At 57.0% G+C, this 135,701-nt stretch overlaps 6 protein-coding genes and 1 long non-coding RNA gene across 16 annotated transcripts; 3 read left to right on the plus strand and 4 right to left on the minus strand.

Moving 5' to 3' along the window:
- Window positions 1-15,684: 15,684 nt before the first annotated feature.
- KAT7 (lysine acetyltransferase 7) lies at window positions 15,685-28,910 on the minus strand. 2 transcript variants are annotated; one of them, XM_051803524.1, is made up of 15 exons: window positions 28,697-28,910; window positions 27,009-27,156; window positions 24,985-25,161; window positions 24,593-24,832; window positions 23,856-23,938; window positions 23,540-23,629; window positions 22,853-22,951; window positions 22,573-22,683; window positions 21,764-21,955; window positions 21,416-21,505; window positions 20,480-20,620; window positions 19,195-19,288; window positions 18,934-19,080; window positions 18,245-18,351; window positions 15,685-17,416 (listed from the first exon to the last, which is right to left on the minus strand). In XM_051803524.1, the coding sequence occupies exons 1-15, from the start codon at window positions 28,709-28,711 to the stop codon at window positions 17,315-17,317; spliced, it is 1,836 nt and encodes a 611-aa protein (XP_051659484.1). In that variant the 5' UTR covers window positions 28,712-28,910; the 3' UTR covers window positions 15,685-17,314. The 2 variants fall into 2 exon arrangements, with proteins under 2 accessions (XP_051659484.1, XP_051659483.1); XM_051803523.1 differs by having other exon boundaries at window positions 24,548-24,832; window positions 28,697-28,897.
- Window positions 28,911-29,047: 137 nt separating this feature from the next.
- On the plus strand, window positions 29,048-48,053 carry FAM117A (family with sequence similarity 117 member A). 9 transcript variants are annotated; one of them, XM_051803526.1, is made up of 10 exons: window positions 29,048-29,197; window positions 29,790-29,892; window positions 30,978-31,102; window positions 34,159-34,209; window positions 42,359-42,504; window positions 43,789-43,860; window positions 44,343-44,464; window positions 44,754-44,888; window positions 45,127-45,316; window positions 46,495-48,053. In XM_051803526.1, exons 3-10 carry the CDS (start codon window positions 31,026-31,028, stop codon window positions 47,028-47,030), a joined length of 1,329 nt encoding a protein of 442 aa, XP_051659486.1. In that variant the 5' UTR covers window positions 29,048-29,197; window positions 29,790-29,892; window positions 30,978-31,025; the 3' UTR covers window positions 47,031-48,053. The 9 variants fall into 9 exon arrangements, with proteins under 9 accessions (XP_051659486.1, XP_051659491.1, XP_051659488.1 ...); XM_051803531.1 differs by having other exon boundaries at window positions 42,363-42,504; XM_051803528.1 differs by having other exon boundaries at window positions 42,363-42,504; window positions 44,351-44,464.
- A 627-nt stretch (window positions 48,054-48,680) lies between these two features.
- On the plus strand, window positions 48,681-53,186 carry SLC35B1 (solute carrier family 35 member B1). Its single transcript, XM_051803535.1, has 9 exons — window positions 48,681-48,850; window positions 49,352-49,455; window positions 49,575-49,705; window positions 50,422-50,452; window positions 50,749-50,906; window positions 51,322-51,448; window positions 52,030-52,136; window positions 52,423-52,576; window positions 52,807-53,186. Exons 1-9 carry the CDS (start codon window positions 48,696-48,698, stop codon window positions 52,857-52,859), a joined length of 1,020 nt encoding a protein of 339 aa, XP_051659495.1. The 5' UTR covers window positions 48,681-48,695; the 3' UTR covers window positions 52,860-53,186.
- A 3,636-nt stretch (window positions 53,187-56,822) lies between these two features.
- On the minus strand, window positions 56,823-59,218 carry LOC127478220 (uncharacterized). Its single transcript, XR_007907143.1, has 3 exons — window positions 58,526-59,218; window positions 57,683-57,898; window positions 56,823-57,296 (listed from the first exon to the last, which is right to left on the minus strand). It is a non-coding gene; the product is annotated as an uncharacterized LOC127478220 (long non-coding RNA).
- Window positions 59,219-59,473: 255 nt separating this feature from the next.
- On the plus strand, window positions 59,474-79,979 carry SPOP (speckle type BTB/POZ protein). The gene is made up of 10 exons (XM_051803543.1): window positions 59,474-59,752; window positions 67,948-68,089; window positions 68,928-69,049; window positions 70,336-70,487; window positions 71,054-71,181; window positions 74,532-74,709; window positions 75,530-75,585; window positions 75,995-76,117; window positions 78,376-78,518; window positions 78,745-79,979. Exons 2-10 carry the CDS (start codon window positions 68,012-68,014, stop codon window positions 78,887-78,889), a joined length of 1,125 nt encoding a protein of 374 aa, XP_051659503.1. The 5' UTR covers window positions 59,474-59,752; window positions 67,948-68,011; the 3' UTR covers window positions 78,890-79,979.
- Window positions 79,980-91,482: 11,503 nt separating this feature from the next.
- Window positions 91,483-94,728, minus strand: NXPH3 (neurexophilin 3). The gene is made up of 2 exons (XM_051803609.1): window positions 94,173-94,728; window positions 91,483-93,194 (listed from the first exon to the last, which is right to left on the minus strand). Exons 1-2 carry the CDS (start codon window positions 94,227-94,229, stop codon window positions 92,469-92,471), a joined length of 783 nt encoding a protein of 260 aa, XP_051659569.1. The 5' UTR covers window positions 94,230-94,728; the 3' UTR covers window positions 91,483-92,468.
- Window positions 94,729-122,240: 27,512 nt separating this feature from the next.
- Window positions 122,241-133,886, minus strand: NGFR (nerve growth factor receptor). The gene is made up of 6 exons (XM_051803536.1): window positions 133,758-133,886; window positions 130,152-130,293; window positions 125,973-126,332; window positions 123,991-124,234; window positions 123,101-123,261; window positions 122,241-122,542 (listed from the first exon to the last, which is right to left on the minus strand). Exons 1-6 carry the CDS (start codon window positions 133,797-133,799, stop codon window positions 122,241-122,243), a joined length of 1,251 nt encoding a protein of 416 aa, XP_051659496.1. The 5' UTR covers window positions 133,800-133,886.
- Window positions 133,887-135,701: the final 1,815 nt, after the last annotated feature.

Raw genomic sequence — 135,701 nt, forward strand, 5'->3', positions numbered from 1 at the left:
CTCTGCCCCTCCTCACCCCCCTTCCTCACCAGAGACCCCACTGCTCCCACCATCCCACCCCTCACTCACCCCATCCAAACGCGGATCCCTCGGGAATTTTTCCCCCTGCCACCCCCTGGGGGTCCCTGCCCTCAGCCCCAGCAGAGCAGAGTCTCCCTCGTGCTGCTGCACAAACGGGGATGCTCCAGATGCAGGAGCAGCTGGAGCCGCGGGAATGGGGCTGGGAATGTGTCTGTGCTTCCCGGCTCCCTCTCCGGCTCCTGCACAGCCCGGGGCAAATTCATTCGGCTCCTTTGTGCTTTGTTTGGTATCAGGAGGGAACAGTTCCCACATCCCAGTGTCCATCCCGCCTTCCCCTTCACGTTTCCCAGCTCTGGGACCACCCCTCCCTTTTCACGGGGTTTCTGATCCCAGATTTTCGGACAGATCCTGCCTTCGGGGGGGTCGAGCTGTGGTTTTCCGTGCTCCAAGCTGAGCTTCCCTGCTCGGAGGGGGAGCAGGGAACGAGCAGCCCCCGGGCCACGAGCCGCTCATTCCAGAGCTGCTCCCGCTGCTTCCCCCTGAGCCAAACCTGCACCTCCCGGCACGAGCTGGGCTAAATCGGAATTGGCAGCGGGAAGGCACCAGCCCCCAGATTCCTTTGAGTTTTTCCGCAGATCCTGGGTGATGTCTCTCGCCGTGGGTGGCAGAGACCTAAATAACCCCCGGGGCGCTGGGACGTGCTCAGGAGGTGCCCGTGTTCCCTCTCGGCTCGGAGGCAGCTGCAGGAGTTATGGATTTATGGCTCCAGCCCTGCCAAGCTGCAACACCCGGCCCCGGCTCCACAGGGATCCCAAACCTGGAAGAGCCTCCCCGGCTCCACAGGGATCCCAAACCTCCACAGGGATCCCAAACCTGGGAAGAGCCTCCCATCCCCTCCCTGTCCCCTCGTTGTTTTGCTGCACAGGGTTTGTTGTCGCTCCCCTTGGACAACAGATATCCCTTTTTGGAGGGGTTTTACACCTTTAGAGCCTCCAAGAAAACCCTTTAAATCCCCGGAATTCCCGTTGTGTCCAGCAGGGATGGGATGCTCAGCCTTAAGGAGTCGGGTCCCTAATTCTGGAGACACGAATTTGAGAATTGGGGGCAGAAAATACAGTTTTCAGCTTGGACTGTCTGATATTAAACACTGAAACCCAGAATTCCAAAGAAAACCCCAAGGTGTGGCCAGGAACATGGAGCATCCCTACAAAATTATGTGGATTTAGGGACTATGTTGAGAATTCCAAACCTTTTTTCTCTCCAGGGAGCTCAGAGACTTCTTGGAGTGACATCAGCCCTCGGTGCTGGTCAGGGGATGGAGCAGATCTGGCTCCAGATACATAAATCTGAAAAATATTCCTGCCCAACTCTCGAATTCCTCGTGGGAATTTCCTTTGCCTCCAGAAAGAAAAAGTTCCTGACTTCCCAGAAGCTTTGGAATTAAAAATCTGTGGATTAGAGAGGAACCATTTCCCATTTCAAGCCACTTCCCTGTGGAAAGCTGGTTCAAGTGGGAGATAAGGAATAAATAACAACATGCAACACTTGAGGCCCAGCCAGAGCACTGGACAGGGACCCAGAGCTCCTGTTTCCAGCTCTGCTCCTCTTTTCCTGGACAGAATCACCAGGACAGAGCTGGGATTCAGGAAGATCACCTCATTTCTGGGGGGAGGATCCCACACCTGGTAAGTTCTGGACACACCTGGATCCCATTTAAGGGGCAGAGCAGGAAACAAAGGTGTTTTCCTTCCTTTTAGTCCAAACCAGTTGCCTTTTGGAAACAATACTTGGAATCAATATGGAATATATTTGGATCAATAGATATCTGTCTATATATATAGAGAGAGAGAGATCAACAGTTGCAGACACTGAAATAAATTGAAATTATCTCTGGGGTTCTGACCATGTGGTGGGAGTGGAAGTGGGAGTTCTTTGGGAACTGACTCCAGAGTTCCTCTGGGAACTTTAAGCTCAGGAAGGAGCACACAGAGACTCCTCTAATTAGGAGAAGAGACTGCAGGACCTCAGCCCAAAGCAGGACTCTCCAACACACCACGAGCTCCCAGGCCATGGAATTGCTTTAAAGGTTGATCAAAATATTCCTTTTCTTGTGTCTATTTGTTTTGTGGCTTTTCAGCTCGTTGGGTCGATGTTTTTTTTCCAGGTTTACTCTGCTGTAATGAGGATCAGTAAATAACACATTCCTCAGTTTGCTGGGCTTCCCAAGCCCATCCCAGCTCCAGAACGTGGCTCCAGGAGCACGTGGGAGATCCCCTCGGCCGTGAGAGTTGGCAGCACAATAAAGGACTAAATAACAGGACAGGGCTCTGGACCCGTCAGGGGCTGATTTGTCATTAAATTTAATGGAGGCAGGATTTGGGGATGGGTTTCTCGGGCTCCAAAAAATAAAGCTGCCTCCCCTTGAACTCCACACGCTCCCACCAGAAGATCTGGGATGAAGCAGAGCCACAGGACTTCAAAGATGAGCTCAGGCACCACGGGGAGGTGAATCAGGCCCGGGACGAGCACGGAGCGTCCACAGGAACTGGGAATTAAAGCTCCACTTCTTTGGGTCGTGCTTGGCTCGGCTCCTGACCAACCCCATCCTCCCAGACGCCTTCCCCTCAGTCCTAGAAAGCTCCAGCCTCCCTGGGTTTGTGTTTTCCCAGCCACAGCAGCTCCTGGGAGCGGGCACAGTGCTCATTAACTCCGGGGAATATGGCAAAGGCAGCGGGAAATTGCAGCTTTCCCCAGGACACCCATCTGTCATTTCCTTCCCTCCGCCCTCAGGAAAAGCTCTGCTGGCTCAGGGGGGATCCATGGATTGGATCAGCCCCCCAGCACCCCCTCCCTGTGCCCCCAGTGCATCCCTGCCTCCCCACGTGCTGCCAAGGCCATGGATTAAGGGATTACAGGGCAGAGCCCAGCCCTGCTCTGAGGCAGCACTGAGGGAATGGCCAAAAAACAGCTCCAGGTGACTCCCAGAGAACCCTGGTGTTCTCCTGGGATGGGACTAAAGGTGGCCTCCGGGAGGGCAGGAGGCTCCTGGGATGTGCCATGGGCAGGGGTTTAGGGCTGGATCTTTAAAATCTTTTCCAACCCAAACCATTCCATGGTCATCAAATCCAACCTTAATGACCCTGTGCTGGATCCAGCCCTGGAGATCTCCCCCTCTTCCAACCTACAGGAGAGACTCCTTTGTGACTTTTCAGCTCGTTGGGTCGATGGGGTTTTTTCCAGGACACGGGGTTAGTTTGGGAATTTCTGGGAGCCCTCGCCACCTGTGCAGGGCAGAGAAGGACCCCCAGGAGATGGGGGTGACCCCACGGAGGGTTTGCTCTCCCTCTTTCTCTCTCACACACGCGGAAACCCGGAGCCTGGGACGGGGCGAGGCTCCTCTCGCAGCAGATTCTCCTGCAGACCTGCAGGCACCGCTGGGAAACCACAAACCGGAGCCAAACAAACAACGGGGCGGCTCCAGCCCCGGCCCGCGGGGGCTGCGGCGCTGCCGGGCTGGGAACGGCGGCGGGGCCGGGGCTGGGACGGGAGAGGGGGAGCCACGGTGGGCTGGGAGGGGGCTCAGGGATGGGACGGGAGAGGGGGAGCCACGGTGGGCTGGGAGGGGGCTCAGGGATGGGACGGGAGAGGGGGAGCCACGGTGGGCTGGGAGGGGGCTCAGGGATGGGACGGGAGAGGGGGAGCCACGGTGGGCTGGGAGGGGGCTCAGGGATGGGACGGGTCCTGGGGTGGCTCCCGGGGTGGCTCCTGCTGTCCAGGCAGGAGCGGAGCCAGGACAGGCACAGGCGGCAGTTCCAGGGTGACACAGTGGGCAGGTGAGAGCTGCGGCTGCTGATCCCACGGGATCAGAGACTCATGGAATCATGGAATCATGGACTCATGGAATCATGGAATCATGGAATCACAGAATCACAGAATCAGCCGGGTTGGAAAAGCCCCCTGAGATAATTGAGTCCAACCCTCCATCCAACCCTGCTGTGGCTCCCAGCCCGTGGCACTGATGCCACATCCAGTCTCACATCAGAAAATTTGGGATTGGGGTGTTTCAGACCAGGGAAATGGCGAGTTTGGGATGAGGGGTTAGTTCAGAGCAGGGAAACAGAACATTTGGGATCAGGGAAACAGCAGGTTTGGGGTGAGGGGTGGCTCAGCCCCCCGATCCCAAAGGGAACAGGACTCTTCCTGCACAGCCCCCCTGGGATCCGGGAGCAGCAGGAACAGTTGTGGTCACTGGAATGGTCTGAGGGCAGCCTGTGGTGACACCACAGGACACCCAAGGTGCTCCAGGGAGGGACTGTGATCCCTCCATCCCTCACCTGACCCCCCCAGGTGGGAATGCAGGAGCGGCCCAGCCCATCCCCACCCTCCATCTCCTCCACCCTCTGCTGTCCCTGCCCTTGTTTTGTCCCTCTTGCAATCCCGGGCTCTGCCTCCTCCCCTCCCTTCCCGGTGCTGACTGAACCTCCCGGTACCTCCAGTGCCTGAACCGGGAATTGCTTCCCGTGGCTGTGGAAACGCTCCTTGTTTCCCGTCTGATGAACCACCAAACCCACACTCCTGGGTTCAGGGAGCCACTGGGAGTCATTCCTGTGGCAGGAACGCCCTGGAGACCCAAACCCAGGGATTGGTGCTGCTCCTGAGCAAAGCAGAGTCCTGGAGAGCTCACGAGCTCAGGTGACACCTTTCCCAGTGTCACCCACCCCTGGAGCCCAAACAGGAGCAGGAATCTCGCTTGGATGGAGCTCCTGAGAGGCTGCTGAGCCTTCCCTGCAGCTCAGGCTTCCTGCAGATACCAGGGAGGCAGAAAGGGACGTGGGGACATGGATTAGTGGTGCTGAGTCGGTGGATGGGCTCGACCTTCAAGCTCTTTTCCAACCTTTCCATGATTTTATGGCTTGCCCATGGCCATAAATTGCAGGGAGTGAAGTTATTCCTAAATCTGCCCTGCTCCATTTCTCTGGTCTCTGGAAAATCTTTCCCAGCTCAATTCCCACCTGTTTTCTTGCCAGGGATTCAACCAAGTGAAAATAGCAAAAATCTCCAGGCCAGAAAGAGAGTGATGTGAGGGGTCTGGGAGCAGGAGACACTCAGCAACAGGAGCTGTAAAAATTGTCATTCCAGCACTGGGAAAAGGGCTCCCTGAGCGCTGGGGACACTTTTCAGGGGTCAGCAGTGGATTCAGGGAGGGAGGAGCACACCAGGGTGGAGCAGCCCTTCCCTGGTCCACCCTCTCAGCCTTTTCTGCTTATTTTTATTATTTTAATGACACGATAAATGCACCAGGTACCCCCCACTTCTCCTGGGCTTTTAAACACGATTTTTATCACGTTTTCCTTATCATCCCCTCTTTCAAATCCCTCCCCCAAGCAGGAGACTCTGGTCTCTTCCCGTGTGGAAGCCACTTCCCAGCTCCAGTCCTGCCAGTCTGAGTCACACACCAGGAGTTTCCCAACCTGTGCCTGTCCCGAGCAGGAAGGGGCTGGAGAGGAGCAAATCCACCACCAGTCATTTGAAATAAACAGCTGCATTTTGCATCACTTTTAAGGAAGGAAAACCCATTGCACAAGCAAACAGAACACAAAACCAACCTGAGGTGGCCCCAAGCTATAAAATCTGGCTCAGGGAATGTCCATGTTCAAGGGAATGAGGATTTAGGCGTGAGGATAGACTGGGATTAAATCAGAGAGTGAGTATTGAAGTGTCTTTGGTGGGGTCATGGCCAGAGCAGGCCAGGCCAGCCCATGGGAAAACTTTAATTGATTGATTGATTGATTCATCAGTGTTTGGGTTTGCAAAACCAAATTCAAATGAGTTTCAGGCTCCTCCAGACCTCCCAAATTCCAACGAGGGATTCCCCATCCTGGCCTTGCCTGGATGCTGGAACAACCACCAAGCTCCTGTTCTCCAGAAGCTGCAGATTCAAGAGCCTGATTTCCAACCCCAAATTCCTGCAGGACATCACTGGCACTTCCAGAGCTGCTGGAAGTTACACACACACATCCAGAAATTCCCCAGCTGGAAGTATCTGCCTGATGATCCAGAGATGTGAAACCTGAAACCAGGGAAGTTCAGCCCAGTTTCAGGTTTTGTAACTGCTGTTGCACAGCTTTGGGAATGCTCAGCCTGGTCCATCCTCTCCCTTATCCCAGCTCTGCGTCCCAGGCTCCTTCCTGGAGGAATCCAGCCTTTCCTCTCCGTGGAAATCACAAAGGACAGACCCAGTTCCTCCCCCTGTGCTGCTGAGGAAGGACAGGGAGTGTTTGGCTCTGAGAAGTTGAGCATTAAATACCAGGATCATCTCCCCAGGGCATCGCCCCGGGGTGAGTCAAACAAAACTGGAACTGGGAAATGGGAATGGGGGTTGGAAGTGGCTGCTGGGGGTGACTCAGGGAAAACTCAGCCCAGCAGCCACTGGTGGGCTCATCCCCACCAGGGATTTGTGCTGGGAGGGAATCCCAGGGGGGTGTTCAGGGGATAAACCCCCCCAGCCATTCGTGGGAGGGAATTCATGGCACAAAAAGTGGGGGTTGTGAAGAAATAATGGCTCTGGATCCCACCTGGAGACTGGGACAGAAACTCCAGTGAGAGTTAAATCAACAGATTCCTCCCTGTGCATCTCCCTGTTCCCTCCAGTGGGAAAGTCATCCCTTTTCTGTTCCCCAAAGCCCTTGAAATCCGAAGGGCTCCAAGTCTGGGGAGCTGTGGAGGAGGAAAACACTCCCCAGTCACAAGAGCAGATTTTTCTGGCGTGTTCCCAACCTTTCCCTGCAGCCCCTTTCTCCGGGATGTGTGGCCAGGCTCTGCATTCCCTATCTGTGTTTGCTCCTCACAAAACAAGGATGGTGGCAGTTCCAGTCCGACCCTTGCACCTCTTCCCAGAAAAGAAGAAACTTTCTCACTGGGAAGAAGAATAAATGTTTCGTTTTCTGTGTTTTTCTGGGAGCTCATCCAGGCACAAGGAAGAGAAGAGAAGAGAAAGAAAAACAAAACACACAACCCCAGTCTCAATATTCCCTGTTTTCAGATCAACTGGAAAAATAAAGTTCATTCTTGGAAAGAGAGCAAAGGAAATGGTTTAATCTCAGACTGGTTCCAGTTCCAAACTGGTTTTGCTTGTGCACACATGGAGCCCCTCCCAGGTGTTTCCCAGGGGAGGGAACCTCCATGGAATCAGGGCAGTTCCAGGTGGGTCCTGCTGGCCCAGAGCTGGGACTTCCCCCAGGACTTTGGAAATCATCATCCTTGGAGCCCCAAAACTCCCCCTCTGCCGCTGGTGGTGGCAATTCCATCCCTGGAACGAGCCAGGACACTCCGGGCTTCCAAACCCATCTGTGGCCATTGAAACACCACCAGTGATGCAGAGCCTTTGGAAAAGCCAAGGGAATTGCAAGGATCCAATACCCTCCTGCTCCCAGCAGGGCTGTGAAACACGGGAACAGGGTCCAAGTCCCCTCTCAGCGACGCCAACACAAACGTGGAGCAAATCCACTGGAATTTCTCCTGGCCTGAGGGAGAGGAGCTCCCAGCCAAGAGCCTTTTCCTGTCCTTGACAGCAGGTTCCTCCTCCCCAGGATCTTTCTCGGCCATGGATAAAGCATTGGAGCCGTGCACTGGAGTGGCAGGAGCAGCCTGGCAGGAACAGCCTTCCCAGGAGGAATTCCCTGGTGTTTGAGGGGTTGTGCCAGTGACAAACACACAGCCTGGCCTGCAGGGGCCTTTGGAGCACAGAATCATGGAATCATGGAATGGTCTGTGTGGGAAGGCACATTAAACATCCACTTCCATCCTCTGTCCCAGGCAGGGACACCTTCCACCATCCCAGGGTGCTCCAACCTGGCCTTGGACACTTCCAGGGATGGGGCAGCCACAGCTCCTCTGGGAAATCCACTCCATCCTGTCACTACTCTCCCAGGGAAGGACATCTCCCCAATATCCCATCTATCCCTGCCCTCTGGCAGTTCACACCCCTGATCCCATCACCATCTGCCCTCTTTGTGCCCTGTCACTATTTGGGTTCTGCTCCATAAAACACATAAAAATCAGGAAGCAGGCACCAAGCTGGGTTTGAATCCAGCAGCAGACCTTCCAGTGTCCTGATGGTACCTCCTGTTACACCTCACCTGTTACATCTCATTAGAGAACCCTCCTCACCACCAGCACCTTCCCTTTGGGCCACCTCAGCTTTGCCCCCGGTGACCCTGGGAGCAGCAGGATGGCAGGATCCTCCCATCCCTGAGGGCCAGGGGACACCTCAGAGGGCTGGGCACCAGTCCCCTCCTCAACACCCCAGCACACTGACAGCCCAGAGCCACCGGGCTCCTGCTCCAGCTGGGATTTGGTGGGGAAAACCAGCTGGAAAATCCCCAAGGGCAGTTTCCATTCCTGCAGGAGCAACAAGTGGAGGATCAGGGCTCCGGGGCAGCTCCGGGGTCACGATGCCAAACCCTTCCCTGTGCTGGTGGTGCCCCTGCCCTGCTGTGTGTCCCTGCCAGGTGATGTCCCTGTCCTGCTATGTGTCCCTGATCTCCCTGTCCCGCTGTGTGTCCCTGATGTCCCTGTCCCGCTGTGTGTCCCTGATGTCCCTGTCCCACTGTGTGTCCCTGTCCTGCTGTGTGTCCCTGCCAGCCCCCGTGTGTCCCTGCCAGCTCCCGTGACCAGCCCGGCCCGGGACTGGCGACCAGAGGCGCGGCCGCAGCGATCGCCCGTCTCTGGAGAGCCCTCCCAGGAGGAAATGTGGTTTCGCAGTGGCCGCTTTTCCTTGGGATCTATTTGGAGACGCCACCCCGCCCTCCCTGGGGCTTGATGGATGACCAGCCACGAGGATAAAAGGCTTTCCTCTTGAAGCGGCCCGGCTAAATATAACCCGGCTTTAATGTGTCTCGGCTCTAACTGGAACCAGCTGCTCCGCGCTCCGGCCCCTGTTCGCGGCAGCTCCGGGGGCAGCGGAGATGGGAGCGGGAGATGGGAGCGGGATGGAGGAGCAGCCCCGGGTCCTGATGGAGCGGCTCCGGCTCCTCCCGTGGGAGCCGGGAACAACCCCGGGCGCTCCCAGGGCTGTTTAAATCCCTGCTCGGAGGAAGGGGCTGGTTCGGTCTGCCCGGGGCAACGCAAAAGCAGCTCAACACCTCTTCCCTTCCTCCCCTGGCCTTTGCAGGGGCTGTTCCCTCGGGAATCAGGGAACCCACGCTGGGGTGGCCGCTCTTGGAGTCTCTTGGCAAAAACTCTGCTGTAGATTCCCCCTCCAGAGCTCAGCTCACAAGAAGGGGTTCTCTGGAATCAGGGACTCCTGTCTTTGCAGCAACCCGGGAATAATGAGCGTTTGTGAGCCCCGAGGTGCAGGGGGTGAGGAGTCTGGCTCAGGAGAGTGGGGAGCAGGGAGGAGAAACCCCACTCGTGGTGGTGGGATGAGTGTCTTCTGTGGGGACACGGGCAGGACCCCAGGAGGGACAGTCAGAGGAGGGAGAGAGCCCTCCCAGGGCTCGGAGGGGACTGTGAGCAGTGAAAGGGAGCTCTCCCGACCTCCTGCTGCCCCTTGGGAAATGTGTCCCTGTCACAGTGACATGTCCAACCCACCGAGTGCTGAGCAAGCCCCCAGACCAGCTCATATGAAAATAAAGAAACAGGGGACTTGCAGAGAACAAGAAAAGAAAGATTTAAAGAAAGAGAACCCCCATTTCCAGTGGACTGGGACAACCAGCATGTCCCGAGCTGGAGCTGAGCCCACCCCAACGCCACAGTCAGGCATCAAATCCGTCACCCATTAAAGGTTTTGGTGCCAGCCCGCTGAGGATTGGACCCAAAGGGGACAAGATGAGCTCCACGGGGCACAGCCCCACCCAAACACCCCCCCCAGCCCCCTTGTCCCAGGCCTGGCACAGCCCAGTCCCCCCATCCCGCTCCCCCCGCGCCCTCCGGAGCCACTGGGGCTCTGGCAGCTCCAGACTGGGAGAGCTGTGGTCTGTGCTGGGCCAGGGCTCCCTGCCAGCCCTGGCCAGTGGCTCCTACGCCTCCGAGCCGGGTTTAGAAGCCTCGTTTTGCTCTTCCCAACCCCGCGGGTTCGGCTCCGAGCACCTTCTCCGGTTCACCCTGCGGAGGATGCGGAGCCCGGAATAGCAAAAGGAAGGGACACCTAAAAATAGCCCATAATTACAGAGGGAAGGGGTGTTTGGAGTTCAGAGCTCTTGGCCCTGCTGGGGAGCAGGAGCTGAGGCTCCTCCAGGCTCTCTGTGCCCCGGAGATGGGAAGATTGGAACGTTTTGGGGAAAAACCTTGAGCCCCCAAAAAATCCCAAATGTGGAATCCTATGGGAGTCAGGGGTAGCAGCAAACCCTGCTAGAGCCCTGTGGGGTGTTTGTACCAACCAGACACCCCCTGGTCTCTCCTGTCCTGTCCTCCTCAGGATGGAGGGACCTGCCTGGCTCTCTCTCCGATGGAATGTGGGGTGGGAAGTTTCTTCCAGTTTCTGGGGCCATCAGAGCAACCCATGGGATGAGCCTGAGGCAGGTGGAGGGCTCTGGATCTGAAGATGGAAAGGCAACCCAGAGGGCCCTGGTTCAGAGGGTCCCGGGCTGGGGAAGGGCAATAGGGAATTTTCAGCCTTAAAGTCCTGTTTTCTACTACTCTGCTCTAATTTAGGTGCTCTCCTGCTTCCCAGTTGTCCCCTGGGATGGCCCAACCTCCAAAAGTCAGTGAATGTTTTTCTCAGCACTGTGGCCCATCTCCTTCTCACAGGTGATGTTTCCAGGGAGGAAACAAGTGCCTTTTCCAGTGGATGGCCAAGAAAAACTCGTCCTGAGGCCCTTTGTCTGCACTGGCTGCAAATTCCCATTCCTGCCCTCTCCCAGCGGTGGGAAGGAGCCCAGGAGCTGCAGCAGCAATTCCTGTTATCAGCTGCAGAGGAGTGTCCCGAGCTGTGCCAGCAGTTCAGGACCTGAGCAGTCAGGTTTGGAGCTGGTCTGGCCGAGAGCAGCTCCAGGGCCCCCATCCCTCCCCTCCTGGGCTGACTCAGAGGAGCTGCATCACCTCCTGAATCACCGGGAAAACTCCCTGCAGGAGCTGGATCCGTGGGCAGAACCCCCGGGGAGGAACCCCCTGACCAAGGCTGGGAACCCAAAAATGAGGGTCTGCCCGGGGGGGTCTGTGCAGAGAAACCTTTTCCTGACAGGTCGTGGAATCATGGAATGGGTTTGGCTGGAAAGGGTCTTAAAGCTCACCCAGATCCACCCCCTGCCATGGGCAGGGACACCTTCCACTGTCCCAGGGTGCTCCAGCCTGGCCTTGGACACTGCCAGGGATGGGGCAGGCACAGCTCCTCTGGGAAATCCATCCCAGCCCCTCACCACCCTCCCAGGGAGGAATTCCTTCCCAATGTCCCACCTAATCCTACTCTCTCTCAGTTCAAACCCATTCCCTGTGTCCTGTCCCTCCATCCCTTGTCCCCAGTCCCTCTCCAGCTCTCCCGGAGCCCCTTTAGGTCCTGGGAGGGGCTCTCAGGTCTGTTTCAGATTTTCATCCTTTCTCGTCTAATTTTCAGTCTTTTTTTAATTCCCTTTTTCCCCAGACAGGGACACTCTCACTCACTGTCTGCGTTTGTTTCTTCTCCATCTCTGGTTTTCTGTGTCTTTGTGGTTTATAAATTCTGCCTTCTTGGTGTCAACACTAAATTTCTCTCCCAGGTCAGGCCCTGAACTTTTAATTATGTTCTTCTCATGGCATCACCCAGAGCTTGCCCATCATCCCCTGTCCACCTCCCAGGTTAAATCCCCTCCCAACAATCCCCCCTAGTGCTGGTTTTTAAAAAGAAATGCTGGTTTGGGAACACCTTGGAGATGAAGGACCTGCCCAGGGATGGGGACCTGCCCCTGGTGCTGTGGGCTGTGCCCAAAGTCACAGATCCTGGACTGGCCGTTTTCCAAAGGCACTGTTGCTCCAGAGCAGATCCCACCCTGCCCCCAGATGACAGGCACAGCCCCAGGGAAGGCAGGCAAGGGACCTGGAGTCCTGTGCATCTCCTCAGGTGGGATTTCTCCCGGGCTCCCACAACATTCCAGACGCTCCAGGGCTCACGGGGGTTTCTGTGTCAGTCATCCTTTATTTCCCCTCTCCTCCATTCCCTCCGTTCCAGGCATTTACCTTTCCCTAAAAGCTCTCCCTCCCTCCCTGGGCATCTCCCGGGAATGTGTGGGAGCCCCTCCCCACCTGATTCAGCCCTTTGTCACAAACCAGTCCCTCCAGACCAGTTCCCTGCTGGTCTCTGAGCCCTGGCACTGGGAGGGTTTGGTGTCACAGCCAGAACCACATTTCCAACACCAGCAGCACATCAGCTGGAGCTGCTCACGTTGGGAAAGCCACTGTTCCTCCAGGGAGGGGACAAGGACCTTTGGAAAACCCACCTCCCACCTCCCAGCACCAATCCCAGACTCTTCACATCCCACTGCACGTTCTGGAGTGGCACAGGGAGCTCTGGGTGTTCATCAGGGCGCTGAGATGGTAAAATAAAGGAAATTAAAAGGGAAAACCAGGACTCTGGGAGCTGCAACAGATCCCACGTTCACTCTGGGGGTCCTGGGGCTTGGAGCACCCTGGGACAGTGGGAGGTGTCCCTGCCCAGGGCAGGGGGTGGCACTGGAGGGGCTTTAAGGTCCCTTCCAGCCCAAACCATTCCAAAATGGGAATGGGAATGGGAAAATCCCGTGTTGTTCCACACACTTGCAGAGCTCCGGGGCAGATCCAGAGGATTTTAGTGGGAACTGCAAACCCAGAGGAGCTGCACTGGATGGATCTTCCTCCCAGGGCGTTTTTGGGAGGCCGATCCCCTCCTGCTGCAGGTCGGTCCCAGCCCCGATGGGGTGCTCAGCACGACGTGACAGTGAATAAATGACCCCCAGCTCCGGTGACATCCCGGCCACCCCCGGCCGGTGACACCATGTGGGGTGTGGTGGCAGGGCAGGGTTGGGGGGTCAGCCCATCCCGATGGAATCCCAGTGCCACCTACGGGCCACATCCCGCTGGGACCGCGCCGGGAGAAGGGGCTGGCGCTGGATGGGCTCTCAGGTCCCTTCCCGACCCATCCCATGAGGATGCTCTGATCCTGCCCCCACACCCTCCAGAGCTGGGGATGGGTAAAACCCCCGGAGAGCCCGGGAATGGGAACTCTCCCCGTGCCCTTCCCACAGCCCAAACACCCCCGAACACAAACATCCCTTTTTTGCCCAGAAAATATGGAAAAATGGACAAAACCAAAGTCCAGCGGAGCTCCCAGGAGTTCCCTGCCTTTGCCCTGGGAAAGCAGCTCCCTCTGCTGCCCTCCCGGCATTCCAGGCCCTGCTGGAAAACATCCTGGAGCTTTTTCCTCGCTGACATCTCACCGGGGCTTTCCAGGGAGTTCTGCGGTCGCTCAGAGTCAATGGCTGAGCAGGATGAATTATCAAATTGAACTCAGAAATTTAGTTTAGGACCTGAAGTGTTCAGGGCCTGGGTGTCACATTGTATGGGTGGCAGAGCCCAGAACGAGCTGATCAAAGACCATCCTGAAGGTTCACAAACCAACACTTTTCTAAGAGACACATTTATTTGATTTCCAGTGATTTAACTCACGCTGTGTCCGTGTCCCAGGGCAGTGGGAATACCAGGCTCCTCCCAAACCTGGGACTCCACGTGATCCAGGACAGCACTGACACTGTCCTTGTCCATCTGAGCTTTGTCCTTGGGAAGGGGAGACAAAGGGTCAGTTTTGACCTCGATTCTGCCTTTTTTCTAGAAAAGACACCATTTTTTGACCTGTCTGACAAAAACAACTCCCAGAAATCAGTCAGCCAGGCACGAGTTTATCGCCACATTTATTACAAGCCACGTCCCTGGAGTGCCTCTGGAATTCCAGCAAAGCCATTCCCTAAACCAGCAGCTCCAAGAGTTTAAAACCAGTCAGGGGAGGAACAGCCTTGGCCAACATTAATCACTGCATTTGGTTGTTGTTCCCCACCTGATTTGGGGTTTTCTCTCCCAAGGACCAGTCTGCCAAAGGGAGACTCCTCAGGAACTTTGGGTTGGTGGTGTCCAATTCCAGCACTAGGGAATAAACAGGATGGCTGGAGCAGCAGGTGATTTATCTCACTGGAAGGAGGATCTGCAAGGACAGCTCCCAGTGGGATGGGGAGCAAACAAGGCTCTCGATGTTGGCTCGTGAGGAACATGCTGGAGTTGCCAAAAGCCACGTTTGCTGACATCCTGCTCTTCCCAGCTGCTCCATGACATCCTGCTCTCCCCAGCTGCTCCAGGGGGTCACCCTGTGGCTCCAGAGGTGGGAGAAGCAGGGCTGGAGCTTCCTGTTCCCAGTTCCCTGCCCGAGCAGGGTCAGAGAGGGGAAAGGGGGTCCCAGGAGCGGGTTAATGAAGGAATGTGGGAAGAGCAGGGGGGGAGCCCCTGGCACAGGGTGCCCAGGGAAGCTGTGGCTGCCCCAGCCCTGGAGGTGTCCAAGGCCGTGCTGGATGGAACCTGGAGCAGCCTGGGCTGGTGGGAGGTGTCCCTGGGTGGGCTTTAAGGCCCCTCCACCCCCCCGTGTTTGTGTGTGCAAAGCAGGCCCAAATCCAGGACTGTTCCCCCCGTTCAGCCCAGGCTGTAATGGTGGTGCTGGGCAGGGTGTCAGGTCCAGTCCAGCAGCTCTTGGAGTTGGAAATCTACTGTAGAAAACTCACAGGAGCCTCTGGGATCCACTGGTTTCCTGGGGATGTTTTCTTTCCCTTTTGTTGTGTCCCTCTTTGCCGTGAGCCAGACCCAGGTCTGGGTGGTTTCTGTGCCGTGTGGGCCCAGGGCAGGGGACAAAAAGCAGAGTTAATTACAGGGGATGCTCCCAAAAATAGAGCTGCTTTTGCCCTGGCCTGTGAGCTGGTGAGAGGTTGGTGTTCCAGCTCTTTCCATGGGTTTGGAACACCAGGAGGGCGGAGTTACTGGCAGAGGGACTGTCTTAGAGGGGTTTAAACCGAGCTCAGTCACCCAGGCATCACAATAGAAACAACTGAAGTAATTGGACATATTTAGCTTCCTTTCCTTCCTGCTTCCCTCTTTCCCTCTCCTGTTCTTTATAGGGATATCAACCACCTATTCCTTCCACAACACAACCACATCCTGCCCCAAACAATTCCACCAAGAAGGGAGGAGCCAGAACTGTCAGTGCCCAGCTGGGAGAAGGAGCAGCACCCACGGAGCAGCTCCTGGAAGTGCAGGGAGATCTCAGGGAAGGAAAAGCGGGAACAAGTTTGTCCCAACATGGGAAAAACCTTTTTGTACCAACAACGGCCTCAAGTTGTGCCAGGGGAGGTTTAGGTTGGATACCAGGGGAAAATTCTCCATGGAAGGGGTGGTAAAGCATTGGAACAGGGGTGGAATCCACACAAACGTGTTGATGGACAGAATCCCAAATATTTAAGTTCCCAGTATCTGGCAACATCCAGATATTCCTCACGGTTTCCTCCTGTGCACAAGGAGCTGCAGAGCCATCAAAGACTGAGGATATTTTGGAAAGGTTCAGCCCCAAGGCAGCTCCAGCCCCAACCCTTAAAGCACCAGGGATGGGGTGAAAATCAGCCCCTTGGGTTTCCAGAATGAGCTTCCCCTCAGTGGGAAAATCAGGAACCCGAGCCCAGGGCGGAGCAGAGAACATGCTTTATTGAGGAGCAGGAACAGGACAGCACATTCTACCACACCATGGGAACAGGGAACAGCTGCTGCAGGAGGATGGCCCTCTCTTCCCTACTCCCCAAGGGATCTAATTCCCTGGATATCCCGTCAGGATCTGTGTCAGTGACAGTGCAGAGCAGGGCACAGACAGGAGGTTCAGTAATGCCCACAAGGTCCATGCTGGGGACTGAGCAGGAAGTTTCTTTTCCTTTTTTTTTTTTTTAAATTTTTTCCAGGACAGACAACCAACAGAGGAGCAAGAGAGAACTCTTCCAGGCCAGGATGGGGCAGTGGTTAACAGGGAATGGCTCCCACCTGCCAGGACACTGCGAGTGCTTCATGTCAGAGCCTGTTCCGTGAGGAAGCACTGGAAGGTTCCATGAAATCAGCACTGGGATGGTCCCAGCCCCTACCCCGAGCTTGTCCCTGATTTTAGTCCCACTGGAGCCATACAGGTGGCACAAGGACAGTGGTTACACTGGGAAGCCATTGCAGGAGAGTTTCTTCTGGTGGTGCTGGTGGGAGAGAGGAAGTCAAAGCTTATTATTTTTTTCTGTTTGTTTTACAAAGAGAAACAAGGATGCACTGCCAGAGGATGACCCATCCCACAGCTCCCTGGAGCACAGCCTGGGCAACCCAACAACTCCTGGAGTTTCTGTGGCTGTTTGGACAAGGTCAGCCAAAATCTGTCCAAAGTTTTTGTTTCTTCAGTCTAGAGGGGAAAAAATAACCCTCTCCAGCACGAAGAGAGCCACAGTTCAAGGAGGATTGCTCTGGGAAACGTGTCTCCACAGAAATACACTGTTTCTGTGTAAAGGGACTCACCAACTCCAAGAGATAAAGGAGGAAAAACAGGACTTACAATGAAGGGGTCTCTCCAGCAGGTGTGAGAGCTGCAGGATAACGGGAACATCTCGGAGCAGGGTGTTCTCACACCCTCAGCCTTCACTCAGCAGCTCGCTCAGGGACAGGCAACTTCTGCCTGTACATCATTAACTACAAAAAGACCTATGGAAAACTGCTGGAGAGGTGGAACATTATCCCATCAAAACTCTTTCAGGCCTGGAATGGCCCAGGACTGGCTAAACCACTGCAGGTTGGTGTAACTGCAGCTCAGTGGAAAACCAGACCCTCCCCAATTATCTGACCTTGTCCAAAAGCCACAGGAGTGACTCCAGTGCTGAGAGCTCCAGGAACCTGAGGGAAGGAACAACTGGCTCACAGGACACGACACAAGCTCACTGGAGCAGGAACAGGAGGGTGAGACCAGTGGCTGGACAGGTACAGTACCAGTGTCAGAGCTCCTGGGCCAGCGCTGCTGGGGGTCCAGTACAGATCCAATCCTACAGATCCAATCCTACAGATCCAATCCTACAGATCCAATCCTACAGATCCAATCCTTGCAACCTCATTGAGGCCGAGACATCAAAGTTCCTCAGAACTGTGGCAGCACAACGATCCAGGCCAGGCCAGTGCCAGGGGGAGCTGATGTGTTGGGGTTTGGGGGTACTGCACCAGCCCACCACAACAGCAATGGACACACAGAGATCCCGGGGAACTTCTACTGCTGGGGGTCACTGGCTCCAGGACAGAGGGACACTTAGGTTCCCTTGGGAGGGGTCCATTTCAAACAGCTGGGATCCATGATCTTATTGCTGTTGGATCTCTTGGCCTCTTTGGCTATCCACTCATCAATCAGGTCCTGGGGGGACAGCAGGACAGGGCAGGTTAGAACACGTGGTCCAGGCAGGGAATTATCCCCAGCACAATGTCACAAACCCAAATCCAAAGATCTGGAGGTGACTCACCCACCCACTGCTCAAAATAACACCAAAACAACAACAACTCCTCCACAGAGCTTTCCAGAAGCCCTTCAACCCCACTGACAAAGTCCCAGGGAGGGGAAAACAACAGGCAAATTTAGGGATTTATAAACCACTGGTGAGGGAACAAACAGGACTCATTCAGGATTCCATTAATTCCATTCACTCGTATGTCAGAGCAGGTCTGGACTGGATTTTGGGAAAGGTTCTTCCCCCAGAGGATGGTTGGCACTGACCAGGCTCCCCAGGGCAGTGGGCACGGCCCCAAGGCTGCCAGAGCTGCAGGAGGGTTTGGACAACACCCTCAGGGCCAGGGGGGATGTTGGGGTGTCCTGGGCAGGGCCAGGGGTTGGGCTGGATGGTCCTGGTGGGTCCCTCCCAGCTCAGGATATTCCATGTCATCCACTTGCCCAGTGAAGGGCAGCCATGGTGAGGACCATGATGGGAATGCTGATCCATTGCTCCCACAAAAAGCCACTCACAATGAGCAATGTTATCCCACACACCAAAGGCAGGGCAATAAAGGTTATTTCTGCACTGCTGAACAATCAGGTTGGACACCCAAGTCCTATTTTATCTGGAAATCCCAGTTCTCCCCCACTGGAATGAGAAGGCTGGAAAAAAACCCAGCAAAGGAAACCCTGATTTCAGCAAGCTCATAATTAACAGCTAAATAAAATCACAGGGATAACCCTCCCCAAGCTTACCTGTCTTTTCAGGACCAGGTGTTTTCCCTTCCAGTACTTGAGCATCTGAAGGGCCTGCAGGGTGCTCACAATGTCCACGGGGTTCACTGCAGTCTCCTGGCTGATCTCTGCAAAACACCAGCAGCTCTGTTAAAACAGGAATGGATCCCTCCACAGTGCCCCCAAACTGCTGGGGTTTAATCAGGAGTTTTGTGTAACTCCTTTGGAAATGAGATGGGAAATTCCCTGCATGGACTGGGGAGGTACATCCAGCACTGCAGTGCTTCAGTGATATAAATCTCAGGATTCACATTAATAAGGTGCAATCCTCTGGAAGATGTAGTTCTGCCTTTTCAGGACTACCCTGATAACCCTGTGAAGTGCCACACACTCCCAGGTCACACCAACAGACTACTAAGAGTCCAAATATTCTTAATATTGGCTCCTGGAGCCACTTCTCTTTTTAAAATTAACACCCCAACGTACAGGCAGACAAAGCTCTCCACTGAATCTTCTCACAAATGTGTTTCTTTTGAAGAAGAAGCCAACCCATGCTTTCAGAACACTGCAGACTGACTCATCCTCAGTGGTGGCAGCGCTGGAAGGGGCCATTCCCGACTCCAGGAACGTGCTGCTCCACAAACACCCGCCCTGTGGCTGAGGGGGATGCACAGAGGACCACTCCAGGCTCATTCAGCTCCAAAGCTCACCTTTGATGGAGATCTCCTTGCCCTGGAAGTTGTGCAGGTACCGCAGCAGAACCTCCTTCCAGTAGCTGCGGTAGCTGATGAGCCCCAGGTCAGACAGGGGCCGCTCAGGGGAGCCCACCTTCTCCTCGACTTTGGACAGCAAATAACCTGGAAACATCAAAAAAACCCCTTTAAACTGCCCAAACCACGGAAAGCACTGAACCTCCACCAGATCTGTGAGACTGGCTGGTGGGATCCCTCAGAATCCCCCTCCCCACGTACTGAAGTCGATGAGCATTTTGCCGTAGCCTTGTCTCATGTACTGAGGCATTGTCAGGATGCAGGAAACGTTGTAGTTGAGGAAGGAATTCTTCTCCTGAAAAACAAGGAGCAGGGAGGATGAACAGGCCTGGGTGTGTGCAAACAGTGGGGATCCCATAATCCCAGCAAGCCCAAGTGGCTGATCCAGCACCAGGGAAAGGAGGGACAGCAGCAGAACCTGCCTGACCCCCAGGAACGTGATCCCCTCCTGCCCCAGCCTGGTCAGGTGTCTGACTGCACCAGCCACTAAACTGGGGGTTTGCTGCACAGTTCTAATCCTGGGATGGCTTCAAACTCCTGGGTCATGGAGTTGTAGACTCATGGAATCATGGAATGGGTTGGGTGGGAAGGGACCTTAAAGCCCCTCCAGTGCCACCCCTGCCATGGGCAGGGACACTTCCCACCAGCCCAGGGTGCTCCAGCCTGGCCTTGGACACTCCCAGGGATGGGATCAGATCGTGCAGGTTTTATTTCAGAGCATTTTTTTTTAGCTCTTTATTCACTTGTGACTCAGGTGATTTCACCCACACAGTTTAATTTGGCAGAGCACTCTCCTACCTATGGAATTTCTCTGGCTGAAGTATCTGAACAAGTGCATTGCACGACACCACCACATCCAGAAAACAATCCCTTTTTCTGCACTGCAGAAAGAACAACCAGGAAGGAGGTTTCCAGCTCTTTGTTCAATCCCTGCTGCACATCAGTGGCTCAAACACAGGAAGAGCCAGACAATCCTGGCTCTTTTTTAGGCAAAAACAGTGGCTATTTTTTAGGCAAACAGTGGAGAAAAGTGGCTCCTACTCTAAGCTTGGCCAGTGACTTTGTTGTGGGATCTGCTGAAGTTACCTGAGGAGGAGAAGCTGAGATATCACAAAGAATTTTCATTCCTTTGAGTCCTTTATAAAAAAAAATGTTGACTAATAATGTATTTTTCTCTACATTTCTTTACACTTTCTGTATCTTGCTTCTGCTTTTAACCATTCTGCTTCCTGGCAACAGTCATTCCTTGGAGCTGATTTGGGTTTTTTTGCAAAGGAATTGGAAAAGATGGAGCAGCAAAGCACCTGCAATCCCTGCAGCAAACAGCACAAATCCTGCAGCTCAGGCTGGAAACTTTATCTGTTCCCCAAAGCAGCAAACCCTGAGACTGCAAAAACTCAGGGGGTTGGATTCAGTGCTGGTACCTGGGGGCCTGAACCTCATTTTGGCGAGGTGGGTAAGGAAGGTGTGTGTGTTTTCCACTCACCTTGGAGAAATATCCTATCAGGTGACAGCCAGTGTTGTCAGCTTCTGTCATGACATAGAAGAGGAAGGGTTCCACATCATAATACAGGGTTTTGTGGTCCAGGAAGAGTTTTGCCAGCAGACACAGGTTTTGGCAGTAGATCTAGAGGCAAAGGAGCAGGATACATGTGTTTATTCCAGTAAAATATCCCAAGTGGGGATAAAACTGTACATGGGAAGTGATGAGAAAGTCCTCAACCATCTGAGAAACGACAGAGCAGCTGGGCCAGGAAACAATTCCCTTTGGGATGGCACTTGGAAAGCTTGGTTTCCAGTGGAATGGATGTTTGTGATCTCAGGCCCTGAATGCCCAAAGCATCACCCCCTCAGAGAAGGGGAGCAGAGACTGGGTCTCCCTACTGTGCCAATCCTCCAAAATCATCTCTGGCAACTGGAAAAGCCTCCTCCCAGCTTCCAGCCTCTGGGATTTGCTCCTTTGTCCTTTCCTCTGAGACTTTCAAGGCTGGACAAAACTGGACAGGGCACAAGTGAGGTGCTGAGTCTGCAGTTTGAGATCCCTTCAGGGCAGGGCTAGGGAGGTCACCCCCAGTCAGTCAGGCTGCTTCCCACCCTCACCCAAATTCGACTGAGCATTCCCAGAGAATGGGAGATGGGCAGGAACAATCTGTTGAGGGAGGCCAAGCACAGAAATCTCCCCATTGACTCAGAAAGGGATTTCCACCCCCATCTCCAAGCAGACGGAACTGCTGAGGCACAGCAGGGCTGAGGAACAACCACGGTGAAAATGCAGCAAAAACTCCCAAAGAATGGACAGCCCAGACTCCCTCCTGAGACTGGGGGAGAGAGGGCCAGGGGCACCCTGGGTCTCTGCAGGAAGAGCAGTGCCTGCTGTATTTCAAAGCTTGTCTCCACACCCCTGATGGCCCCAGCCTGTTACCTTGTTCTTCTTCCCATCCACTTCGAACACGGAGATGGAGCCCTTGCGGTAGACCTCATCCCCCGGGGGATGTTTCCAAACACACTTTGCCTGTGCCAGGAAAGCAAAATCAGGGTGTCACTACTGTCTGAAGGACAAAATCAGGCTGTCACTACTGTTTGAAGGACAAAATGAGGGTGTTACTCCTGTTGTAAGCACAGAAGCAGTTACAGCAGCTGCTGACAGACCAGAAAACCCGCAGCCTTCTCACCTCCCACAGCAACTGAGCTACACCAGCCACGGTTTAAATCTTTTACAAGCTAAAATCAGACTTGAAACTCAAGGAAGGAGCTCTGGCCTGGCCCTTACCATGTGCCTACGCAGGATTGTCTGGCTCTTCATGTACTTGAGGCAGAACTCACACATGTAGAGGCGGCCCAGCCGAGCGTACTCCTCGGGGTAGGGGGAGTGGTACCACGTGTCCAGCTCGTAACGACCAAAAGCAATGGTTTTAATCATGTTGCTGCCCTCGGTGATCTGGCCCTGCAGCCTCAGCTTCTCCTGGGAAGGGGAAAAAAAAAAGAAAAGGGACCCGTTTTCCTCAGGGAAATCACGTCATTCAAGTCTTCTGAGTCCATGTGAATGCCTTGCCATGGATGATAAACCCTTGTCATGGATGTGAATCCTGATCCACAGGGATAGGACACAGCCTAATGCTCTGCCTCAGATACACAACTGTAAATGGAAAGGATCAAAGGCTCTTTTGGTTCCTCCCTGGAGGTGGAATAAGGCTTTGGGAAGTGCCTCAGGAGCTTCAGCAACACAAGGTTTTGAGCTCCATTTCAGTCACTGGCCAGTGCCAGGGTGGCTTCTGTTGCCACCAGCCCTCAGCCCCCCTTCCAGCAGGGGAAGGTGCCCATTCTTTCCCCAAAACCACCTGTGGAATGGCACTGCAGCATTCCTGCCTGCAGCGCTCAGCTCCAGCTGCGCTTCCAGCGGGAAGTGCCTCGGGATGAGTGGCACTGAAACACTGTCCTGGTGTCAGTGTGCTGACCTGGCTGGGCTGCAGCTGCTCTACAAACTCGGATTTCTCTGCACAAATACCACAGACCCCAGAAACTTCCACATTCCCACAGATGTGAGGTGTGTTGTCACACGTTTGCCGAGCTCAGTCTCACCAGGTCCTCGGATGCCCGTGCCTGCGCCCTCCGGAACAGCTCCAGGTCGTACTCACTGGTCAGGTTTTCCAGGAGAGGTTCCCTGGTGTTGCCATAGGTCTGTCTGTGCTCCTGGAACAACCAAACAACACTTCTGCTGCCAGCCTGCTACCAAGCTGCGGGATCTTGCAGCTTTTTTGGCTGGGAATGCTGCAGGATGACTGGGAAAGCCAAACTCCTGCTCAGTGGTTTCGTTCCAGACCGGAGGGAAGGAGGGAATATTCAAAGTTAGTGCTTTTACCATGTATTTTTCCTTTTGCTCCTTGCTCAGTCCTGAGTTCCTCTTCTTCCTGAGCTCAGCCACCTTCTCCTTGTATCGCAGCTGCCTCTCTGTGGGGGCCTGAAAAACCAGGGGTGGGGTCTTTCACTGCTCCATCCACTCCAAACATTCCCATTCCCACCCCCAGGACCTGTGTCCTGGCTCTCATTTCATGGGGTTTGCTGCCTCTGAACCAAATCCTCTGTTAATAACAGGGCCCAACACAGGTATGTAAAGCAGGATATTTGTCTTCCTACCACAGCCTCTGCCAGAGCACCTCAGCCCCACAAGACAGGGAGCACTCCTCATGGAATGCTTAATCATGGGAAGAGCTCCGAGCTGACTCATCTTGACTCAAATCCAACACTTAGGAGCTGAAAAATGTAATTCCCCTGGTTTGGTTCTTTTCTGTTTAGTCAGAGTCAAATTGCAGTTTACAGTTCTGCAGGAATTCTTTCGTCCTGCACATCAAAGCCCCTCCTGAGAACGCTCCAGCCTCCTCTGGCATGACAGAGCTGCTCTCCCTGCCTGCTCCTCACTGAAGGGGGACAGGGAATTGCCTTTGCTGAAACACACTGGAGGTGACAACGGCTGACAGATGTGGAGAAGGGAGGTCAGGTCAAACCCACGGATCCTGGGAAGCGGCAGCTGAGGCTTTCCCAGTTTTACCTGGTGCCTGGTGGCGTGTCTGTTGTTGTCATCCTGCCTGTGGGCCAACATCCGCTCCTCAATCTGCTTATCCCGGCTCTGGGCTCGCACCTGGAACCCAAAATTCACCCGTCAGTGCTGCAGCAAACTCTTGTCATCCCTCTCCTCCTCCAGGTGAATGTTCTGAACTGGGTTTTACACACAAATGCTGCTGCCTCACAGCCAAAGACATCAGCTTTGTGTCCACTGTCAGCTCTGCTTCCTGTTCAAAAATTCTGAATCTTGGCATTTTTGTCCTACAAATCCCCCAGAAGGTAAAACAAGGCCAAACACTCACCTTGCACTCATCTGCTGAGAGGTTGTGGTACAGTGGGCACCCCGAGATGGAGAAGTGCCTCTCGTGTTTCCCGGTCAGGTGTCCTGCAGAGGGGCACAAAAACAACCCAACTCGTAAGAAATAATCAAGAAGAGGTTTCAAAACTCTCCCAGATCCCCCACACGAGCAGGCTCAGTGGGATGGAAGGAGCAAACTTCCTGCTTTGTGGCAAAAGGAAGGAAAATCTTTCTCAGGCTGCCCTCCCTGCAAGCAGCCAGGTATGGTGGAGCAGGAATTTGGGGCTGAAATCTATTTCTGGCAAAAATCAGTTCCCTGCCTGCAAGACTCTGCATTTTCCTCCCACACCTGGGCTCATCCTCCTATTTTGTCCTTATCCTGTCATTCCCCGTCACTCCTAGGCAGAAAACACCTCCAGGAATAGCCCTGCAGATACACCTGCATTTAGGCTTCATATCCCACTTCTCCTTAATATTCCTGCTCCTGATTAACTCCATGGTTTTCAGGGTGTATAACTCAACTTGGAATACCACAGCCAGGAATGCAAAGCCCAACAGATCGATCCTGGAGCTGGAATTACCTGAAGAGTCAAAACCAGGAGTGGGATATTTCGTGTTGGAATTACCTAAGGAGTTACAGCCAGGAATTACCGAAGGAGTTACAGCCAGGAGTGGGACAGTCCAGGCAGGAATTACCTAAGGAGTTACAGCCAGGAGTGGGACAGTCCAGGCAGGAATTACCTAAGGAGTTACAGCCAGGAGTGGGACACTTCATGTTGAAGTTGTAGCTCTCGTGGAAGCGGCGGCGCTTGGGCCGGTGGGAGAGGTCGCTCCCGGAATCCTTCATGGACATGTCCTTGGCAATGCTCTCGTCGTGGGACACGTTGGGGCTGGAGATGTCGATGTCCGACTCCGAGGAAGGGGCGTTCCCGGTGGGAGTGCGAGGGGGGGACTCGTCGTGATCCGCTGCGTTTTTAGTGTCTGGAGAAGGACACGGATGACGAAGGGGACGGATGTCACAAATCGGGGAGAAGGCTTTGAAAGACACACCCGGAGCCCAGAGCTGCTCCAACCCCCGGCCCTGGGGACACCCTGGGAGGAGGGCTTTTCCCAGAGCTGTCCCCGGCACGCACCTCTGTCCGAGAAATCCACCACCTGCTCGGTCTCGGAGCCCGAGGAGCGGGTCTGGCGCAGCGGGTACTTCTTGGGGGTGACGGGGGCGGGCTGCTGCTGGCTGCGGGTCACCCTGCGCGTCGAGTACACCGGCTCCTCCGCCCCGAACGGCGCCGGGTTCCGCACCGGGCTGGAGTCTGAGCCCGGGGAACGGGGAATTACACCCCAGAACCAGCAGGGACTGCCCAGAGAGGCAAACCCTGCCCGGCCCCAAACCCTGCCCGGCCCCAAACCCTGCCCGGCCCCAAACCCTGCCCGGCCCCAAACCCTGCCCGGCCCCAAACCCTGCCCGGCCCCAAACCCTGCCCGGCCCCAAACCCTGCCAGGCCCCAAACCCTGCCAGGCCCCAAACCCTGCCAGGCCCCCAAACCCTGCCAGGCCCCCAAACCCTGCCAGGCCCCAAACCCTGCCCGGCCCCACAGCCTGCCAGGCCCCAAACCCTGCCAGGCCCCAAACCCTGCCAGGCCCCCAGATCCTGCCTGGCCCCCAAACCCTGCCAGGCCCTCAAATCCTGCCTGGTCCCCAAATCCTGCCTGGTCCCCAAACCCTGCCTGGCCCCACACCCTGCCCCACACTCTGCCCGGCCCCAAACCCTGCCTGGCCCCCAGATCCTGCCTGGCCCCCAAACCCTGCCCAGCCCCACACCCTGCCCCGCCCTACAGCCTGCCCGGCCCCCAAACCCTGCCCGGCCCCCAAACCCTGCCCCGGAGGAGGAGGAGGAAGACCTCTGGAAGAGCAGAGTTCTATCCTGCCACTTTCACCACTGCCCTGGCCTTCCCAGATAAAATCTCTGGGATTTCACCCACAGTGAGCAGTCTGGAATTACATCAGCTTTCTCGGGACTTAATCACCTAATTAACCAGTAATTATCAAGCAGCTCCCTTTGGAAAGCTGAAGATCCGTTAGTTTAGATAAGAACTATCAGTGTTTAGATAAGCCTTAGGAAAAGCTTCCAGTGTGGACCTGGATTTGGGATCTGGATTTGATTTGGATTTGTAGCTGATCTGGGATTTGGATTTGTGTGTGGGTTTGTGATCCTACACTGCTCATAAGAATCATGGAATGGTTTGGGTTGGAAGGGACCTTAAAGCTCACCCAGTTCCAACCCCTGCAGTGGGCAGGGAATATATATAAAATAATTATTTTGCATTAAAATAAAGCTGTCCTAACCCAGGAATATCACAGACATTCCACACACACCTTCCCTCTCCTTTTTAAGATCTAATACGTGATCACACACATGTATTTCTTATCTGCAATAAAATTGCAAACCATGTTTTTTTTTCAATCAAAGTGTCTACAAGGAGCAATGGAAATGAGTTTTTATCTGCTGTCATTTCCTCCTCGTCATGCCAGATGGCAACACATGAACTAACAGCCAAAAACTGCCCACACTAACACTAAAAAAAAAAGAGGTGGACTCATTCCATGTCTCCTTTTACAGCCTGGGTGCCAAAGTAGGAGCACACAAAATAACTGCCAATATTTGGTAGTGTCTATCGCACAGCAGGGGCAGCACAGCACAAAAATACATCTCCCCTTGGGGCACAGAACCCCCCAAACAAACAAATAAAGGAAATAAACCCAACTTTCACCCCTAAAGCCCCTCTCCCTCGCTTGGCTCCAGCACCAAAGGAATGGAAAGGAGATTTTTAGAGTTCTCAGAAAAATGAGGCAGAGCTGGCTGGCAGTGGAATTATGGGGTTTGACTCCTCCTTCCCTTAACAATTTGTCAGCTTTATCTTTTGAACAGAGCACACTCATGTTTTGGTTTCCATCACCTTTAGATTATACAACCCCACCTGTACAATATGTACGTGTAAAGGTGCTTATTGCTGTGCTAATAACAGCCAAAAACATGAATACAAATTCCTGTTTATGTTTAAATCCTACACGTTTAGGTTCTAAACACAGAGTGCACCGAGCCTTTATTTTTTGGTAAGGAGGCTGAATTTCTTTTGGGTTTTCGAAGCAGAGCCTTTACCTTGGGAGCTCTGGCTGAGCCTGGCCGAGGACCGTGTCACGCGGGCGGATCGCCGGGACGTGCCGTCGCTCTCCGAGCTGTCCGTGTGCTCGGGATCCGTGGAAAAATCGGAGTCCTCCGTCCCGTCCGAGCTGCTGCCCGCGTTCCTCTGCAACGGCACAGCCCACACGTCAGCAGGGAGCACCTCGGCTTGGATATGGCAGGAAATATTTCACGGGATCGCGGGATGGTTTGGGTTGGAAGGAGCTTTTAAAGCTCATCTGCTCCCACCCCTCTGCCATGGGCAGGGTTCAGCTAACCCAGGCTGCTCCGACCCGGCTGGGACACTTCCAGGGATGGGAAGGGATGTTAGATAGGTAAATTCAACTAAAAATGTATTGGTTAAATAAATATGCAGCGTAAGCGCCTTTAAAAATAAAAAGCTTCTTGCAAACTGATCCCCAAGGAAAAGTCACGGGAGCGCCGGGCTTTATGAAAGCCAAAGATGGTGTTGGGTCACAGGTTGGACTCGATGATCTTGGAGGTCTTTTCCAACCTGGGATTCCGTGATCTATTTTTTCCCCCATGGGGAAGGTTCCCACCTCATCCCAGACACCTCAGCTGGAAGGGCTGGGGTGTCCTGGGCAGGGCCAGGAGCTGGGCTGGATGATCCTGGTGGGTCCTTGCCAACCCAGATTATTCCATGTGCTGTGTCCAGCTCATCTTGTCCCTCCAGCTGCCCCTTTTTATTATTATTTACCACTATTATTATATTTTACTTTGTTTTTTATTATCAAATTGTTTTTATCTGAACCTAGAAGCTGGATGGTAAACACTGAGGGGAGGGGGGGGATGAGGGAGCGGCAGCGCGGTGCTTAATTTCCACCTGGGTTTAAACCACGACGCGCTGAGGGGACAACCAGAATGTCGTTCGGGGCACGGTGGGATCCCCGGCGGGACTCGTGTGGGGGCACAGCCGTGAGGGGACGGCGATGGCGGGCGCTGTGAGGGGAGCGGGAGGAGAGCGGCCCCCATGAGGGGAAGGGGGGGGGAGGCCTCGCGCCGGTGGCGGGAGCGCGGCCCCCGCGCCGCTTTGTTTTGCACCCAGCGGAGCCCTGCCAGCCTCAGCCAATCGCAGCGCGAGTGGGAGGGGCGAAAGGGAGAATCCGCCAATGGCGGCTCGAAGAAGCGTAAAAGGCGGGGCCCGCCGCGAGTGACTGACGGCAGAACCGGCCTATCAGCGCGACGCTTGCTCCCACGGCAACATCAACCGGGGGGGCGGAGTTAGATATGGGAGGGGGACAGGGCACGCGCGGGGAGGTGACCGTTGGGGGCGGATTGACAGCCGCGAAGTTTAATCAGCGGCAAGCCCGGCACTGCAGCTCAACCAATACGCGATCAGCTCTACGGCGGCCTGCCCAATCGGAAGCGTCAAAGGGCGGAACCCGCTGCCAGCGCAGGGGAGGGGGAGAGGTAGCCGTTGGGGGTGATAAGTGACAGGCAAGGTGGCCAATCAGCGCGCGGCGTGCCCGTGCGGGAGCCAATCAGCGAGCGCGGGAGGCGGGCGCAGGGGGCTCAAGGCCGCTATTTTCCCCCCAGTTTTGTGCCCGTGAGAGGCAGCGGAGGGGCCGGGGAAGGGTAGAAAGCTGCGGGCCAAGCTCGTCGGTACCCCCCACCAGCCGCCTCCCCCGCTCCCCGGCCGCGCTTACCTTTCTGCGCTGCATCCTGGGCGGGGGCAGTGAGCTCGCCTGGTCCCCGGCGCCCGCGGCCCGCGAGGCGGCGGTGGCCGCCGCCGTGTTAGCGCTCGCGGGCTCCGTGGTGACAGCCGTGTCTCCCGCCCTGCGGCACGTCTGCTCCGGCGGCGCCAGCCCCGCTCCCGCCGCTTCCAGCTGCCGTTCCCTGCTCGGTCCCTCACGTTTCCGCCGGGACGCGGCCCACACCCCTCGTCACGTGACCGCGAGCCATCTTGGAGCCGGGCAAAGCATCACCGTGACGCCGCCGGCAGTGAAGCCACGCGCAGCCATCTTTGATCCGGGCCGGGCGCTCTCGGCGCGGGGCGCTGTGGCGGCGGCCATTTTGAGTGAGGGCGCGAAGCCGGCGAGGCGCGGGGCGGGCGGTGTTGCCGGGGGGCGCCATGTTGGGTTCGGGCAGGCGGAGCGGCGGGGCCGGGCCGGGCTGAGGGGCCGCGGGACGAGGGTCGGAGGAGGGCGGTGAGTGCCGGGGCTGCCGGGGCCGGTCGAGGGCGGGGAAGGCCCTGCGGTGAGGGCGGGGAGCGGTTGGGTTCCCGGCCCTGCCGCCGCTTCCCCTCAGGGACGGGCCTGTTCCGGGCCTGGGCGCCCGGGGAGGAATTCCTTCCCAATGTCCCATCTAATCCTATTATCTTTCAGTTTAAACCCATTCCCCTCGTCCCGTCCCTCCATCCCTTGTCTCCAGTCCCTCTCCAGCTCTCCTGGAGCCCCTTTAGGCCCTGGAAGGGGCTCTCAGGTCTCCTTGGATCCTTCTCCATGTGAACACCCCCAGCTCTCCCAGCCTGGCTCCAGGGCAGGAATTGCTCCATCACCTCCTCTGGACTTGTGTTTTAACGTGACAACACTGTGTATCAACCACAATAAATTGCTTCATGTAAAGACTTAGGGGAAAAAAAAGGATATTTAGTCCAACACATGATTTCTTTCCAGCTGTGGTTGTCTTTAGGGATTATGAATTTCTCAGGGCTTAATCCCCTAATCCTCGGGAGGGTTTGTCATCCTTAGTCGTGCAAGTGGTGCTGCTTTTCTCACTCCGGGTTGTCATTTCTCGTAGGTGTGTCCAGCCTGCTGTGAAATGCTGAAGGGCAAACCTGGAGAAGGGATGAAATCCCTCAGCTCTTATCCCAGCAGGGAGGAACTGGGGAGCAGCTGGTGTGGTATGTGAAGGTTGGGTGCAAATCAGCTCCAAAGTCGAGCCCAGGAGAACAATGGGAGTGTGAACAGCTCCAGTCTGGTCATTTCAGGGAACTCATTTGCAAATCTACTGAAAAAAAAACCATAAATGCAGGAATTCTGCCTAATTTCTAACCAGCCTGATCCAGTGGAAGGTGCCCCTGGCAGGGGGTGGAAGGGGATGAGCTTTGAGGTCCTTCCAACCTTCTTGGGAATGGTTGGAGGTGAAACTGCAGGTCTGTCTTGGGAAAGGCACAAAGGGAAGTGGAATTGGAGCAGCTGGAGGTTCTGCCACGGTGCCACCACCACTAGATGTCAGTGGATGAAGGGAATGAAATTTGGGAGCAGTTTCTCCAGGATGCAGAGCTGGTGCAGCTGCTGCTCACCGGGATCCCAGCGGGGTTTGAGCTCCTCTTAATGATGTTCTTAAAACAGACCTTTTTAAACTCTCAGAATATTTTAAGTGGGATCTTTTTGAGGCTAAACCAGAAAGTTTAGAAGAGTAGGCTCACAAAACATCCCTGTGCTGGAAGGGACCCCCAGGGATCATCAAGTCCAACTCCTGGCCCTGCACAGGACGCCCCAAGTTTGGCAAATTCGATGATGGAGTTTCATCTTAAAATGACACAAAAGTGGGTTTTGGTTCTTAAGTCCTCTTTTATTTAAATATAGGCAGGTGCCAGATTGCCACTGGTTCATCAGAGATCTTTTGGTCCTGAAGATCTCATGGAATCTGAAACCTTTCCAGGCCTTGGGCCTCACTTGCTCTGGAGACCTGGCAAGGAGTGAGCTGCCATCACTTGTGTTAGTGGTGATATAAATTAGGAGTTGTTAGGAAGCAGAATAAACATTTGTAAAGTCCCTGAGGTTTCTCAGTCGCCTTATAAATAATGTTTATAAATTAGAATAATTCCCTGTAACTCTGTGTAGTTGTTTGCTGTGATCTCTTCCTGCAGGGTGAATTTACTGAAGTGTATTTAAAGCAACTGAGAGAAGCTCTATAGAATGAAAATACATCATAAAAATTACCCGAATTGCTACATTTTAATAAATCTCACTTGTTTTTTAGGTGCCATCTCAGCCCAGCTCTGGGGGGCTGAGTTACCCAAAGGTTGGGATGAAGCTGGAGAGCTGGAAATATCCAGATGTGAAGATCCAGGGTAGCTGCTGCTTTCACTTCCCCATCTTCAGAAGGTGAGTAGAGGTGGGTTCCCTCTGCTTTGGTTCCTGACTAATCATTTCAATACCTGGCTTTAGGTGCAGGTGATAGAGCAGCCCCAGGGATCTCTTGGGAAGACTGAGGAATTCCTGATCCAGTTCCATGTCTCTGGGTTGGGTTATTCCCACAAGGGCACTTTTCCTGGGGGATAACTGGGAATGGCTGCTGTTTGCTGGCTGGGTTTTTGGGCAGAGCCTGATCCTTGTTAGGCTGGGTCTGAGCAGGGCTTGGAGCCTGAATTGTTGTGTCACCAGCCTGAACTTGTTCCTGGCCTGGTGCAGTGAGTGATGTGCAAACAGGGCAGTGCAGACTTGGAGCCAGAGGAAGGAGCTGCAAGGCACAGGATTTAATGCAGTGGGAGTTCTGTGGAGCCTGAACCAGCAACAAGCCTGACCCAAATTTTTGAGTCTTCCCTTCTGCATAAAACTCTCCAGTGGCCTTGGGACACTTCAGAAACCAGCCCAAGAGCAGCAAATGTATTTAATGCACACTCTGTGCTGCTGAAACGGGGCTTTGTCTGCAGAATGACTTTGTATTTTCTACTTTTGCATTAAAGAAAACTATTACTGAGCTGCAGCACATCAGGAGGATGAGTTTGGAGGGAGGGGTGGGTTTATTTTATTTTAGAGCTGAGTGGACACTGAGCTGAGCCTAAACAAATGCCTGAGAGGGGAATCCTGGCCCTGCAGGTCTGCAGACACCACCAGCTGTGGGTGGGTGGCTTGGGGTGTTCCATGGGCCTGAGCAGAATCCATGGGCCTGAGCAGAATCCATGCACTCTTCCCTGGGGCTCTGGCAGCAGACACAGAGTGGAGCCTGTGTTTCCTGGCATCAGGAGCAAGGTCAGCCCAGCCTGGCCTACATCTTTCCTTTTTTTAAATTGTGATGGAAAAAAAAGAAAAGATCCAGGCTGATTTTTTGCTGAAAGCAGAAGTTTTTCACTTGGTTCCAGCTGATTATGGCCCCACTTCCTGGTCCCCTCCCTCCCCTGGGTCTCATAGGATAATCTAATTATTAAACAGCTCCAATAAAAGCACATCTTGCCCTGGCAGGAATAAAGCCTATTGATAGGCAGGATATTTTTGTGCCACCCTCGCCCTGTCCCTGCCAAAATGGGTTATTTTTTTGGATTTGTGGTCTGCTCCTTTAATACATTCCTTCCAGTCTAGGCAGAGCTCTCCAGCTGCCTGGCACTGCAGTTAATTCCTTGCTTCCCAATCCAGTCTGCTCCTGAAGGAGAACTCTGCTCACATTGCCCAGCCCGGTGACACAAACCCTCCCAGGTGCAGGAAACATTTGTCACCCAGGAGGACCCTGAAGTGGGAAGGGAAGGTGGAACCTGATCCTTTTTGGCACTTTCCATGGGCAGCTCTTCTCCATCCGACTCTGGGTGACCATTCCCAGCCTGTGGAGCTCAACTTCCAGCTGGCAGGAACGTCTGGGACACAGGAAGAGGTTGTAGGGTGTTAAAAACAGGCTGTATGTGAGTACAGAGAATTAACTTTGCTAATTAAAGAGTGATCCCGAATCACTGGGGGGGGATAATTTAGGGATGTGCCTGTGTGGATCCAAAGTGAAAATCAGAGGAAGGGAACAGAGAAGCAACTGTCACCCCAGACTGGAGGGTGGAGTGTGTTTGGAAATAAGGAGCCTTAAGATAAAGAGTAAGGTGGAAATAAGAGCCAGAGCTGGGCAAAACTTTTGGAGAGGAAATCCAGCCAGTTTGGTCCATGGAGTGACTGTTGGGATGGCCTGACACGCTCCAGGATCCAATATCCATCCAACTGGCAGCTTCCTCCTTCCTTTGGGTTCCTGGGAGGCCGGTGAGCTCCGAGCCTTAATGCTGAGGGAGCCAGAAAGCCACCAAACTGAGGGCAAATTGTCCTTGTGGGATGGATGGAGAATGGGAGACATGACAAAATGGCAGCTGTGGCTTTTACACCACTTAATTGTGGGATATGGTCACTGGCCTTTATACCTCTAATTAGAGGGGGGGGAAAAAACTGTTTATGCCTCTAATTAGGAAAAAAACATTATCTTAGTTGGAGCAAACGTAATTAAAGCTTGGGGTGAGCACTCTTGGTGCTCTGTGGGACTCGTGTCCTGTTAGAAAGTGCTGCAAAATGGCTGTTCCTGGGCTCCTGTGCCAGCTGGAACTGCTGATTTCCTTTGAAACTCCTGCTTTTCTAATTATTCATGGCAAAATAAAGCTCCTTCCCATATGAACTCCTGGCTCCCTGAGCTCCAGGGTGAGCCAAGTAGGTGATTTCCTTCAGCCTCTGTGTTTTTCCTAATTACACTGTGCCAGTTGTTACCCACAGTCAGAGTTACCTGTGCTTCCCAATGCTGCAATTCCACGTTGAGAAAGGCTCAGCAGCACTTCTGGGAGGGGAGTTTGTCTTGGGGTTGCCTCGGACCTGTAAGGGGATAATATTTTCTGGTGCCAAATCCAGCCCCTTCTGTGAAGTTTTTGTTTCTATGGCCCGTTTTTGGTACTTTCTCCCATTGAATTCAGAGGAGGAGAGGGAGGCAGAGCTGTGGGAGCTGCCAGGCAGGAGCTGGTGCATGAGCTGGAGCTTTTATTGCTGCAAACTGGGAAACCAGGGGCTTTGCCTCCCCTGAAAACATAAGACTTCCTTTAACACCTTCTCCTAAGCAAGATACTCTTCCTTTATTGCATGTTTTACATCTGATTTTTTCAGCCCATGTTGCTCTGGGAAATCCTCCTGAGTCTCTGATGTTGGTTAATTCCTGAATCCATGTCTTTGTGCGTGGGAGGAGAGACAAGTTCATCCCTCAGGATGAGCCAGGTGGGATCTCCCAGTGTAAATCCCAATTCCTGGTGTCCCCCAGGTGTGTCCCTTGGAACACTCCAGTCCCAGCTCCTGCCCCTTGGGCAGGGGGTTCCCCCGGCGCCATCAGCACTAATAAAACTGGGAATCACAAAGAAAACTGGGAATCAAACTTCTGTGTGTGAGGGAGGGATCCTAAAGAGGATAATCCCTCTGTCCCTGCTGTGTGTGTTTTCCAGGAGAAGCTGTGGGGTCCCAGCAGTGGGAGGAGGAGGAGGATGCAGCAGCAGGTACGGAACAGGTTTGATTGGAGCTGCAGCTCCTGCTTCAAATTGCTTTGGGGATAATTGAGTGACTCCTCTCCCTGTGTCCCTTTCCATGCCCTGTTCCAGGGTTGGCAGTGGACAGGGGGGATTGCTTTGAAGTGCTCTCCTGCTTTCTGGATGATTCACAGTGGTAGGAGAGGCTTCCTGCCTTGCCATGACTTAGGGAAAAGCTCCATTTCATAATGTCTCCTTACTCTTAGCAGGGCTTGTGTCTGTTCCCAAAACTCCCACTGTTTTCACTGCAGGCATGACCAGACTGTGAAATAGCTTGGCTGGGCTGGTGAATAATCTCTGAGGCTCTTTTAATAAACTGCAGTTTTATTTATCTTGCTGCTCTTTAGAGCTTTTCATCTCCAAACATTGGAGTGCAGAAACTGTCCAGCAGTGAAACTCAGCCGTGGCTCTTGGGGATAGAGTGGGAGGCAGACAGGCAGGCATTTTTTTACTCCACAGTTTGGAGTGAGAGGAATTTTGTTCAAGGACAATGAGGGAAAGCTTAGCTTGTGTGCTGAGTGACCCTTTGATCTTCCACGTTCATGCTCAGCTGATCAGGACTTTAAATCTAAGCTCTGTCTCCCTCCTCCCCACAGCAAACAGCCAGAAATGTAATCTCCCCTGGGACTGGCCCAGGAGGGCTGGGCTGCAGGGGCAGCTGCTGGGCCCCACACGGGCCCTGTGCCCCTGTCCCCTCCTGCAGGGACACCCTGGAGCTCAGGGCTGGGTGGCACTGGGAGCTCAGGGGTGGGTGGCACTGGGGGTGGGTGGCACTGGGAGCTCAGGGGTGGGTGGCACTCGGGGTGTCTCAGAGGGACAAGGCCAGGCTGTCCCACAGAGTGTGTGACACTCATGGCTGCAAACCCTGAGGTTTCAAACTAGGTTTGAAAGTAGGTTTAGGTTGGATTCTGGGAGGAATTCTTGGCTGGGAGGGTGGGCAGGGGCTGGGATGGATTTCCCAGGGAAGCTGTGGCTGCCCCTGGATCCCTGGAAGTGTCCAAGGGCAGCTTGGATGGGGCTTGGAGCACCTTGGGACAGTGGGAGGTGTCCCTGCCCATGGCAGGGGGTGGCACTGGATGGGCTTTTAGGTCCTTCCAACCCCAACCCATGATCCTGTAATTCCAAAGTGTTTGTAAATGTGGTGAAGTGACTTTGGCTTCCTGAGGCTCTGGAAAGTGGGAGCAGTTCCTGGTGCTGGGCAAGCAGAGGAGGCTCCAGAAGGTGCTGCCCAGCACCTGGAAAGGAGCAGGCAGAGGATGATAAGAGGCTGGATCCTTGACCTGCAGCCCTCGAGCACTTGTAAAAGGTTGTGTTACTGCAGCACTTCATCAGGATCTTTAATTCCAGGCTGGAGTGCAGCCTGTGGAATGTGGGACCCGAATTCCCTCACACTCTGGGGTGTGTGTCTGTCAGGGCAGGACAGGGAAGGGCCTCTTCTGCTGCAGATAAATTTGGGGGGCTGATAACGTGCAGCTCAGCTGAGCCCCTTTGATAGGCACCAGCTGGAGCTTTCCTGCCTCCAAATTAACCCAAAATGTGGGGGTTTAAACCTTTGGAGAAAGCAAAACTTGGCCTGGAGTCAGAGTGGGCCTTTATTTAATTTGCTCTCTCTTATCTGCAGGGTGAGCTGTGGTGGGAACAGGCAGAGGCCCAGCTGTGTGACCTTCCTTGTGCTGGAACAAAACAGCCCCAGAGCAGGGAATATTTTTAATTTCTCCCAGCTGTGGGTATTGGGTTCTAATCGCTGTGCCCTAAAAAAAGACTGTTCTCAGAGAAACTGAAAGTGAATTTGAATGTTGAGGTTGGGAGGCCCTAAAAAAGCTGAGCCACCACTTCATCAGTGAGACAATAATATGGTCAAAACTTCTCTATTTGGCACTGGTAGCTGTTTCTCATGGCAGTTCTGTGTTCTTTTGAACACCTGTGCTTGGCAGTTCCCTCTCCGTTTTTTTTCCCTTATATTTAATAACTTTTTACTTTGCTAAGAGTTCTTGTGGACCTTGGGAAGGGAATATTTTTGGGAAGGGTGCCTTTCCTTGAAGAAGCGTCTGTACACGGAGGAGCAGCAAAATCAGGGATGGATTTACCTCTGGGATAGGGAGAACTGTTAAAACAGACACTTGAGGGCCCTTTTTTTAGTTTAAAACTTCATTTTAAGCTGTGAGGTTGAGTGAATAGGGAAATACTGAAGTGTTTTTTTGGGTAACTCTCAGAAATGCCCCCTCGGTGCTGCTGTTCTGGAATGTTCCCTGCCCACCCTTAGGGCACCCTGGGAACGCACCATTGTGCTCTGCCCTTATCAGGGATCTGCAGGGCTCCTTCCTGCAGGAGATAGGGCAGTTTGGGTGGGGGGCTGATGGGTTTGGGGGCTGAGCAGTTGGAGGGGGATGCTCAGTTTGGGGGGGCTGACCATCTTGGGGGGGGGATGCTCAGTCTGGTGGTTGATCAGTTTGGGGTGGGGAGATGATCAGATGGATGGGCGGAAGATCAGTTTAGTGAATCGGTTTTGGGGGTGGATGCTCAGTTTGGGGGTTGGATGCTCAGTTTGGGGGGTGGATGCTCATTTTGGGGGGGGATGCTCAGTTTGGGGGGTGGATGCTCAGTTTGGGGGGGGATGCTCAGTTTGGGGGGTGGATGCTCAGTTTGGGGGGTGGATGCTCATTTTGGGGGGGGATGCTCAGTTTGGGGGGTGGATGCTCATTTTGGGGGGGGATGCTCAGTTTGGGGGGTGGATGCTCAGTTTGGGGGTTGGATGCTCAGTTTGGGGGGGGATGCTCCCTTTGGTCCATCCTGTTCCTCCCTCCTCTCCAGCCCCAGATCCGCAGTTCCTGCCCCATCTTTGCTCCCACCGGTAACGGCAACACCCGCCCAATCCCCACGGGGACACCACCCGTGCCCCAGGCTGGCACAGGGCCAGGCTGCTGTGCCCCCTCCTGCCCTCCCCTGTCCTTATCTCCCCGTGCCACAGCTCCCCCCTCCCGGGCAGGCACAGCACCCCACCCTTCACTTGGCCTGAGGTTCCCTTTCCTTCCTGTCCCTAAACCCTGGGACTGTGTCTCTCTGGGGTCCAGGCCTGGAGCTGTCACAGGGGGAGTTTGCTCAGGGGGTCAGACTTTATGGACGCTGGGAATGGCTGTGGGGCCCCATTCCCCAAAATCCTGTCCTTTAGTACTTCCAGCTTCAACTTCACCTCCCCAAAATCCTGAGCATTCCTACCGTCCTACCCAGGAACTGCCATTCCTGAGGCAGTTTTCCCCCTTTCTGGCTCGTTCCTGAGCCCACAAACAGGTCTGTCCCCAGACATATATATATATATAAAATATATAAAAATATAATATATATATTATTTTTGTATCTATATATAGTTTACATATTTTTGTTTTATACATTACATATTATGTATATTTATATATAATATATTACATTATATATATTTTTTTTTTATATATCTATATTATCTCTTCCTTCAGCCTGGGAGGGGCTGCAGGGGGATATCTGGGGTTTCAGATGGTTCAGGGGGTGGGTGCCCCAAACTGGGAGTTCTCTCAGCAGTAGAACTTTGAGGGGCAGAGTTTTCCACAGCAGGTTTTTCTGGTTTCAAGGCAAATAACAACTTGTTGTGCCCCGTGCTCAGAGCAGGGCTTGGGGAAGGGGAAAAACCCCTAAAAGGTGGTGAAAGGGAAAAAAGTCCTAAAGAGGTGGTGAGAGGGGAAAATCCCTGAAAAGATGGTAAAAGGGAGAAACCCTTAAAAAAGATGGTAAAAGAGAAAAATTCCTAAAGAGTGGTAGAAGGGAAAAATCCATAAAAAGTTGGTGAAAGGAAAAAAAAATCCCTAAAAGGGCAGTAAAGGGGGAAAGTTATTAAAAACTGGGAAAAGGGAAAAATCCGGGAAAACTGGTCAACAGCCCCTGAGCCGCTCAGCCATGGGGCTGGGGCTGGGGCTGGAGCGGGGCCGTGGAGCCGGGTGCCGATGGCCCGCACGGTAATTTTGGACTGATTTTAGGCTTTTTTGCCTCATTTTGCGACTCTCGTTCATCGCCGCTTCCCCGGGGATGGGAAAGCCCGGGACGGCCGTGCCCGGTGCTTCCAGGGATGGGGTGGGAGGGGGACGAGGCGGGATCAGGATTAGGATCGGGATTAGGATCGGGATCGGTTCCCATCCGCCGAAAGGTGACAGAGGAACCGGCCCCGCCCACGTGTCTCGTCACCGCGTGGGCTCTGCCCTGCGCTGATTGGCTGAGGCGCTGCTGTGGGCGGGGCAAAGGGCGTGGCTTCACGCGCCCCTCTCTCTCTGATTGGCTCTGCCTCCAGCAGTGACGCCTCCTGGCGGTCCTGATTGGACACCGCTGCGGCGCGTGCGAGGCGGAGCGCGCCGAGCGCTCTCATTGGCTTCCCCTTGGTGTGGGCGGGGCGCCGGCGGCTGGGCAGCCAATGAGCGCCGCGCTAGACCCGCAGGCTCCGCCCCCGACCGCTCATAAGGGGCGCGGGCGTCGCGGGGGGCTCAGAGCGGCGGGCGGGCGGGCCATGGCCGGGGTGGGTGTCGCGCCCTCCGGCCGCGCCGGCCCCGGGGGGCTGCACCCGCTCCGCACCACCGTCCCCTTCCAACTGCAGCAGCGCCGCGGAGACGGGGCCCGCGCAGGTAACGGGGGGACCCGCGTGGCCCCGGCACCCGCAGAGCACCGGGGGTTCTGGATCGGCCCCCGGGTGGGGGCTCCGAAACGGCCCCTCCGGCACCGGCTCGGGGGGTCCCGGGGCTGTGCGGGCAGGGCCGGGCTCAGCGATCCCTGTGCCCCCGAGGCTCCTCCGCAGTGATGGTGCGGGGGTGGAAGCGAAAGGGGAGCGGGAGAAGCGAGGGCAGAGGGGGGGACGGGGACAGGGAGCGGGGGGACACTCGGCCCCCCTGGAGGGGCCCGGGCTCTGAGCTGGGACCCCCGAGGGGGGCACCGAGCCCCTGCTGCTTCTCCCCTGGCAAGGAGTTGCCCGTTTCGAGGTGGTTTCACCAAAAAAGCCCCGAAAACCCCGGCCCTGTGTTTTGTGCAGCTGATCCGTCTCGATAAAAAGCAGGAATTCGGTTTGCCCCGATGGTAATTCGTCCCTAATTGCACTTCTGAGCTCTCCCTGACCGCTCCAGGAATGCTTAAATATAACTTTTTAGCGGCCTAATAATAGTCTTTGGCTTTTCTCTGTGTGTGTGTGTTACTTTTGGCAGTTCCCGGGGCTGCTCTTGGATGCGGGGTTGCTGCTTGGCTGCTCGTTATCTCACGGAGTATTAAAATAGCAGTGAAGCGCTTTTGGGGTTAAACGTGAGATCAGAGCTGTGGGACAGGGGGAGAGATTTCTCCCGCTGAATTCGGTGGTGTCTGCCCGGTGCTGGTCCCTCGCTCGGTGCAGGGGTGTTTAATCTGCTCTGCTGGGAATTCCCCCGGGAGAATGAATGGCCCTTCCCGGAGTGTCCCTGCTCCAGGCTCCCTCCTTCCTGCCGCTGGCAGGGCTGGTATCGATCAGAGGAGCTGTTAAAAAGCTTTCTGCTCAATTTGCACTTGAAACGAGTTAATGAAATAATCCTTTCGAGTGCCAGCCTCCCCCTCTCGGCGAAATCGAGGTGAAGCTGCTGTTAATTGGGCAATTACTTTGCTGTGCGGAGAAAATCGGGGAAATCCCGAAGGAATGGGAGCCGGGCTGTCATCCCTGGGCTCTGTTGGAGCTCTGGGCTGTCCCTGCTCCAGAGTTCCATGGATCCCATGCAGCTTTCCCAGGGCAAAGTGGCCGGAGCTCCATTCCTCCCTGGCTCTGTGCCTCGCTGTGCAGGCTCTGGGAGCTTGGATTTTTCCTCTTGCTCATCCCGGTGGTTTCCTTGCAGCTCTGGAAGGGTTGGAGTTCCCATTGCTCTCCTCCCTTCCATGTGCTCCTGGAGTGTGTGGGAGCTGCAGCACAAACTGGGCAGGATTGAGCCCAAAACTGGGATGATGGGGTTTGTCTCCTCACACTCCACACACGGGATTATTGGGCTCAAACACTGAGAGGGACCTGGAGCCCATCCTCTGCAGAGCCTGAGGGCACTGAGGAGGGCTCTGTGTGTTACCTTTGCATCCAGCTGTAAATTCCAGGTTCCTTCTCCTTCCTGAAGCCCCTTCCCGTGGGAATTGTTCTCTTTCTCCACCCACCCGCTGGTTGTTTCACCCCATCATTGCCCCTGGGTGTAAATTCTCTTGCACTTGGGGTGAAAGGAGCTTTTTCTCCATGAAATCTTAAAGCTCGTGATGAGCCAGGAAGCTGAAAATCCAGACCCACTGGATACACCTTGGCATGGCAGAATCCCTGGAAAGCCTCCCTGCCTGGCCAGGGCTCAGCCCATCATGGTTAAATTATATTTCATTATATTTAAGTGTGTTATTTGATACTTGATCAGTTTAGGATGGCCCTTCAGGGCCACAAACCACAAGTGTCAGGGCTGAACAGCAGGTCCCCACATTTCTGAGCACTCTGGTGCTGAAAGGTCTGTGAAATCCGGGGGGGAAGGAAGGAACTTTCACAACTGTCAGGAAAGTAGAAATGGGAACTTTGTTTTCTCCTTGCATTGTTTTTGGTTCAGCACCGAGGAGGATTCCTGAGGAAAAGGGGCCCTGGATGTGTTTAAGAGTTTGCTGGAGGCTCTTTTTTCTTGGTTCAGGTGCTGGGCTGGGCTGGAGAGGCTGTTTAGGAAGTTCTGAGTTCGGGGTTGGGAAAGAGGAGGGATAAGGAAAATTTCCACCTCCAGCACTGAGCTCTTGTCCCTTTTAACCCCATTTCCTGCTCTGGTCTGGGGCTGCTCCAGAGCCTTGGGAGCGGCCAAGTGGCTCCTGGAGATAGGGCTGGGCCTGTTATCCAGCAGCTCCAGAGGCCCAGGCACAGAAAAGGGCCCCAACCCTGGGGCTCGTGGCCAAGGGGCAACTGGGGCTCCCTGGAGGGCTGGGAGAGCCTGGGCTGGGAAAGGGACACTCCAGCTGCCTCCTCCTCCTCCTCCTCCTCCTGCTCCCTCCCCAGCCCTCAGGGCTTCCCTCAAACCACCCAAACTGTTCAGGAGCGGCTCCAATTCCTGGGGAGGAATCCCGGGTGATCCACTGGAATGTCTGGTGGGGGATTTCGTGGAGCCACCCAAGGGCTGCAGGGAAATCTGAGCTTAGAGGAGAACCCTGGGGTCAGTGGGAACAGTCTGGGATCAGTGGGAATGATCTGGGATCAGTGGGAACAATCCCTCAGGGATCAGTGTGAACAGTCTGGGATCGGTGGGAACAGTCTCTTGGATCAGTGTGCACACTCCCTCTGGGATAACCAGGAACACTTGTGGGGCAGAGGAGCACGTGGAGGGTGCCCCTCACCCTGAGCCCACCCTGCTCCAGTGGGGCTCCCGCTCCTCATTTTCCAACCCAGACTGGGAGCAGCACCTCTGGGAGCAGCACCTCTCCATTCCCTTGGCAGGGAAGAGCTGCTGGTGCGAGGGTGGGAATTCCCTGGGCACGATGGGAGCAGCAGGACCTGATTCCCCAAACCAGGCCGTGTGTGCCCGTGTCCCTGCAGTGCCCTGGGCTGGTCCCTGGGCCGGTATCCCATTATTCCAGTGCAGCTGTTTGGTGTTCCAATGGCTCTGGAAGCTCACATCCCTCTCTCTCTCCCAGCCAGTGTTCCTTGTGCCATTATCCCATCATTCCAGTGCAGCTGCTGTGGTGTTCCAATGGCTCTGGAAGCTCACATCCCTCTCTCTCTCCCAGCCAGTGTTCCCTGGGCTGGTATCCCATCATTCCAGTGCATCTGTTTGGTGTTCCAATGGCTCTGGAAGCTCACATCCCTCTCTCTCTCCCAGCCAGTGTTCCCTGTGCCATTATCCCATCATTCCAGTGCAGCTGTTTGGTGTTCCAGTGGCTCTGGAAGCTCACATCCCTCTCTCTCTCCCAGCCAGTGTTCCCTGTGCCATTATCCCATCATTCCAGTGCATCTATTGCAGTGTTCCAGTGGCTCTGGAAGCTCACATCCCTCTCTCTCTCCCAGCCAGTGTTCCCTGTGCCATTATCCCATCATTCCAGTGCATCTATTGCAGTGTTCCAATGGCTCTGGAAGCTCACATCCCTCTCTCTCTCCCAGCCAGTGTTCCCTGTGCCATGGCCCTGGAGCAGCCGGGCCGTTCCCGCCGGACCTGCTCCCTGGATCCCATCCTGGGCTCGTACCTGCTGGGCCAGTGGCCCCGGGACAGGGACAGCCCCCCCTGCACCAGGGACAAAGCCACCCAGGTACGGACACGGGCGGGAATTCCAGCGGGAATGTTCTGGGAAGGGTTTTTATCCCTTTGTGCTGCTCAGCTCCGGCTGAGGGGGCAGAGCTGGAGTTCCCTGGGCCTGGGTTGGAGGCCTCTTCCCTCTCCAGGACTGGCTTTATATGGAAATAGAAATAACTTTGTAAGATGTGCCTGGGGACTGCTCCGAGCCCGGAGAGGGCCGAGGGCAGGGAAGGAAGTTCACTCCCTTTGCTGATCACATTCCCAGCCCTGATTCCATGGATTGCAGAGCGGAGCTGCTTTTTGGGAACACGGGGAGAGCTGCCAGTGCTGGGGCTGGGGGCTGGGAGCTGGGGGAGGCAGCTGCTCCCTCCGTGCTCCATCTGCAGCCCAAAGCCTGGGATTGGGTTCACCCTGGAGCTCCAGAACTGAGGAACTGAGGCCTCCCAGCCAGCTGGGTGTTCCCAGAGCTCTGGGTGTTCCCAGAGCTGGGGGAGGCTTTTCCCCTCGGTGTCTCCATGCAGGAAGTGCCTGATCCCTGTGATCCCTGTGTCACAGGGCAGGAGTGTCCCCAGAGGGGTGGGTTGGTGTCCCTTGTCTCACTGTGGTGACTGAGCTGCTGCCTTGGGACAGCTCTCCTGCCCTGTGTCCATGAGCTCCAGTTTCCCAGCAGGCACAAATCCGGCCAAACTGGCCCAAATAAACATGGGAATGTCCTAAATGCACACTGGGGCCATGGAGGTGATTCAGGGATCCCTGGGAGAGCTGGGGGTGTTCCCCTGGAGAACAGAAGGCTCCAGGGACACCTCAGGGCCCCTTCCAGGGCCTAAAGGGGCTCCAGGAGAGCTGGAGAGGGACCTGGGACAAGGGATGGAGGGACAGGACACAGGGAATGGGTTTGAACTGAGAGTAGGGTTAGGTGGGATATTGGGAAGAAATTCCTCCCTGGAGGGTGGGGAGGGGCTGGACTGGATTTCCCAGAGGAGCTGTGGCTGCCCCATCCCTGGCAGTGTCCAAGGCCAGGCTGGTGGAAGGTGTCCCTGCCCTTGGGGCAGGACCTGGCTGTGCTTTGAGGTCCCTCCAGCCCAACCCAGTCCCCAGTTCCACAATTACTGAGTGGTGTTGACGAGGGGAGACCAGCCCAGGGCAGGGGGTGATCCCAGCGCCTGCAGGCTCCAGGAGCAGCCTCTGAAGCCCTGCCCTGTGATTGTCCTCAGCCCTGTGATTGTCCTCAGCCCTGTGATTGTCCTCAGCCCTGTGAGTGTCCTGTGAGTGTCCTGAGCCCTGTTTCTCGCCCCAGACCCCGCAGTCGTGGCCCGAGGTGGCAGCAGGGCCGGGCAGTGCCAGGGGCGGCTCCGAGCACCGGCGGGAGGTAACGGAGACCCCGGGCTGGGAGGGAGGGGGGGAGCCAGGAGAGCTTGGGGAACGAGCCCTCAGCCCTTGTCCCAGCCCTGACCCCGGGATCCAGCTGCAGGGGGATTTGTGGCTTCCCTCCGGGGCAGCTCAGGGTGCTGGGAGTGGGTCCAGCAGGGAATCCTCGCTCTGGGTGGAGGATAACCTGGATCCACCAGGGAACAGCTCTGCCCACAGGGGGACGAGGCCTTGGGAGAACTCCAGGCCCATCCTTGGAGCTGCTGCTCCTGGGATTGTGTCTGCTCTGGCACTGCCAAAGGGGCCGAGGGGGAGGAGGAGGAGGAGGATGGGTTTGGAGAGGTGTGGGTTGGGGGTGTTGGTTTGGAGAGGTGTTGGCTTGAGGAGGCGTTGGTTTGGGGGCGTTGGTTTGGGGAAGGTGTTGTTTGGGGGGGTTGTTTGGGGATGTTGTCCCTGGTCTCCTGCTCCCACACTGATCCCCAGTGTCCCAGATTGCCAAGCTGAAGCAGCAGCTCCAGCGCACGAAGCTCAGCGGCAGGAATGGGAAGGAGAGGGAGAAGAGCTGCCCATTCCCAGGGGATCACACGCTCCGTGGATCACTCCAGGTACATCCACACCCCCCCTGCTCCCTGTCCCCCCATCCCAGTGAGGGGCAGAGCGAAACCCCCCTGGGAAGGGCCCCAAACCTCCTGGGCTGTGCTTTCCTCAGGCCTCTCGTGCCCGAGGAGGGAGGATTTCTCCTCCTCTCCAGCACATTCCCAGGATTTCCTCGGCACTCAGGGAGTTCACAGGACTGTCCTGTCAGTGTTCCCCAGCCCAGGGGCTCTGGCTGAGCCCTGGGAGCTGAGGGTGTGCAGATCCAGCTCTGACTCCCGGCATTCCCGACTCTTGCAGGACTCTCCCTCGGGCTTCCCTTCTCCATGTCCCGTCCTGAGGCTCAGCCCCTGCCTGCACAGGAGCCTGGAAGGGCTGAACCAGGAGCTGGAGGAGGTGTTTGTGAGGGAACAGGGAGATGAGGAGCTGCTGAGGGTGAGTGAAGGTCACGGACTGTCTGGAATCTTCTGGAAACCCTTCCCTCCTAGAGCTCCGCCTGGTTCTGTTTCTCAGCCCTGGGGACAAGTCCCCATGTCCAGGTTTATGATGGAATCACAGAATCTCCTAAGTGGGAAGGGATCCACGAGGATCCACAGAGTTCCTGCCCTGCAGGTCAAAGCTCTCCCAGGTGCCAGGGGGTTTCCTGCTCCTCTAATCCTTTGCTCCCTCCCAGATCCTGGATGTCCCAGACGGGCACAGGGCGCCGGCGCCCGCCCAGCCAGACCCCCTGGACACCCCCCTGGACACCCCCCTGGCCCTGGAGCCAGGAAGTGGCAGCTGGAACAGCCTCTCCTTGCCCCCCTCCCCATCCCTGCAGAGCCCGGGAAGGCCCTCGGAGGCACAGCCGGAGCCAAAGGAGAAAGGTGAGATGGAACAGGGCTGGGAAATCTGGGGGACACTGAGGGGGGGCAGAGCTCCTGGGCTGCTCCTCCCTGGCTGTGGGATGGGCTGGGAGTGGAGCTAAGCTGGGAGACAGTCCTGGGAATTTGGAGTTACAGCTCCAGGAGTTCCCCTCCTCCATGGGGGTGCTTTCCAGGCTGTGAGCTGGGATGTGGCTTTGGGAATATCCTGAGCTGGGAGGGACCCACAGGGATCATTCAGCCCAACCCCTGGCCCTACCCAGGACACCCCAAAATCCCCCCCATCCCTCAGAGCATTATCCAAACCCTCCTGGAGCTCTGGCAGCCTCGGAGTCGTGCCCACTGCCCTGGGGAGCCTGGGCAGTGCCAACCACCCTCTGGGGGAAGAACCTTTTCCCAAAATCCATAATATCCATCCTAACCCTTCCCTGACAAAGCTCCAGCCATTCTCCTGTCCCTGCTCCAGGGAGCAGAGCTCAGCCTCTTCTCCCCCTGAACATTCCATAACCTGCAGCCCTGGGGGGTCTGAAAGAACATATTCCCTGTTGGATTCCTCTTTGGAAAACTATTCCAAATCCTCTTTCCCTTCCCTCCCAGAGGGGAGCAGCCCTTCTCCAGTGCTGGCCTTTGCCTCCTCCCCTCGTCCCAACCACAGCTACGTGTTCAAGCGGGAGCCCCCCGAGGGCTGCGAGAGAGTCCGAGCCTTCGAGGAGACCCTGTGAGTGTGGGGAGCCCTTGGAAAAGTGCTGGATGATCCCAGGGGATGCTGGGCAGGGGCAGCTGAGGCTCCTGGGAAAGCAGGGATGGGGGAAAAGGCTCCCATGGAAAAGGCTGCTTGGGGCCTGGGGACCAGAGCTGGAGGAGGAGTGCTGGGAGAATCCCGGGATTCCTGCACTTCCCAGGCCTCTTGAGGGGGAGATGGTTCTCCCCTAAATCAATCAATGGGATCTCCTATAAATCAGTGGGATCTCCCACGGATCAGTGGGATCTCCCACAAATCAGTGGGATCTCCTATAAATCAGTGGGATCTCCCACAGATCAGTGGGATTCAAGGCCAGCAGCCCCTGGGTACCCGCTCCCAGCAGCAGCTGCTCTTGGCACATCCCCTGCTCTCCCTGTGCCTGCTGAGCCTTTCCCTTGGGAATTGCTGTCCCTAATCCGTGCCCTCTGTGTCCCCTCAGCTGCTCCAGCCCATCCCAGCCTTTCCAGCCTTCCTGCCCGGACAAGAACAAGGTTCACTTCACCCCCTCGGGCTCCGCCTTCTGCCCCGTCCGCCTGGTGCAGCCGCTCTTCCCGAACGTGGGATTCCTCTTCCGGGGCTTCCCGGCTCCCCCCGGCCCCGGCACGGGCCCCTTCCCCCCCTGCCAGCCCCCCCCAGCCCCCCCGGCTCCCGCCCGGAATTGCGAGCCCTGGAAGCGCGGCCAGGCCGAGGAGGGCGTCGTGTTCCAGAGCTCCCTCGTGGTGTGAATCCCTTGGGAAGGGCGGCACCGGCACCTCCGGCTCCTCAGGGCCTTGGAGGTGGGATGTGGCAGCCCCTGGGATCGGGAATTGGGGCGGAATTCCCCCCAGGATGGCAGAGACTGGGAAGGACAACGTGCCGTGGATCCCTCGTGCCGGGGGGCTCGTTCCTGGAGCCTCCCCACTCCAAAGCACTTTCCCGGGTTGGATTGTCCTTGTTCCCTGTGGGAAGAGCAGAGGCAAATCCCTGCTCCTCTAGGAATGAGGGGGGGGCTGGGAAGACTCAGGTGGGGCTTCCCAGCACCTCCTGTCCCTGCTGGGACTGGGGAGAAGGGGCTGGAGCCACCCTTGGAATTCCAGGCTGGAATTGTCCCTGCACAGCTCGGGTCCCTCAGGGAGGGCGGGAAAGCAGCAGGTTCCTGGCTGTGCCTCCCCTTCCCTGCTCCAAACCTGGAGCCTCCATGGATCTCCTGGACTTTGTGTGGCTGAGGGTGACCTTGAGCTGCTCTCCCTGCCTTCTCTGCCCTTCCAGGAGCCTGGTGCTGCAGGGAGAGGGCATGGAAGTGGGATCTGGCAGCACACACAGATCCTGCAGCTTCCCAGAGAAACTTCCTGAGCCGAGAGCCCAGATGGGCCTGGGGGTGGAGGGAGGTCCAGGACCCTCAGCCTCATCCAGGGGGATCCAGGACTCTTGGCCTTATCCAGGGGGGTTCTGGGACCCTCAGCCCCATTTGAGGGGATTCCAGAACCTTTGGCCTCATCCAGGGGGATCCAGAACCCTTGGCCTTATCCAGAGGGATCTGGGATCTTCAGCCCCATCCAGGGGAGGTCTGGGACCCTCAGCCTTATCCAGGGGTGTTCCAAGACCTTTGGCCTCATCCAGGGGGATCCGGGACCCTCGGCCTCCCCAGGGCTGGACTCTGTGCAGGATCAGGAGCCACATCCAGCAGCTCCACCCTGTGATGCCTTTGGAGTTCCCTCACAGAGCAGGGACTGTGGAGCCTCTTCCCAGCAGGAGCTGGGAGCTGTGTCCTGTTCCAGGGGCTCTGGGATGTTTTGGAGCCGCTGCTTTTCTCGTTCCTGGTGTAGAAACTCTTTATTTTCTTCCAAAGACACTTATTTTTGCAGCCATTTGAGGTTTGTGTTTTATGTCCTGTGAAGAGGAACCTTCCCCCTGCAGCTCCTGCCTGGTGGTCACAGGGGGGGGTTTGGGGGGTTATTTTTTGCAAATGCTGGGAATGCCGGTGCCAAGGAAACAAAATAAACACTTCAGGCATCCAAAGGACTTCTCTGGGATTTAAGGGATGGGGTTTGGGGGCAGGTGGTGAGGGCAGGGACAGCCCACAGCCTGGGCTGGGGCGCACTGGGAGGGCGCTGGGGGCACTGGGAGGGTGCTGAGCTTTATGAGGAGGAGGTTGGGGCTCCCCTGGAGGGTTCTGGGGTCACTGGGGGGGCGCTGGGACTCTCCTGGAGGATGTTGGGGCCCATCGAGAGGATTTTGGGGCTCCCCCGCTCCGCTGCCCCGGCCGGTCCGTTCCCGGGTCCGGGCTTTGGGACCTGCGCGGCAAACCCGGCGCGGTGGGCGTGGCCTCCCCGGCGCTTCCCGCCAATCCCCACCCTCCCCTCGGCCCCGCCCCCCTCCCCTCAGCCAATCGCCGCGCTCCACATCCCGTGGCGTCCCCGCGCGCGCCGCGCCGCCCCGAGGCCCCCTCAGCGCGGGGCTGCCCCGCACGGTGCCTGTCCCGGGGGGGGCTCCGCGGGGGCTCTGCGGGGGATCCGCGGCCGCCGCCGCCCCGGGGCAGGGTCGGGAGGCCTCGACGCGGAGCCCCCGCGGGGTCCCGGCGGGTTTTGCCGCTCTCGGCCCCCGCGCGGGGCCCGCGGCGGGTCCGGCAGCGCGGAGGGCGCCCGGCGCGGGCGCGGGGCGATGAGGCCGCCCGGGGCCGGCCGGGATGTGGCGCTGGAGCTGCCGGAGCCCGACATGGGAGCGACCCCCGCGATCCCCGAGCGCCTCCGCCTGCCCCTCTGCTGCCTCGGCGTGTTCGCCTGCTACTTCTGCTACGGCATCCTGCAGGAGAGCATGTGCGGCACGGCGGGGGCGCGGGACGGGGCACACCGGGATGGGACACGGGGTGGGGACAAACATGGGACGGGACACGGGATGGGACACATAGGATGGGGACACACCGGGATGGGACACGGGACTGGGAGGGACAAGGGGCCGGGGTCACACACAGGACCGGAGGGGCCCCGGGAATGGGGGAGACACGTGGGGCGGGGGGACACCCGGCACGGGGTGACACGGGACGGGACGGGGGAGGACGCGGGGGGACCGCGGGGGCCACCCCCGGGCGGGTCCCGCGAGGTGTCCCCGCTCTGTCTGTCCCTGCTCTGTCCCCGCTCTGTCTGTCCCTGCTCTGTCCCCGCTCTGTCTGTCCCGCTGTTTCCTCCCTGTCCCGCTGTCTGTCCCCGCTCTGTCTGTCCCACTGTCCCCTCCCTGTCCCCTCTCCATCTCGCTGTCCCTGCTCTGCCTGTCCCTCTGTCCCCTGTCTGTCCGTGTGTCTCACTGTCCGTCCCCCCCAGCACTCGGGGCCGTTACGGGGAGGGGGCTCAGCAGGAGAAGTTCAGGTTCGCGCTGACCCTCGTGTTCATCCAGTGCGTCATCAACGCCGCCTTCGCCAAGCTCCGTGAGTGCCCCGGCCCTTCCCGGCCCTTCCCGGGGTGCAGGGGGGGCTCTCCCGTGTCCCTGCCCGGCCCGGGGGACCCGGGGGTGCCCCACCCCGCTGAGGTGTCCGTGTGTTCCCAGTGATCCGGCTGGTGGATGGGGCGCGGGTGGATCGCACGCGGGGGTGGCTCTACGGCGCCTGTTCCCTGTCCTACCTGGGGGCCATGGTGTCCAGCAACTCGGCCCTGCAGTTCGTCAGCTACCCCACACAGGTGAGACCCCTCAAATCCCCACCCCACACAGGTGAGACCCCTCAAATCCCCACCCCACACAGGTGAGACCCCTCAAATCCCCACCCCACACAGGTGAGACCCCTCAAATCCCCACCCCACGCGGGTGAGACCCCACAAATCCCCACCCCACACGGGTGAGACCCCATAAATCACCCCACACCGTTGGGACCCCTCAGATCACTGTGTTATATGGATCACACACTATTGATGTGGTTTTGGATCACACAGTATTTATGGATCTGTGTATGGGTTATATGGATCACACAGTATTTATTGATCTGTTTTGGATCACACAGTATTTACTGATCTATTTATGGCCCACTCAGTATTTCCTGCTCTCTGTATGGATCACACAGCACGGGCTGGGAAGGGACATGAGGGGTTTGATTCCCCTTTTTGTGTGGCCACTTCCGTGTTAGGGAGGGCTTGGGAGAGCTCAGGTGATCCAGAAAGGGAAGAGCAATTCCTAGAAATGTTGGGAATTTGCTGTTGGAAGGCTTGGGGTGGTTGAGGAACCTTCACTGTTAATTATCAGTCGCCCTGGTAATTAGTCACCCTGAGTTGGGGTGGGGTTGCTATTTTGGAAGTCCCTGGTGTGTCCTGTGTCCGGGTGTCCCAGTGCTCATCCCATATCCAGGCTCTCTCCCATCCCAGGTGATGGGATGGGATAGTCAGTCCTTGTCTTTCCTTTCCAGGTCCTGGGCAAGTCCTGTAAGCCCATTCCAGGTGAGCACATTCCCTGTTTCCTGTGTGTTTGAGGGGATTTCTCCCCCCTCTGTCCCTGTGCTGCTCTGCTGGGCCGGGTTTAACTCCCACGAGGGGCTTTGGGACCAGTTTGGGACGTCCCTTCTCTGCAGTTACGGCTTTAGGAGGGACTTTTTGGGGGATTTAACCCCCATGAGGGGTTTCAGGAGCAGTTTTTGACGTCCCTTCTGTGCAGTGACTCTTCCAGGAGTGGCTTTCCCGGGGGTTTAACGCCGTGAGGGGTTTTAGGAGCGGGTTGTGACGTCCCTTGTGTGCAGTGATGCTCTTAGGGGTGACCCTGCTGAGGAAGAAGTACCCCCCAGCCAAGTACCTGTGCGTGCTGCTCATCGTGGCGGGCGTGGCCCTGTTCCTGTACAAGCCCAAAAAGGGGGCCGGGGGCGACGACCACGTCTTTGGCTACGGGGAACTGCTGCTGGTGAGTGCTGGGGGCAGGGAGGGACCTGGGGGGTTACAGCTCACCTGTGCCCCAGGGAGCCAAACCCAGGCCTCAGGTGTGCAGCTCACCTGGACCTGGGTGCTAAATTAGAACTCAGGTGTGATTCCCAGCTCCCCTGTCCCAAATCCCAGAATTCAGGTGTGATTCCCAGCTCCCCTGTCCCAAATCCCAGAACTCAGGTGTGATTCCCAGCTCCCTGTGCCTCAGGAGGGCAGGGGGTGTGAGGGGGCTCTGAGCTGTGCTGGGGGTCCGTGCCTGTCCCCCCAGCTCAGGTGTTGAGGCACCAAACTCCTTTTCCATCAGTTCCTGCTCGGGAGCTGCCGTGGAAAAGGGGGACCATGAGGTTTTCCCTGTGGGAAGGACCAACCAGGGCAGGTTTTGTCTCCCTGCCCAGCTGCTGTCGCTGACCCTGGACGGGCTCACGGGGGTGTCCCAGGACCACATGAGGGCTCACTACCAGACTGGCTCCAACCACATGATGCTCAACGTCAACCTCTGGTCCACCCTGTTCCTGGGGGCGGGTAAGGACCCCCTGCCCAGAGCCCAGGGCACAGCCCCAGCCCAGGCTGACCCTCACCCTGAGCTCCAAAAACAGGCCTTTTTGGGGAAAAACCCCTTGTGCTTTGGGTTGGGGTTTTTGTTGGTCTGTGTGTGAAAGGGGGGGTTGCTCTGTGCAGCTCTGCCAGTGCCCACCAGAGACTTCCAGTGCCCACCAGAGCCCCAGCCAGGCTGGAAAGGGCTTGGGATGACCTGGGATAGTGGAAGGTGTCCCTGCCTGTGGAAGGTGTCCCTGCCTGTGGCACGGGGTGGAACTGGATGAGTTTAAGGTCTCTCCCAGCCCAACCCATTCCCTGATTTGATGATCAGGCTGCAGCCCTTCTAATTAGTCGCTGTGTTGTTGGAATTTGATCTGTAGTTAACGATTGCTCCTTTCATTAATTAACCAGGGAGGTGATTGCTTTGTCTCCTGTTGTTTTCCACTTTGGAATTTACTCCCTGCCTTCTGTAGCTCCCCTCGGGGCTCTGAGCACAGACTGAAATTGCACCACATGCCATTTTGGGCCCCCAGGTTCAGGGGTTTCCATCCTGGTGTGTCTTCCAGGGATCCTGTTCACTGGGGAGCTCTGGGAGTTCCTGAGTTTCACGGAACGTTATCCCAGCATCATCTCCAACATCCTCCTGTTCGGCCTCACCAGCGCCCTGGGGCAGGTGAGTGCTCCTGCCCTGCTCCCCACATCCTGGGCTGGCTCTTGGAGTGAGGCTGGACCACCCTGTGCTGCCCTGGGGGGTGCCTGGGCCCTGCACAGCCCATGGGATGGGGTGGAACTGGATCATCTCCCACCCAAACCATCCCGGGGTTCTGTAAAAGCGATCTGAGTTCAGGTGCAAACAGTCGGGATTGGAGAGAAGATCCTTCGGCTTTTCCCTGAAATCACCATCCCTGGTGTCCTGTTCCTGGGGCTGGGGACAAACAGCCCCTGTTTGCTGCCCCCAGACTTTTATCTTCATGACCGTGGTGTACTTCGGGCCCCTCACCTGCTCCATCGTCACCACCACCCGCAAGTTCTTCACCATCCTGGCCTCGGTCGTCCTCTTTGCCAACCCCATCAGCCCCATGCAGTGGGTGGGGACGATCCTGGTGTTCCTGGGTGAGTCTGGGAAGCAGATCCCTGAGCTCCCTCTGTCAGGCCCCCTGTGTTACCCCCCAGGCCTCGAGTGGCCCCGGCGCTCCCAGTGCCCCTCGGGGTGTCCCCCACCCCGGGGGTGCCCAAACACCCTCAGTCTGGGGGCTCTCAGGCTGCCTCTTTTCCCCCAAACTCCTTGTTGGAGGAACACAAGGCATTTTTCGGTGCACGAGGCTCGTTTTGTGTCTTTGCAGGGCTCGGCCTCGATGCCAAATTCGGGAAGGGAGTGAAGAAAACGTCGCACTGAGGAGGTGGTTGGTCGGTTGGTTGATCCCCGCAGACAGAATGAACTTTTAATTTATTGTCTTGTACCTCAAGATCTGTTCAACTGGACTCAGGAGAGGGAATCAGGAGGAGACTGTGTGGAATCTTTCGTTGGTTTGTTTCAGTTTTTTGATTCTGAGTTGTCCCACAGATGTAACACTAATTTGGAGCGTAATTGAGCTTTTTTTTCCCGTTGGTTTTCTGTAATCGGAGCCGAGCAGCAGCAGGAAATTCTTGCCTTAACAGGACAAACCCCACAAATCCTTCATATCTTTATTAAAGAAAAACAGCCAGTGGCCACTCTTCCCGACCTTTTGATTCGGTTGGTTTGGGGTTCAGCCCAGAATTCCGTGAGCTCTGTGGCGTGGCCTGGAGTGACCCCTGGATTAAAGGCTGGAGAAAAGCCCCCCTGGCCCTGTGGTTTTCCAGGAGGGAGCTGGAGCAGCCGGTGGGACGTTCATCCATTGGGAGACCCCGATGTCCTCCATCCCAGCCCTTCCACACCGGAATTCCTGGCGCTTCCCAGGGAACCTGTTTAACCAGGGGGCCCAAATTCTTTCTTTCCCCCCCCAGCCAGGACCTTCTGCTGCCAGACCTGCCCAGCTGAGGGGACAACAGTTAATTACAGGGCCCTGCTTAATTGGGCCCTGGTTAATGAACAGCATCCCTGCTCCGGAGGGGAGGAGTTGTTATCCAGTGATGCTCCAGAGTGGGATTCTCCAAGGGGCAAACTTTGCACATGAAAGGCTGTTCCTGCAGCTGCCTCTTGCTCTCCATCTGTTCGGGGCTTTGGCCTCTCGTCCCTCCAGATGGGACCTTGATCTCTTCCCTGAGCTGCTCCTGGAAGTCTCTCCCTCTCCCTCCCTGCTGTCCCCACCCCTCCCGTGTGGGGGGAGGCCCTTCTGCAGGGGGATAATTGTGTTTGAGAGTTCCTTGGCTCCGTTTCACTCCATAAACAGCTCCAGTGTCCTTCAGAGGCGGAAGCTGGAGTTTGGGTGAAGTGTCAGGAAGCACTTTCTGCCCTCCAGAGATGAGTAATGACCCAAGTGTTGACACTGGAGTTCAGATCCTGCAGCAATCCAGGCTGGGCAAAGGGATCTTTAACTCCTGCTGCCAAGTCCTGCTTTGCTCATTCCCAGAAGGAAGTGGCCGAGGTGGTGCTTTGCTGCTGCCCCGGCAGAGGTGGCAGAGGAGGGAGGTGAGTTTGGGAAGGGGCTCAGACAAAGCCCTGCGAGCACCCACCGTGAAGTTGTGCAGAGATTCCCTTTCCCTCTCCTTTCCCCCGGCTCACAGCCCGCTCGGGACGGGCAGTGTCCAGCAGGGGGAACTCTCCTTTCAGCCATTCCCGAGGAACACCGGCAGGAAAAGCGGCAAAGCAGCAGCTCCTCTTTAATTCCTGGTGTGACTCCACTGCTGGAGTCGTTGGGAGCAGCAAAACCAAGGGGGAAATCCGGGTTTTCCTCCGTGTTTGCCCCGTTCAGCCCTTTCTGGCCACCAGCAGGGCCGGGTGGTTTGGGGCTGTGGGAGAATCCCCCAGCACTCCAGCTGCTGGTTCCCTGCCCACAGCCCCACTGCCTGGCTGGAAACATTCCTGGCAGGAAATAAGAAATAATAAACTGGGGTTTAGTTTTGAATCCCAGAGCTGAGGGGATGAAAAATTCTTAGTTTGTGGATACCTTAAAAACCCTTTTCCTTAACTGTTGTTACTCCCTGAAGGTCCAGACTTTCAGGGTCTCCCTTTACCAAATCACTCCACTGGTCCCTATTTTTTATTTGCTGCTTGTACTTCCCCCCCCCCTTTTTTTTGCTTTAGTTTTGTTTTGTTTTCAGCTGCTTGAGCCCTTTGTGGTCGTTCAGACTCCCCTGTTCTGTTCTGCAGAGTGAATCTCACCCTCAGTTTCCAAGTCTTTTGTCCAGTTATCAGCACCCTCAGCCCATTCCCACCCCTCCAGCAGGGAAGGTCGCTGGGATAACACTGAGGAGCTGATTCCTGCTGTGGGGGAAAGGCTGGCTGGGATAGATCTTGGATAAATCTGGGCATTTCTGACAACACTCCGAGCTCCCCCACCCTGCAGGTGCTCCCAGAGTTAACAACTTCCTCTGAGAAAGGGAAATCATTTCACAGCCCGTTAGGGCTGGTGGGGAGCAGCAGGATGAGGTTTTAATGAAGGCAGGATCAAAAGCATCCTGAAGCAAAGCAGCCTAAAAAACAAGAGCAGGCTCATCGGGGAAGGCGGGAGATGCTTCTGAGGGGGAGAAACAAAGCACCAACTCAAAGACGTTGGGGAGTCACTTCCTCACAATTGTGCATTTTAAAGTATAATTTCCTCTCCTAAAAAAAAAAAATCAGCTTTGATACTTTTCCAATACAGGTAAAAATAGCAAAAAGGAACAGATTCCCTGCAATTAAAATCTCCAAGTCAGAGTTTTTTCTCAAGGAGGTCAAATTTATGGGTTTTTTTAAGCAATGTTTGTTTTCTCGTAAAGAGAAGTAGTTTTTAATCATGGCAAAAAATGACTGAGTTGTTTTGTGGTGTTTCGAAGTCAGGAGAGTGAATTTGGGTGAGAAATGTGCACAGCAGGAGCTCTGAGGGGTTGGGGTGTGAGAAAGGGCACTATCCCAGCACCAGGAGGGATTTCTCCATGGAAAGGGCTGCCAGGCCCTGGCAGGGGCTGCCCAGGGACGTGGTGGGGTCACAGCCCTGGAGGTGCCCAAGGCACCTGAACATGGCACTCAGTGCCCTGGGCTGGGGGACAAGGTGGGGATGGGGCACAGGGCCACCCCTGCCGTGGGCAGGGACACCTTTTGCTGTCCCAGGTTGCTCCAACCTGGCCTTGGACACTCCCAAGGCTGGGGCAGCCACAGCTTCCCTGGGAAATCCATCCCAGCCCCTCAGCGGGGAAGTGAAACCCCCCTGAGGTAAAACCCAGCTCAGGTGAACCCCACCTATCTCCTGTGTCCTTCCTAGACCTTCTGGATTTCTGCCTTGGGACTGGGAGCAGCCAGCTGCCCAGCTTTGGGTTTGTATGTGTGAATGAGCTGCCTGAGCCCTCCACATTGTACAGGTTCTCACAGGTGGGTAACGTTTGTCACCCTCCTGCCCCCCAGCACTGGAGGTTTCATTGCCAGGGAAGGGGCCATGGGGCTGCCCCACTCAGTGTCTTGCTCAGAACTTGCCATTCTGTTGCAAATTAAATTTGGAGCAAAAGGGTTGGAAAAGCAAAGCTCAGACCAGGCTCCTTTCCCTGGAGGATGCTCCGACTGCCACGGTTGGGAGCACCCAGGAGCTCAGCAGCTCTCCCTCTCCTCACCAGCCCTGTCAGCTTGGCGTGCTGGCTGGCATTTAACAATTAAAGCACAAAAACCTGGAATATCAGGGATCCTTAATGGCTCCAATTTAAAACAAAGCGGCCCCTCAAACCCAGCCACGGTTCTGTTCCAGTTTGTGGCTCTGCCACAACATTCCCTCCTCTTTACAGCAGGAAAATGAGTTCTGGGGGTCTCCCTGGTACCGGGAGAGGGGAATCAGCACCTTGCAATGTGTTTGTTACTGTTGCATCTCTAAGAGCCTCATTAAGTCTCCCCAGTGATTGAGATGGGCTTTGTTTAGAAAGGGTTTGTTTGGTTTTGTAACAAAGATGGCAAATCCGGGAAATAATGAAATAACTTGTTTTCATCCTCTCGATCCTGGGGAGCCTATATGAGATTTTAATTAGTGCTGCATTTTCAATAACTCTGTATCCCTACGTGTCGCAGATTCTTTCCTGGATAACAGGGAGGTAATTATGAGCCTCCTGTTTCTCAGCCTCTCACTGAAGGCACGGCTGATACATTTAATCATGATGTAGAAAGGCTGGCAGCTTTCTCCGGGTTCAGCCTCTCCCTAATTACATTTCTGGAGTTTTAGTAAATTGAAAGGGAAAACGCAGGGACAAAATAATTAAAACCAAAGAGGAAGTTGAATATTAAGAAGCAGGAGCTGGTTAAGATTCTTGCACACGACTCCTCCACAGCCCGGGTTTAATCAGCGTCGCAGGGAAATCAAACCGGGATGTGCCAAGGGTGGCACCTCCAGCCCGGGTGGGCACCAGCACTCGGTGCTGCTTCTGAGGGGGAAAACCCACCCGTGTGGCTCAGGTGAGAGTCTCCCCCCGAGCAAACGCCCCTGAGAGCTCAGTGCTCTCGCCTGCTCACATCAGCTCACCCCACCCCAGTGTCAGGGCTCAGCACCCGGCACTGTCCAGCCCTTTGTCCAGAACTGACCCAGCCCAGGGCAGGGGCTGGGCAGGGGGAGGCACCACATTCCTCTTGTCCCTGCCACCAGGGAGGACAGAACTGACCCCCAAGAACTTCTACATACGGAGGAGAGGTGAAGTTCCATCTTCATTTTCGCAGGGACCCTATTTCATTTTCTGCTTCCTGTGAACAAGAGAATTTTGATCAGGAGAATGTCATAAGCTCCAAAAGAAGTCGACCCCCCTCTAAGTGACACTTGGCCAGTGCTGAATTAAAGGAGAATTTCTGTTTATTCTGTCTGGATTCTACTTGAATCGAGAGGGGAGGGGGAATCTCTTTGTTTTCTCTAAAACTGGTGCTGTAATTTCCTTTGGTACTTGGGCTCTAAGAGGATAAACACATCACTAAAAATCCACAGCTTACGTGGGAACATAAAACCCAGGGTGATGGAAGGGGTATGAAAACAAGTCTCTAGGAGAAATGTGTGGCCAGAACAGGAATGTTAATGCCAAGCCTGTAGCTCAGGAGGGGCAGTTTTATGGCATTCCTTCATCACAATGCAGCAGTACCTGCTGTTCTGTCACCGTGGGCAGCAGTTTGGGAAACGAGGGAACGAAGCAGGGTCCAAGGATTGGTCAGGACTTGGATGAGGCACTTGCCAGGAAAACCCAGGGCGCTGGAGAAAACGTTGGGAATGAAGCAGGCAATACTGGGAATCAGCAGTGGACGAGAGTGGCAGCCCAGCGTCCTGGAGCTGATGTGCCGAGGGCAACAGCGTTTTTCATCTGAGAGAATGAGGGATGAGACTGAAATATTCTGCACTTTTCATTTAAATAAGTGTGGGATGTACTGTGGAGCCTGGTTAATTCGGTTATTTGCGTGTAATTGTATTAATTCACCCTGAGGCTGGAACTGGCAGGAGAGAAAGGATAAGCTTCTCTACAAACGTGTAAATAATTAAGGACTACTAATGATGAAAATTTTGCTTCGCTGGTTAAAAACCTTTACAAATTAGAGAAGACCTGTACATGGATGACATCTCGGGATCACGGGATAATTAGGGTTGGGAGGGACTTGATGCAGGGTCACCTGTGAAAGGGGAGAAGGTGTCTCAGGGCTTTATTTAACCAGACCTTGAATACCTCCAGTAGAGACTGCAAAGCCTCTCTGGGCAACCTCTCTCATCTGTGGTGGTGGTGTACAAATTTCTCACCTGGAATTTAAATATTTCTTGTTTTTACTTTTGTTTCTCACCCTCCTGCCACGTGCTTGGCCCCATTTCCTTGCCAACCCTCTCGTAGGTGCTCAGAGGTCTCTGAGGTCTCTCCCAAGCTTTCGTTTCACACCCCGGCATGGCAGACAGAGACGGTGTTTGCTGCATAATCCCTTTCTCAACAAGTTAATATAAATACCGTGCTTAAGAGCGCAACATTCCCTCGGGCAGGGAGTCCTTCACTGAAACGGGAGGGGAGATGGTGGTCCCTCAGGCAGGCACGCCCTCATGGAGCCGTGAGGGAAGGGACGATGGCACAGGCCATTCCTTGAGGCAGCTGGTCCTTCATGGAGCCATGAGAGAAGAGATGATGGCACAGGCCATTCCCTCAGTCAGATAACCCCTCATGGAGCCGGGAGGGAAGGGATGATGGCACAGGCCATTCCCTCAGTCAGATAACCCCTCATGGAGCCGGGAGGGAAGGGATGATGGCACAGGCCATTCCTTCAGTCAGATAACCCTTCATGGAGCCGGGAGGGAAGGGACGATGGCACAGGCCATTCCTTGAGGCAGCTGGTCCTTCATGGAGCCATGAGAGAAGGGACGATGGCTCACGCCATTCCCTCGGTCGGGTGTCCCCTCACGGACCGTGAGGGCAGGGCACACGGCTCACGCCATTCCCTCGGTCGGGTGTCCCCTCACAGACCGTGAGGGCAGGGCACGCGCCTCACGCCATTCCCTCAGTCGGTGTCCCCTCACAGACCGTGAGGGCAGGGCACACGGCTCACGCCATTCCCTCAGTCGGTGTCCCCTCACAGACCGTGAGGGCAGGGCACACGGCTCACGCCATTCCCTCAGTCGGTGTCCCCTCACAGACCGTGAGGGCAGGGCACGCGCCTCACGCCATTCCCCTCGCACTGGCGCAGGGGGCGGGACCGCGAGGCACCTGCCACAAAGTGATCCCACAAGGAAGCAGAGGAGGGGCCGGACCTGCCACAAAGTGATCCCTGAGAGGCGCCGCAGGAGGGCGGCGCATGCGCGGGGGGAAGGAAATATCTCGCGCGACGGGGCCGCTCGTCTGCAGAAGGCAGTGGGCGTGGCCTTCGGCGTCAGTCGCGCTCTGCGCGTGCGCGGCCGTGAGGGGAGCGCCGGGCCGCCCTCCTGCCGCCTCGGCCCTCCCCGCGCATGCGCGCTGAGCTGCTGCGGGCACCTGCGCAATAGTGATCCACGGGTCGCGCTCGGCGGGGACCGGCCGGGGAGGACATGCTGCCAAATAGTGATCCCCTGCCGGTGGTGGTCTCCTGAGGGGGCTGCGGGGTCCGCGGGCCGTCCCCTCCCTCCGCTCCTGCCCCCACAGCGCTCCCGCAGCCCCTCCGGCCTCCCAGCAGCGCCGCAGCGGCGGCGGGGCCTCTCCCAGGGCCCGGAGGTGAGAGCGGAGGGGAAGGAGTTGGGGGGGGCGCAGGGCCTGAGGGAAGGGGGGGCGGCGGGGAAAAGTTGGGGGAAAACACGGAGCGGGGATTCCTGGAGACCCCCACGCTGGGGAGAGGGGCAGGGGGTGGTTGGGACTGGGTGATGAGGGGACGCGAGTGGGGGAGGATCGGGGCGGCATCGCCGGGTGAGGGGGGACAGGCTGTGGCCTCGCTGGGGCTGAGGGGGCACATTCCCAAATCCTGTGGGAACTGGGGGGGCTGGTGCTTCCCAGCCGGGTCTCGGGCCTGTGGTGCTGTTTGGAAGGAAATGGTGCATCATCCTGCGGCGTGGAAAGGCACATAATTCGCTTTCTTGGCGGAATGTGGCACCGGGGGGGTCGGGGGGCACAGAGCCCCTGCTTCCTGCGGGCATTGTGTGGATTGACGGTGTTGGAAAGGTAAAACAGCGCTCCAGGAGTGTTTTCCAGGCTGCCTGGGAAATGGCATTGGCTTCTTCTGACAGGAGTTTTCTGGGGGGAGAAAAATACTCGAATGTGATGGTACTTGTTGTCAATTTTCCGGAACTCGGCGCTGCTAAATGTGTTTGTGTTTGTGTTCGTCCTGGCAATGAGGCAAAGAAACACTTTTCTGGGATTTCCTCTTTTTTTTTTTTTTTCCTTTGCCTTTGGAGTTCTGAGTGGTTGTGTCTGGGGTGGCTAGTTGTGAAACCCAGTAAAAGTCTGTAGAGTTAAACTTATTTATGCTTTATAAAATAGAACTCTTCGCTTGTTAAAAAGATCCCCGAAAATTAGTTAAGTAAAACACACAACTTGACTTCTTTTTCAGTGACATTTTTTTAAGCAGCTGCCCAGAATTATTTGGTTTCGTTATGTCACTTGTTTTGTTGTGACCTGAGGGGAAAAAATAGATTTTTTTCCCCCACCCCCCCCCTTTCTTTTTGGTACTTTTTGGGTGGGATTGAGATCAAGGCAGCACAGAAGTACACTGAGAGTGTCATCCTGTCACTGCATCAGCAGAGGACAGTAATACAAAACTGTGCCTGGCAGATGCAAACTGCTCTCAAATCTGACAGCCTGATTTACTGGATGGAGTTACCGAGGTTATAAAACTGCTCTCTCCCCAAACCCACCAGGATTTGGGTGTAAATCCAGGGCAGGGAGGGGGTTGAAGTGGAAGAGGGGTCGGTGTGACACGGGGTGAGACCATCACTGAGTGCACAGAGCTCGGTGAAGTGCTTTAAAAACCACTTTGTTTCTTGTGTAAATGGTATTAATTTGCTGGTATTTCGACATGGAGGAGGCACCAGTTCTGCCAGTAGATTAGATTAGATTAGGGCTGATAAATCTTAAAAACAATTAATTCCTCTCTGGGTGGGGGGAGGCTCAGGGTTAATCTCCAGTGCAGCCTCTGCACAGACCCAGCCTTAGGAACAGACCCAGGGTTTGTTTCCCAGGGTGGTTTCTCTGGGATCCCAATCCAGCCTCCAACGAGAGGGAGTTACCAGCTCTGCTCTTGGCACCCCTCGTGCTCAGTGCTCAGCATTTCCCCCCTGGGGACCTGGAAACTTGGAGTCATCGGCTCCATCCCCTTCCCCGGCGTTGTTTCTGCAGGATCGGGCCCAAATGGGGAATCCCCCGATTTCCTGCCCAACCAGCAGCTCTGCTGTGTCCCTGCTGGAGTCTGGAGCCCCCCCTTGGAAACAGCCCCTGGGATTCTGTCCCATCCCTCCCCTCCCAGCTCAGCTCTCTGCATGGATATTATGTAAGAGCTTGCTGATTCTCCCCCAGCCTCCAACTGCTGGGGTTTTGAGGAAATACAACAAACCCCAGAACAAACCCAGAAATAAACCAGCCCAAAGCCCTTTTGTTGAGTGGTGCTTCTTGAGCCTCTGTCAATAAGCTGCTGCTGGGAACTGCCTCGTGCCTTGTGCTTGAGAGACCTGAGATAAAACGTGTGTCAGGGCTGGGAACACCTGATGGTGCAGGAGCCTGGGCTGGGATTGGAGCTGTGCCTTGAGGAGGCAGAGGGGCTGTTGGTGCTCAGACACTGGACCTGTGAATGTGTTAGAAGGTCTTTTCTTGTCTTCCTGTTGTTCAGTGTCCCTGTGGTGGTTGGTTGGAAGGAAGGAGTTGCTCAGGAAGCCCTGTGAGCAGGGACAGGGCCCAGGGAACGGCTGGAGCTGTGCCAGGGGAGGGTTAGGATGGATTTTGGGAAAGGTTCTTCCCCAGAGGGTGGTTGGCACTGCCCAGGCTCCCCAGGGCGGTGGGCACGGCCCTGAGGCTGCCAGAGCTCCAGGAAGGTTTGGGTGACACTCTGAGGGACAGGGGGGATTTTGGGGTGCCCTGAGCAGGACCAGGATGCACTGGCTGATCCTGGGGGGATTTTGGGGTGCCCTGAGCAGGACCAGGAGCTGCACTGGCTGATCCTGGGGGGATTTTGGGGTGCCCTGAGCAGGACCAGGAGCCGCACTGGCTGATCCTGGTGGATTGGGATATTCAGTGAGTGACTCTGGAAGTGTCACAGCTGAGGATTCAAGAAAATCCATAACACAGGTGAAATGGAATTTGGGGGGTTGGGTTTGGGGTTCTTTCCCTCCCCATTTTTAGGGCTGCAAAGACACTGAACTGTAGCAAATGCCTGGGAAATCCTTGGGAATTCCTGTTTGGGAATCCTGGCTGCAGGCAGAACGTGGTGTCCTGTGAGCTGTCCCTACATCTGTGGGGTTACAAAGTCGGGGTCAGGGAGGGGTTGAACATCCCAGCCCCAGTCCCTGCCTGGAAGGGGCTGCTTTGGCCTCGGATGTGGGAGCCAGTGGGATCCTGGTGACTTCTGCCTGCACTGAATTGGGATAGTGCTGAAAATTTTATGTTGAGATCTCAGCTCAGCTTTCCTGTGTTACAGGTTTACTGAGTAGGTTCATTTTTATGACTGTGCACTTTAAAAATGGCTTCAGCCAGAAACACTTGGGGACTTGGAGAGGGTCACAAAGTGACTGGGGGGTTAAACAGGGATGTGTAGCTGGGGAGGTGTTTTCCTCCTTCCCACGAAGCCCAGGTTGTTGTATTTACCAATAAACTGCCTCAAAAGTGAACATAAACGTGAATATATCCATCAGGGCTGTGAAAAGAACTGATATCTCAGAAAAATGGCATAGGAAATGATCTAGAAAGACACTGGGTTTAGAGCTGAGCAGGTGAACATTTGCTTGTGGGACTCGATCAGAGGAAGAGATCGTTTAAGAATATGTGTGGTTTTTTAAGTGTAGCTTTAATTACTGTCCTTCCCCACACTGCTACAGAAATCTGCTCAATAAATCATAAATCAGGTCAGAATTGTGTGTACAACTGTAATAGTGCTTTACAAGGGGGGAGACTCTATTGGGGCCTTCATTCCCCCATCACTTTTTCTCCTTGAATTGTTCAACCCCACCAGGCTGTGCTTGAAAACCACATTTGCTGCATTTCTTAGAAGCACTTTTGGGCAGTAAATGAAATTCAGGGGATGGTGTTTTTCCTGCATTTAAGAGAGAGACAAATTACTCAGGGTTTCTTGTCAGCTTGTGACTGTTCCCACACTGTCACTGGGGGTGTTTGGGGCCAGAAGGTTTGGAAATCACCCTCCAGGGCTCTTTTTTCTGGAAAGTGAGATCCCAGTGAGCTGCCAGTGGGATAAAAGTCCCAGTATTACTCAGTAGTAAAGATTTATAACTTGTATGATTTAAAATTGGTGTTTTAGTTTTTTTTACTCTTTGTCTTATTAATCCAACAGTCTTAGTTTTGAACAGTTGGGATATTCAAATGTGGGTGTAGGTGAATTATTACAGTAATAATCATTATTATTTTCAGAGTGATTTTTGTCAGATGTGATTTTTATTTTGTGTTGATGTAAGAATATTAAGTTGTGGTCACTGAAATCGGTGTGATGCCCTTCAGAGGAAACACAGCTGCTGGTCTGGGAGGAAAATGGGGGAGGGTTGGAGGGGGAGGTTGGTTGGAATTTGACTCCCATCTCCTTCCTCTCCTTCCTCCCCTTGTTGATGTCTGATAAGGTCAGAGAAAAGACTAAATAGAAAATAAAGGATTCTCCCTGCCCATCCCCAGTTCCTGGTAGGATGGGCTGCAAACAGGAGGCTCAGAGTGCTTGGGATTCCTCTTTATTCAGAAATAAGAGCTTATTTGGTGAGTTTTCTGTTGGGAAGAAGCAACCTGTGCTGGTTCCGAGAGAGGGTTTATTTGACAATCACATGGTCTGTAAATTTAAATTATAGCAGTTTTTCCAACCATTTTGGAGCTGCTGCAGCTGCAAAGGGGGAAAGAATCCAGCAGTAGTTTGATGTCTAGTTTTGGCCACACTTTTTAATCTCTAAATTGATCATTTCCGAGCTGAATTTCCATAATCATGATAATAATAATGACAACAACTGCGTTTCAGCTGGAGCTGGCTTTGAGGGACTCGGAGAAGGATGAGCAGGGAATGTTCCAGGAGGGCTCCCAGTGTTGGTGTGGCTGGAAAGTCGTGGAAATCAAGGCTCAGGGGGATCCCAGGGCTGGCACTGGTTACACAGGAACCACCTGGGCATTTTGTCCCTGTTGTTCCCACTCCCTGGGAACCTGCTGGGATTGGAGGGGTGGGAGGGGTTCCTCTGGCAGGAGCTGAACAAGCTCCAGAGGGAGGGAAGTGCTGCTGGCAGGGAATTTTCCCCAGGATGGAGTTTGCTGGCAAAGAGGGGTTGTCACGGCTTTGGGGGGTACCAAGACTGCTGACCATGAGGAACCTCATTTTTGGGGCTCCTCCAACACCCCAAACTGGGATAAAATGTCATTTTGGGGGATCTACCACTCTCAATTCCATGAGGAACCTCATTTTTGGGGGTCTACCACCATCAAATCCACGATGAAGGTCATTTTGGGGTGTCTGCCAGGACCAGGGCCGTGAGGAACCTCAGTTTTTGGGGGTCTGACACCCCAGAGCACAAGGGGCCTCGGGTTTGGGGGTCTGCCAGCACCAAATCCAGGCTACAGGTCATTTTAGGGGGTCTACCACCCTCAAATCCACGAGAAATCCCGTCTGAAACCTGACTGTGAAAGTACAAGTGGTTTAGGGTTTAAAAAATGGCTCCAATGGCAGGTGACAGGTAACATTTACCCTCCAACAAAGCCAGGCCGTAAAATCCTTGTTATGATTCTGCCTGGGAGGGAGAATCTCAAATAAAAAGAGTTTCCTGGGCAATAACAAACCTTTCTTTCCCCAAACGAGATCTCCTGCCAGGCTGAGGGTTTCTCTGAGGCCTAAACTGGAGAGTTTAAATAACATTTTACCTTGGGAGAGGAGAAAAATGAACAGCAGTGCATTGCCAGGGGTAAAAAGGGGTGGAGAATTGGGGAAGGAGAAAAAGAAAAGGAGTAAGAGATTAATTTCTTTTTAACATGCTGACGATCTGCATTAAAAAATTATGAGGAAGATTAGAGGAACAGTTTGGAAGGTTTAAGCCTTAAGCATCTCAAGAGGATTAGATGGAAGCAGGAAGAGTTAAGGAAGAGGGAAGCATATGGTGAAACCAGGAGTGGTGGCTCAGAGCAGCTCCAAAATGCCCCCCAAGTTTGGTTTGCTCTGAAGGATCCCATTATTGTGCCCCAGCATTTCCTTGGCTGCCAGGTCATTCCTGTTATCCCTGGGCTGGGCTGGGGGGGTTTCCAGTCCCTTCTCCTGGGCCTGAGGGCTGGGAATGGAGCTTGGGATGGCATTTGCAGCTCAGCACCTTCTGTGCTGTCCCACAGGTTAAGGAGGAGCTTTTTGGGGGATTTCAGAGCAAGAGGGGTGGGATGTATCCACTCCTGGGTTTGGGAATTGTGCCCACTCCTGGGTTTGGGAATTGTGCCCACTCCTGGGTTTGGGAATTGTGCACCCTTCACTCACAGCCACTGTTTTGGTGTAAATTATCTAATTCAGGCCCATCAAATCTGTTCAGTCCTTTATTGGGTTATTTCCAGGAGGTGATTGACTTCTTGTTCCCCTTTCTCTGTTTCCAGCCTTTCCCTTTTGTAATCCAGGATTCCCTCCCAGATCTGGCTTTCCCTTGGGTCGCTTCCCCCTCTCCCCAGTGTTGGTGTCCAACCTGGAGCCGGGTTTGATGGGAGCAGGTTGTTTGCTCCCTCCCTGCAGCCCCTTCTGCTCCTCCCTGTTAATAATTAGGCAGCTTTGGGCAACCTCTGAGCCCCGGGGAGTGACTGGCACCTGCCTTTCCCCCCGAGCAGGTGCAGGGCCTGGGAATGCTGCATGTCCCTGGAATTCCAGGCAGGACAGTGGTTGCTGTTCAGTGTGCACGTTCAGTCTGAAAACTTGTTTGATGCATCCCCTGCTTTAACAGCACCTCTCTCAGTTCACTTGCCCTTTCCCCCCCTTGTTCTTCATGAATTCCCACCTTCCACTGCCCTTTCCAAGGCTTTGAAGAATTCAGGAAGATAATGCTCTTTTCCTGTGCTTCCTTGTTTTATTGCTCCAATTATCTCTGTCCTGCTCCTCTCTCCCTGCTCTTCTCGGGTCGTCTTTGATGCCTTGCTGGTCCGAGGAGCAACCACTCCGTTTTTGAAACACTTAATTAAAAATCTGCTTCCTTTACAGACTTCTGCAAGTTGTGTTTGCTGAATAAAACTCCCTGAAAAGTGGATACCCCTGGAAATTTCTGCGGGGAACTGCTGGTTTCTTACAGGGGAGTTGGTTTGCCTGAGAAGTAGAAAATGAGGCTGTTTAGCAAAAGTAATTCTTAGGTCGCTGTGAGGTAATTTCGAGGTCTCTTCAGGATTGTTTGTGGAGCTGCTGTTCCCCACCTCTCTGAGGTCAAGTCTCTGCTCTCCCGGGGTGGTTTTACTGTGGATTCCAACAGCGGGTGAAGTTTTGAGCTGTAAAGTCAGGAGATAATTGGGAGGACAAGGTGACAAGGGAACATTTCCTGTGCTTCCCTAAGGGCTGCTCTGGTCCTTGGATGAAATGTGCTCCTCTGGAAGTGGTTGTGGATGGGGTGAGAATGACTCTGGTTTAGCTGTAATGCCAGCTGTGCCCAGGAGAAGTGTTTGTTGTTTATATCGGGGCTGTTGTGGGCTCGCAGGGGGGCACAGGATAATATTTGGTGTTTTGTTGATGTTTCTGGCCAGAAATAGTTGTGATCTCCGGATTATTGACCAGCTGTCTGGGAGGAGGTGAGAACCGGGGGAATATGGAGTGTTCATGAGCAAACAAACCCTCCAGCTGGGCTGTGGTTCCCTCTCAAACACCCCGACTGCTGGGCCGGGCCGAGCAGTGATTCAGCATCTGAAGGAGGAGCAGCACAGGCAGCTTTGCAGGGGATAGTTGTGATTTTTTTGCCATGTTTCCCCTGTTCCCAAACAAGGCCAGCAGCTCGTTTTTCCTCTCAGGGAATTCTGGCACGAGGCAGTGATGGACATTCCTGTTTGTTCCCTGTGATGTCACTCCCTGACAGGTGTTTGATTGCCTCACGGGGAGCTGAGCATCCCCTTTGAACTGTGTTTAACTGCCTCTAAAGCACCTGCGGAAAGCTCTGGCAATCCAGGCTGGAAGTGTTTTCCAAATCAGAGAAAAGTCTTTAAAATGGGGAACCTTTGTAGCCAGAATGGGGTGATGTGCTGACATTCCACAGTTCCAGCAGCACCTCGTCAGGGTTTCTGTTCCCACCTGCCTGTCCAGGCCGTCTGGGAGGGAAGGAGCTGGGATAGAAAAGTGGATATTCAGTAATCCCGTGTCTCTCAGGCTCAGGCTTTTATTTTGCCTTTAGAAACCTCAAACTTCTTTGCCACGTGTAAGGTGATTGAGGTGCAGCTTAAAATGCCATCAACTGCAGGAATCAGCTGTTCAGACTTCAGTCTGGGCATCCCATCACTGCCCATTTCCCTCCCCGTTTGTGATCCATGGCAGAGCCCTGGGGGGTTGGCTCTGGGAGTATGGGATTGTGGAGTTGGCTGTGGGAGTATGGGATTGTGGAGTTGGCTGTGGGGATCCAGGATTGTGGGGTTGGCTGTGGGGATCCAGGATTGTGGGGTTGGCTGTGGGACATTTAAAAATGTTGGCTTTAAAATTAACTCAGTGTTTTTAAAATCCACCTCTTTAAAATCCGCATTTTTCAGATCTGTTTGTTCTTGGTTTTCATGGGGTTTTTTCCCTTTCTGTGGACCCCCAGGGTGAGGATCAAGTCTCAATTTCTTCTGCTGAGTTGTGGATACTGTTCAGGCTTCAAACTGGCGATGTCAAGGGTGCCGAGTCCCCCTCCTCCGGCAGAGATGTCCAGTGGGCCCGTGGCAGAGAGCTGGTGCTACACACAGGTGAGTGCACACCTTACACACCTGTGCACACCTTACACACCTGGACACACCTGGACACACCTGTGCACACCTGTGCAGAGAGCTGGTGCTACACACAGGTGAGTGCACACCTTACACACCTGTGCACACCTGGACAGAGAGCTGGTGCTACACACAGGTGAGTGCACACCTTACACACCTGTGCACACCTGGACAGAGAGCTGGTGCTACACCCAGGTGAGTGCACACCTTACACACCTGTGCACACCTGTACAGAGAGCTGGTGCTACACACAGGTGAGTGCACACCTTACACACCTGTGCACACCTGTACAGAGAGCTGGTGCTACACACAGGTGAGTGCACACCTGTGCCCAGGTGTTCCACCTTAGCAGGATTGGAGCCTGTGGGAAGGGATGTGGAGTTCAGAGGTGTCGCCCTGGCTGAGTGTCCTGCTTTGGAGGGGCAGTTACAGGGCAGTTACACACAGTTACAAACACACAGCAGTTACACACACACAGGGCAGTTACACACTCAGTTACACTCACACAGGGCAGTTACACACTCAGTTACACACTCACAGGGCAGTTACACACAGTTACACACACACAGGGCAGTTACACACACACAGGGCAGTTACACACACACAGGGCAGTTACACACACACAGGGCAGTTACACACTCAGTTACACACACTCAGGGCAGTTACACACAGTTACACACACACAGCAGTTACACCAGTGCCCTGTGCCTGGGGGTTGTTCCTCGTCCAGGTCACTCAGTCAGCCGTGCAGCTTTTGCCTTTAGGATGGGGAGGTGGATGGGAATGGCCCTAAACCTGCTCTTGCCTGTCTCCTCAGATCAAGGTGGTGAAGTTCTCCTACATGTGGACCATCAACAACTTCAGCTTCTGCCGGGAGGAGATGGGGGAGGTCATCAAGAGCTCGACCTTCTCATCTGGAGCCAACGACAAGCTCAAATGGTGAGACACAGAGCCCCTGGTTGTGCAACTCCTGCCTGGAATTTGGGCTTCTGGAACAGAGGAAATACTTAAAACCATCCTTGTGCTGCACATGGGTTCTTGTTCCTTGGCTGTGCACAGAGAGAAAGCCCTGGTGCTCCACACAAAACAACATTTATCTCAAAAACACATTTATCTTGACAAGTCCATACGAGGCAGTGAGGGTGCCCAGCCAGTGTATTCCAGCTCTGCTTCCTCCTCCCAGTTCCAGCCCCTAACACTCCATGTTGTTAAAAAGTTACTTTTCCCTGCACTCCAAAAAAAAAGGTTAATTTTCCTTGCGCTCTGAATCCTGCAGTTCAACATTATTGCTGTAATTACCTTTCTCCTTATGGCAGCTCTTTGTGAATGTGGGGAGAATGTGGAGATAATAGAAGTACCAATGTTCTGGAACTCCTCCTGCCCAGGAGTTGCCTCTCCTTCAGGATGACATGATTTTGGGCCTTCTCCTTTCCTTTAAAACCTTTCTTTTTTTCCCTGAGCTCTCGAGTCGTTTGCAGTGACTCGGGGTGGGCTTTGCTCAGAAGGTGTGTGTGCTGTGTCTGTTGGCCCCAGCACATCCATGGACACCCAATTCCTCAGTTTATCCCTTGTGGCTGTTAGGAAGTGTCTTACATTTTTTTCTTTAACCCTCCTGAGTGCAGACTGGGGCCAAGGAGCCCCCACAGACTTTGCTGTGTCTGTGTACAGTGTGTCTGTACAGTGTGTCTGTACAGTGTGTGTTCCTGCCTTTGGGTGGCAGAGCTGTGCTTTCCTTGGCCTGCTCCTTGTTAAATCCTTACCTTTGTAACCTTTGCTGCTCAGCTCTCCTGGAACATCTGGATCTGCCTGCTCTCGGTGCCTGTGTGTGGGAGCTGTTCCATCAGCTGGCCTGGTTTGTGCTTTGGTGGATCCTCTGCCAAGTTCCAGGTCATGGAAGTGCTCAGGAGTGGCCTCTTCCTGCACTTACCACTTCTCTTCACACAGGAGTAGTTTCCCTTTTGCCCTGGGGTCGTGTTTTTTGTAAAAACCAGCCTTCCAGAAACACCCTTTCCCTTTCAGTTGCTTCCTGTGGGATTTTCTCTGCCACTTCTCCGCATTTGTTGCACTTCCTCGAGTCTGTGGCCTCCAGTCTAATATTTCTTTCGCTTTCCTTTTAGGAAAGTTGACATCCAGGGTGCTTTTCAGTGATTCCAACCAGACTCCCTCTGTCCTTGTGGGGTTTTTTTTGGGTTGCTTTTCAGTAATTCCAGCTGTTCTCCCTGCAGGTGTTTGCGTGTGAACCCCAAGGGCCTGGATGAGGAGAGCAAGGATTACCTGTCCCTGTACCTGCTGCTGGTGAGCTGCCCCAAGAGCGAGGTCCGAGCCAAGTTCAAGTTCTCCATCCTCAACGCCAAAGGAGAGGAGACAAAAGCCATGGGTGTGTAAAACAACCTGAGAGTGTGCTCTGGGTGTGTAAAACAACCTGAGAGTGTGCTCTGGGTGTGTAAAACAACCTGAGAGTGTGCTGTGGGTGTGTAAAACAACCCTGAGTGTGCTCTGGGTGTGTAAAACAACCCTGAGAGTGTGCTCTGGGTGTGTAAAACAACCCTGAGAGTGTGCTCTGGGTGTGTAAAACAACCCTGAGAGTGTGCTCTGGGTGTGTAAAACAACCTGAGTGTGCTGTGGGGCGGGTGCTGTGGGGCGGGTGCTGTGGGGCGGGTGCTGTGGGGCGGGTGCTGTGGAGTGGGTGCTGTGGGGTGAGCCCCGTGGGGTGAGCCCCGTGGGGTGAGCCCCGTGGGGTGGGCGCTGTGGGGTGGGCGCCGTGGGGTGGACGCCGTGGGGTGAGCCCCGTGGGGTGGGCGCCGTGGGGTGGGCGCCGTGGGGTGGACGCCGTGGGGTGGGCACCGTGGGGTGAGCCCTGTGGGGTGAGCCCTGTGGGGTGAGCCCTGTGGGGTGGGTGCAGCTCTGCCTGCCCCAGCCTGGCCTGAGCCTCCCGTCCCGCAGAGAGCCAACGCGCCTATCGGTTCGTGCAAGGCAAGGACTGGGGCTTCAAGAAATTCATCAGGAGAGATTTCCTGCTGGATGAAGCCAACGGACTCCTTCCAGACGACAAACTCACTCTGTTCTGTGAGGTAAGGCAGCCTGTGCAGTGAAAGCACAGCACTTCCATTAGCTGAGGGCAGGCCTGACCTCCTTTCTCCTCCTTGCTTTTAAGGAGTCAGAGGTGCCAGAGCGATGCTGGCTGTTTGTGTGACACTCGGGTTTTATTTGTGTGTGCGTGGCTGGTGGCTTTGTCCTCTCTGTGATTCATCCCACTTCACTTCCATTTCTTTCCTGGCTACTTTGTGTTTGGTTTTTACCTGGGCTGATGATAGGAATCAGGCTAAGTTTGATTATCATTCCGCTCCTGGTTTGGTGTTATCATCCATCTGTTTGTGCTCCCTAAGTTGAAGCTCACTTGGGATAATAAGCACCACTAGCTCTGTAGTGGGGACTGGCCTGCTTGTCACTTGCCTGCTGAATAAAAAGGAGTTTTCTTTATTTTCTGAAATGTGTCCATGCAGCCAACAAAAGGAAAAATACAAGAGAAAGGAATTTTACAGTAATCACAATTTTCCCTTCATTGTGTTTGTACTTTCCTACAACTGCTTACAGCATTATTATTTCACTGGTACTTACTTCAGGCCAGTTATTTGTAAAACCAGACATTTAAGTTTAGGAACCTTAAAGAGCAAATTTAAACTCTGATTTAATGTCTTCAGGGCTCCTTCTGTTTTACTTCTGTTGTCTTTTTAACTGCAAAATCCCTCCTGGAGCTGTGATTTTTGCCAGAAGACAGGTGGAACAAGTTGTTCTCCCTTTGGATCTCCTGCACTGTTTTTTTTTTTTATGGGAGTCTTTTCTTTTGTTCAGGAATGAAAGGGAAGCTTCAATCTAAGTTGTTCAACAAGGATTTGGTTTGTTGTTTTTTTGGTTTTTTTTCAGTTTTGCTTGGCCATTACAAGGCTGCACGTGTTTAAATGAACAGACACCTCAGGGATGTGTATTTTAAGCAGTAACATGAATTATTAGTGGAGGAGGGAGCCCTTCCTGAACACTTGGAGCAGTAAGGGAGGAGAGCAGGACAGAGCCCTGTGTGACACCTCTGTAGGTCTGGCAGTTCCTCTTTCCTTCACAGTAAAAGAGCCCAAACCCCTCACACTTGTTGGGTGGAGCCCAAAAACGAGCGTCTGAGAAGGGAATCTGTGAGACACAATGTACATAAACCCCAGACCCACAGTAGTCTTGGCAACTAGTCCTGATCCAGTCACTGCACCCTTTGCTGAATTATTCCCTTCAAAGCTTCAGTGGTTTGGATTGTTCTGGAGGAGGAGGAACCTCGCTCTTGGCTGCACCTGGCCTTGGATCCGTTCTGTGAGGAATCTGAAGGTCGCTGATACCAGAAGGTTTTGCTGTCTGGAAACAGTTTGCTGAGAACTTCCAGCACCTTGGTTTGGGTTTTTTTTTTTCTCCCTGCCTCCTTTTTCTCCTCTTTCTCCCTTTTCTCCCTGAGTTTATAACTCTCTTAGCATTCCAACCGTGCGCTCTCCTGATCCTTCCCTGCTGGCCACAGGTGCCAAATGATGCTGCTCCATCTGTGCTTCCAGCTCTGGATGGAGGAGCTCCCACAGGAGTTGGGAACACTGGATGTGGAGGTGCCTTTCAAGTGCAGATATCTGTGATTCCTGCACACCACAAGGTTCCTTGTTGAAGCTGGAAGGAAGAAGCCCTTTGCTCTCTGCTCATGGCCGGTGCTGAGCGTGGAGAATTCTCCCTGGAAATGCTGTTGGGCCAGAGAGTGATGGTCCTTGTCAAACATTTCAGACCTGACTTCATTTCCTTGTCAGTTTGGGGATTTTTCAGGCCCTTGTTTTGCAGGTGGGCTTGGTTGTTCATATCCCAACTGCATTGCTTTTTGCTGCTCAAATTACATTCCAGCAGCAGAGGTAAATATCCTTGCAGTCAGTCTCCCAGGAGGGAGGTGTTCCCGAAGTTCTGGCAGCAGCTCTTTTCTGAGCTGGGTAGTGTTGGTTCCCTTGCTGAGATGTTGAAAACAGCTTAAGCAAATCCTTCTCTCTTTTAACATCTGAGGCTGGAATCCAGTAGAAAGCCATGGAATAACTGGCTTTATTTCATGTATGAAGAGGATTTATTTGTGGATTTGAGACACAGTTTTTTGGCTGCTCTGTGATCCGTGTTGGACTTCCAACAAGGGATCTGCATCTTAGAATTCCCTTTTTAATGCACCTGATGAGTTTTCACCCATCCTGGAGTCCACTTTGCTGCTGTGGATGTCACAGGACAGGGGGATGATCCAGCTCATGGTGAGGAACTTTGGCTTCTCCACATGTGCTGTGGCTGGTCCGTGGTGTCCTCTGGCATCTGATACTTGTTTGGTTGTGAGTCTTGTGTGTTTTACACAAAATGTGCCCCCAGAACCCCCCTGCAGCCTTCTCAGGAGCTGGAGTGCGTTCTGACAGGTTTTCCCCTTTCCTTTTCCTCCCTCTCACTTCATGATTTCCTTCTTCTCCACCCTGTGGAGCTTCCTCTGCTGTCCATTATTCTTTGGCCACTGGTTATTAATAGAGGTGGAATTTAACTTGGACTCGCCAGCAAATCCAGGGAATAGCCTCACGTCTCTTCCCTGTCAATCTCCCTGCTTTATTCTCTCTACAGCAGGGCTGGATTAGTCACTCTGATCTTTTCTAATTGGGCTCTGCCTGATTTCCTGCAGCCCTGACAATGGTTGGGTGCTCAGTGGGCCCTCGGTGAAGGAGGTTCAGCAGCCACGCTGGTCCTGCCTCAGAGCAGCTGATTAGGAATCTCTCTGCCTTCCCCAAATCCTCCTAATTATTTGACATAAAGCTGGATTTTTTTTTATTTTTTTTTTTTTTTAACTTGCTGTTTAGGTGGGTTTTAATTGTGTTTTATGGCATGACAGGAGCACTGAACTGCTGAGGTGCAGAAGGAGAAGCAGGAGGACATTTCAGGAGTCAGCCACTGCCCTTGTGGCTCCTGTGCTGGGTTATAAAAACTCTGTGTGTACTTCATTTTCATGTGGCCTGTTGTCTGTTGCATTATTGATTGGGGAGGGTTTCACAGTGTTGCTAGAAGGGGAAAACTAGGTCAGGTGTGGTGTCTGGAAAAGCAGGAAAAAGGTTCTGCTTCGTTAGGAAACCGTCTGACAAAGTTAGGGCTCAGCTGTTGGTTTGGGGTTGAGAAGGAAACCTGCTGGTGGCATTTAGGATTTGGGATGGACACTGTGGTGCAGGGATCTCTGAACAGAGGAGCAAAGGTGCTTTAAAAACGGGCACGATTTTAACCCTGCAGTGACTGTGCTGGGGTTTGCTCTGCGTCTCCCTGGCCACAAACCCCTCCTGGAGGGAGAGCCCTCTTTCCATGCCTGTCTTTGAGGGTGTTTTTGCCTTTGCCTCCCCTGCAGGTGAGTGTGGTGCAGGACTCAGTGAACATCTCTGGCCAGAACACCATGAACATGGTGAAGGTGCCCGAGTGCCGCCTGGCCGACGAGCTGGGCGGGCTCTGGGAGAACTCGCGGTTCACGGACTGCTGCCTCTGCGTGGCAGGCCAGGAGTTCAAGGGGCACAAAGCCATCCTGGCAGGTGGGTGTTTGGCCCTGGAACCGTGGGATGGGTTGGGATGGAAGGGAACTTAAAGCTCAGCCACCCCCTGCCACGGGCAGGGACACCTTCACTGGCCCAGGGTGCTCCAGCCTGGCCTTGGACACTCCAGGGCTGGGGCAGCCACAGCTCCTCTGGGCACCCTGTGCCAGGGCCCACACAGGGAAGAATTCCTTCCCAATATCCCATCCAGCCCTGCCCTCTGGCATGGGAACCCCCTGTCCCTTGTCCTGCCCCGTCACTACTCATGTTCTGTTCCATAAAACACAGAAATCAGGAAACAGGCAACAAGATGGATTTTAACTCTGTGGGAGCTGGAGTTCTTAGCAGAGCAGGAGCCAACAACCTGATGGGCAGTGGGGTTTTTGGAATTCTTTCATCTTTAAAGGAGGCTCCTGCAGCTCCTTTATCAAAGAGCTGTGGTACCAGAGTGGTTTGTGAGCTGTTCCAGGTGGAGAGGAAATCCCCACTTGGTTTGTAATTGCCTGTCTGCTCCTTTGACAAGGACAGTGGGAGCGTTTTTTGTGGCTGTAGGGTACTCTAAAATATTCCTAAAGCATTTGTAAGGAGAACTTAGCACATTTCCAAGGAATACTTTCCTGCCAAGCCAAGAAACACACCTTCCCACCCCGGGACTCTCCAGCCTTGCTGGAAGGACGTAACCCCTCCCCTCCCCAGCTGGAGCTGTGGCAGCCCCAGTCCATGGGAGAGTTTCTCAGCTGCTGAGGTGTTGCTGAGCCAGGCTCAGCCCCTCCTGGGGAGCAGAGGAGCCTTTCCAACTGTGCTTTGTTTTCCCTCACAGCACGTTCCCCAGTGTTCAGCGCCATGTTTGAGCACGAGATGGAGGAGAGTAAAAAGGTAAGAGATCCTGAGGGGAGGAGAACCTCTCCAGCTGCAGAATGGCTCTCCAGTCAGCTCCTGCTCGGAGAAGTCCCCTTGTGTTTGTGATTTTGGTCACCTTTTAACTGTCTTTCTCACATTAGATGCACCTCTCTGCTTCAGCTGCCCTGAAGGGAGGAAGACAGGGATCAAGGAGGCAATTGTACCTTTGTTCCTCTTGGGAAAGAGTCTGGGGTGGGACAGGGAGAAGTAGAGAAGGTGAAATACAACTCAGAATTTTTCTTACTCCATCCACATCTTTTCTTTTCTTTTTCTGTTTCTTTTTTTGCACTGCTCATTCTGAACAGTTTGCCTCTGAATCCTGAAGGAGTTTGGGGGAGAAGGAAGCCCTGGCAGGATCTTAATAAGCTTTGTTTTCCTGTTGCAGAATCGGGTTGAAATCAATGATGTGGAGCCGGAAGTTTTTAAGGAAATGATGTGTTTTATTTATACTGGGAAGGCACCAAATCTTGACAAAATGGCTGATGATTTGCTGGCAGCTGCTGACAAGGTAGAGTTGGGATTCTGGGGAGCTGACAGGACTGGGAATGATGTTTTTCCTTTCCACAGTGTGGTGGAGCTCCCTGCAGGAGCCCCTGTGGGGCTGGTTGTGGCTGACAGGTAACCCTGGGTGTTGTCTGAGGTCCCTCTCACAGAAGATCCACGTCAAACATCCCACAGCTGGATAAATCCAGCTCTTACAGTAGCACAGGCAGCAGTTTCTGGGTCCACTGCTCACTTTGAAGCTTTTTTTAAGCTCTATTCTCTCACTGAGCTGGGGGTGAGAAGAAGGTTTCCAGGTGGACCCACAGGGATATTTTTCCGTGTGGTTGTTCCCAGATCTCCAAAGGCTGCTCTGCCTGCTGCCAGCTCCAGGAGAGGCTCCGAAGGGATGCATGGCCAGGACTGGGAAGGTGGTGCTGTGCATTTGCCTTTGCCAGGGGCAATCCCAGAGGGAAGGGAGCACTGGAGGAAGCCCTGGTGTGGTCTCCAGGGAACTGGGGTGACTGGAAGCTGCTGGAAGTCCCTGTGGATTTGCCAGCTGGGCCTCCTTCCCTTTGCAGCAACTAAGATGGGAATTAGTGCAAGATCCTTGGGCTGATTGTAATCATTGCCACATAGTTTATTCAATATTTAAAGGGTATTGATTGAGAGCTCACAACCACCTTTCTTACTTACTCTTGAGTAAATAAGAAAGAAGCAGCAGTACATTAAGGACAGAGTGGCTTTAATTTTGACTTTCCTGGCTTATAACATAGTCGTGGGGTTTTTTCCCTTTTCAACTCATTCTGTGTCTTTTAAAAGCAGAAATAAGAAAAAAAAATCTTTGGTGAAAGCACATAAAACATCCAATATTTACCCAGGAGACTGAAACAGCTTCTTCTGAGCTCCTCCTGTCTCTGGGGGGAAATATGTAATTAGACCAAAACCAAACCAAAGCTCGTTTTCTCAGCCCAGGAGATGCTGTGGCAGCACTGGGGCAGTGCTGGTGGAAGGGTGGGGGTTTTAGGTGTGATTAAGAAAGGGGGGAAGGGGAAATGTTGGTACCTGAGAGACCAGAACGGCCAATTTTGCCCACCAATGTAATTAGAAACTGAGCTATTTGCAGCCAAAAATAGAGCTAAAAAATATGTGCACGGAGGAGAATATTCCATTTACAGAAGGAGAATTTGCTGCATTTTAAGCCACTGACAGACAATCCTCTAAACTAATGGCTTGGCCCAATAAACTGGTTTATTTCTCGGTCCAGATTAGAAAGTAAATTTGATTTGCTGTCGTGGTGGGAGCAAACTGTCCTGGCTCTGAGCTGGGCCTCGGCCGAGACCACTGTGGTCAGAGTCCTGTGTGACAGAACGTTTCCATGGTCGAAAATTCCTCATTTGAATGTCACTATGATGGGGTGAGACTCTCAGAGCACCAAGGCAGTTATGTCAGGGTGCTGCTGGGGTGGAAACGTCCCCAGGGAGCTCGTCCTGTGCTCAGGCACAGCCCTCCTGGGTCACACCCCGTGTCCAGCCCTGCTGCCCCTTGCACAGGGGCTGAGGCTGCTGGGGGGCTTTGGGGCTGAGGGGCAGGAGCTGAGGCTGCTGGGGGGCTTTGGGGCTGAGGGGCAGGAGCTGAGGCTGCACCTGCCCTGCTGGGTGGCCCTGCTGGGTGGCCCTGGTGGGACCATGTCCCAGGTGTGACCGTGTCCCAGTGTGACCGTGTCCCAGGTGTGACCGTGTCCCAGGTGTGACCGTGTCCCAGGTGTGACCGTGTCCCAGGTGTGACAATGTCCCAGGTGTGACAATGTCCCAGGTGTGACCGTGTCCCCAGTGTGACCGTGTCCCCAGTGTGACCATGCCCCCTGTGTTGCAGTATGCCCTGGAGCGGCTCAAGGTGATGTGTGAGGACACTCTGTCAGTGTGACCATGTCCCTGGTGTGACCATGTCCCTGGTGTGACCATGTCCCTGGTGTGACCATGTCCCTGATGTGATTGTGTCCCCATGGGTGTCCCCACTGTGACCATGTCCCCTGTGTTGCAGTACACCCTGTGTGACAGTGCCCTGTGTTGCAGTACACCCTGTGTGACCATGCCCCCAGTGTGACCATGTCCCCTGTGTTGCAGTACACCCCGTGTGACAGTGCCCTGTGTTGCAGTACACCCTGTGTGACAGTGCCCTGTGTTGCAGTACGCCCTGTGTGACAGTGCCCTGTGTTGCAGTACACCCTGTGTGACAGTGCCCTGTGTTGCAGTACGCCCTGTGTGACAGTGCCCTGTGTTGCAGTACGCCCTGGAGCGGCTCAAGGTGATGTGTGAGGACGCTCTGTGCAGTAACCTGTCCGTGGAGAACGCGGCCGAGATCCTCATCCTGGCTGACCTGCACAGCGCCGACCAGCTCAAGACCCAGGCCGTGGACTTCATCAACTAGTGAGTGACTGCAGGCCCTGCCTGGCCCCAGAGCTCCCTCCTCCCTCAGCTCCTTGGCTGGGAAAGCCAGAGGCAAATGTTGGTTATTATCCCCTGCAGGGAAGGGGCTCCTCTGGTACTTTGCTGAAAACCTCGGGTGGCAAACTTTGTTCAGTGGAAGGGATCTTGAGCTGGTGTTTGACCCCCCCGTGGGTAACTCGGGCCTGTTCTCTCTTCTCCGTTGCAGCCACGCCTCGGATGTCATGGAGACGTCGGGCTGGAAGTCCATGGTGGTGTCCCACCCCCACCTGGTGGCCGAGGCCTATCGCTCCTTGGCCTCGGCACAGTGTCCCTTCCTGGGGCCGCCCCGGAAGCGACTGAAGCAATCCTAAAGCCCTGCCCCACACCTCACCCCATGTGTTTTTTTGTTCCTGGAAGCGGCTCCAGCTGGGGCCGCCTTGAAACCTTGACCACCAGGTAGACAGCGAAATCTGTGGAGCTTTTACTCTGTTGTTGGGGGGAAGAGGCTGCTCCGTGACATCCAGACTTTTTCAAACAGCACCAAGTAACTTTGGGAGAGGGGGGAGGGTGGGGGCTCTGGGGCTGTTCAACCTTCTGAATCCCTGTCGCTGCGTCGTCTGTGTGTTCCCTTCCACCTGGCTGAAGTCAGTTGAGCCCCGGGTCGGGATCAGGCCCGGCCTGAACGGGGCTGACCCCGGCGTTGGCACCGGGCAAACCAACGTCTCTGCGTCTGGCAGCACAGAACAACCCGGGGGATGCCTGGAGCAGGAGGACATTTGGGCTTTGGAGAGCATTGGAGAGTGACAAAAAAACCAACAACGAGAAGAAAAGGATTTCCCTGAGGTTTTGGAAAAGGAATCAATTACCTGATGGGAGCTCCGGTAGTATTTATGTCAAAAGTTAAACGAGTCCTTCCAGCTGAGCTAAAAACTGGACGTTTGTGCAACTCCCTATTGCCATCCAGCAACAAGAAGATCAGTTCTCTCTGTTAGTAGCACTTGTATGTTATTGCAAAAAACAAGAAACAAAGGATAACCCCCCTCCCTTTTCTATGAATGTCAGGTTGGAGTGCAGGGGGCAGTGAGAGGCTGTGCTTTGAAAGGACTGGGAAGCCCTTTGCCTGAGGAGAGCAACGGTTTCTGTTTTAAATATCGTGGGAGATGTTTTTTGGCATTTTTCCCTGCTTTTTTTTTCTCCCCTCTCCTCCCCCTTTTTTTAAGAAAAACAAAACAACAACAACAACAAAAAGATAAATTTTATTGTTGATGAATGCTGCGTCTGAAGTCCCTGAGTTGCTAAAATGATTCTTAACAACTGTTTGTACCTGACTTGCCGACTGTATAGGAGCCAGTCCTGTTCCTTTCTATTAGTCACTTCTTACAGGAAAAGATGTTTCAAAATAGCTGGTAACTTTTTTTTTTTCTTTTTGAAAATATAAATAAATTACTATTTTGTACCGTGTGGTATCTGTTGCCTTTTTTTTCCCAACCCCCCATCCCTCCTGTCTCCTTTTTCAGCCTTCCCGGTTCCAAACCGTCTCTCCAAAGGTTCCTTTGCAGTCCTGCTGACGGTGCTGACGGTGACAAGCTGTTCCTGGAGCCCAGAGCAGATTTGCTGGGAATGCTGCAGCACAAACGTGTCGTTTCTCGTTGCAGGTGATCCCAAACCACGGCAGAGCTCTGCTGTCAGTGCGACCCCGAGCGTGGCCCTTCCTTCCCCTGCTCCTGCCTGCAGGTGAGGAGGGGCAGCAGCACCAGCACCATCTGTCTGGTGGCACTGGAGTGCAGGGCAGGATTTCTGGGCCAGCCATCAGCCCCCAGATCCCCTGGGAGGGGAGGTGGGAGCAGTGCCAGGAGCTGCAGCTGACCTGGGAGCGGGCAGGTTGGGCACGGCGTGGATTCCAGGGAATGGCTGGGTGTGTTGTCTGGGAACTGGAGCAGGGAGCTGCTGTCCCTGATTTTCATGCTGGGAACACACTTTCTGTCCCAGCCCTTGTGGGAAGGAGAATTCCATTTGTGTTTAATCAGGTTGCTCTTCCCAATGTCAAATGGTGGCTCAGGAGAGGGTTCTGGAGCACCCTGGGCTGGTGGGAGGTGTCCCTGCCTCTGGCAGGGGGTGGCACTGGGTGGGCTTTGAGGTCCCTTCCGACCCAGCCCATTCCAGGATCCCCGTTGCAGGTGAATTGATTCCTTTGCCAGCTTGCCTTGTCTGTGTGTTTGGCTCTCCCTGTCAGCGAGGCCCATCTGGCTCCCAGACATCAGAGCAGGAGCACCCTGTTCAGGAGCACCCTGCTCAGGAGCACCCTGCTCCCCACGGCTCCCCATGCAGTCCCAGTGCTCCCAGTCCATGCCACGTGCTGGTGCTGCAGAGCTGCCAGGCCAGAGGAGCAGCTGGAGACCCGAATTCCACAGGGAGCTGGGATGTTTATCCGAGCAGCATTTTGGGGACATGTTCTCCCAGGTCTGAACCACAGCCTGGCCACCCCAGCTCCAGAATCACACTGAGCTTGGACCTTTGTGCTCCTGCTTTTCCTTCCTCCCCTTCCCTCCCTGGCGGATGTTCCCGGGCTGTTCCATCCCCGGGGCCGTGTTTGATGGGCCTCCTCCTGCCCATTAGTGCCTCCTGCCCATTAGCTCCGAGCTCCTGCTTGCTCTGCTCACTTGGCTGCTGGCCTGGGAGGGCCTCGGCCTTCCCTGGGCTCTGGGAACAAGGAGCACATTCTCCCTGGATCCCTGACCCCGTTCTCCCTGGATCCCTGACCCCGTTCTCCCTGGATCCCTGACCCCGTTCTCCCTGGATCCCTGACCCCGTGGATCCCTGACCCCGTGGATCCCTGGATCCCTGACCCCGTGGATCCCTGGATCCCTGACCCCGTGGATCCCCTGCCCCTCTCCCAGGCTGACCCAGCTCGCTCCCGCCATCCAAACATTTCCTCTCTGACCAAAAGATTTGCCTCCTGCCTGTCCCTTGGGCTTTGTTATCACAGGCTCAGGTTCTTTTCTGGGGGATTTTTCTTGCTGTGGGAGTTTTTGCAGATGAAAGGAGGCGGCTTGTCTGCTCCTGGGCGAGCAAACAGCGCGTGGGGAGCAGCTGCCGGGCTCTGAGCCGCTCCTGCCTTTGTTCTGCCTCTCGAGCTGTGCTCAGGACACCAGGCCAGCTCTCCTCTTTGCTTTGTTATTTGCTTTCCTCCCCCCCCACACACACACTTCCTTGAAGGAACCGAAGGTTTTTTCATTATTTTATTTTTTTCCCCCACTTCACTTCAGGAGGTTTCTCGACTTCCTGCAATTTATTTTTTTGCTGAAATAATTCTCCTGCTCACCCAGGCAGTTTTTCCTCCTCTCCTGCCTCTCACTTGTGTCACAGAATCACTTCACTCATTAATTTCTAATGATTTATTTTTTTTTTTAGTTAATCTAATCTGAAGACATTTAATTATAGAGGGTGTTTTTTTGTTGGGGTTGGTTTTTTGTTTTGTTTCCTGACCTGCTGCCCACTTGGCTCTTTGGCTGCCATTCCAAGCACACGCTGCAGGAAATTTGGCCGTGGCAATTCCACCTTTTTGTGTGTGTTATATTTAAATTTGATTTAAAACCGTGCTGGGTGCACGGAAAAGGGACAGGAAGACAACAGGCAGAAGAAAGTGGGAAAGGGCAGGGAAAAATAAGAAAAAAGCACATTAAATTGGGCAAATAAATTGCAGTGGCCTGGAAAGCTTTTGGAAAATAAATATGATAAATAAGGCAGGAGTGGTTCAGTAGGATTTAGCCTTTTTGAAGTTGTTGGGCGAAGCGTGGGCAGGAAAATTCAGCTGAGTTTTGGGTTGGTTTGAATCTGGATTTTGCATCTCGTTCCTGCTCGATACATTAGACTTTGTCTCTGGGACTGAATTATTAAAATCACTTGAGGAAATGTGTTAATTGACGGGGTAGATTGGGAAGGGATGGGAGAGAGGATTGCAATTATTCCATCAAATTATGAAAAATCACAGGCAGGAGAGGGATAAGATGTAGGGCCCCTCTTTGAATAATTGAAAGCCATCGATGGCAGAGAAGGAAGGTCGAGGGTTTAACGGAGCCGGCGCAGGATGAGCTGGGTGGGAGCTGGAACTGCTCCCTCTGGAGCAGGAACAGTGGCCTGGCTTCCCCTGCAGTGTCCAGTCCCGGTGCAGGGATGGGATTCGGGCTCTGCCACCGGGAAACCGGGCAGGGAGTGAGGGAAAACCGTTGGATCTGCCCTGGGAGCAGAGCTGAGGCTGAGAACCCCCGGGGGTTTGTCCCCAGCTGAGCCTGGAAGGGGCCGGAGGCTGCAGGGGCAGGAGAATGAGGAGAGAACGAGAAAGAATGGAATAGAATTAGGATAGGATAGGATAGGACAGAACTAAAGTGGATTAAAGAGAATGGAGGTGGAAGAGAACAGGATAGAATACGAGGGAATAGGATAGAAAAGAATAAAACAGAATAGAATTAAGATAATTCTATTCTATTCTATCTTAATTCTATTCCCTTCTAAGATAGGATAGAATAGAATTAAGATGGAATAGAACAATGGAAGGTGTTTCTAAGGGTGAAACTGGATGGGATTCTGGGGTTCCAGGGACAGATAATACACTTGATTTTTCCAGGGCTCTGTGTTTATTTTCAAAACCCCACAAATCAGCCCCAAATCCCAACCCTCTCCCCGCTCTCGGTGTCTCGCCAGGAATCCTGCTCAGAGGTTTCCTGGGGACAGGGGTTTGGAGCAGTTTGGCTGCTCACAGGTCCCATGGAAGCCATTCCCAGGCTGGGGCTTCGTTTTCATTCCCAATTTGTTATCGTGGGATATTTGGGGACATTTGCTCTGCCACTCCCTCTGCTCCTGCTGTTCTTGGCACGGATCAGGGCGGGGGAACTGCCAAGAGAAAATTGGGCCAGTACCTTGTTTGCAGAGGCTCGTTGGACACTGTGGAGTCACATCTTGTGGTCAGAGAGCCCTGAGCCACTCCAAGAGCTGCTTCCACCTCTTTTCCAAGCTTCATTCCCAAAATAGGAGTAAAATCTAAAAGAAAAAATAATCCCAGGAATGCCAAACCCGCCCTTTTGCTCATAAAAGTGGGGAGCTGAGCCTCCTGTGGTGCCCTGGGGCTGGAAAAGCCCTCTCCCAACGGGATGGAGAGGGATGTTTGCCCAAAATTCCCTTCCCTGGACACAAACAACCCCGTGGGACACGAGCAGAGCTCAGAAAGGAGGAGTTTGCACCCCAGGGTGGCCGTGGGGACGTTTGTGCCATCGGTGCCTTCCCCACGGGTGTGTCCTTGTGGTCTCAGAGAGAAACTCCTTAGGATGGACCCAAACTCGGGTTTAAATAGGGCTTGTCTTGGACCCCAACTCTGGTTTAAATAGGGCTTGTCTTAGACCTCAATTCTGATTTACTTGAGTGGGGCTTGTCTCAGCCCCCAGCTCTGGTTTATTTGTGTAGGGTTTCTCTCAGCCCCCAGTCCTGGTTTATTTAAGTAAGCCCTGTCCTGGAGCAGGAATTTGAGAGGGAGCAGGAGAAACAACCTGGCCAATCCTCGTGTCCCAAGACAGGCTCATTTTTACAGGGGGGCAGAGCTCTTTGCTGGCCTGACCTGGCAGGTTTCATCTCTAAAGCTAAAAAAATGTGGCTGCTTTTCCAAGATCTCCCTCCAAGATCAGCAGTGAGCACTCCCTGTGGTTGGGCTGTTGGGGGGATGTGAGTTCACAGTTTTCCAGCTGATCTGTTTGGGAGCTTGCTGCTGTCTTTCAAGACCTATTTGAGGAGATCGTGGAGAATTTAAAGACAGGTAAAATGTATAAAAACAAATAGACTATAAAAATAGATACAATGTAAAAATAATGTCAAAATAAATAAATTGTAAAAACAAATATAATATAAAAATAAATATAATATTAACTAAATATAGTGTAAAAATAAATATAATATAAAAATAGATATAATAAACTGAATATAATGTAAAAATAAATATAATTTTAAAAGAAATATAAACTAAATATAGTGTAAAAATAAATATAATTTTAAAAGAAATATAAACTAAATATAATGTAAAAATATAATGTAAAAATAAATATAATTTTAAAAGAAATATATATAGTGTAAAAATGCATATAATGTAAAAGTGAATATAATGTAAAAATTAATATAAAATATATAAAAATATGAAATGAAATATAGATACAATTCAGCCATTTTTAGGATTGGGAAGAAACCACTGCCCAACTTTTCCTGCTTCCCACTGGCAGGTCCTCGAGAGGATTGGTGGCTGCTCCCAGAACCTTTCTCCTGTGTCCATGTTTTGGGAAGTGCTGCTCCAGCAGGTATTGAAGTGCCCTGACTGAGATCCCATCCCTCTGTCCCAGCCCACGAGTCCTGAGCTCAGAGCTCCTGTTTCACAGCTCTGGGAGAGGAGAATTCCAGGGCCTGGGATCCCAATGGACCTGCCTGGCCAGCACGGGATCCCGGGATGGGAGAAACCCAGGAACTGCTCCAGGAGAGGGATCCTGGGATGGGAGAAACCCAGGAACTGCTCCAGGAGAGGGATCCCAGGATGGGAGAAACCCAGGAACAGCTCTGGGACAGGGGAGGGATCCCGGGATGGGAGAAACCCAGGAACTGCTCCAGGAGAGGGAACCCGGGATCTGAGAAACCCAGGAACAGCTCTGGGACAGAGGAGGGATCCCAGGATGGGAGAAACCCAGGAACAGCTCTGGGAGAGGGGAGGGAACCCGGGGGCAAACATTGGGAACACTTGGAGGCCCACAGAGAACTGGGAATCCTGGGCTGGAGATCCACGTCTGACCACAGGCCTGTGGGATGGGGGGTGATACTGGGGGCAAGGACCATGGGATCATAGGATCATGGAATCACAGAATCCTGGGATTTTCCTTGCTGGAGGGTTTGGGAGCCAGAGCAGGGATTGTGGGAGCGTGGGGAGCTCCCAGGAGGAGCTGCTGGGATCACACCCTGAGCTCTTCCCAGTGTCCTGGGGGGGACCAGGGCAGGATGTTGGTCCTCCAGGAGGATTGGCTGGGATAAAGTCCAGGATAAAGTCCAGGATAAAGTCCCCCAGACGTGTGTCCTTGGCAGTGGGATGCTCTGAGGTGAGTGCAGAAGGGAATTTTATTCCTCTTGTGGGAAAGCTTCCCAGGGAGGATTGTGGCTGAGCATGGGTGTCCTTGGTGCCGTTTGGAAGCAGGGACACACAGTCCAGGAATCCAGGGACACACGGACACACCTGCTGTGGCTCGGGAATCCGGCACTGGAAGCACAGCAGCCCTCCCTCCCTCCCTCCCTCCTCCTCCCTGCCTTCCCCCTCTGCAGCTCCGCTCCCTGCGCAGGTCCCGGACCCCAGGCCGGGATGGGGGACACTCGATCCCAGGTCGGGATGGGGGACTCTCAATCCCGCCGGGATTGTCCCTTCCCCCAAACCCCCCCAGCTGCAGAGCCGGGAGGATTCTGCAGCTCCCGAGCACGGAGGGGGAACTGAATAATTCAGGGGAATTTTTAGCGTGAGCAGCTGTGGGGGGTGAGCTGGGAATTCTCTGCAGAGGAACCGGGCTCTGCTGGGCTTTGAGCTGGACAAGTTTTCCGCTCCCGTCGTTCTCCAGCTGCCTCTTGACAGCTCTGCCTGGTTTTTACAGGCACCCTCGTTCCCTGCGCTTCCCCCCGCTGTGAGATCCCCCCGTCCCCTCGTCCCGCTGGGTGCCGAGGGGTCCCTGGAGCACGGGCAGGATGCTCCGGGCAGGGACCAGCGGGATGTGCTCCCTCATCCCGGGGGACCTGGAAAAATCCCGCCCACGCTGACAGGGAGCTCAGCCCCTCCCGAGGAACCAGCTGCCACTTCAGCTGGAAAGGAGAAAGCTTGGCAGGAGGGAGGGCTGGCTCTGGAGGGGGCTGGATGTGGGCGGGGGGGGGCTGCTTCGTGCTGTGGTCTGTCTATTCTTATTTTATTTTACTCTGTTTTATTTTACTTTTATTTTATTTGTATTTTATTTTACTTTATTCTATTTATTTTTATTTTATTTTTTTATTTTCTTGTTAATTTTATTTTTATTTTTATCATCTTTAATTTTTATTTTTAATTTTTTTCAAATTAGTTTAATTTTAGGGTTTTTTCATTTCGCTTCAATATATTTTTAATTTTTTATTTCACGTTAAATTTTATTAATTTTTTTTTTCCAAAAGCGTTTATTCCTTTATTATTTTATTTTATCTTTTATTTTAATGGAACATTATCCAGTGGGAGGTGTCTCTGCCCGTGGCAGGGGGGTTGGAACTAAACGGTCTTTAATGTCCCTTTCAACCCAAACCATCCTGTGATTCCATGAGATTCCATGGTTTGATTTGGTTTGATTTGATCTCGTTTTATTTTAATGGAACATTATCCGGTGGAAGGGGGTTGGAAGGAGGTGATCTTCAAGGTCCTTCCCAAACATTCCAACCCAAACATTCCATGTGATTTGTTTTCCCGGTTTTAGGAGCTGGGGGTGTTTCCCAAAACCCTCTGAGCACGGAGGATTTGCCTGCTGGGGGTTAATCCCGGCTCCAGCCAGCCCAGCCTTCCTGGGGACACCGGGAGGGGCTTTCTGGGGGCAATAAACACCGAGGAACACCGATTTCACACTAATTTCACACTAATTAACAGAGCTGGGAGCTCCTGGAGGAGTCTGTGAGTGAGTTATCCCTGCAGAGCTCAAACGGGAATATTCCTGTTTTACCAAGATGGGAACATTCCTATTTTTAACAAAAATCGCTATTCCTGGTTGTGTCCATCTGGGATCCAGTGAGGGGACCCCTCCCCAGATCCAGGTGGGAACAGCGGGGAAGGAGTCACAGCATCCCCCTCCTCATCCTCCTCCTTCTCCTTCTCCTCCTCCTCGTCCTGGGGCAGGAGCCTGGAGGAGCAGCAGCCCTTTGGGAGCAGAGGGGTGCTCTGGGAGGGCTGGGAAGCTCCTCAGGCAGAAGGAAATCCTTCCTTCCCCCCGGCAGGTTCGGGCCCTGCTCCTGCAGCTCTCCCGGGGAGGGACCTGCTGCTGGAGTTGGAAAGCGCCGAAGGAGAGGGGGAATGTTGGTGTTTGTGGAGCAGCAGCTGCCGCTCGGCTCCGTGGGGAGGAGGAGGAGGGAAGGGCTCGTGTTTGGGTTCTGGGTCTAATTGGCAAAGCTGTCATAATTCTTCCCTCAAATACGTGGTGCATCCAGCCCGCCTGCATTTCCAGCCCGGGGGGTGCAATAACAGCCCATAACACGGGGAATTTCGGGGATAATCATTCCTGCTTCCCTCCCCTCAGCCCAGGGCTTCCATCCCCGGGGGGCAAAGGAACAGGAGCTCCACGAGGAGAGAGAAGGCAGCCCAGACAAAGGCCTGGAGTAACTCGGTTAAGTTTGTCAGAAAAGCCAATAACATGATCAGGATTTATGCCCAGGAATTAAGATTCTGGGAGCGCCTGGAGAAGGAGATGTGAGTCCAATGGCCTGCGAGGAGGAGGAGGAGGAGGAACTCTTCCCTGAGCAGGGGAAGAGATGACACAGGAGAAAGGTGGCACAGGAGAAAGGTGACACAGACTCTAAGAGGAGTGAAGGGTTCCCTGGAATTCGGGGGGCTGTGGACTAGAGAGGGACCCCCACATCCTCACTGGATCCATCCCAGGATCTCAGCCCAGCCCAGGGTTGGCCTGGCAGGAGCCACAACAGCACAGTCAGATCCAAAGGGCCTTTTGTGCCCCCAGAACCAGCAGTGCTGGTGCATCCAGGAGCCACCTGAGGCTCCTGGAACGGGGGATTGCAGGGACAAAGGCTTGGATGACTCACCACAGCTCATCCAAGCCCAAGGATCTCCGTGGAGCTGCAGCATCTCAGCAGCTCTGCTCCACAAAGGCCCTGTTGGCCATTTGGTAATTTGGGCACGGAGCCATAAAACGGGTTTGTTTGTGTTGGGAAAGGTCAGATCCAGGCTCAGCCTCGCCAGCTGAAAAGGGCAGGATTGTCCTGGCGAGGAATATTCCAGGAGCTGTGACGTCACTGGAGATTTGGGGGGGACTCAAGAGCCAGGAGGGACAAAAAACTTAAATTATTTGAGCTTCCAGAGCTTCCACAGCCACCCAGCCGTGGGAACTTCAGCACCACCAGCCTGGAAACCCCATCAGAGCAAAGCTGGGAGGGAGCAGGGGGTGAGTGAGGAGGAAAAATGAAATCCAGCACAAACTGAGGTTTTTAGTTGTGCACTGACATCTAAACCTCCCAAAATCCCTTTTCCTTGGGCTTTCCTGGGATTGAGCCAGTTGTTTTTCTGGAGGATGAGAGTCCAAGCAACTGGGATCAATCCAGCTCCAGGAGCTCCTCCAAACCTGCCAAATTCTGCTGGAAACCTCCGGGATTGGCACCTGCAGCTGGTGATGCCTCTGAACCCCTCTCACTGCTGAGGCCTCTCCTGACAGTCCCCTGTTGTTCCCGTTGCTTTCTCCAGGGGTTTTTCCATGGCCAGACCTGTCCAAGATCTCGATGCCTGGCTGGAACCTGCTGAAAATATTCGTGTTTGGGGGAAAAAAACCAACCTTGGGGGAAATGGATGCCTTGAAGGTTTGGGAGCAGTGAGGAGGGTCCAGCTGGGCCATCCCTGTGGTGATTGGACCTTCCTGGGAGGTCTGTGCTCTCCAAACCTGGAGCTGAGCACGGGGCTCATGGGGATGAGGGAAAGGCTGGGGTTTTTTGGATACAGGAGGTAGGAAAAGTGAAAAACCAGAGTCTGCCTGCCTGGAATGTTGCAGAGGGAGGTGAGGCCCCAGAAACCCACAGAGAGTCGGGGTTGGGTTGAGCTGGGGCTGCTCAGTCCTAATTATTTTTTAGGATATAGGGCAAAATTAATAAAGGAGCACGTGGACTGGGGAAATGAAGCTTTGCAGGAGGATGGCACTGGCATTAGACAGCATTTTATGGACTCATGGAATCATTTAGGTTGGAAAAGACCTTTAAGGTCAGCAGCACTCCCGAGTCAAAGCAGATGTGACACCCCCGTGATCCTCAGACCTGGAAGGGGGCAGGAGAGGGGGGATCCAGCGCCCTGGGGAGATGTTGGGGTGGTTGTATCCCTGCAGCAAGCCCATCCTGACTTTTCCCTGACTCATCCCAGAGCTGGGAATCCTGGCCAGGCTGGTCCCCGGCTCTAATGAGCACAATTAATGTCCGAGGCTGCTGATGGGCTCTGATGGAGGGCAGGATGGGCTGTGCTGGGAACCAGGCCCGAAATGTGCAGCAGCCCAGGTCGGCTGGGCTGGAGCCTCATGAAATTTAAATCAGGAAGGGCTTTGTGGGGAGGAGGGAGGAGTATTAACGAACTAGAGAGAGCTAATTAGTGCAGAGGAGCCCATGGTGGATGGCAGGGTGAGCAGGTCCCACCAGGGCCGTGGAGACAAAGGGAGCAGCATCCAGGGAGCTGTCAGAGGGAGAAGGGGCTGAGTTTTGGACGTGGAGAGAGGCTCTAATTGCCCAAATGCCTGGGAATCCTCCTGTGGCTGAACCAGGAGCCGTGGGGGGGTGGGATCTGCCTCCCAGCTCATCAGACACCTCCTCATTTGGGGGGACATTTCAGCTCCTGGAGCTTCACTGGGGTGACTGAGCCCCTCCCACCCCAAATCCATTCTCTGTCCATCTGCTCATGGGGAGAGCAGTGAAGGCTCAGAGCCTGGTGTGCTCCTGCAGCAGAGGCAGGGAAGGGATTGAATTCCACTTGGGAAGCAGAACCAGCTCCTTGGACACCTCCCAGCACAGCCTGGGAACAGCCCAGAGAAAAAACAGGCACCAGGTACAACCCAAGCCACTCCAACACACCTCGACCTCCCCTCCAACCGAGGGGATGTTCCCAAACAGTTGGTGCAACCCCTTTCCCTCGCAGGTCAGGGGGAGGATGAAGGTTCAGCAGATTCCAGGGGGAGGATTTTTCCCTCTTTTCATCTCTCCTCCAGCTCAGTGAAATCCTGCTTTTCTGAGCATGGGTTATGACTCTTTTAGCAGGAATCCTCTTCTCCCAAGCCCGAATAATGGCCCGTCCTGGTCTCCTTAGTAACTGCAGCTGCCACATCACTTTTGACAGCAGAGCATCCTTTGTATCCTGGTTCCCGCCGGCTCCCGTTCCTTCCACTGGCAATTGTCTGGAATTTCTCCAAACGAGCAACTTCTGTGTCTGTGTGTGTGGGGGGTTTGTTTGTGCTGCCAGAAAGGGATTTTTTGTGTTCCCTTCCTGAAAGCCAAGTCTGAACCTTTGGGGGTTTGGGATCGTATTTACTGAGGTGCCTCCCGGGGGGTCCCCCCCCCAACTCCCCAATCCAAACATTGCTCCTGTTATTCCTGCAAACACCTTCCCAAGGCTTTTTTAAACTTCTGCAGGAAAATCCTCTCATTGACTCTGGCACCAAGAGGCTCTGTGGATTCTGGAAGCAGCTCCTGTCTTGCTGGAGGAGCTGCACATCCTGAAGCTCTGCCAACAGCCAGGAAACCTCTCCGAGGTGTGGAGAAGGAATTTGATTTGGGAAGGCTGGAGCATAAAACCTGTTCTTGGGGTAACACCTGTCCTGGAATTCTGTGAGGGTGTCCAGGGGGATTTTGGAGTTGGCCCCCTGCTCCTGGCTGGGGGGAGTTTGGGGGGAAAGGGAAAGGGGAGGAGAAGCAGCTTTTTTTTGGTCTTTTCTGTAGGAGGGGATGTGCCAAAAAAGTGGGAGACTGAGGTTTGGATGTCTGGAGAAGGAGAAGAGGTTGGGAACAGCCATCAGTTGGGAACAGCCATCATTTGGGGACACCCACCTGGGTGGGAGCCTGGAGTTTGGATGCCTGGGAGGGGGAGGAGGTTGGGAACACCCCTCAGAGGTGCAGAACGAGCCCTGCACAAGCAGCAGCAGCCAAATATCCAGGTGAAGGTCCAGGTCCTGGCGGCCCCCAAAGCTGGACCCAACTCCCAGTTCCTGGAAGGCCCAGGATGGAGCTGGACTTGGACAGGGATCGTGGCACTGCCTCGTTCCCAACCCCACAGGTTTGTTCTGCCCCCCGAGGACACGGATCATTCCCAGGAAAAACACTTGGCCTGCCCTGGTGCCACCAGGAAGATTTTATTCCCTCTCTCCAGGTCAGCAGGGGGGGAGTTTCTTTTCCTGCCCAGTGAATTCCATCCTGCTCCCAGAGCTCCAGGCCCCCCCTGCTCCATGGGCTCAGATCCGGGCGGGGGGAGCCGGGCAGGGATCAGGATCGGGATCAGCAGCAGGTGAGGTGGAGGGAAAACACATGAATCAGAGCACCAGGGGAGCCACATGAATCACACCCTGTGCCTGCAGCCCCGCCAGGCCCCGACAGGGCTCCTCTGCCCAGGAACCAATTCCAGGTCCCTGGAACCCCCCGGGGTGAGCGGGGCTGGGGTGGCACCCTGGGATGGTCCCGGCTCCCCGTGTCCATCCCAACAGCCCCTGGCACCCCAAGGTGCTGGGAAAACCACCAAGGTGGTGGGAAAACTCATCCCCAGCTCCTGCTGCTGCAGAACTGGGCCGGGGGGAGACGAGGGGGCTGCCCATGGTTCCTCCCTCCCCCCTGGAGGTCCCTCTTCCCTCTGCTCCAGGTGTGACCCTCCCTCTGGAGCCCCCTTGGCCTGGGGTCACCAACCTTTTGGGACCACACTGGTAAACCAGATGCAGGTAAACCATCCCTTATTGCACCGAGGACCTCGAGTCCTGCTCGTGGCTTCCCATCCCACTTCCCACCTCCTAAATCCAGCCCTCGCCTTCGTGTCTCCAAAGACCACGGACCCAGGCCGGGCTCAGCCTGACCCCCCTCCTCTTTGGCACGGGGAAAGATGGAAAATCCTCCTCTTCCTTCCTCGCTCCTGCTTCCTGGGGCCCATCCTTAAAACCCACAAACCACCCCCATCCCTCCCCCCAGCCCCGCCTGCCCCCGGGGTCACCCCGAGGGGAAGTAGGGCACGTCGCTGTGGTAGTTGTAGTCGGGACACACCTTCTGCACCAGCCTGTAGTCCGTGCTGTAGAAGGTGATGTAGATGCAGATGACCTTGAAGGGCTTGGAGCAGGCCCAGGCCACGTGGCTGCGCGTGTGCTCCTGCGAGCAGGTCTTGGCGGGGTCGAAGGTGCACAGCGACGTCTTCCTGGCGCGATCCACCCGCTCGTGCTCCACGCGGCAGTTGAAGATCTTGGACTCCTTGGCCTCGATGAAGATCTGCTGCTCCAGGTCGAACTCCACGGCCTTGGTGGGCGGCACGAGGCTGACGGAGATGTTGCCCTGCCCGGTGGAGTTGTGCTGGAAGAAGACATTGACGGTGCCGTTGCCGTGATCCACCACCTTGCCCGTGATCAGCAGGTTCAGCTTCACCGTCTTGATGTTGGAGTAGAAATCCCCCCAGCCGAAAATCTTCTTCAGCTTGCCCGGGGCCGGCCCCAAGTCCCTCTGTGCCCTGGGCTGGGGGGGCTGCTCCCGCTCCGACAGGTTCTCCAGGATATCCCACAGGGAGCCACTCGCCAGCTCCAGGAGGGTCGTGTTCTGCAGCAGGGTCGGGGCCAGGAGGGGCTCTGGGGAGAGCAGCTCCCTCATCTTCTGAGCTGGGGCTCTCTCCTGGCTCTGGGCTTCCCGCTGCTCCGCACCTTTCCCTGGATCCTCTGGAGCACAGAGCACCTGGACACAGCCACGGTGAGAGAAGGGGAGGGTCACCGGGTCACCACCCCCTTCCCCGCCGTCCCCTTCCTCACCCGGGCTTTCCTGCCTTCCCTTCCCTCTCTCTTCTCTCCCCGTTCCATATTTCCCTTCTGGCAGCAGCTCTTCCCTGCCCTCGTTCTCCCATGGATGCTCAGGGACGGGTGGAAGGAGCTGGAACGGGTCCAGTTTGCTCGGGGCTGGTGCAGCCCGGCCGTGGCTCCTCAGGGATCCCCGGGGAGAGGGGGCTCGGGGGGTGCCAAGGGGAGGGTGCCCACCCTGTGACCTTCACACCCAGCACATCCCACGGACCCTCTTCTCACTCCAAACCTGCCCCGGCCTGGGGACACCCGGAGCTGGGGGTGGGACAGGGCAGGGGACAGCAGAGCCCTCCCCGGGGAGGTGCCCTTTGCCTCCGAGGGCTCCTCTGCGAACTCCGCTCCCGCCGCCGGCCGGGACCCCAAAATAACCCCAACCGGGGGGTCCTGGGCAGGAGGGAGGTGCTGCACCCCCTGGGCTCGGTGCTGGAGGGCCGAGCAGACCCCCGGGGTGATTCCCCCGGGCTGAGCCGGCAGAGGAGGCAGCGGGAAGCAGGGGAAGCTGCGGGAAGCAGGGGAAGCTGCGGGAAGCAGGGGTCGGAGCCGGCCTGTGCCCCCGCTCTGCCCCAGCCCAGACCCCCCCGGGGTGGTCGAGCTGCCCCCCAGCAGCGGTGCCAGGACTGCCGGGCCGGGAGTGCAGGTTTTTAGGGTGATCTGGAGGTTCCTTCTCGCCAGCCCTGCCCGGCACCCGCTCCCAAACAGCAGAACTTTTGGGACCCCTGTTTTTTCCAGGGGGTGGGGAGGGATGGATGAATGGATTTGGGAATTGGTGCCCGCTGTCAGTGACCCCCGTCCCTTTGGCAGCGCGACCCCGGGCCCCTGCAGCCCCCTTTTCCCTTCCCCTCCCCTCCCCAGCGCTCACCAGCAGCGAGATGCTCCCCTGGATGAGGAGGAGGACGCAGCTCCGAGGAAGATGCATTTTCCAGCCGGTGCCGCCGCCTTCTCCCTGGCTCCGAATTTGCGGAGGGTTCGGGTGCGTTTTTCGGCTTTTATTTTTTTTTTCCCTCCCTTTTTTAAGCGAGGGACGTGAGCGAGGGGCGGGGGGTGTCCCCCTGTGCCAGCGGCTTCCTACGGCCCCCCCCGGCCCATGGTGGCTCCGGCAGCTCCCGCCCCGTTGTGCTGGGTCCGGGCGGCGGGAGGCGGCTTCGCCCGCTGCCGCTGCCGCCCCTGCTCGTCCTTCTGCCTCCTCGCCCCCCTTCCGACCCCTCTGCCTGCCCCTCTGCCCCTCTGCCCGCTCCCCTCTTCCCCTGCCTGCTCCCCTGTTCCTCTGCCTGCCCCTCTGTCTACCCCCCGACTGTTGCTCCCCTGTCTGTTCCCCGATTGCTCCTCTGCCTTCTTACCCTCCTTTCCTGCCCCTCCGCCTCCTTGACCCCCTTCCGACCCCTCTCCTTGCCTCTCTGCCCCTCTGCCTGCTCCTCTGTTCCCCTGCCTGTTCCTCTGTTCCCCTGCCTGCTCCCCTGCCCCCTTTCCCGCCCCTCTGTCCCCCCGTCTGCCCCCGATTGTTGCTCCCCTTCCTGTCCCCCTGACTGCCCCCCTGCCCCTCTCTGTGCCCCCTCCCTGCCCCTCTTTGTGCCCCCTCCCTGCCCCTCTTTTTGCCCCTCCCTGCCCCTCTTTTTGCCCCTCCCTGCCCCTCTCTGTGCCCCCTCCCTGCCCCTCTGCTCCTCCGCCTGCTCCTCGCAGCCCCGTTGGAGTCTCAGTGAAACTCCGCTCCGTCCCCTCCTCGCTCCGTCCCCTCCTCGCTCCGTCCCCTCCTCGTTCCCTCCCTCCCCTCCCAGGTGCCGGGAGCACCTCCGGGATAACCCTTTGCTGCCCGCGGCCCAGGAAATCCCCCCGGGAGGGTCCCGGGGGCTCAGCGGGCTCTGGGATGGGCTCCCTGGAGAGGAGGGTCCCGGCCTGGGGGAGACCCGGCACGGAGGGACCGGGACAGGGGGACAGGCGGGGACCCCGCGGGGACTCTGCCCTGCGGAGCTGCCGCTGCTCCCACCGGGACTGCGGCACCACCCCCTGCCCGGGGATCAGCCCTTCCCATCCCATTCCCTCCACTTTATCCCAGAATTAAAGGGATGCCAGGGAGCATTGCCCTTAAAAAGGAAACAAGAGGGACAATTCCTCTTCTTCACGTCCCTCTTCCTTCTTCTCCGCATCCTTTTCGTACCCCCCTTTCCCTGAGCTCCTTTGGAAATGCCAATCACGCAGTGATGCTGAAGGTGGGACAAAATCCAGGGAAAGGGCCCGTTGGGTGGTGCAGGATCCTCTCCCCCCCCGTGCCCTCAGAGCTCCCCCCAGCACTGGGCAAACCGGGCCAGATTCCCTCTGGGACTGTGGGGCTGGACACAGGGCAGGAAAGGTGGGTGTCTCCCGGGTTTGTGGGAAAGCTGGATCAGGCTGGAAAGGACCTCTTGGCCAGGTGCCACTGGAATCACCCGGGGGCTAAATCGGGATTTCCTCCCTGCTGAGCTCGGCTGGAATGGTGGCATTGGGGGACACGGGAAGACGAGTGGACATGGCCCTTCACGACGTGGTTTAGTGGGAATGGTGTTACTGGGTCTGGAGCTTGGGGGTCTTTTCCCACCTTTACGATCCCCCAGCTCTGAGACACCAGCGCGGGGCCGGGGGAGCCGCGTTCCCTCCCCCGCGGGGAGCAAAGGAGTGATGGATCCCCCAAAAACGAGCTCCCCGGTAGCCAGGGCTGTTAAACTGCAGGATATTCATCCAAGAGCGGCGCTGGAAGGGCCCTGGAGCCTCCTAAAAGCCGCGGGAACGCGGCGCTGGAGGATATATGGAGGCACTAACGCCGGGCTGGCCCCGGCGGCGCCGGGAGCCTCTAACGGGCTGCACGTCCCCAACTCCTGTGATTTCCATAAAAGATCCTCATAAAACTTCCAAATGCCTCTGCCATCACCTGCTTTTCAATCATTCCCGGCTCTGATCTCCTTAAAAGCCCTCCCAGAGCCGCGTGTCCGGGTCCGCACCCCCCTCTCCCAGCGCTGGGCGCATCCCGCCTATTCCCAGGCCGGCTCCGGGAGGGGAAATATTTTAGGGGGCGGCTCCGCGGCCCCCGTTTGGCTCCCCGTGAGTCCGGGGCTGAGCTGAGGTCAGCACGGCTCGGCACGAGGAGGGAGAACAAGGGATAAAACTGATTTAACGCGACTCCCCGGCTCTCCCGCCGCCGGGAGGGAGCGGGGCTGGAGCGGCATAAAACAAGGGCTGATTTAGGAGCTGCTGCTGCCACGGCTCCCCCTGGAGCTCCCGGAATAGCCCGTGCGCGGGGAGAGCGGGGCTGGCGCTTCCCATTCCCGGGATGGAGGTGGGATAATCCCCCGGGCTCCTCCAGTCCCGCCCCGGGCCGTGTCCCAGCCCCAGGGCCCGTCCCGGGGCTCTACTCAGGCCGAGTTTCCAAACAAACCCATCCCAGCGTTCAGGGACAGGTTTCCTCTGAAACCCTGGGAATTGGATCCCGGTGCAGTGCAGCCGGGTGGGATTGGGGCGGGAGGGGCCATGGAATGTCCGGGTGCTGCTTCCCACACATCCAAAATCTCCTTCTCCTGCTGGGTGTGCCCGGGCTGGGATGGAGGTGGCACTGGAAGGGTCATCCTGGTCTTCCTCCATGTGGCTGTTGAGGATGGGATTGCCTTTGGCTCTGGCTTTGCTCATCCACCTGGTTTTTGGAGCTTTGGGAAAGCTCTTTTTCTGCCCCAGATCCAGGGAATTCGGCCCTCTGGGAGGATGTTCCTGCCAGGGCAGCGAGCAGGGGCTGGTTTTCATGGAATCCTGGAGTGGTTTGGGACCCTAAAGCTCATCCCATTCCATGGGCAGGGACACGTCCCCTGGCCCAGGTTGGTTTTGGGGTGAGGGCTCAGCCCCACTCCCGGGGCAGACACAGATCCCACCCCGGGACACCGGGAAGCTCCGGAGCCGGTTTTTTCAGGAGTCATTTCTCTGGAAGCTGAACCGAAAGGAGCCTCGGTGGTGCTGCCAGGCCCTTTCCCAGCGCTTCTTTCCTGGTTTTCTGTTGCCCTCTAGTGGGACCCTGCGCTGGGAAGACGGGCCGAGGCCGGGGGTCCTGGTGGCTTCTGTGGGATGCCCGGCAGGTCCCTTGGAGGGTCATCACCACAAGGATGATCCCCTGGTGCCGTGGAGGAGGAGAAAAGCAGCCCGGAGGAGGCACCTGGTGCATCTGAGGCCCCACAAACCCCCTCGGCTCCAGGGAAAGCAGGCTCTGAATGCCCAAATCCCCCCAAAAAACCCAAAATCCCAAAAAAACCCCACCATCCCTGAGAGTGACGATGCTCTGGGAGAGAAGCCGAGCTGGGGAGGGCAGGGAGAGGCTCGAGTAGAGGTTTAGAGGGAGAGGGGGAAGCCCAGCCCTCACCTCTGCCAGCTGGGAGAGCAGGCAGGGATGGAATTCCAGGGTTGATTCAGAGGGATATCCAGCCCCAGCTGCCCTGTGGAGCCGCGGGAGGAGGAGGAGGAGGAGGAGGAAGAGGAGGAGGCTTCGATCCTTATTTGCATTTTGCAGCCCAAGGGCCCAAGGTGATTCTGTCCCCGGCTCCACCGAGCTGCAGTTCCCTGCTCTGGCTCCTGCCTCTTTCCCAGGAGCTGCTGGATGTGCTCGGCCTTCCCGGGCTGGGCTGGGCTGGAGGGAGCAGGTGGGAGCTGCTGGCCCCCAGGAACACGGGAAAACATGGATAACTCAGCCCTGGCTCTCCCAGAGCCTTTCCTTGGGCAGCAAAAGGGTTTTTTTTGGGGCTGATTTGAGTTCAGGGGCTCAGGAGCAAAGCTGGAGGGGAGAGGCAGGTTCCTGGGGGTGCCAGGCAGCAAAACAAAGGGATTTCATCCCAAAATATCCCTGCGTGTGCCTGTGCATCTCCTGCTGCTCCTGCACACAAAGCAGCTCCAGATTTTGTGTTAATTTACACAGAAGGGATGTTGTCCTAAAATCCTCGTCCATACTGAGCTGCCAGATGGGAGGTTTGGAGCTGAAGGACCCACCCCTGGCTGTGCTCAGCCCTTCCCTGGATCCAGCTGGATCCAGCCAGGTCAGATCCTGGGATTCACAAACCAGGTGCCTCCAAAGACCAGTTTGGTTTTGCCTTTGGAACCCACTGGGAGAATTGCCTCTAAATCCCTCCTCTTGTACAGTCCCAACCCCCTGCCCTGCTCCCACCCGTGCCCGGGGTTCTCTCCCTGGAATCATCATTTCCCAGAGGTGACCCCTCCCTGCAGCCCCTTCCCCGAGTGCTGAGGCCTCTCAGCCAAAGCCTGTTTGGATTTTTAAGGGGGAAAACAAACCCAAAGGTTCCCCGTTCCCTTTTCCTCTCATGGGCACCCCCAGGTGATGGGGTTTTCCTGGAGAACCAGGAGGGAGACTGAAAATAGGGTGGATTTGGGGGTCCTGGGGGAGCTGGAGAGCCATGGGTGTGGTTTGGGATGTGCTGTGGGATGTGGGGCTGGAGGGGTTTGGGATGTGGGGCTGGAGGGGTTTGGGATGTGCTGTGGGATGTGGGGCTGGAGGGGTTTGGGATGTGCTGTGGGATGTGGGGCCGGAGGGGTTTGGGATGTGCTGTGGGATGTGGGGCCGGAGGGATGCGGGAGGTGGAGCAGGAGGGGGGGCTGGGGAAGGACCGGGAGCGAATCCTGCCCTGGGAAGAGGCCGATCCCAGAGAGCCCCTTCTGCCCAGCGGCTGCAGAGGGAGGCAGGGAGCTGTGTTGGGTGCAGGCAGGAGCTGCTCTGGGGGCAGGCAGGAGCTGCTCTGGGCACAGGCAGGAGCTGCTCTGGGGGCAGGCAGGAGCTGCTCTGGGCACAGGCAGGAGCTGCTCTGGGGGCAGGCAGGAGCTGCTCTGGGCATCCCCGGCCGGGGCTGCAGCAGGAAAATCCCCAAACCCGCTGGCCGGGAGCCCCAAACCCGCCCTCCAGCCCCTTGTTCATGGCCCGGACAGGCAACCCCGTGTTTGTCCCGGGAACACTCGGGAGGACACGACACTCCCCTCCAGGAGGGCGGGTTTGGATCCAGGGATTTGCAGCCGGGTTGGCCCAGACCCGCCTCAGACTCCTCGGAAAGGCAGGAATTCCCACTGGAATCCCCCCCAGCCCGGGCTCCCCGGGAGCAGAAAAGCCCAGGAAAAGCTTCCCAGGGCTGGGCAGGGACGGGGAGAACGAACATCTCCAAACCCTTGACCTCTCCCATATTCCATCCCTGGCATTAATTACCCGCCTTAATCACAGCTGGAATAATTGCCTTAGTCAGCAGCAGGAAAATTTTACCTGGAAAAACCATCCCTGGCTTCTCCCAGCAGGACTGGAAATTTCCTGCCTTCCTGCAAGGCTTTTTTTTTTTTTTTTTCTTTTTAAGCCAGGAGTGGAAAAAAAAAATCTATTTTTTTCCAAAATCTGGTTTTTTTTCAGGGAATTGCAAATCTATCTTTTTTTCCAGGGAATCTATTTTTTTTTTCCAGGGAACTGTAAATCTATTTTTTTCTAAATCTGGTTGGGTTTTTTTTCCAGGGAATTGTAAATCTATTTTTTTTTCCCAGAAAATCTATTTTTTTCAGGGAATTGTGGGGTTTTTTTCCTGCCACTGCTGATGACAGGGAGGCCCCTGGGATGTGCCCTCACTCCTGGCATCCCTCCCCCTGAAGGGATTTAGAGGGATCACCACTATTTCGGTGGAACTGGTGGTTTTTCCCGGATTTGTAAAGCCCAGAAATCACCCAAATTTCCCACCTCAGGCCCGGCCAACCCTCTGACAGATGTTTTCTATAAATAACAAACTCAGGAGCACAAAAAAGCTGCAGGAACAGGGAAAGCAAAATCCAATTAGGCTGGAGAAATTCTTGCCCGGGTCTGGGGTTAATCATCTCGCAGGGCACATTTACAGCCAAATAATGGAGGTTTTTCGGCCCTGATTCAGCTTTTCTTTGGGCAAACCCTGCCCGGGAAGGGGCCTGGAGGCGCAGCCCCATCCCTGTCTCCCTGAATCCTCGTCCCTTCTCCACTTCAAAAAACCAGGATGGGAAAATCTGAGCCAAAGAACCACAATAAAAATAAAAAAACCAAACCCGAAGGGAGCTGCCAGGAGGAGGGGAGAGCTCTGGAGTGTGCTTGGCTTTCTCCAATAATAATAATAATTGATTTTTCTGCTGCTGCTCTCCCGGATTCCGGCCCGGGATGTCCCCTGGGAAGGGGCAGAGCAGCTTCCACTTAAACGGACAATTTGTTGCCTTAACTTGCTGAAACCTCAGAAGCCACCCCAAGGCTGAGGGAGCTGCTGCTCTCCTGCCCTTCAGGGACCCCTGGAATTCCGGGGGAAGAACCTCCCAGTCCATTCCCTGGTGCCGGAGCTTTGGATCCTCGGGGAGTGGGATGGGCAGGGAAGCAGATCCAGCCCCCGGACGGGGGGGGGTTGTCCCTAAATCAGAGCAAAAATAAAAATAAACGAGGCAGCAACGGGTTGGGATGGAATAAAAAGGTAAGGATAGTAAAGTAATAATTAAAAATGAAAAGACAGGGAAATCTTTCAGGGAGGAGAGGCTGGAAACGGCCCTGGGGGGGGAGCAGAGCTCTGTCCCTGCTCCAGGGGCTCCTGATGGAATCTGCATCAGGCAGGAACGGGATAAAACACAGAAACAGGCACTGGCAGGGGGAGGAATCCTGGGCTCAACCCCCCAGCACGAGGGGGCACTGGGGGGGTCACTGGGAGTCACTGGGGGTCACTGGGGGTCACTGGGAGTCACCCTGACCCCCAGACACCGAGGGGAAAGGACACCCAGCACAGAGGGGGAGTGGGATGTGACACCCCCCCCCCCAGCCTGGAAAAGGATAAACCAACTCCAGAGGCAATTCCCAGAGGAATCATGGAATTCCTGGAGCTGGGAGGGATCCACGGGATCATCCAGCCCAGCCCCCCACCCCTTGGACACCCCAAAATCCCCCCCACGGGCCTGGGCCAGGCTAGGGGGGCACAGGAAGGGTTGGGACCCCAAGGGCTCCCAAATTACACGGGATCATGGAATGTCCCGGGCTGGGAGGGACCCACAGGATCTCCACCGCCTGGGATGAGGCCACTGGAGCAACCAGGAGGAGCTACATCGTCCTCCAGGAGCAAACCCATCCGAGGGTCCCTGGGGAGCCTGAGCCTGTCAGCTCTGCACGCTCTGCCTCCTCCTGACAGGGCTGCGGGTGGGAAAGGGGCTGGAGGGACAGAACCCGCCCGGCTCCCAGGGAAAATGGGAATTATCCACCAGGAAAAGAGCAGCCCGGCAGCTCCTGGAGCTGCTTCCCCTCCCACCGACCCTGCAGGTGCTGGGGCAGAGCAGGGGGGGAAACACAGCCCAGGGAGAGGCAGGAACTGCCCCAAAACCCTGGAACGAGCAAAGCTGGGATGGAGCAACCCCAGAGCTGCTCCTGAGCCCTGAGCACCCCCCAGAGCTGCTGCCAGGCTGGGCTTTGGGGCTCTGGGGCTTTGGGGTTTTGGGGTTTTGGGGCTTTGGGGCTTTGGGGCTCTGGGGCTTTGGGACTTTGGGGCTTTGGGGTTCTGGGGCTTTGGGGCTTTGGGGCTCTGGGGCTCTGGGGCTCTGGGGCTTTGGGGCTTTGGGGCTTTGGGGCTGCGTTTGGTGGTTTTTGGCTGGATTTGGTGCTTTTTGGTAGGGTTGAGGCAGCTGGGGGGTCAGGGGTGAGCAGAGCCAGGGGGTGTTGGGGCACCTGCAAGCGCTGCAGGATTTTCCCCTCCTTCCTTTTTTTTCCCTTTCTTTTATTTTCCCTTCCTCGTTTTCCCTTCCTTTTTTCCTCACCTTTTTTTTTGCCTTCCTTTTTTCCCCCCTCTTCCTTTTCTCCCCCTTCCCTTCCCCCCCTCCCTTTTATTTTCCCTTCCTTTTCTTTCCTTCCTTCCCCCTCCCTTCCTTTTTTCTCTCTTCCTGTTTCCCCTTCCTTTTTTCCCCTCCTTCTTTCCCCCCTCTCCCTTTTCTTTCCCCCGTTGCTCCAGAGCTGCTCCAAAGCCAAGCCCAGCCCTGGGTGACCCCTGGGGATGTGGATCCAGGTGGGACACACGGATCCAACCCCACCTGGCTGCTCCCCCTTCTTCCTGTCCATCCCCCTCCCCTGCAGCCCAGATCCCCCCAGACAAGCCCAAACCAGGTGGTTTTTCCGGGATAATCCGATCCCTGGGACGGAAGCGGCTCCGCTCCCTCGGCCGCCCCCGGCTTGGAGCCTTCCCAGGCTGCTGATGGAGTGTGAGCCCTGGAATACTGTGGGAACAGCCTGGAATACCTGCCCTGCCCCCTCTGGATCACGGCCACGCTCCCCTCCTGCTGAAAGCATTCCGGGTTTAGGGATTATTGGGAATTTGGGGGTCGGGGGTCGTTATCCCGGCGGGTTTGTCCCTCCCCCCGGAGCAAGGGGGGAGGTTTGGGATGAGGTTGGAAAAGCCCTGAGAGTTTCTGGCAGTGGGGGAGTGTAAAGGGGAATAATGGGGCCAGTGGTTGTTTGTCGGGCTGGGCAGGGGGAGCGGGGGAAATGTCCTGGAAAAGGGGAAAAGGGAGGGGAAAAAGGAAGAGGAAAAAAAAAGGGGAAAAAGAGAGGGGGGAAAAGGAAGGAGGAAAAAGGGAGAGCTCCCCAAACCCTTTTACCCTGGTGGGTTTGGATGGAAATAAACACTCTAAATCAACCCAAAATGTGACGTTTAATCTGGTTTTGGAGCCCCGGTGGCTTTTCAGAGGGAGACTCTTCCCCCTCGGACTGGGGGGACACGAGGGGCCAGCACGTGGTGCTGCCACAGGGTGGTTTTGTGGGCATCAGGAGGCTCCAGAGGCAAAAGGAGCTCTTGGATTGGGAAGAGGGGGTTGGATAGAGCCGGTGGGATGGTTCACCAGGAGGCTCAGGCAGCTCCAGGAGCCTTTCCTGGGCTGCCCCACCCGGGATGAATTTGGCTGGAATTCACCGTAATGCCCTTAATCCTGCCAGGCTGGGGGGATTCCAGGCAAAGATTTTAAGTGCTTCTGGGGGACTTTCCCTTGCCCTGGATCGGAGTGTTCAGCTGCTCACTCCACACGTGAGCAGGAGCTCCTGTTTCCGTGGGAATTCCCATGGATTTCCCCCCCGGGTGTAACTCAGCCCCTTCCCATCCCCTTCCCTGTCCTGGATCCACATCCCCCCTGCCCTCGGGTTCCAATTCCCTCTGCATCCACATCCCCTCTGCCCTGAGGTTCCAAATCCCTCTTTTCCAGCTCTGAACATCTTCCCTCTCCCCTTGCTGGGACATCTCCACGTCCCCACCCGGCGCTGGCTCTTCCCAACCCTCTCCCGTGGCTCATTCCGGTCATTTATCCCTCCCTTTGATCCCCCTGATATCCCTCTCGGGTTCCTCGGGGCTGCATCCATGTGTTTCTGGTTAGGTGGCCCCAACAGATCGAGTTTTCCAGCTTTCTTGGTGGGAACCAGGGCTCCAGGAGCCTGGAAATGTGTGGAGGCTGCAACCCGAGCCGGCTGCTGTCCCGGCTCCCCCCCATCCCCGTTGGGAGAGCACAGCTGATGCCAGAGCCGTGGAGAACAGGGGGGAAACAACCCCAAACCTCCCAGGGAAAGTGGAAATATCTGCAGGAATTCATCCAGGGATTGATTCCGTAAATCCCAGGCTGGGGCTGTGGGAGCAGAGCAGAGGGTTCCTTTGCAGGGATCAGATCCCAAATCCGGGGCTGGGCTCAGCCTGGGGGGGGGTCTGGGCTGCACAGGCAGCCCCCCAAAAATCCCTGCTGTCAGCTCAGTCCTGGGAGAATTCCTGGGAAGAGATTCTGTTCTCCCGTGCCCAGGGAATGGAGCCCTGGATGCAGCTCATTCCAGAGGGATTCCAGCTGAGCTGCCCTGGGCCTTCCCCACCCCCTGGAAAGGGACCAGCAGAGCACCCCGGGGTGCTCAGAGCACCCTTGGATCCCTCCCTGGGCTCCCAGGATTCCCAGTTTCTCTCCCTGCTGCAGCTGTGGGAGACAAAGAGCCCTTGGAGGGCTCTGGGATGTGAGTCCGGGGCTGGCTGGGAATGGGGCCGAGGGCTGGGATGAGCCGTGCCCCTCAATCCAGGGCTTTACCCTTCCCTTGGAGTCTCTGCTCCGAGGTTCCTGCTGGCATCGTGGGACAGGGGAGGTGTCCAAGGACAGCCCTGCCCCTTTGCTGAGTGATTCCTGGTGGGAGCTGAGTGTTTTCCAGGAAAAGGGTGGATGGAGAGGACGCTCACCCCAGTTCATTCCCGGCAGTGCCTGTTGGGAGAGCGATGGGAGAGGGAGAACTGGGCTGCACCTTGTGGAGCTGCATCGTGCTGAGCTGATCCATGGGATGGTGGGAATCACAGCCAGGGAGAGGGGAGAGGCAGGAGGGGTCTGGAGCAGAGGAAGGAGCTGCAGGAACACTCCGGGGCTCCAGGCTGGCTCTGGGCCACCGTGCCCGGGTGGCTGCGGCTGCTCCCGGCCAGATCCTCTGGAATTTCAGCCTCCCTGGTTCCCAGAACCTGCCCCTGCCATCAGCCAGGCCCCCAAACTCGCTCTCCATGGGTGGCAGATCCCCCTCCTGCCTTTTCCAGAGGGGCCAAGAACAACCCCCAGAGGTGGGAAGTGCCCGAGGCCGCTCCGGACCCCCCGGATCCCCCGGCTCGGGATGGGGGAGGACAGAGCTCCAGGGCCTTTGGGAGGGCAGGAATGGGAAGGAGCAGCAGCCAGCGAGGCAGGCAGGAGGCAGGGATGTTGGGAAGAGGCAGCAAGGGGGTAGGGAACAATCCAGGGCATTCCCAGGATTCCCAGCCCACACAGGGACCTGGGATCCAACACTCCGGGTTCATTCCAGGGTCTCCAGGAGAAAACCAGGGTCCCATCCAAAGGGGGATCTGCTGTGCCAGGGCGGGAGGAACGGCCTCACAAAAACAAACAGGGAGCATCCCATGGGCCAGGGGCTGCAGAAACAAACAGGGAGCATCCCATGGGCCAGGGGCTGCAGAAACAAACAGGGAGCATCCCATGGGCCAGGGGCTGCAGAAACAAACAGGGAGCATCCCATGGGCCAGGGGCGGCTCCGGAGGGTTCACGGAGCTCTCGGAGCCTTGGCTGCACTTCCCGCCCCGGGAAGGCTCCTGGAGGAGGGGCTGGGCCCGGGGGATGAGGATTAGGATGTCTGGGAGGCCTGCCTTTCCTTAGCTTTCCTTGGCTTTCCTTGGCTTTCCTTGGCTTTCCTCGGCTCTGGGGTGGGATGTTCCCCCCACACACTCTGGTTGTTGTCAGAGCAGGCTCAGAACCAGCTGCTCCAGGGGGACCTCATCCCGTTCCTTGGATGCTCTCCGCTTCCAGACGCCCCGTGGGAGCTGCTGGTGGTCGGCTCTGGCTGGGAGGTCATTCCTGGAGGCCGTCTGGGCACCCCCAGGGACGTGGGACTGGGTGGTCCTCGCCAGGAGCTGCTTTGGGGTGAGCTCAGCCCCCAGCCCACAGCTCCGGTGGCCGGGAGCGCTGCCAGCATCCCAGAATTAGCAGCATTATCCACAGGCTCGGGCATCCCTGGAGCTGGGAGAAGGTGCCAGTTGTTCCTCCTGCTGCTCCTTCCTTTTGAAGTCGGAATCCTCCCCTCTGCCCTCCCGGCCGGGACCAGGGCGGGTAATTCCGATGCCACGCGGGCAGGTGGGAGCAGCTCCCGGCTGGAGCAGCCCCTGGATCCCATCCAGGATCCCAGCCCCGTCCAGCTGTCCCAAATCCAGCTGTCCCCGTGCTGGGGGGGGGATACAGGGACAGGATCCCGGTGGCTCCACCTGGGACAGCTCGGGAAGAGCAGCCCCTCCTCCAGCCCCTCCTCCTCCTCGTCAGCCCCCGGGAATTCCCCACGGGAATTAAAACCGGTGGAAAACAGGTGCTGGGAGCTGCTCTCTCCCTGCGGGTGAGCCTTCATTTCCTGGGATCTGGAGCAGGGATCTGCTGCATGGTGTGAGGTGCTGCCCTTCCAGCACAGACTGGTCCTGCTGGGGCCGAGCTCGGCTCGTTCAGTGCTCCATGAAGTGCCCTGGGAAATCCACTTCTGCTCCACGGAAGCTTTTGGGATCCAGGTGCCAAAAACCTCTTTAACATCCCTGGATTTATCCAGGATAGGATGTGAAAGGTCCCACCCTGATCCGGGTCATGTTTGCCTTGTTTTATTAAATTATCTCTTGTTAAACTCTTCTCAGTCAGTTTTTATCCCTTTTTATCCCCTTTGATCCCCTCTTAGAACAAACTTCGTGCGTTCCAAGGTTTATCCCAAGGTTTATTCCCACCCCTTGCGGTTCCAAGGAGACACTGGATCTGTGGAGGGGCCGGTTTTCACACCCCTTTCCCCACACAGGGATCTTTATCCAACACAACAAACAAACAAACAAACAAACCAGATCCCAACAGGCAGAGGGGGAAGGGGGGGCAGGATATGGATTTATTCCTCACATCTCCCAAGGATTTTCGGATGGCTGGAGGCAGCCGATGATCCCAAAGGGACTCTCGTTTTTCCAGGGGCTGTGTGGGATGCAGGGATGCTGCTGGTTGTTGTATCCCAACAACAGGCACGTCCCAAGCACGTGTGGCCTCATCCCCTCGGGCCCTTTTCCCTTTTCCAAGTTCACCCCGGAGCTGTTTTCCCGCTGTTTTCCTGCCCGTGGATGGGGGCAGAGCTCTGGGGCACTTCCTTTGACCCTTCCCACTGCTCTGCTCCCCCCAGGCAGGAGGATTTACTGCAGCTCCTGCTCTTGCCTCCTGACATCCCTGTTACCTCTGCCCTGGGAACGGCAGGAGCTCATCCCGCTCCTGGATGGAGCTCAGGGGCTTGGACTGAGGGTTTTCCCACCCCTGGTGCCGGGATGGGATGGGGTGTCCGTGTCCTGGCAGGAGGGATGGATGGAATGTCTGAGTCCTGGCAGGAGGGACTGGAATTCCACGTCCTGGCAGGAGGGACGTTCTCCTCCTCCTCCTCCTCGGACCTACAGCACGCAGGGGTTGTGCTTTACCCATCAGCCATCCCCATCCAGCCTGCTCCCTGGATTTCCCTGCCACCCCCGGGCTGGGATCCCTTCCAGGAGGGAAGGGGATATCCGTGGGGTGCTGCTCCAGGGGCGCAGATGGAAGGAGCAGATCAGCCCTGGGCTGTTCTCCGGGAGCCGCTGGAGCTGCTGGGGCCAAACGTGGGGTCGGCACCTCCTCGGGGATATCCCGGGATCGTGGGATGGTTTGGGTGGGAAGGGACATTAAAAACCATCCCATTCCACTGTCCCAGGGTGCTCCGAGCCCTGTCCAACACTCCCAGGGATGGGGCAGCCACAGCTCCTGCCGCTCCTCTCCTGGGCCTCCCTGGAACAGGCAGTGATCCCATTCTGCTCCCAAAATCCCACTCCACACTATCCAGGTCATTTCCCAAGCTGGGGAGGGGTCAGGGCATCCCTGTCCCATCCCTGCACTCCCAGCCTGTGTGAGGGATCCCAGGGAGCACAACCTCCTCATCCATGCAGGGGAGCACCCCCAGAGCATGGAATTGCCCTGAATCCCAGACTGGCAGCACCATTCGTCCCCAGCTCAGTTTTCCCCCCATCCCTCGCTCCGATTTTCCCTCTCTGGGCAGGTAGAGGAGTTTGGGAAGCCCAAATCCAAGGTCAAGGGCACCAAGGGAAGGGTTGGAGGATGGTCTGGCTCGAAGGCCATCAAAACCATCCCCTCCCTCTATCTATTTTTTGGGTAAACAGGATGCTGGGATCCCGTTTCACCCGGATCTGCTCCCAGCGGGGCCGGGTTTGGAGCAGCTTTTCTTTATTTGTTTCTTCCTCTCGTTGGGAATCGGGGGGTTTGGAGCGGGCAGGAAGCAGGGGAAGTGTCAGCTGCTAAAATCTGCAATTAGGAGTATTTGCAGGGACTTTCACTGAAAACCTAAAACCTCCTCCCGGGGGGAAGCGGGGATGGGAAGAGGGATAAGGTTTCCTCCCGCTCCCACTTGTGCCGGGGCTGGACTTTGTTTGGGAAGAGGTGATGATTTACCCGGGGTGATCCCTGGGCCAGGGGATTTATGGAGCACTAAAACTGAGCAGCCTCGTCCTCATCACCACTGGGGTTCTTTTCCTGCAGGAAAGCTCGGAGACATCTCCTTCCTTCCAGGAAAAATCCCAGCCCAGCAGCAGAGCCCTCCCGGCTCCTCACAGCCCCTCCTTTCCCAAAAAACCCCGTGCTGAGCCCGGATTCCCACAGTCTGACCCCACACAGGCCCAGCCAGGGGGTGTTCTGCAGATCCCTGAGGATTCTGTGGGAATTGGGTGCTCTGGCACTGTCCCTGCACCATCGGAAGGTCGAGGGATCCCGATCCCAATCCCACTCTCCTGCATCATTCCCGGAGTTCCCCCCTCCTCCCAGGGCTGCAGGTGGAGCCAGAGCTTCCTTTGGTTCAAACTGATGGGGGGGGGGGAGAAGAAGATGGGATTTGGAGGGAATTGTTCCTGGGAAAAACGACCTTTGTGGTTGCTCTGGGAAGCTCCCGGGATTCCTGAGGATCCCACAGCTCTTCCCAGCAGCATCCCACAGCCCCTGGGCAGGGACAGGGGGGCTGGGAATGGGGGCTGGAGGAGAAAGAGAAGCTCGGTGGTGGCACAGGATGGGCAGAGCAGGGCTCTGGGGCAGAATTCCACGTGGGAATTCCGGCTGCGTCCCGCGTGTTCCGTGCCCACCTCGCTCCCTCCCATCCCCTGGGATGAGTCAGAGGGGCCTGGGACGGATCCCCCAACCCAGAGAAAAACCTCCGGGGTCGTTTTTCCAGCTTTTGTGGCCGAGGCAGAAACCCAACCCCTGTGGGAGTCGTGGTTTGGGCTTTGTTGGGAGCACAAAACTCGGAGCAGATTCCGACGGGACCGACGGCGCCCTGGCAGGAGCCAGACCCCAAAAGTGCCTTCTCTATTTATTGCCTCTTTGAATGCTTCCATTTTTGGGGCCTTTCATCAGCCCAAGAGCAGAACTGAGTCACCTGATGGATGAAATATTTCCTTGATAAGACACTTTTTTCCCCTTGTTTTGCTCCCGGAGGCTCCCAGGGCCGGTCTGCCCCGGCCAGCTGCTGCTCCTCACGGAAACTCTCCCTCTCCACAGCTGTTTCTCACTAGGACATTCCTCAGAGGTGGATTATTTGTCATTCCCCTGCCTAATAATAATAATCCTTTAATGCATTTTTCGTCCCCAGTGAAGGAACAAAAGGCTCCCACGTGTTCCCAGGGTGACGGGGCCTTTCCTCACACACAGACGGGCTTTGGGCTCTCCCTGCCCTGCCTAAACCCCAAATAAAACCCCAAATCCCAAACCCTGAATCCCAGCCCCGAGTCTGAGGGTTCATAACGTGACAGGAGTGTTTCACACCCGCTGGCTCTCACGGAATAGTGGGACAGGGAAGGGGAAAGGGAACGTTTCCGACATTCCCGTGGCCGGGGGGGATCCCCCACTCCCCCCTCCCCTCCTGCCTGGGAATCTTGTGGAAATGTTGGCTGTTAATCCCGTGCTGGATCAGAGGCACTTCCCAAAGGGGAGGGGTTGTGGTTCCCTGGAACAGCTCCATGGGGAGCGGGGACAGATGTGTTTGGCCACGGCCAGATGTGCTGCACGGGGCTCCTGCCTCCCCCTGGGCTCCAGGGCTCGGTGGGAGCATCCCTTGGGAACACCCCGGGTGTCTCTGGGGCACAAAGCCATCCCCTCAGTGGGTTCTGGGGTCTCTGGTGGGGAGGGACCACCCTGCAAGGGCCCCTCCTCCTCCTCCTCACACCCTGGGGGGGTCCCAGCCCGGTGCCAGCTCCTGGCAGCACAAACTGGGAATTCCATCCCTTGTTCTTGTTTTTTCCTGCTGTCTCCAGCTGAGGTTCCATCCGGGATGAGGCTTCATCCCATGCCTTGGCACAGGGATGCCCCTCCAGCTGCCACCACCCCCGACTGCCCCGACTGCGGCTCCGTGTCCCGATGTCCCGGCCAAAATCCCACCTGGATTCTGGAGCTGGAGCAGCTCCCCAGCCAGCCCTGCCAGGCAGAGCCCTGCTCAGCCCAGAGCCATTCCAGGGGCCATGGAACACCGGGACAGCCCTGCCAGGGGCACGGGGGGAGTGGGAATGGCAGGATTCCTCAGGAATGGCAGGATTCCTTGGGAATGGCAGGATTCCTCAGGAATGGCAGGATTCCCTGGGAATGGCAGGATTCCCAGGGCTGTTGGCTCCTCGGCTGTGCCTCTTCCCAGCCAGCACCTCAGAGCCAAAGTGTGGTGGTTTCCCTGCCATTCCCGGGCCAGCAGCTCTGCCAGGACACAGGACCAGGAGCTGGGGAGGGATTTGGAAGCCCCACCTCGAGTTCTCGCCCCGCTGGACACGTGGGAGCCACTCCCACATCCTGGGGGGATGCAAATCCAGGCGTTCGAGTTTTTGGGATGTGAGGTCTGGGAATCACGGCAGCACCTCGGGGGGTGGAGGCTGAAACCATCCCTGGCAGGAAAACCTTCAAAGGAGGGGTCAGAGCCCCGACATGGAGCCCGTGGGAGCCGCAGGCCACGTGTGAGTCGGCGCCAAAATTGGGGCGACTCGGGAAATTAAAAAGCACTTTCTCCTGCTCTTGTTTATCCAGAGGCTCCCAGACTCAGCTGGCTCAGCCTTCCAGAGGAATCGGTGTTTGCAGCAGGCTCGGGCTTTGATTTGCTTCTCGTGGCTCCCTGTCCCGATGGGAAGGGAGGGGATGTTTTGGGAACACCGGGAGGTGACGGAGCCAGACACAACACTGCTCCTGCCTGCAGGAGAGATGCTCCCGAGGCTGTTGGACTTTCATTCCTCCTCCTGGAGAGTGATTGTCCTGCCCATAAAAGCCTCCCTATTTCAGGGGACTTCAAAGGAGCTGCAGGTTCCTCGGGAACAAAGTCCCGGTGTGGGGTCAGGACTGGGCCCCTCTGCCCCGTCGTCCCCCAGCCCCTGGAGCTCTTCAAAGCCCTCAGCCCTGGAAAAAGATGCTTTCCAGGCACTGATCCCATGCTGCAGGGCTCCATCTCCAGCCGGGATGAGACTGGGAGAGCCCAAATCCACCTCACCTGGAGCAATGGAGGTGCTGCCCACGCAGGGACCCCCCACATCTCCCACTCCTCTGCTGCTCAGGGAAGCACAGGAATTCCCAGCTTCCCAGCTCTCTCATCCCAAGCAAGTTCTGCTTCTCCTCCTGAGGAAGAGGCAGCGTTCCCAGGGCTGGGTTTGGACAAGTTTTGGGATCAGAGCTCGGCCACTGCTCCCGTTCCCTCCCCGGCCCCTGCTCTGAGCCTCCAACTGTGCAAAGGAATCCCATTCCCCGACAGCCAAGGAACACTGTCCTGGCCAGAGAATGCTCCTCATTCCACCCTGGCAGAGCACTGACCCTGGGCTGCCTCTGCAAGGGCTGGGAGGCACTTTGGGGCTCGTTCCTGCAGTCGGGAGCTGAGGGGGGGACATGGGAAGGGCTGAGATGGGGCTGGAGGGCCCTGGAGAGACACCACGGGCATTAACCTGTGTTCAACCACCCCAGGGAGCTCTCTGGGACGGTGTCTGCACTCCCAGGGTGTTCCCAGTGCCAGGGTCCCCCAGGTTTGAGCTCCTTGGCAAAAGCACTGAACTCCCAGTGGGATGTAACCAAAGGAGTTCCCATTTCACCCTCACATCCACGGGAAACACAGGAGAGCAGGACAGGGGGAATGGCTTCCCACTGCCAGAGGGCAGGGTTGGGTGGGATATTGGGAAGGTGGGGAGGGGCTGGGCTGGATTTCCCAGAGGAGCTGTGGTTACCCCATCCCTGGCAGTGTCCAGGGCCAGGCTGGAGCACCCTGGGACAGTGGAAGGTGTCCCTGCGTGGAACTGGATGGGCTTTAAGGCTCCTTCCAACCCCAGCCATCCTGGAATTCTGTGGAAAGCTGTGCAAGGACCAGGCAAAGGGAACAGCTGGAGCTGGAGCCCCCCGGGCTGTTGTACCCCTGGCAGGGGGTGGGTTGGGTTGCAAAGAGGCCGAAGGGAACTCTCCGAGGGCTGGGCCGTGTTTACCTGCCGGCTCTGATCTTATCTCCCGGGGGAGGGATTATCTGTGCTGGGGCAGAGGTGATCTGTGCTCGGGGCAGGGGTGATCTGTGCTGGGGCAGGGGTGATCTGTGCTCGGGCCAGGGGTGATCTGTGCTCGGGGCAGGGGTGATCTGTGCTCCGAGGGAGGGCAAAGCCCCCCGGGCTGGGCTCTGTCCCCTCTGGGGACCCCCAGCCCGCCGCCAGCCCCTTTGTCCGGGGGTAACTGGAGCCGGTGCAAGGACAGCCAGGGAGGGACGGGGAGCTGAGATGGGGTCATTTGGTTACCTGGTAACCCAATCGGCCCCTTTTCATCCGGACAAAGGGGCGATCACAGCCGGGACTGCAGCGGGGAGGTGTGGAAAGGCCGGTGACCCCCCTTGGCTCCCTTTCCCATCCTCCCCCGAGTCCCCCTCGGGGTCCCAGACCCCTCTGCTCCGCCTGCGGACCCCGGGGTATCAGATCCCGGGATATCTGTGTGCGGCGGGGGGGGAAACGGGGGCTCCCCTGGGTTTGAGCTGATGCTCTGCAGCTCCAACCCACGGGCTCCTCTGAGCCAAAATTCCTGGCCCTGCACTCAGCCCTGGCTACTCCCCCACCTCCAGAACTCTCCATCCCCGGAGCCCAGAGCGAACCCCCGGGGCTGCCGGGCCGGGCAGAGGCCGGGGGCGAACGGGGAGGAAAAGGGGAGGAGGGCGGCAGGTCAGGAACCGCTTGCTGGAGGGGATTAAAGGCTCAATCTTGACTCAAGAGAAGGAAATTGGAATCAAATCAGCTCCCAGCGCCTGCTGGAAACGGGGGCAGGATTTATGGCTGGGGCAGAGCCGGGGTGGGGCATCCCGGGGCTCCCCCCGAGGGTCCTTGCGGGGGATAAAGGAGGTCGCTCTAAATCACCCCATAATCATCCAAACCAGCCCCAAATCAGCCCCGAATCCCCCCCTTGCAGCCCTGACAGCCGGAGACGCCGCAGTGCTGTCCCTGGGAACACCCAAAAGCGGCAGAAATCGGCCCAAAAATCAGCTTTGAACAGGCACAATTAACCAGCTCAGCATCCCAGGTTTGTCCCGTGTCCCGGCGGGATCAGAGCGTGGCTGTGCCCCAATTCCAGCCCCCCGGGGTGTCCCGTGGCTCTGTCACCCCCCCGGCACTGTCACCCCCCATCCCACAGCGGGGACCCGGCAGAAGCCGCCCGTAAAACGAAGCGAGTTAATCACGGGGATAATTGGAACCAGCGGCGGCGGCTGGAAAAGCAGGAGCGGGGAAGGGGGTGGGAAGCTGGGGCTGGGGGGGGGACCTTCAGGGTTGTGTGTTTGTGTTTTCCAAGGCAGGGAACAAATCCCTCTGGTTGCACGGGCAATTCCCAGCAACTCTGAGCGCGGGCTCGAGTCGGAAACGGTTCAATCCTCTCCCCCCGAGTGTAAAATTGAGGCTCTGGGGAAGGAAAGGGGGGGCTGGGGGCTCTTCCCTGAGGTGTGGGGGCAGCCCTGAGTGTGGCTGTGCCCAAACCCCCCTGGGCAGCGGCTGAGGGGGTCAAATCCTTGTCCCCCAGCCCTGGAGAGCAGGACTGTGCTGCTCTCCCAGCCCCACATCCCACCCTGTGCCCTCATCCCGGGCTCCCTCAGGAGAACGGGGTCCTCCCGTGGGACTTCTGTGCCACCCACGGAACTCTCCTGGCTTTTTACTGCCCTTCCAGCTCTTCTGAGAGCAGCAAAGCAGGGGGAAGGGGGGGCAACCTCTGCCAGGACCCCTGAGCCCAGGGCTTGGCTTTGGGGGGCACAGGGGGGGCCTCTTTCCCCAGCTGTGGGTTTGGGCTCCCCTGCCCGGCTCGGGTGGCACCACCAGGACCCGATGGCTTTGTTCCCCTCCTCACTGACCTTCCCACAACCTCATTCCTCAAACTTCCCTATCCAGCCTGTCCCCCGCCCCCCAAAAAAAAAAATCCAGCCACAGGTCCTTGAGTTTATCCCAAGTTATAGCCCAAAATGCCCCTGTGGTGCCTCTGGCCTGGGGCTGGGGACACACGTGCCCCGGAGGACACATGTGCCCTGAAGCACACACGTGCCCCGGAGGACACACGTGCCCTGAAGCACACACGTGCCCCGGAGGACACATGTGCCCTGAAGCACACACGTGCCCAGGAGGACACACGTGCCCTGCCTGCTCTGGGCACGTGCAGGGGCAGTGCTGCTTCCCCGGGGCTGTTTTGGAACAGCCCAGCCCTGGCCCAGGCTCAGCCTGGCCCTGGTTTATCCCCCACCCTCCCAAGATCTGCGTTTTCGCCTCCGATCCTCTGACCCTGCGGTGTCTGAGTGGCCTTGGGGCTCTTCCAGGGCTCAGCCGACGCATCCCTCCAGAAAGGGCTGATTATTGCGGGCTGGAGAGCGAGGCCGAGGCAATTAGAGACGGAACAAAACCCTTCCAGCGCCGGAGCCACGCAAGGGGAACAGGGGAGAGTCTGTGTGGGATGGGTCTGAGCTCAGAGCCAGGCTGGGGCTGCTGGGGACGAGACTCTGCTGCTGCTCGGGAGCAGAACCTCGCTGGCCTCACTCATTCCTTTGTCACTCCTCAAGCTCGAGGAGCAGCAGTGAAAACGGGGGTTTTCTCCAAGGGTCTCGTGGTGGTGACCCCTGAACCCAAAATTTGGCCCCTGAACCCAAAATCTGGCCCCTGAACCCAAAATCTGGCTTATTTTCGGAGGCCAGGCTGCAGAACCAGGTGCCTCCCAGCACCCAAGGTGGGGCCAAGGGCGTGCCCAGGGATGGGCAGGAGGTCCCAGGGATGGGCAGGAGGTCCCAGGGATGGGCAGGAAGGAGGTCCCAGGGATGGGCAGGAAGGAGGTCCCAGGGATGGTCCGTGTGGGTGCTCTGGAGCTGGAGGATGTTTTCTGCCTTCCCACGGCTCTCCTGGCCCCCAGCCCGGCCTCCCTAGTCGGAAAAGCAGAAATCTCTATTCCTGAGGACTAAACCTGGCAGTTTTGCAAAGCAAAGAGAGCAGCCCCCAGTCCTGGCCAAGGGTCACCAGAGTTTTGTATCCCAGGATCCAGGAGCAGAGGCTGCACTCCCCTCGCTCTGTTGGGAACAGTCTCACTCTGCAGCTCATGAAAATTTTATTCTGAATTTTTTTAATTTTTTTTTGGCCCTTTGTTCCTAAAACAAAGAGGTTTCCAATGCCCAGCAGCCAGAGATGAAAAATAAACTGAAATACTTATTTAAAAACGAGTAACAAATGAACCCGAGGGCTCAGGTCCGAGGGGGACTCACCTTCATTTTGTTCCTCAGGTGGGGAAAGTGAGTCACCAGCTCATGGGGATGAACTGGAAAGGGGGGGATTAAAACCTCTTTATGTCCTCTCAGGTTGGTCTCGAGCTCATTTTGCACCCAAGTTTTTCCCAGGAAAGGGGAAGGCACAGAACCCTGGGAGCCCCTTGTGAACCATCCCCGTCCTGGCTGAGGCTCATCTTCGGTCTGTCTGGACACTGAAACCTCCCTCATCTTCCCCAGCCTCCCTTGGAAACAGGAGAAAGTCGATTCTTCCAGACCCCTCCGAGGCTTTTTCCTGCTCCAAGTGATTTTTGTCTTCAGCTGCCTTTGGAAGGAAACCAGCCCGGCTCCGTAAATCATCCCCCACCTTCCCCTTTCACACTCAAATAAAGGAAATAATTAAAAGAGCAGGAAAATGAGCCCTTGGCGAGTTTCCTTAGGTGATTTTTCAGCCCTGGGTGCTGCGTGGAGCTCGGAGCCTTTCACAGGACCCTCCAGAGAGCTGCTGGGAAGCCTCAGCCAGAGGGATCCCGACGCTCCTGGGGCTCCCTGCTCCCTTCCCCGTGTTCCAGGATGGCACTTTGCTGTCCCTGTGCCAGAAGAAAAGCTCTGTTCAATCCCAGGCAGCTTTTCCCAGCTCCTAGTGAAGCCAGGCTTTGCCTCAGTGTCCCTGGAGCTCCCAGCCAGCAGCAGTTTGCAGCCCAGGGGGATGTTCTGACAGAAAGCAGAGTGTTTTCCCCCATTAGCCCTCAGCTTGCCTGGCTGGAGGGTTATTTTGGGCTTCCCTGGGCGGCCCATTATTCCCTCAATCTGCACTGTGAGGCTGGAGATGGGTTTTATCAGGATATTTTGGGTAAAATCCCACCCCCCTCATGCCAGACCCTCCGTGCTGGGTCCCACTGAGCTGATCCAAGAGCAGCCACGGGAATTGCACGTTCCTGGTGGGAACCACGGCCTTGCCCGGCCTCTGCAGCCCCTCTGACACCGGATCCCCTCCCAGCTCCCCCCAGAGACCCCCATCTGGGGCTGTTTAACCTCTCCTGCTCCTCCAGGGACTGGTCCATTACAGCCAGGCCCCCTCAGCAGCTCTCCTGCCTCACCCCCGGCTGCAGCAGGGCTGGAGCACCTGGGGGGAAGGAGAGGAACAGGACAGAGCTCCCCCTTCCCTCTCCTTCTCCTTTCCCAGCCGTCCCTGCTGAGGGAGCAGAGCTGTCCCATCCACACCCCGAGTCAGGGGGGCTCTGGAGAGAGGTGGCTCCAGGGGTTGGTCACTGCTCTGACACCCCCATCCCATAAAACCCTGCCAGGACAGTCACACCCCACCCCTCTGTGTGCCCTGTCCCAGCTGGGCTCCCGGGAACACCCTGGGATGAGGGACAGACCCACCTCCCTCCCGGGGACACCCTGGGATGAGGGACAGTCCCACCTCCCTCCTGGGGACACCCTGGGATGAGGGACAGTCCCACCTCCCTCCTGCCCTGCCCGGTACCTGCGGGAGCCGCTTCTTTTCGCTCCCTGGAGTGTTTGGGGCCAGGTTTATCCTGGGTCAGGCTTATCCTGCCCCTATCCTGGCCCAGGTTTATCCTGACCCTGTCCTGGCCCAGGTTTACTGTTCCCTAGCCACAGTCCCAGTTCTGCTGGAGCCCCTGGATGCTCAGCAGCATCCCCAAACCACGCCCGTTTCCCGAGCCTGAGCCACGGAGATGCCGGGATGGGTTAATCCCACGCCTTGTCCTGCCGGCTAATCCCTGTTTTCCTGCTCATCCCCGTTTTCCTCGGGTGAGGAGCTCGGAGCAGGAGCAGTCGGGAGAGCCGCCCCTCTGCCCCCCCGGTCCCGGGGCTCGGGAGCATCCCCCGATCCCGCGGCAGCCCCGGGATGAGCCGTGCCCGCTCCTGGACCTGGGCCACTCCCGGCCCCGCCGCCAACCTGCTTCCCATTATTTGGGAATGCGGCTCCGGCATCTGGGCGGCAGATTTCGCCCGGGGGAGCTCGGGGGGCGATGCCGGGGTTGGTGACACGCGTGTCCTGCCCGGGGCAGCTCCATCTGCGGGTCGGGAGCATCTCCAAACTTCCCTCTCCCCGTGGCTGCTCCCCCAGATCTGTGCCGGCTCCCCAAGAGGTTTTGCTGGGCTGCTCCTGGCAGACAGACAGACGGACGGACGGACGGACGGACGGGCGGACGGGGAGGAATCTCGGTGTCTCAGCGCTGGGCAGCTGCAGCCGCTCCCGGGAGCCGCCGTCTCGCTCCCAAAGCCCCGCTGGGAGCTGCGAGCTCGGCTTTCCTTTCCCAGCTTTCCTTTCCCAGCTTTGTCCCGGGCGCAGGGAAGGTCCCGGAGTTGAGTGACAAACGTCTCTCGGTGCCTCGGGGGATTTGAATTCGGGGGGGTTCCCCTTTTCCTCAGCGACCGGGGGGTTACCCGAGACCCGGGGGTGGGGAGTGGTGATTCTTCCCAGTGGGTGTGTGGGTCCAGCGTGGGTCTGTCCCTGTCCCTGTCCCCCCTCAGCCCCGGGCCAGCCCCCCCAGCAGATGTGAGATGTGGGATGGAGCCCCGGGCTGCTCCCTCCCTCCCCAGGCACCCAGAAAGGAGGGGAAGGAAGTTTTCCAGGGCCTTTTCCCTGCTCACCAGCCCGTGCAAACATCAGGCTCCTTTCCAGATCTTACTGTTCTTCTCCCCCCCCTTTTTTTCCCCTTCGCTCCCCATAAATCAGGTTGTTCTCCCCGGGGACCAGCAGATCCCACACAGCTGATCCCACACATGAAGACCACCTTGCAAAGCTCCTTCCCTCCCTTTCCTGCTCCGTCCAGGGATGCAGGGAAGGTGATGGAGGGAGAGGATGCTCACGATCCCCCCCCCTGCAGCTCCAGGCTCCCTACCCAGGCAGAAACCCTTCACCCCCCGCTCCCAGCTCTGCTCCTTTCTCCATTCCAGCCTCCTTCCCAGGGGAGGGTGGGGATTAAGAGGAAGCAGATTAAGCCCTAATGGATTGATTGCAATTATTTTCCCTTGTTTATCTGCAGGACCGTGTGGGAGCCCGAAGAAAGGAAAGGGAATGTTCTTTCTGCTCCTCATTAGGGCTCCTGCTGGAGAGCAACCCAGGGCAGCCAGAGATAAAAGCAGCTACATCTGAGCCCTCGATTTCAGGGTCTTGGAGACCGGGATGTGTAAATACTCTGTGTGTAAATATTGTGTGTAAACACTGTGTGTAAACACCGTGTGTAAACAATGTGTGTAAATATTGGCTAAACCCTTCTGTCTGCAAACCCACACCAGTCCTGGGCAGAGCAGCTCCAACAGCAGCCCTGGCAGGTCCCAGCTCCCTTCACCCCCGTGTCCCACCTTCCCCAGGGACACCCCCCCTGCCAGGAGCTGCTGGAAGTGCTTTGGGATGAAAACCAACCTCCTGTCTGGGGGGGTTCCCTCCAGATTTGCCCCGTGAGTATTTAGCATCCGAAAATCCCCCCTGTGCCCCTTGTCCTACCCGGAGCTGAGCCCTCCAAGCCCTTCCTGGGCTCCTAAAAACTTGTTCCCACTTAAATAAATCTCCTGGGACTGAGATTTTCGTGTGGGATCCCAGGAGGCTGATCCTGCACTTTGGATGCAAAGATGACAAAATGAGTGGATTTGAGGCTTTTAATGCTCTTTTACAGCAGCTGAAGAGACTCAGAGGGGCCAGAGGAGGAAGCTGCCTTCTTTTTTCCATGGTTTTTCCCGGGATGCTGCTGTGCAGAGCTGGATAAGCCACAGGAAGCTCCCGCCACGTTCCTGCAAAACCCTCCTGCACCAGAAAACACCAACCTTGACATTCCCACTGCTGACAGGGTTCAAACAGGAGGATGGGGAGGGAAAGAAGGAAAAAGGCCCATCCAGAAGGCTCTGAGGGCCTATTTCCAGTCAGGGATTCCCAGGTTTTCGGGAGAGGAGGAAGAATTGAGGACACACCAAGGTAGGGATGCTCTTTATTGGCATCTGACGGATACACAAGGACACCTCCCCCCCACCCCGTGCATCACCCCCCTCCTCATGCTGCTCACCCCCACCCACACCCCCCAAAATCCTCCTACAAGGGCTACTCTGCACCGGGACACTTCCTAAGGGACCAGCACTGGGACCAGGGCAGGGGTAGGCGGAGGAAACGCTCTTTGCACACCAGGAAAGGACACGGGACAGACCCCCCAGCACTGGCTTTGGCTTGGCTTTCCCTCCTCGCTTGGTTTTGTCTCATCTGTTTTATTTTTATTTATTTCCTGCCCCCGGGGCTTCCCCCCCCTGCCCCGGCTGCTCTTTGGATGCTGAGGGGATTTTTTGTCTCCCGTTTCCTCAGCCCTGAGGAAATCCCTCTGCCATGGCATTAAAACCTGAGAGCACGTCCTGAAGAGAAGCAGTTCCCGGCTGGAGAGGGATTCCCAGCCGGGCTGGGCTGTCAGGATGAGCCAGGCAGTCTGTCCTGCTGTTCTGGGTTGATGTGGGTGCTTCATCCCGCTCGCCCTCAGTTCGTGTTCGAGTCACTTGGCCCAAAAAGGGACCAGTGGAAACAACCTGACGATAAAAATTCCTCCCCGAGCATCCCTGGGGAGGGATGGGGCTGGATGGGGCTGGAAGGGGCTGGATGGGGCTGGAAGGGGCTGGATGGGGCTGGATGGGGCTGGAAGCAGCCGGAGCCCCAGGTGGGGGGCTGCAAACCAGAGTCGCCCCCCGCGAGCAGGGCTGCAAATCCGGGGCGGTTTCCTTGGATTTCGGCGGTGGGGGAGGTTTGGGGCAGGTTTGGGGCTCGGGTGGGAGCCTCCCAGCCCTGCCAGGGCCGCTTCCAACCGAGGGTTCGGCCGCAGGGGCTGTTCCTCCGCAGGGATCTTCGCTCCTCTGCTGCCCCAGGGCAGGGAGTGTGGAACATCCTGGAACATCCCATCCTGCAGACCCGGATCCAGCCTCTGAAGAACTCCCACAAAGCTCTTTGAAGGACCTGGGGGCTTGAGTCCCCTCCATGCAGGCCCCAGTCCTTCAGAAGACACCGAGCTCTCCCTCCCTTCCCGGCGGCTCCAAATCCTTCCACGTTCCCAAGTTTGTCACGGACCTGCTGCAGTGACTTTCGGGGTGTTTTGCTGATCCCCGTTGAGTCTTTAAGGCCAGAAACGAGGTGGGACCGAAGGCTTGGGCTGGGAATGCTCCCCTTGGAGGCAGCCGGGCTGTGAGGAAGAGGGAAGGGCTGGGTGGGATCGTCACCCGTGTCACACGTGGGAACATCGAGCGGGGAGGAAAACAACACCACAGTATTTACAAGTCTCGCTTATCTCCTTGAGGAGAGGAGGAAAATCACCCTCTGCCTTCAGGAAAGAGTCTCTGGATGAATCCAGAGGCGAAGGAGGGGCAGCTCCCCTGGCAGTCCTTCCTCCGTGGGAACCTCCTGGTGCTCCGGGCAGGCAGGAGGCCACGGCTGTGTTGGGATCATCTCCCGGGACCTCGGGGGCAGCTCCGGGGGGAAGAGGATCTCCAGCATCACCCAGGAGTGGGCTGGGAGCTGATATGCCAAAAAAACCACCCTCCCAGCTCCAGAGAGGTGAGGGAGGTGAGCGCTGTCCCCTCCCCAGGGCACAGGGAGGGGCTGGGGTCACCCAGGGGTGCACGAGGGTGGGCAGTGCCTGCTGAAGGACCCTCAGGGGCGATTCTGAGCCCCCTGCACAGTGCTGGAGGAGGAGGAGCCCTTACAAGGGGGTCCCTGGGCCGGGAGGGACAGGAGGGACAGTGCAATGGTGCCAGGGTGGCTTTGCCAGGGACACTGGGGTGGGGGGAAGGATGAGCACAGCCCTTTTATCACGGCCCTGCAGCAGGCAGGCACTTTTTCCAGCCCTTTAGACCTTCAGTGTCCCCCCCAGAGTGTGTCCATGGGAGCTCCAGCGTCCCCTGCAGCCCCCCTGGGGCTCCCCCCAAAACCTGCTCCAGGTGCTCCTCACCGGGACCAAACACCCCTGGAGCCTGGGGGGCTGCACCCCCCAAATTTCACAGTGTAGCCCGGGCTGCTGCTCCCCCCTCGTAGGACCAGCCCCCAAATGCTGCTACAGCAGCCCCAGTTCCCTCCACCCCTGCCCTTCGCCCGCGGGTTGGGGGGGAGGCAGCTGGATTTTAGGGGAGCAGGAAAGAGAGGCTGGGCCAAGGAGGAAGAGGAGAACTTGGAGCCCCGAGAACTTGGAGCCCCGAGAACTTGGAGCCCCAAGGAGAACTTGGAGCCCTGAGGAGAAAGGGCTGGAAGGGGGCAGAGGGGAGAGGGCTGGGAGCCTGCTGCTCCCTCCTGTGTCCGTCTGTCCGTCCATCCAGCCTCCAAACAGCCTCAGGGGGCTGCAGACGGGATTTGGGCGTGGAGAGGGGCTGAGCCCCCCCAAAAAAACCCCCTCAGGGGCTGCCGGGGGGCGGCAGTGGCGGGAGGGGCCGGTACCGAGCCCGGGAGCTCGGAGGTCCCAGTGCCCCCAGTGCCCCCAGTGCCCCCAGTGCCCCCAGTGCCCTCAGTGCTGCCGACCGGGGGGGCCCGGGGCGGCCCCGCTGCCCCCCTGCCCTCCCCCCCGGGGCCGGGGAGGGCTGGAGGGGCCCGGGGGGGGGAGGGCTCCCCGCGGGGCCGCCCCGGGCCGCCCTTCAGACGGGCGAGGTGGCCGTGGACTCGCTGGCCAGGCTGTCGGCGATGTCCCCGCGCTGGATCTTGCGCAGGGCGGCCAGCAGGGCCTCCAGGGTGGCCGAGTCCTTGGAGGACCAGTGGGCCAGCAGGGCCCGGGCGGGCGATTCCTCGCGGGTGAAGGACTCGATGAGCTCGTCCTTGTAGCCCAACTCCCCCGCCAGCTGCCTCCAGGGCTCCTCGGCAGAGCTGCCCAGCAGCTTCTCCACCTCCTCCTGCTTGCCCGGGGGAAGGCTGGCGTACAGGGTCCCGTCTGCCTTGGGCGCTGGGGAGGGGGAGAGGCGTTAAACCCACCCCAGGGTGCCCCTGCCCGCCCCAGGGCTGCCCCTGCCCACCCCGGGGGTGCCCCTGCCTGCCCCAGGGCTGCCCCTGCCCTTCACCTCCAGCTCTTCTGAGGGCAGGGAACACTTAGAACAAAGGAAAACTTCCCACGTTCTTTTAAAGGTAAAGAACATTGATACCGAAGGGAAAGTTTCCACCTTCTTTTAAGGGTAAAGAACATTGGTGATAAAGGAGAACTTTCCAAGACTGACTGCACTTGACTGATTTTCATCCGACTGACTGGGCCGATGCCCCTGCCCTGCACGACAAGTCCTTTTAAGGCTAAAGAATATTGATAATAAAGGAAAACTTTCCAAGTTCTTTTAAGGTCAAAGAACAGTGATAACAAAGGAAAACTTCCCATCTAATTTCTGAATGCCACAGAGGGGATTTTCTCCCCCTTCCACTTGGTTCTTCCTTTCCCTCCCCTCTCTTTGTCTCTGGCGAGCAGTGCAATGCCTGGTGGGTTTAAATCCCCATTAACTCCCAGCCCCAGCCCTACCTGGCCCCTGGGTGCCCTGGCCGGGGGGCTGCTGGTCGTGCAGGCTCTGGCTGTCCACGGAGATGCCGCTGTCGCTGTGCAGCTTCTCCCCCTCCGGGGAGGGGGTTTGGTTCACGGGCCGGTTGTTGGCCCCCTGCTTGTTCTGTTTGCAGTTGTTCCACCTGGGGGGGACAGGGGCAGGGAGGTGACATCCCCTGGGATCGTCCCCCTGCCCCGGGAGCAGCGTTTCCCCTGCAGCCTCTGGCTCAGTTAAATCAGGATTTACGGGGGCTGAGTGGACATCGAGCTTTTGGGGAGCCCCAAGATTCATGTTTCATCTAAAATTCCACAGAGCACAGCGACTGACGGGGCGGGAAAGGCTCCAAACCACCGAGAGCAGCCTCAGAACAGACCCAACCTCGTCCCTCGGTGCCACCCCTGCTGTTTTTTGGACACTTCCAGGGACGACGACTCCACCTCCCTGGGGGAAAGTCCCTTGGCAGGACCTGGTCCTTTCCACGGGGATCCACTGAGAAAACCCACCCTGGGGGTGCCCCCAGCCCGGGATGCCCACAGAGCCACCGAGCCAGCCCCGGCTTGCCCTGCCCCAGGGCTGAGCTGCTGAGGGAGATGGGCCCTGACACTGCCAGGGCGAGCAGGGGCAGGGACAGGGGCAGGGGCAGGGAGAGGGGCAGGGAGAGGGGCAGGGAGGGCTCCTCCACACCCCCCTGCTGCCATCAGCCTCTCTCCTCCCTCAGCTGCTCTTTCCTCCTGGATTTTTGTGACTCCAGCTCTACCCCCCAGCCCGGTGCCCCCCCTCCCTCCCTCCCTGCCGGTGGCAGCTCCAGCCACAGGACATCCCCCGGGGGGGACACAGTGCCCGTTTTCCCCCCCCCCAGGCCCTGCTGTACCTCTTGAAGGCGATGTAGGCCACCAGCCCCACCACCACGGCGGCCAGGATGGAGCAGTAGACGGGGATGAGGTTGTCGGCGGTGCCGCGGCTCACCACGGGCTGGGAGCTGCCCACCACGGTGGTGCCCGTGTCTGCCGGGGTGCTGGGCAGCCCCTCGGGGCTCAGGGGCTCCCTGGTGCTGGGCTCGGGGCTCTCAAAGCCCACCAGGGACGGGGGGGGGGTTGTCCAGCGAGGGTGGAGACCTGGGGGGGGACAGATGAGGACAGGGACAATATGAGCAGGGTTCCCTTCCAGAGGCTGGTGGGGGTGACACCTCCCCCCATCCCCATCCCCAGGACAGGCCAGAGCTGTCCCCTGCCTGGGGGTGCCCGGGTGATGCCCATCCTGATGGCTGGAGTGGCCATGGCTGTGCAAGCCCTTTCCCAGCACGGGGTTTGCTCAAGTCCTGCAGCTCTTCCCCCCATGGAGCCCCAGGGTTCCCACTGCTGCTCCCAAAACCCAGGGAAGCAGGCCCAGCTGCCTCCCATCCTTGCACATCTGCACCAGGACCGGTGTAAGGTCCAGAGAGCCGGGTCCATCCCCTCCCAAAACCCGGCTCTGCCCCTTTCCTGGCCCCTGCCTGCACCCCCACCCTGCCAGGGAGTGACCCCGTTCCTGCCACACCCAGGTGTGTCCCACGGGGAGAGGGATCCGTCCTGGCTTGTCCCAGGGAAACACCCTCACCTGTGGCTGCCCCAACCCAGCCCTGCCCGGGTGTCAGCTCCATCCCAAACCCCCATTCATCCCAAACCCCTGTTCATCCCAAACCCCTGCTCATCAATGGGGGCTCATCCTGTGCCCACAGGCAGCAGGTCCTGTGGGGCTGAGCCAGCCTGGCACTGAGGGAGCTGGATGTGGCTGGAATCATGGTGGGGGGCTGGAATTTGGTCCTGCCAGCCCTCCTGCCACATCTGGTGAGGGTGGAGCTGGCACCTCGCTCCGTCCTCGAGTGAGGATGCGGCTGGTGGTGAGGATGTGCCCTCGGTGGGCACACGGCACTCGGCCCTGTGATCCCCCTGCCACCTCTGCCAGCCCAGCAGGATGGGGAGGGTGTCACAGCAGGGAGCTGGCATCCTGCCCTCCACCATGGCCCCCGTCCAAGTGAGGACTGCCCTGGTGCCCCAGCAGGCGCTGGCATCCCGCCCCTGTGCCCTCTGGCATCCCGACCCATCCAGCCCCCTGTGCCCTCTGGCATCCCGCCCCAGCCAGCCCCCTGTGCCCGGGGCCGTGCCAGGGTGACAAAGCTGCCCCTGTGCTCCTTGACTTGTGGCTCCATTTACTCGACCCCTCCCGGGGAGCAGCCCCGGCCGCCCTCGTGCTGTGACCCAGCAGTGCCCGGGACAAAGCCCTTTTCTCCCTGGCAGGGCTGGGGCAGGGGATCAGCGGCTGCTGCCCAGGAGCCGCTGGCATTCCGCTGGCATTCCCGGCTGGAGCAGCCCTGGGGCTCCCTGTGCTGCTGGGGCTGGCACGGCGGGGGCTGCTGCTGGATGGTGCCCTCTCTTTCTCCTTGGCACCGAACCCTCCTGGGCTGTGGGGCTGGATTCCCCAGTGAATTCCCAGGGGAAGCCCACCAGTGCCAAGGTCCCTCCCTGCTGGAGGCTCGGGCAGCAGCGGGCACAGCACCTGAGGCTGGGGAAACTCTCGCTGTTCCTGGACACCAAAAGCCCCCTTGGATCCGCACAGCAACGTCCTGCCGGGAGCTCAGCCCCTGGGAAGGGCCGGACAGACCCTGGGGTGGGCTCTGGGAGGGACAGGAGGGCTCGTGGAGAGGGTTGGGAGCTGCAATTCCCGAGGGATGGAGCTCTCAGCTGGACACCGGGGTCCCCCCGTCTGAGCCATGGACACACCCCACCTCCCGAAGGGAGACCGAGGCAGGGAGCGCTACAATGAGCCCGGTGACCCCCCATCCCTCCTGCTCCCCCGGCCCAGGCTCCTCCTCACCCCTGCACTCGGCGTCCGACACGGGCGTGCACTCCTTCACCAGCACCTCGTTGTCCTCGCAGGTCGTGCAGGGCAGGCAGGGGTCCACGAAGTTGGCCTCGCTGGAGAAGGTGCCCTCGGGGCACTCCTCGCACACCGTGTCCTGCGAGTCCTTGCAGGGGAACATGAGCCCGAAGCCGACCCCGCAGACGCGGCACTCCCGGCAGGCCCCGCTGGCCTCGTCCTGGAAGTAGCCGTAGGCGCAGCGGCAGACGGCGTCGTCCGACTCGACGCAGGGCGCGGACATGCTCTGCAGCCCCAGGCACTGCGTGCAGGGCTTGCAGGGCTCCGTGGCGCTCACCGTGTCCGAGAAGGTGACACCTGCGGGGCACGGGGCCGGGCAGGGCGGGCACGGCGCGGGCACCTCGCCCCCGGAGCCGGCTCTGCCCCCGCACCCACCGCGGCCGGGGTCGTATCCCCACCTCCCCTCTGCCCCTGCTCCCTCTCGTGTCCCCCTCTGCAGCTCCCCCAGCACCTCCAAGCGTCCCCCAGGCTCCGTTGCCCATTCCCATTAACCATTCCCACAGCAATTCCCAGCTCTGGGGGGATCCAGGACGGGATGTTCCCCTACATGTGCCCACAGGGATCCAGCCCGGGCACGGCTGGATGCTGCCCTCGACTGTTCCACACAAAACCAGTGTAAAGGAGGTTTGTTTAATTCTATATTGCCTTTCTAGGATGTGCTGTTCATCTGTTTTGTTGTATATGTGGCACTAATTTAACACACAGGCCTGTGAACCAACCCTTGGTGTTCCCTCTTAGGGGCTGGGTTTGGGGTTACGAGGAAACAGGAGGCCTAAATATCTCGTTTGCCTGTCCAGGGGTGCCCCTCCCAGTCCTCAGTGTCCCCAGGCGAGTTCCCTGCCCCCAGTCAGAGCTTCATGCCTATATCTGACCTCCTGATGGGCCCTGTGGGCCTCCCACAGCCACCCCTATATCTGACCTCCTGCTAGTCCCCACAGCCATCCCTATATCTGACCTCCTGATGGTCACCACAGCCATCCCAGAGCCATCCCAGAGCCATCCCACAGCCATCCCACAGCCACAGCTGCTCCTCAGCATCCCATCACCTTCTCCTCCACATCCTGCCCGGGGGTCCCTCGGGACATCACACCCCCGTTGTTCCCTCCCTGGCCACGTGTCCCCGGGCCGGGGGTGTGATGTGACAGGAGGTGACAACACTAATTGCTGACTCTCCCTGACCCCGGGGCTTCTCGCTCTCTGGTTTCATCCTGTAGGACTGACTGCCGGGGAAATCAATCCCCCTCCCTCCCTCTGCCCGTTCCCAAAGGTGTTGGAGGATATTTTTAGCCCAGGAAGCCGGGTCAGCTCCGTCCTGGAGGGCACAGCTGCTGTCCCTGCCTTGGCTGCTCCCATCGATCCCCATCTTCCCTCAGCCACAATGCCAAGGGGAAAGTCCAGCCTCCGGGATGGAGAAGGTGCAGGGGAGCTCAGCCCCAATCCCTCTGCTTCCCTGCTCCTGGGAAAACGATCCAGCCACTGCCTGGATCCTCAGTGACCCGCTCATCTCCCAGGGATGATCGTGGACACGGCAGTTCCCACCCTCAGAGCCATGGACGAGCTCAGGGCAGAGCTGGCCCGGGCTGTTCCGAGATAGAAATGGGACTGAAGGTCCTGATCCCTGGCGCTGGGCGGGATCAGAGGGATGGAAGTGCCATCCCAGCCCCGGCAGCTGCTGTTTTCTTGGCGTGACTCAGCTGCACAAAGCCCGTCACAGCCGCGACGTTCCCGCTCCCAACACCCAGGGCCTGTGTTGGGGTGTCCTGCCCCTCTCCCGAGGCCACCCCTGGAACTGCAGGGATTGCAATTCCCTGGAATTGCAGGGCAACAGGGAGCACAGAATCACAGAATCATGGAACGGGCTGGGTTGGAAAGGCCCTTAAACCCCAGCTCATCCCACCCCCAGGGACACCTTCCACTGGGTGAGGTTGCTCCAAGCCTGGATTTGGACACTTCCAGGGACGGGGAAGCCACAGATTCACTGGGAAACTTGTTTTTGGTGCTGTTGGCCCTGTTCCCACCCCAGGGGGGGTGTGAGCAGCCCCCGTGCCCCCGTGCCCCCGTGCCTCTGTGCCCACCCGGGCGAGCGGAGCCGGAGCAGCGCCGGGAGCGCCGGCGGCACACGCAGCTCCCATTAACCTGGGGCTCATCCCTCACATTATCCTGAATTATTGATGGGCACCATTAGAGCGGGGAAGTGGCCAGGAAAGGCTTTCGGCTGAGTGGGCACATTTGCAGTGGCAGGGAAGGTATCTGAGCTGAGCAATTACAGCCCAGATTCAAACCGGGCCCCCCCAACGGGGAGGGATAAATAAATCATGAGGCAGCACTGGCGGGGCTGGAGAGGCTGGGGGGCAGAAAATCGGGATAAAATGAGCCAGTGGCCACGGGGGCTGACCCAGGGATTGTCTCTCCCCTCCAGCCCCTGCAGGCTCTGGATGCTTTGGTTGGAGCGAATTTATCCCAAACAACCCGGCTGGTGAGTCGGGAACGTGTCCAAGGGAGGCAGCCCGGGGTGGAGGTGGGGATCCCACAGCCCTGGGCCGTGCCCACATTCCTCCAGCTCAGGCTGGGTGCTGTGCCAGCACTGGGGCTGCCTCCACCTGCCCGGCCTCGGCAGCGGGATCCGGGATGCAGAGGGAAGGGGAATGGGGGATCCTGAGGCCTGGAGAGCGGGACAGGGAGCCAGGAATGCCAAGTCACCCTCTGGATTTACATCCCCTGGAGCCCGAGTCTGACACCCTGGGCAGCTTCCCTGGGGTTTGTCTCTCCATGACCTCCACGTCCTCCAGGAAGGGTGGAAATTCCCTTTATCCCATAAGCTCCCAGAAAGAAATCAGGGAGACAAGCCTGGAAGGGCAGGTAGTGGGAAAAGGATGGGAAAAGGACCCATCTGAGCATCCCCAGGAGTGCAAAGCCCCCCTCTGGGCTGGCAGCCCTGCAGCTGGGGCGACATCCAGGATTCCCTGACATCCAGGATTCCTGTGGGAAGGGCTGGGGGGGAGGGATGGCACAGTGGGTGCCCTGGCACCCCACAGCAGGATGGGCCTGAATTCCCAGGGTTATCCTGCCCAGCAGCCCTGAAACTGCAGCCGGGTGGGATCGAGTCCCCAAGGCCAGCGGGATCCAGCCCTGGGGGGGATCCAGCCCTTTGTGGGATCCAGCCCTGCATCCAGGGGGGATCCAGCCCTTTGTGGGATCCAGCCCTGCATCCAGGGGGGATCCAGCCCCCCCAGCCAGTCTCAGGGAGGGCAAGTGCCGTGCATCGATTTTGCAGGAGAGCTGAGGTATTTTTAGCCCTGCCCTGTCCCTGCCCTGTCCCTGCCCTGTCCCTGTCCCTGCCCTGTCCCTGCCCTGTGCTGCTGCTGCTGCTGCTGCTGCTCTCCTTACCCAGCTTCTCCCTCCCAGCACACACAGTGGGAGGGGGGTTCTGGAGGTAAATACTGGCATGAGCTGGGAGTTGGGGACATCGAGGGGAAAACAGGGCTGGGAGGGGTCTGCAAAGGTGCCTGGGATGAGTGGGCTCCAAAACAGGGAGAGGTGGGATTGGCAGGAGGTGGGATTGGCAGGAGGGGGGATTGGCAGGAGGGGGGATTGGCAGGAGGGGGGACTGGCAGGGAGGGGGGATTTTCAGGGCAGGTCTTTGGGGAAAGGCTGTCTGTGACCCTCCTGCCAGTGCAGAGGCCATGGAATCCTGGAATATCCTGAGCTGGAAGGAACCCCCAGGGGCCATCGAGTCCAACTCTGCACACGACCATCCCAAAATCCCACCCTGCCCCTCAGAGAGTTGTCCAAACACTCCTCGAGCTCTGGCAGCCCTGGGACCACAGCCTGGGGAGCTGTTCCAGTGCCCAACCACCCTCTGGGGGAAGAACAGGACTTTTAAAATTAATTCTTTTCCTAAACCCCTCCTGACACAGCAGATGGGAGGCCTGGGAAGGCTCCCAGGAGGGAAAGAGGGTGCACTTGAGGAGGATCAAGTACCTGATAATGCTCCTGCCCCCCCAGTGCCCCCCCAGTGCCCCCCCAGCCCCCGTGGCAGCCCCTGGGGGCTCTGTGGGTACTCCCAGTGCCCCCCCAGCCCCCGTGGCAGCCCCTGGGGGCTCTGTGGGTACTCACTGTCCAGGCAGGGCTCACACACGGTCTGGTTGACCCCGCAGGGCTGCACCACCCCCTCGCCCAGGTTGCAGGCTCGGCAGCACTCCCCGCTCGTCGTGTACATCTTGGTGGAGCACTTCTCCTTGGAGCCCCAGGAGGGATCCTGGGGGAGAGAACAGAGCCAGGACACGGCTCCTGTTATAACAGGGCAGGTGGGGAAGTGACACCCAGCAGAGTCCCCGCTCTGGGTGACATCCCACACCACACACAGCTCTGCAGAGAACCGACCTCCCTGTGCCAAACCCACTCACCAGGAAAGGCCCTGCTGGATTCTGCAGCTGGAAGGAGGCAGGAAAGCCCCCAGGAGGGTATTTTGGGGGGTGATGGGGGCTTTTCCCCCCGGTTACAGCACTGTTTGTTCTTATCTCTCACCTGAGCCGTGTCCCCCAAGGACACTTTGCCACCCTGAGGGGCTCAGCCCTTCCCAGCCCGGGGAAAGGGAGAGGGGAGGAGACCCCGGGAAAAGGGGGAGGGGAGGAGACCTTCCTGCCACAGAGGAGGGTTTGGAGAGCTTGGGTGGCAGCTCTGCAGCCCCGGATCCCGCGGGGACCAGAAACCAGGAAGGAAAGGAAGGCTCGAAGGGAGCACCAGGAGCTGCAGCGACATTCCCACCTCATGGAAGTGTCTCTGCTTATAAAACCTGCCAGCACAGATGGAAGCCACAGCCGTGCCACGAGCCACCCTGCAGAGGCACTTTGCAGCCCAGGGAGTGGGGACCCGATCCCCAGAAACTCCTCTTGGGGTGCAGGAGGCGTCTCTGCCCGGCCACCGCCGAGATGCTCGCGGGGGTTTGAGCTCTTCCAGGGCCCCTTTTTCTCCCTGTGCTCATCAGCAGGTGCTTTCCAGGGCCGGCCCATCCCTCTGCCAGCCGGCTAAGGCCGATTCTGGGGGGGAAGCGGCTCGGAGGAGCTCCCCTCCCCGCGCATCTGGACGCCTCGTCAGCCCGTTGGCCGCCTCTCCCCGCACAATGCGGCGTTCTGAACCCGCGGCGCATCAGCCGCCAGCATCCGGCCGGGCCGAGACAATGGAGCGCCAATTATAGGCATCTGAATGACAAACTGCTCCAATTACCCCGCGCCGGAGAGCCCGCGCTCCCCTCCCCGCCGCCGCTCCAGCCCCGCTCCAGCCCCGCTCCAGCCGGGCAGGCAGGAGGGATGTGCCGAGCAGGGGGGCTCCCCAGCACCCCCAAATTTCCGCTGGGATGTCAGTCCGGGGGTGAGGAGGGGGTTGTTTTGCAGCGGGGGGGCCACACGCGTGTCCTGGGGGGCAGATTCGGCTCCGGGGGCTTCGGAACCGACCCGGCTGGAGCCCATCCCGCTGCCGGGGGGGTGTCCCCGCCCTGGGGGGGGGGGGTTGCCCGCTCCCACCTCCTCAGGGATGATTTTCCAGCATCCCGGCGGGGCCGGGGGAGCAGCCGAACGTGCCTGGCTATAAATAGTGCCGGGACGCCGCGGGCAGCGCAGCTGGGCCGGCAGATCCAGCTCTCCCACGCCGCAGGCAGCTGCGAGCTGTGCCCGCGGGGACGGACCGGGCCACGCTCCTTCCTCTGGGCGACACCCGGACCCCCCAGAGACCCCCCCGGCCACACGTGCCCTTCCCAGGAGCGGTCAGTGCCACCCCCCTGCCCCTGCCCCCCATCCACGCTCCCAAATGCTGCGGGAAATGCCACTTCCAGCCCCAGGTGCTGCTCCCCCCCCCTCGCTCTCCGCCTTTCCCTTTCGCTTCTGAACCCCCCAAAGATTAACGCGCTCCGAAAGGGCACCTGGACCGCGTTAGCTCGCCGAAATGTGTCTGTTATTAACACAACTCCTGTTGACAAAGCCGCAGGTATTAACACCATAAAGCATTTTGACAGCTGGGCCGGGGAGGGGGCACGGGCGGAGGGCGCAGGCGACACCTCTGTGAGCCCTTAATTGCTTTCGAAGCCGTGTCGGGGGGGCAGTTGTGTCCTGGCAGGCACAGCTGGAGGAGAGGGACGAGGAGGGAGCAGCTCGAAGCGGGATTTGGGCACAGCCCCGGAGCCCTGGCACCGCAACCCGCCCCGGGGCGGGGAAGGGAGGGGATGCTCCAGCTGGAGGGGAGCCCGGCGGCGAGCCTGGATCCGAGCTGCCCCCGAGCCTGACAGACGGGCTCTGCCGCTCCTGGCGAAGCATCCCGTCTGGGAAAGGCCAAGCCCCGGCCCCGAGCAACCCCGAGGGTTGGGCAGCCGAGGAAGCCACGTGTGAGCTCGGCGGGTCCGGCTCGGCGGGACCGGGAGGGCTCTGCCCCCTCCCCTGCGGGTACCGAGCCCCGCACAGGGGCTGCCCGGGCTTTGGGTGGTCCCGGCGCCGCGGGCACAGCTCTGGGGGCACATCTGGACGTGCCCGGGTGAGGGACCGCGGGGTCCCAGCAGGTGTAATGCCGGGGGCGATGGCTGAGCTCAGCCCTGAGCCAGGGCAGTGGCCGGGGAGGTTTGGGGGACACAAAACCCGGCCCTGCAGCAGCTGATGGGGGGGCTGCGAGGTGGGTCATTCCCTGGGGGCAAATCCTTTGACTCCATATGGCTGGACAAGAATCCCTCCTTGTCTTTCCTGCCACGAGCGTCCCGGGGGAAGGAGACCCTCCGGCCAAGCTCTCTCCCCTCCTCAGTCTCCGCGTGAAGCCGCCAAAGCTCCTGCTTTAATATCCTGCCCGAGGGGTGTCCGGCTGCCGAACGAACCCCCCGGGACCCCCCTCAAACCCTCCCCCAACAAAAGCCCTGTTCCTGCCCCAGAAGGGGGGTCCAGCCCCCCGCGCCCACCCGGCCGCCCCACTCCGGGCACTCCCCTCTCTCCAGGCCCCCCCCGTGCCCCGAAGTTTTCTGCCTGCGGCACACGCCGAGGCTGTGCCCATCGCAGGGCTCCGGCGGGAGGAAGGGGGTCTCACCCTTTGCTCTGGGAGAGTTCGGAGCCGGGAAAGTCTAGGACAGATCTGGGGGGCCGTGGGATGGCGGGACATGAAGGCACTGGGGGGGTGGGTGGCTTCTCCCCCGCTGACCGAGGGCTCTGCCTTCCTTTTCTCTCCGGGTAAAAGGGCTGGCAGAGCCCTGTGCAGCGGGGGCAGAGGGGCTGTGGGACCCCCATCACCAGCCACCTCCCCGCGCCCCCTCCCTCCTCATCCCAAGAACTCCGCCTGGCACTGCCGCTGCCTTCCCGCTGCCCCCGGGACCTCCCGCCCCGTACCCCCGGGGCTTCCCATCCCGGTGGGACCTCCGGGACCCTTCATCCCACCCCCGCCTGGTGCCTCCGGGACCCTCCGCGCTGTCCCCGAGATGCTGCTCCCGGTACCTCCGGGACCCTCCAATCCACCCCCCCCTGATGCCTCGGGGACCCCCCATCCCGGTACCGCCGGGACCCTCCATCCCACCCCCAGTGGTGCCTCCAGGACCCTCCATCCCACCCCCAGTGGTGCCTCCGGGACCCTCCATCCCACCCCCGCCTGATGCCTCGGGGATCCTCCATCCCGGTACCCCGGGACCCTCCATCCCACCCCCGCGGGTGCCTGCGGGGACTGTGGGCGCTCCCCCCGGGACGCCGCTCCCGCACTCACCGCCGGCAGCAGGAGCAGCAGCAGCGGCAGGAGCCCGGCCATGGTGCGCGGGGGCGGCGGGGACCCCCCACCCGAGAGCGGCTGCGGGGCCGCGACCTCCCCCCCAAAAGCCGGTGCGCGGCCGGGCTGCCCCTGCCCTCCCTCTGCCGCCGCCGCCTCGGCGGCAGCGAGAAAAGGCTGCAAGTCCCTCCTCCTCCTCCTCCTCCTCCTCTCCGCCCCCGGAGCATCACGGCGAGCGGCCGAGCCCGCACCTCCTCCGCCGCCACACAAAGCAGGGCCCCCCCGAGCCCCCCCGGCCCCGCCGCCCTCCCACAAAGCGCTCTCGGGGCGCGCTCGGCTCTGTCCGGCCGCGGCTCCTCAGCCCCTCGGCTGTTCAGGTTGTTCACGCCCTTCCCTCTGAATCCATTCACCCTCCCCTGCTGTCTGTCCGTCCGTCCGTCCGTCCGTCCATCCAGCTCTCCGTCCCCCCCCAACGCCCACGTCCGTCCGTCTGTCCCTGTCCGCCGCTCCCCGTCCCCTGGTGGGTTCCTTGGTGACAGTGCAGCCCCGGGGAGATGCTCCGTGCCTGGGCTGGGGTGTCCAGCTGCTGGGACAAGGAATAACCTCCCCCTGGACTGGGGACATCCCCAGGACTCAGATCCCAAGGTCTGTCCCAGCCATCCGGGTGACAGAGAAGCTCCCAACGGGATCCAAAGTTCCCCTTTGGACCAAAAAAAAAATAAAAATCCATATTGACGTCCTTTGGCTCCTAAAACTCTCCCTGTGTGCCCTCTCCTTTGTCCTGGAGCTTCCAGCTTCCCTGGGAAGGCTCTGCCTGCTGTCCCTGCCATCCCAGACCCCACCGAGATGGAAGCTGGAGATGTCAGGGCTCGTCCCTCGTCCTGCCTTGCTGTGTCAGCACCGGGAATGCTCCTTGTGGGGCTCCCTGGAACAATGCAGGGGGTTTGCTGGTGGCCCTGGCCAAGGAGGGTGGCTGGGGATGGCCCTGTCACACTGTCACTGCTCCCGGGGAGGCTCCGGGGGGGGACAGAGGAGAGACCTTCCCTGTCTGACTCTGGGTTTGGCCTCGTGTCCCTCTAACACAGGTGCTTCCTCACCCCCCAGGCTCTGCAGGTGCTTTTGGGGTCCCCAGAGCGATGTTCAGCTCCAGCATTCCCAGCACTGCAGCCACTGGAGCCCCCCCAGCTCCCCGTGACCCCCCGGGATCCTCCCCTGGGTCACAGCTCCCCGTCCAGGCAGCAAAGCACCCGGGGCTCATCCCAGCTCAGCTGGATTTCCTCTGGAAAAGCCACTTAGTGACTCTCCAAGGTGCAGGAGGTTGGCTGCCCCCACCCAGCCCGTGCTGCCCTGTCAGGGAAGGGCTTCAAGGAGTTCCCTGAGCTTTTCCATGAGACTGAACCGGAGCCAAAGCTGCCGTTTGTTCTCAGCACGGACAGGCAGGAGCACATGTGGGAGCCACATGGGGAAGGGATTCCCGGCCAAAAAGCCAGGCTGGGGCCGGGGGGGGGCGGGGGCAGGATGTGCTGGGGGGGTTGGGGGGTCGGGATGCCCACCTGGGGTCGGGATGGGCAGCGAGAGGCCGAGCATCCCACTCCTGGCTGAGCATCCCACTCCTGGATGAGCATCCCACTCCTGGATGAGCATCCCACTCCTGGCTGGGCGGGAATGGGACACAGGGCAGGGCTGGCCCAGCGGGGGAGCAGCCGAGGGATCCCACAGTTCATCTGCCACAGCGAGTGGCAAATCCAGCTGTTTTCCTTGGACAAATCCCCCCTCTCCTTCGCCCTCCCTCCCGCAGGGTTCGGGGCTGTGGATCCACGGGGAGAGCACGTGCTGGGGACACTTTCCTAGGGGAGCAGCCTCGCTCCCCAAGCCTGGTGCCAGCGTGGGAATCATCCCTGGAAAGAGCCGGTCCTGGAGCTCGGCTGTGCTCCACGTGCCGGG

The sequence above is a fragment of the Manacus candei genome, unplaced genomic scaffold (genome assembly GCF_025592945.1).
Source record: "Manacus candei isolate 608988 ecotype Guabito, Panama unplaced genomic scaffold, ASM2559294v1 h1tg000058l, whole genome shotgun sequence".
Lineage (NCBI taxonomy): Eukaryota > Metazoa > Chordata > Aves > Passeriformes > Pipridae > Manacus > Manacus candei.

Coding starts and splice junctions, on each gene's coding strand:
- KAT7 (XM_051803523.1), bottom strand. Junction 23,939..24,547: donor TCCTGGCTGTAACTCCTTAG/GTAATTCCTGCC, acceptor GCCCCTCTGCAG/GACACCTGACCGGGAAACAC. Junction 19,289..20,479: donor TGATAGGATATTTCTCCAAG/GTGAGTGGAAAA, acceptor CTTGTTTTTCAG/GAGAAGAATTCCTTCCTCAA.
- FAM117A (XM_051803526.1), top strand. CDS start 31,026: ATGAAGCTGGAGAGCTGGAAATATCCAGATGTGAAGATCCAGGGTAGC. Junction 34,210..42,358: donor GGAGGAGGATGCAGCAGCAG/GTACGGAACAGG, acceptor TCTCTCTCCCAG/CCAGTGTTCCCTGTGCCATG. Junction 44,889..45,126: donor GAGATGAGGAGCTGCTGAGG/GTGAGTGAAGGT, acceptor GCTCCCTCCCAG/ATCCTGGATGTCCCAGACGG.
- SLC35B1 (XM_051803535.1), top strand. CDS start 48,696: ATGAGGCCGCCCGGGGCCGGCCGGGATGTGGCGCTGGAGCTGCCGGAG. Junction 49,456..49,574: donor CGCCGCCTTCGCCAAGCTCC/GTGAGTGCCCCG, acceptor GTGTGTTCCCAG/TGATCCGGCTGGTGGATGGG. Junction 50,453..50,748: donor GTCCTGTAAGCCCATTCCAG/GTGAGCACATTC, acceptor CCTTGTGTGCAG/TGATGCTCTTAGGGGTGACC.
- SPOP (XM_051803543.1), top strand. CDS start 68,012: ATGTCAAGGGTGCCGAGTCCCCCTCCTCCGGCAGAGATGTCCAGTGGG. Junction 70,488..71,053: donor AGAGGAGACAAAAGCCATGG/GTGTGTAAAACA, acceptor CCCGTCCCGCAG/AGAGCCAACGCGCCTATCGG. Junction 76,118..78,375: donor TGCTGGCAGCTGCTGACAAG/GTAGAGTTGGGA, acceptor CCTGTGTTGCAG/TACGCCCTGGAGCGGCTCAA.
- NXPH3 (XM_051803609.1), bottom strand. CDS start 94,229: ATGCATCTTCCTCGGAGCTGCGTCCTCCTCCTCATCCAGGGGAGCATC. Junction 93,195..94,172: donor AGGGGAGCATCTCGCTGCTG/GTGAGCGCTGGG, acceptor GGCTGTGTCCAG/GTGCTCTGTGCTCCAGAGGA.
- NGFR (XM_051803536.1), bottom strand. CDS start 133,799: ATGGCCGGGCTCCTGCCGCTGCTGCTGCTCCTGCTGCCGGCG. Junction 124,235..125,972: donor GTCGGACGCCGAGTGCAGGG/GTGAGGAGGAGC, acceptor GTCCCCCCCCAG/GTCTCCACCCTCGCTGGACA. Junction 123,262..123,990: donor GCCTACATCGCCTTCAAGAG/GTACAGCAGGGC, acceptor TGTCCCCCCCAG/GTGGAACAACTGCAAACAGA.